General features: G+C 49.8%; 9 protein-coding genes across 10 annotated transcripts; 5 read left to right on the top strand and 4 right to left on the bottom strand.

The window, feature by feature from the left end:
* Nucleotides 1-4,307: 4,307 nt before the first annotated feature.
* On the bottom strand, nt 4,308-62,939 carry LOC141091601 (lymphocyte antigen 6E-like). 2 transcript variants are annotated; one of them, XM_073577286.1, is made up of 4 exons: nt 62,838-62,939; nt 5,493-5,642; nt 4,745-4,864; nt 4,308-4,556 (listed from the first exon to the last, which is right to left on the bottom strand). In XM_073577286.1, the coding sequence occupies exons 2-4, from the start codon at nt 5,542-5,544 to the stop codon at nt 4,360-4,362; spliced, it is 369 nt and encodes a 122-aa protein (XP_073433387.1). In that variant the 5' UTR covers nt 5,545-5,642; nt 62,838-62,939; the 3' UTR covers nt 4,308-4,359. The 2 variants fall into 2 exon arrangements, with proteins under 2 accessions (XP_073433387.1, XP_073433386.1); XM_073577285.1 differs by lacking the exon at nt 62,838-62,939 and adding an exon at nt 56,133-56,241.
* Nucleotides 62,940-68,210: 5,271 nt separating this feature from the next.
* Nucleotides 68,211-68,680, top strand: LOC141091602 (histone H2B 1.1-like). The gene has a single exon (XM_073577287.1). The coding sequence runs from the start codon at nt 68,260-68,262 to the stop codon at nt 68,635-68,637; it is 378 nt and encodes a 125-aa protein (XP_073433388.1). The 5' UTR covers nt 68,211-68,259; the 3' UTR covers nt 68,638-68,680.
* A 1,240-nt stretch (nt 68,681-69,920) lies between these two features.
* LOC141091603 (histone H4) lies at nt 69,921-70,359 on the top strand. Its single transcript, XM_073577288.1, has one exon. The coding sequence runs from the start codon at nt 69,999-70,001 to the stop codon at nt 70,308-70,310; it is 312 nt and encodes a 103-aa protein (XP_073433389.1). The 5' UTR covers nt 69,921-69,998; the 3' UTR covers nt 70,311-70,359.
* A 2,654-nt stretch (nt 70,360-73,013) lies between these two features.
* On the top strand, nt 73,014-73,766 carry LOC141091604 (histone H1.5-like). The gene has a single exon (XM_073577289.1). The coding sequence runs from the start codon at nt 73,073-73,075 to the stop codon at nt 73,715-73,717; it is 645 nt and encodes a 214-aa protein (XP_073433390.1). The 5' UTR covers nt 73,014-73,072; the 3' UTR covers nt 73,718-73,766.
* A 1,513-nt stretch (nt 73,767-75,279) lies between these two features.
* Nucleotides 75,280-75,779, top strand: LOC141091605 (histone H3). Its single transcript, XM_073577290.1, has one exon. It carries the CDS (start codon nt 75,318-75,320, stop codon nt 75,726-75,728), a length of 411 nt encoding a protein of 136 aa, XP_073433391.1. The 5' UTR covers nt 75,280-75,317; the 3' UTR covers nt 75,729-75,779.
* A 380-nt stretch (nt 75,780-76,159) lies between these two features.
* On the bottom strand, nt 76,160-76,528 carry LOC141091606 (histone H4). Its single transcript, XM_073577292.1, has one exon. The coding sequence runs from the start codon at nt 76,518-76,520 to the stop codon at nt 76,209-76,211; it is 312 nt and encodes a 103-aa protein (XP_073433393.1). The 5' UTR covers nt 76,521-76,528; the 3' UTR covers nt 76,160-76,208.
* Nucleotides 76,529-77,837: 1,309 nt separating this feature from the next.
* On the bottom strand, nt 77,838-78,303 carry LOC141091607 (histone H2B 1.1-like). Its single transcript, XM_073577293.1, has one exon. It carries the CDS (start codon nt 78,259-78,261, stop codon nt 77,881-77,883), a length of 381 nt encoding a protein of 126 aa, XP_073433394.1. The 5' UTR covers nt 78,262-78,303; the 3' UTR covers nt 77,838-77,880.
* Nucleotides 78,304-78,561: 258 nt separating this feature from the next.
* Nucleotides 78,562-79,041, top strand: LOC141091608 (histone H2A type 1-like). The gene has a single exon (XM_073577294.1). The coding sequence runs from the start codon at nt 78,598-78,600 to the stop codon at nt 78,988-78,990; it is 393 nt and encodes a 130-aa protein (XP_073433395.1). The 5' UTR covers nt 78,562-78,597; the 3' UTR covers nt 78,991-79,041.
* Nucleotides 79,042-80,240: 1,199 nt separating this feature from the next.
* Nucleotides 80,241-93,430, bottom strand: LOC141091696 (lymphocyte antigen 6E-like). The gene is made up of 4 exons (XM_073577389.1): nt 93,421-93,430; nt 93,195-93,314; nt 92,408-92,589; nt 80,241-80,255 (listed from the first exon to the last, which is right to left on the bottom strand). The coding sequence occupies exons 1-4, from the start codon at nt 93,428-93,430 to the stop codon at nt 80,241-80,243; spliced, it is 327 nt and encodes a 108-aa protein (XP_073433490.1).
* Nucleotides 93,431-116,280: the final 22,850 nt, after the last annotated feature.

Consider the following 116,280-nt stretch of genomic DNA (forward strand, 5'->3'; position numbering starts at 1 on the left):
GCAATGAATAGACATATATTACAGAGATGATGGATTTTGGAAATAAAAACTTACCGTCAAACGCTGACGATGCGAGGGAGGGCTCCCAGAAGATGATGTGCTGTCTTCCTCATGGCCAGACTCCATGCCTGTGGGTGGTGTTTCTGCTGCTGCCATTGCTGCTGCTGCTGCTGCTGCATCTATTGGGCGGCTGTTGAATAAAGAGAAACAAAGGGCCAATGAATATCTTGATATTCAATAGCCCTAGTTTGGAGGAATGGGGGATTTGATAATTACCGACTCTCATCTGCTGCTGGCCTCCCCTCCTCAGCATGTTCCATTTGCTGCTCCATTTGGGGTGGTGGTGGTGCTGATGGTGCTGCAGTGGTCTCCTGCCTTCTCCTGCTGCGCTTGGTTGCTTTCTTGGGTGGCATGTTGGGTGTGGCTGTGGGTCCCACTGTCTTGCTTTTATATATGTCTTGTGGGCAGAGCTACTGAGCATGCTCAGACCAAAAAAACCGGATCCGGCCACCGGATCCGGCTTTTGCCGGATCCGGCGCATTGCGGCGCTCATAGGCTTTCATTGTGTGAAAAAGCCGGACGCGCCGGATCCGGCGTGTCCGGCTTTTACGCCGGAGACAAAAAAACGTTACAGTAGCCGTTTTTTCCAGACGCCGGATCACGACACATTGCCGGATCCGGCGAAAACCGGATGAAACGCATGGCCATCCGGCGCGATCCGGCGCAAATGCAAGTCAATGGGGGGGAAAACCGGATCCGGCATTGCATTTCGCCGGATCCGGTTTCTGTCAAAAGCGCCGGATCGCGCCTGACGGCGAAAACCTGATGTGTGAAAGAGGCCTTAAAAAGATCCTGGCTAAGCTAAAAAGCACCGTTAAGGCTGTGTGCACACGCTGCGGATTTTGCTGCGGTTCCGCAGCGGTTTTGGCCACTGCGGAACCGCAGCAGTTTTTGCTGCGGTGTACAGTACCATGATTCCCTATGGGAATCAAAAACCGCAATGCAGACGGTGCGGAATTTTCCGCACGGATTATCTGCGGTTTTTAATCCGCAGAAAGAATTGACATGTCAATTCTTTCTGCGGATTCTGCTGCGGTTTGCCATCTCCTCCATTGAGGAGATGAAAAACCGAAGGGCAAAACCGCAGAGCAATCCGCAGGTAAAACCGCACCTAATCCGCAGCGTGTGCACACAGCCTAACACCGCACTGCAGCTGAAATAAAAATGAGATTCTTTGGGTGTAAGCAGAGAGCGCAGGACAGTATACGGGACTATGCTCTGAACCTGCAGGAGGCGCTGCGAGCCATAAAGCAGATGGATCCAGACAGTGTGAAAGATGGAGACAGACTGTTAAAGGAGCAATTTATTGAGGGACTCCTATCCAGTACCCACAGAGCACAGTTCCTGGAGATCTTGATTGCAGAGATCACTCTTCTCCAATGTAGGCACTGAGGCACAAGGGGTGCTTGATGTCCTCCGTCTCTGGGGTCCTAGGTATAGTCCAACTGGAGTATGGGGGGTTAACGTAGGAGCCAAAAAAGGGTCTGAGGCCGATGATATGCCCCTTTTGCTCCAAGTCCTTCTCGCTACTTTTGGCAGAGGTGTTCTCTCACCAGCATCAGGGGCTCTATATTAACACATGAATCACAGCCCCTAGTACGTGGCTCAGTCTCTCTAGACAGGTCTCAGCTCAGCTACTAAATGCAGCCTGTCTGCAGGGGAGCGTCTTGCCACTTGTCACAGCCTCTCTGGGAAGTCTCTAAACACAGCATACATCCCTTGCTCTGGACACAGACTTCACACGGGGATCAGGACGCATCTCCTCTGTCGCTGCAGACTTTAACTGTTCGTAGTCACGGGCTATGGTCTCTGCAGGTCTCAGTCTGTCCATGGGGTCAGGGCGCAGCTCCACTGTCTCCACAGTACACAGTCTCACGTACTAATGTTCTGCTGTCCCTATGCACGATACCCCGGATTTTCTCTGTGACCGGAAGCTCTGTCTCTTCTGCAGTCTCTATCAGCGTCCTTCCCCTTCAGCTCCCCTGGCTGCATTGAGAGAAAGCCCAGGCAGATTTCCCGCTCACTGCTCTCCTCTCCTGGCCCCCTGTGCTCAGCCCCTTCCGTATTCAATGGTTCTGTGCAAGGAGCAGAGGAGGCAGCCCTCCCCCAGCTGCTCTTGTACTTCACTTCCTTTCATTTGAACCAAATGTCAGCCGTCCAGCGCCCCCTAGGCGTCCAGCGATCACATACCACCAAGAAGCAGCATTTTTCCCTCTGAGCCCTGTGGAGGCTGACGCAGACTCTGGATAATGATCCATCTACAGAACTACGCCTTCAGGTCCAAGAGCTGACCAAAAATATGGCTGCACTTGCCAAAACTGTGCAGTCCATGCAGGTGTCCCCAAAGGAGAAGATCCAGCTGGCCTCCAGTACAGAGGATGTCCCGTGGCTACGGAAGAACAGGATAGCTATGACCAGGACGGACGTCTGATCTGCCGTCACTGCCGCAAGGCAGGCCACATCGCAATATTCTGTTATTTAAACGAGCAACCCCTGGGGCAGAGGGCCAACCCCCAGGAGTAGGACCACCAGGCCCAAAGGACTGGCGAGCCAAGTATGTTGGCGGGCGACCGGTCCTCCCAGTGGTGATTGACAGCATCCCCATGAACGCTTTGCTGGACACTGGCTCTCAGGTGACAACTATGTTATATATCCTTTACAAGCGGTATTGGGCTGACTCTGAACTTACTCGCGGCCCAAGTGATGAACTCACTGTAGTTGCCAGTAATGGTCAGTCTTTGCCGCAAGTAGGATGTAAAGAGATTACCATTAAAGTGGGGCGAGTTGAGTTAAAATCTCAAGGTCTGATAGTTGTAGACATTGATCGGCGAGAATGTAACCCAATGATGACCTTAGGTACTAATGTGATTGAAAATTGTCTTGCCAAGGTTATTGTTTTGTTGCAACCGGTGGCTGAGACTTCTGGTTCCAGTGAACAACGCGTCCTGCAGAAGGAGATCAGAGCCCTGATGCAAAGACAGCAGGCAGAACTCTCTGGCGGAGAAATTGGCAGCGTTAGAGTGAGTGATTCTTTCCCCATTGCGATACCCCTCAGATGTGAAATGCTGATTTGGTGTCGGGCAGCCATAGGCCTCAGAGGGAAAGATTACCAAGCATTGGAAGAGCCAGTGTACTCTGATAGCAGGCCCACTGTCCTGACAGCCAGAGGGGTAGTTGATGTCCGCCAAGGGAGAGTACCTGTACGCCTCTTGAACTGTGGGGAAGAGGAGGCCACAATACCTCGGTATGCCACAGTTGCTAAGCTGCTTACTGTCAGTAACAACGCATTGCAGGCAGCAGAGCCCTTGGTCTCATCCGACCAGGTGGAGGACAATGGCTCTGTAAAGCAGCTGGAGGAGTGGTGTCAGCAGCTGCAGGTGGGGACTGACTCTACACCTTCATACCAGAAACATGGGGTTTACAGGGTGACCCAGGAGTATGAGCGGGTATTCAGCAAACACCCTCTAGACTTTGGGAAGGCAAAAAGGGGTTCAACACCATATCCCCACTGGAGATAGGGGATAGGCCTGTATATCACCGCACACAGCCGCCTTCACCCTGCTGCAGTTGGCAGTTGGGGCCTGTTCCTCGTCATCAGAGACACTGCACACAGCCTCAGGCTGTGCGCGCAGCCAGTAAACCACCACTCTTAAAGACTGCGACACAACCCTGCTTGAGTACAAGAGTCCCATTGAACTCGCTAACAAGCGCAACCCCGCTGTTACTACAGGGGGTTACTTCATCGCAAGACTCCATCAGGGCCTGTTGTGCCCCAACTCCTCCTGGGCGCTGGAACGCCCGAAGACTACTCCAAATCTTCAGAGGCTGGGCCCAGCAGCTGCATCGCCAAAGCAGCTTCATCCACAACGCAGCTCCAACAGAGACGCCGAGGGACGTCAGGACGGATAAGTGACATTATAAAGTACAAGGACCCGTAGATGGCCATACCGCGGCCCCATAGGCACCGGCCTTGGCCGGGTTAGTCGTGTTCTTTTCAAATAGTGTTTGGTTGTACCGAGTCCCTGCGAGGACAACTGTTATCCCTTTTTGGTAGCTTAGTATAGCCCTAGCGGCTTCAATTTATAAAAGTTTACTTTCCAAAGTTCAACCAGTCTCGCGTCTCGTCACTGCATCCTGCGAACTTGCTGTTATCTACACTGGGGTCACCAGAGCCTCCATCAGAGGAGGACAGTTCCCATTCACTGACACCAAGCGCAGATCTTAGAGACAACAATGAAACGTTGGTCTGAAGTTCCGATCTCTTTATTTCTGAGTTGTGCTGGTGTCTCACGTCTGCGGTTACAGGACTGAGCTCTTCAGGATTGTCAGGAGGGATCCCAGCGCCAGGATGATGGCGGCAGAGCTGGCCTTGACGCTGGCGCCGCCGCTGACGTTACACAGGTCGGTGGAGCAGCAGGAGACACTGGTGGAGAATCCTGTGATCGGAGAGCAGAAGGACGCACACGCCTTCGTATAGGTGGTCGTATAGTTCCCGGCTACAAGGGGAAAACCAACATGTGATCATCCGATCTTCCCTGGTAATGGCACTCATTCGACAATGGGGCGGAGCTACGACCTGTCAGTCATCACCGGGGATTATATACAGTCACTCCAAAGCGGAGCCCGGCTGTAGCTGAACAAGGGACTACAACCCCCATAATCAGAAACCATGAGGAGCGCTCACCGATTTTGAATATCTCCACTGTAGTCTTACAAAACAATTCACCGTCCCTGCAGATCTCCGGGTCCTGACACTGCGCGTTATCAAACTGCGACTTACAGGAGCAGCAAATGAGGGAGTCAGCTAGAGGGAAAAGACAGGACGCATTACATCACTGTATCTAATCCGATGTGATACTGACTGCTGAGTCGTGTATCTAATCCTCTCCTGTGTGATACTGACTGCTGAGCAGTGTATCTAATCCTCTCCTGTGTGATACACGGCTCAGAAGATAGTATCACACAGGAGAGGATTAGATACACGGCTCAGAAGATAGTATCTAATCCTCTCCTGTGTGATACTATGTTCTGAGCAGTGTATCTAATCCTCTCCTGTGTGTTACTGACTGCTGAGCCGTGTATCTAATCCTCTCCAGTGTGATACTGACTGCTGAGCCGTGTATCTAATCCTCTCCTGTGTGATACTATGTTCTGAGCCGTGTAGCTAATCCTATCCTGTGTGATACTGTCTGCTGAGCAGTGTATCTAATCCTCTCCAGTGTGATACTGACTGCTGAGCCGTGTATCTAATCCTCTCCTGTGTGATACTATGTTCTGAGCAGTGTATCTAATCCTCTCCTGTGTGTTACTGACTGCTGAGCCGTGTATCTAATCCTCTCCAGTGTGATACTATGTTCTGAGCCTTGTATCTCAGCATCCCCCCCATCATTGCGGTACCAGCAGTTCGGGGTCGGGCAGGAGCAGGGTCTTACCTGTGGCTGCGCAGAGGGCGATCACCAGGAGGAGGCTTGTGTGCGCTGCCATGGTGCTGTGTGATCGGGGGCCGCTCCTCTACATACACAGGGGGGCTTGTGAGGTTTTATGAACACGCCTTTTTCATCAGATGTTTCCCTCCGGCGTCTCTGCAAGAAGCAACGATGTACGGACTGTAGATGATCACGATATGCACAGTACCTGCCCTCAGAGGCAGGGCCGGCGTTAGGGGCAGGCAGACCAGGCAGCTGCCTAGGGCCCCCGCTCCCCCAGGGGCCCCCAGCTAGCAGCACATCACACAGCTGCTATAGGGCCCCTTGAAGCAGGGGGCCCGCTTTCCCCCAGTGCCGACTCCCCCCGCCGCCGCATTGAACTATACCGGCGACTGCCAGTACAGTTCAAAGCAATAATGGAGGAGAGAGCGTCAGCCAACGCTCCCTCTCCCATCATTCCCCGCTCTGCCTCTGACACAGCGGGTGCGCGATGACATCTTCGCACTCTCACTGTGTGCCGGCAGAGCAGAAGACAGGAGCAGCCAGCAGCGCGGGCACAAGGAGAAGGTGAGAATATTTTTTTGTTTTTTTTTAATATATCAGTATGAGTACTGGACTGTGGGGCCATTCTGGGGGGGAGCGACTATATGCTATGCTGGGCTATACTCTGTGCTGGGCTATATACTATGGTGGCATTGGTGGGCTTTATACCATGCTGGGCTGTATACTGTGCTGGGCTATATACTATTGTGGCATTGGTGGGCTATATACCATGCTGGGCTATAAACTATGCTGGGCTATATACCATGCTGGGCTATATACTGTGCTGGGCTATATACCATGCTGGGCTATATACCATGCTGGGCTGTATACCATGGTGGGCTGTATACCATGGTGGGCTATATACAATGCTGGGCTGTATACTGTGCTGGGCTATATACCGTGCTGGGCTATATACTGTGCTGGGCTATATACTATGCTGGGCTGTATACTATGCTGGGCTATATACTGTGCTGGGCTATATACTATGCTAGGCTGTATACTGTGCTGGGCTATATACTATGCTGGGCTATATACTATGCTGGGCTATATACTATGCTATATACTATGCTGGGCTATATACTATGCTGGGCTATATACTATGCTGGGCTATATACTATGCTGGGCTATATACTATGCTGGGCTATATACTATGCTGGGCTGTACGCTGGGCTGGGCTATATACCATGTGGTGCTGGGCTATATACCATGATGGGCTATATACCATGTGGTGCTGGGCTACATACCATGCTGGGCTATATACCATGGTGGGCTGTGCTATATACCATGTGGTACTGTGCTATATACCATGGTGGGCTGTTCTATATACCATGGTGGTGCTGTGCTTTATACTATGCAGCTGAGTTATATACCAAGGGGGTACATTTTACATTATATTCTATGGGGAGGTGGGCAGAATTTTATTCTATTTGGGGCTACATTATATTCTATGGGGGGCTGTATTATATTTATTATATTCTATGGGCGGTGATTGCATCATACTCTATGAGGGGGCTACATTATACTATATGAGGAGGCTACATTGTATTCTATGGGGGGCGGCATTATCTGTGGGGGCTAGATTATATTGTATGGGGGCTTTATTATATTCTATGGGGGCTGCATTATACTATATGAGAAGGGCTACATTATACTATATAAGGGGCTGCATTATACTCTATGAGGGGGTTGCCATATATTCTATGGAGGGGCTGCATTATATTCTATGGGGGGTTACATTATATTCTGTGGAATAGCTGCATTATACTCTGAGGGGTAGCTGCATTATACTATAAGAGGGGGGGCTGCATTATATTCTATGGGGATTACATTATATTGTATGGCAGGGCTGCATTATACTCTGTGGGGTGGCTGCATTATGCTCTATGTGGGCTGCATTATACTGTATGGAGGACTATGGGGAATACATTATATGATGAACTATGGTGTGCATTATACTATGGGAAGTGAATTTTATCTACATGGATGACTATGGCGGTGCATTATACTATATGGAGCACTATGAGGAGTGTATTATACTATATGGTGGACTGAGCAGTGTATTTTAATATATGGAGGACTATGGGGAGTGTATTATACTATATGGAGAACTAAGTGTATTTTAATGGAGGGCTATGAGGAGTGTATTATACTATATTGAGGACTATGGGGAGTGTATTATACTATATGGAGGACTGAGGAGTGTATTATACTATATGGAGGACTATGGAGTACATTATATTATATGGAGGACTATAGGGAGTGTATTATAAAATATGGAGGACTATGGGGAGTGAATTATGCAATATGGAGAACTGAGGAGTTTATTATACTATATGGAGGACTATGGGGCAGATTATATTATATGGAGGACTATGGGGTGTAAACTGTAGATGTGCTGCTGATAACATGATACTGTATGGTGATTTGTTAGTGATCCATTAGTGATTGTTCTGTCCCCATCATTCTTTCTCAGACGGTGGAAAGAGGCCGGGAAACAAGTGTTGAACGACTTCAATATTGTTGATCGCACTCGTTTAGCGGCCTGAACTCAGCGCATGTAAATACAACCGAAATGCTTCTGTGTGATGTCCAATATGTTAGCTTTTGGGGCCCCATTTTAATCTTTGCCTAGGGCCCCACTTTGCCTAAAACCGGCCCTGCTCAGAGGTGTATCTAGGCTCTCTGGCACCCGGGGCAAGAATTCGGTTCGGCGCCCCCCAGCACACAAGCGATTTGCACACTTCGGCCTCTTTCACACTTCAGTCTTTTTGTTTCAGTCACAATCCGTCGTTTTGTGACAAAAAAATGGATCCAGCAAATTTGCCCACTGGATCCTTTTTTTCCTCATAGACTTGTGTTAGCGATGGACTGTGACGGATGGCCGTATGTTTCATCTGTCGTTTGACGAATCCGTCATAAACTCTTTGTCCGTCGGCCGGAGACAACGGACAAAGTAACTTTTTTTGTGTATGTCGAAAGTCGGACAGTGACGGATCCAGCGTCGTCCGTCGTTGGCTATAATGGAAGCCTATGGGCGCAGGATCCGTCGCTGGATTCCGTTTTTTCAAACTGAGGGTGCCCGGAGCAATTTCTCTTGATTTAATTTAACCCCCACAGCCTTTCTGGCACATAAAAACGCTCTCTCTTTCAGAATTCTGTCCCTTTAAAATTCCGACTGCTGCTTCTACGGATCCGTCAAAAAAACAGATCTGGTGCACCAGTTTTTTTTACAATCTGCACAGGATCCGTTTTTTTTTTCAACGTTATGACGGCTTGTGACCGATTCTAAAAGACTGAAGTGTGAAAGAGGCCCAAGTCACGTACCGACGAGCTGCTCTTCCTAATGTTCTCAATGGTCAGTGAAAAACAGAGAAGCTCGGTGTCACAGGATCATAAGTACGAAAGTCACATATGAGTGAAGTGTCCATGTGATGACACGGGAACCTGCAGAGCTGAATCCTGACATTGCTGCTTCCGAATTCTCACAACTAATGCACTGCACACTTTCAGGATTCTCCCCTACTGGTGGCAAGAGTACACCGTCATGTCAGCACAAGTACTGTATGTGATTTATATACTTCTGGCCACATTCCGACTAGACGTGCCCGGCCTCACTCCATTCATTTTCATTGAGTGAGGCCACACACGTCTAGTCAGCATGTGACCGCCTGTATGTAAATTACCGGCACCAGAGAATCTTAACAGCGTGCAGTGAGCACTGTGAGAATTCAGAAGTCTGCAGTCACATAGAATGACTGCAGACTCAGCACAAACCTGGAGAACCCCTTTATTGCTCCTAACAAATAAAAACATGAGAATTAGTCAGTATCACAAATAACATTTACATCCAGGTGCCTTATAGATGACGTCGTCTCTGGAGTCGTTCTCCTTTTCGTCTTCTCATCCACAGCTTCTCTGTAGACTTCCATCTTCTCCGGTCTCCTGCAGCAAATCTCCACATGATGCCCTTAAAGATAGGAGTCGTTATAATGCTCCTGAATAAATAATTACCCCTCACTATATTGTCTGCACAAAATATGACCCCACACTGCCCCTCTTTTGGTACATGCTCTTCACACTGTCCGCTCCTTTCCAGACTGGGATACCTTTTCACACTGCCCTCCCATAGGGCTCAATCTCTGTACTGTACCTTTTCATCACACTCCCCCTCCTTGGTATACTGTCCCCCCCCATGCTATGCCCCCACTCCTCAGTCTCTATTCTGTGCCCACTCACTTTTCTCTCCTCATACTGTCGCCTCACACTATTCCCCTCCCTCCTCATATCTTTACCCTCTCACTCTCTATACTGTCTGCTCATACATACCCCTGACTCCCCATACTGTGTCTGAACCCATCCCCCATACTGTTTCTTCATACATAAGGCCCCGTTACACATAACGATGTCCCAGCGATCCCATCAACGATCCGACATGGATGGGATCGCTGGGACATGTTAGACATCCCCTCCAGCGATCAGGACCAGCGAGCAAGCTGGTCTCCAACGTAAGCATCAGGTTTCTAAGAGCCGCGCGGCAAGAAAAAAGCAGCTAACAGTCTATTCAGTAGGACTATCAGCTGTGTATCCACCAGACTTCTGCACAACACAACTGATGGTCCCAACCCCATATATAAGGCAGGAAATCCCACTTATTAAACCTCACAGGGCACACCTGTGAAGTGAAGACCATTTCCGGTGACTACCTCTTGAATCTCATCAAGACAATGCCAAGAGTGTGCAAAGCCGTAATCAAAGCAAAAAGGTGGCTACTTTGAAGAACCTAGAATATAAGACATATTTTCAGTTGTGTCAGACTTTTTTGTTAATTATATAATTCCACATGTTATTTCATAGTTTTGATGCCTTAAGAGTGAATCTACAATTTTTATAGTGATGAAAATAAAGAAAACTCTTTGAATGAGAAGGTGTGTCCAAACTTTTGGTCTGTACTGTACATACTCTTCATTTTGTGTCCTCAAATCCCCCCACACACATTAAATCCCCCCATCCCCACACCAAATGCCCACACACATTATGTACCCCCCCGCATCCCCACTTCAATTCCTCCTTCCCCGTCCCTCAATCTTCGGTAGTTTCTTCACTTACCTCCGATGCTCTTCGCCCTTCTGGGCGCCGGAGGGCTGACATCAGCAGTGTGATCACATGACCTGCTCACGCTGCTGGCGTCGTTCTGACCCGGTGGTCAGAGCTTCAATTGTACTCGTGTCTGTACAGATGCCAGTACGATTGATCCCTGGGAGCCGGCGCACAGCAGCTTCTCTGCGCTGGCTGTCAGCTTGACCAGTCCGGGGGGTGGCAGAATGCAGCCGATGGGGGAAACACTGCAGACAGCCGCATTAGGCGGCCCGACTGCACCCCACTGCTGGCTGCCCCCCAGATACGCCTCTGCCTGCCCTCACCTACCACCCCGCACCTCCAGCCAGTTCAGTGTGTCTGGAGACACTAACTCCAGAGCATGGTTTGTGATCACCTGACCCGTGTGCTCTGCTGACCCTGAGCTGGCGGACCTTCGCTACCATAAAGGACTGTGCTTTATGTGACTTGTTTGTTTTATTTTCCTGTTTTTTTTCCCCAAGAGGGACGTGTTAATTTTTACTTCACCATGGTTTATGCTACATGTATAATAAACCAGTGAATATTTGAAAGAGACAGTGTTCCCGTGTCTACCTCCGTGTACCGCTGAGTGAGCCGATCTACCACACGTAGTGTTTCGAAAGCGGGCAACGTTCCAGGAACACGTATAGCGGCTGTGGACAAACTGCGTGTCCTGGGTAAAGACGGCCATAAGCTAGGAGACGACGACAGAGAGAATGGAGGAGCTTATCAAGCACCTAGTCCAGGTCCAACAACAGCAGCAAGTCAACAGCAGCAGTTGGCGCAACAGGAACGAAAAAGTTGGTGCAGCAGCTCCAGCAGCAACAGCACTAGGAGGTTCTAACAAGGCAGATGGAACTCCTCGCAGAGGCCATTTGTGGGAGGGTGACAGCCTCTTCCCCAAGTCCATGTGATTTGTACATCCGGAAAGCGGTAAGGCCATGTGCACACGATGCAGATTTGCAGCGTTTCCGCAGCGGATTTTACCACGTAGAAACGTTGCATATCCGCATTGTGATGTACAGTACCTTTAAAATGAATGAAAAAAAAAAAAAACGCTGTGCAGACGCTGCGGATTTTTCCGCGCGGTTTTCCTGCGGTACAAAATCCGCAGCATGTTGCTTCTTTTGTGCGGTTTTCTATCTCCCCTGTTACCAAATCCGCAGGGGGAAGACCGCAATGGAAAACCGCACAAAATCCGCATGAAAACCGCGTGAAAAATGGAAGAAATCCGCAGGAAAAATGCAGGTCATTTGACCTGCGGTTTTCTTCCATTCTGCACGGAAAAATCCGCAGGGCTCAAAACTCCGTCTGCACTCAGCCTAAGACGAGCGATGCAAAAGATGACGCCAGGGGATGATGCAGAGGCATTTATTTTTTTTTACTGTTTGAGTGGGTAGCTTAGTCCGAGGTTCCCAGGGGTGGCTAAGGGCTTGCCAAAGGACACTAGTAAATACCTAGACTGCTGGAGCTGCCACAATCCTGGTCACATAGTCGCCTGTTGTCCTATGTCCTCCCAGCAGATGGACTGCAGCCTAGGAATATGCTGTTCGTACTATGCCTATCCTGCCTGCAGTGGGGACTATTAGCCGGGAAGCGGAAGCAGTCATGTCCCATGACAATAAATGGTGTTCTGGTGTCGGGACTCAGTGTGAGGACTCTGGCAGGGGCCACACTTCCCCACCAGCTGATACCTGCAAAGACAGTGGGCATCTGTTGTATTCACAAGGACCCCAAGGACTGCCTTGCTGCTAGAGTGACTATAAAAAGTGATGAGCGAACGTACTCACCACTACTCGTTACTTGCCCAAGTATCACGGTACTTGGTGAGCATCGAGCATTTCCGGGATTACTCGGCGGGAACTCATGTCTCCACCCAGCTTTTTTGGCGGACTTTAGAGATCCAATCACCATGCAGGGATTGTCTGCCAGGCAATAAAACGCCGCAGCCATCTTTGTTGTGGTCTTGCAGTGATTGGCTGGCCGCAAAGCATCATCAGGGGTATAAGAGACCGGACGCCGCCCTGCTTGGCGCATTCAGCTCCGGATTGAGAGAGTAGGGAGAGCAGCTGCAGAGATAGGATCAGAATTGGGGATTAGTCAGTGTGGGGTCTACCATCCTAAATACTCACATCCAGCTAAACCCACAGTCCTTCTAAGGACCAATTCCAGAGTATATAGGTTTCAGTGTTAGGCAGGCAGGGTAGTGTACGTCGCTGCATACATATCAGTGCAAGTCCTGCAGACACTATGTGTATCATTACATACATCAAGAGGGTCCATTCCCTTCCTGTCTGCTGCTGCTACCTATACATATATTGACCGTATATACCTAGCCCTAGGTGTAATTGGCTAGGAAAATTTTTTTTGGCCAGGGTTAATAGAGCTTATTTTATTGCAAAACAATCCACTTTTTTTACTCCAGTTGCTTTTTGACACTGCACAATACGGCCAGATCCTTTTCCTAGCACAGCGTGAGAATCCAGCAATTTTACAGGGTTCCCAAAAATCACTTTGAGTGCACAGAGAAATATTTAATTTTTATGTGGTACGGTCGAGTAGATTTTTTTTAGTGTCTTATACAATTTCTTGACACCATTTTGCTGAACCCCAAAAAATACAAACAGGCCACATATTTTACAGTGCGGTATATCTGTGACACGTCTCATCCATCCATCTGCTAAAAGTTTGGTCATTTTAGGCCCAAATGCCATTCTTTTCCTGTGTATCACTGTAGTATTATACAGCACTATTTAGCGTGAAAAAGCAAAAAACACAGGCCAGAGATTTGTCAGTATGGTATCTCCCTAACAGGCCTCATTTATCTATGCCAAAAATTTGGCCATTTTAGCCCTACATAGTCTAGTGTTTTTGCAGTCTGTTACCGGACGTATTGACACAAATCTGATAAGCCGAAAAACTTTTTTACCTACTGTCCAGATAGTTTAAAGTGTGGTTTTCCCGCACACGTATCACATACAAATTGGTTCCCAAATGAGCCATTTGTAGTGAACGTGCATAATATTATAGTCCATTTACAATGGAAAAGGCGCGTGGCAAGGGACGGGGACGTGATGGTGAAGGTGCATGCCGAGGCTGTGTCCAAGCTGAAATTGGGCCACCAAAAATACCCACATCTTCTCGCTGGACCTTAGTGTCAAAAGTCCTAGGGGACCACGGCAAGACAGCACTATTGAAGCCAGAGCAGTGTGAAAAGGTTATTGGTTGGATAGCAGATAATACTTCCAGTTACTTATCCACCACCACCAGCACCCTGTCTTCCACACGGTAAAGTCACAGTAGCCGTGAATCTGGACCGCATATTCCTCACCCTGATCCTCCTTCCTCCCACCATGCCAAGTGCCCTGAGAAAACTGATCCCACGCTCGGACACTCCGAAGAGCTGTTCAGTTTTCCATTTATATATTCGGGCCTCTCGCCGGTCCAGTTGAAGCGGGGCAAGATGATATTCCAGGTAGCGATGCACAAGTCTTTGAGCAGCCACGATCACAAGAGGTGGACGATGATGAGACACAATTGCCGGAAAGTTAGGAGGAGGACCAGGGTGCGGAAGTGGAGGACGAGGGGGTGGATGATATAGTAACAGACCCAACCTGGCAGGAGGACATGCAGAGCGAGGACAGCAGCACACAGGGAGAGGTAGGCGTCGCACCACTTCAGGCAGGACGAAGCAGTGTGGTGGCTGCAGACAGAAGGCGTGCAACCGTTCCCCATAACACCAACAGGACGGAATTTGCCAGTCCAACTGTTAGGTCTTCCCGAGTCTGGTTATTTTTTTAAAGACTCTGCCGATAACCCCAAACAGGCCATTTGTAACACCTGTCATGCCAGCATCATCAGGGGTAGCAAAACTACCAGCCTTACCACCATCAGCATGATCAGGCACATGGCAGCAAAGCACCCGACTTTGTGGGCCTAACCCCAGGCTCCAGGAACAGTGTGTGCAGGTAACACCACTGCTTCTCCACTGTTTCACGTCCAAGCCAATCCCCAGTTCACTGTGCCTGTGAAGATGCCTCGGGCCCTACACCTGTTGTTGCCCACAGTCAACCAGCACCATCATCAAGCACGTCCACGTCCCAGCGCAGCCTTCAGTTGTCCATACCCCAGTCATTGGAATCAAGCAAAGAGTTCCAGCAACAAACATCCAAATCAGACTGTTGAATAGACGTTAAAACTTCATCTTTATTGCAATGCCTTTAAAAACGCATACTGTTAAAATTGTAAATCCAGGGGATTACGCGTTTCAAACAAAAATGTTCTTAGTCATAGCCATGACATGGCTATGACTAAGAACATTTTTGTTCGAAACGCGTAATCCCCTGGATTTACAATTTTAACAGTATGCGTTTTTAAAGGCATTGCAATAAAGATGAAGTTTTAATGTGGCGCCCCTGAGGCTCAGTCGCCACAGAGGTACTGCACCTTCTCCTAAGGTGTAGTGCCCCACCATCCAAATGTTAGGGTCGGCGGAACGCACCAGATATAAATAATAGGGGGTGCGTTCGCCGCCCGGGGTCCACCGTGCGGTAGGTGACAAGACCGCTGCTGAGTAATGGCGAATGCACCAAAAGGTGAAGTACTGCGCTCGGGTTAACGTCACCCGAACGCTAAGAGCGGCTCTGTTCACACACAGAGTCGCAACACAAAAGACTTATGAGGACGCTGGCCCTGTTCACTTCACAGGCTAACCAGCGAGTGACGTTGCAGACGCCAAGGACGCTGCTACTGCAGCGCGGCAATTACTATGGCCGCTGAACGACGGCGCCGGAATGACCGAGCACCGTCGGACGCTAGTGTGCAGTGCAGGAAGCACAGTGGCGTGTAGCTTGCCACAATCTGGAGCTGACTACCCGACAATCTGTCACCATTCGTAATAACCGAGGGAAGGGGTTTCAAATAAGTCAGCCACCAGTCCATGCATCCATCACCATACACACACACACAGCATAATATGCTACACTAGCGCATGGCCGAGCCGCCATGCGGGCTTTTTATAGCCATGCGCTTCCGGGACCTTCCAGTACTATAGGAAGGACCAATCAGATCCGACATAGGACCTGCACATGTGACCCCTGCTCTCCACTGAGAAGACAAGTTGCGGGCATGCCCAGTAGCACGGCACCAGGACTTAGCCCCCGGAGCAGTTCCCTGCAAAGCAGGTTGCGCCACCATTGCTGCACCAGAGGTGGCAGCAACATCCAGGCTCACAGAACAAGTCTGAGGGAAATGCCTGGTTCGCCGAGAATGCTGAGCGGTCGGAGGAGAATGGGAGACCGCAGGATGTCAGGCTCTGGATTCCCGCTGTGCAGTGCCAGGAATCCGACGCCTAACATTACCCCCCCCTCCTAGGGCCCCCTCCCCTCTGAGCACCACCGCGCTCAAAAGCCGCGATCAGGAGCGGTGCGTGAATGTTTTCCACCGGCTCCCAGGTCCGAGCCTCGGGACCATGACCCTTCCAGTCCACCAAATAAAATTTTTTGCCACGGACAAACCTGCGCCCCACGATGGCGTTAACCTCAAACTTGTCAGACGATAAGTCTGATGATCCGGCAGATGGCTCGGAAAACTGGGCCATGTGAACTGGTTTGAGGAGGGACACATGGAACACGTCCGAGATGGCCAAATGTGGAGGAAGAGCCAGGCGGTAGACCACCGAGCTAAGTCGCTCAAGGACCGTGAATGGTCCAATGTATCGTGGCGCGAACTTGGGCGACTCAACCCGCAGTTTAATGTTTCGGGTGGAGAGCCATACCATGTCGCCAGGGGAGAAGCTTGGAGCCGGACGCCAGTGTGCGTCAGTGGAGATCCTCATTCTCTCCTTGGAAGCTCGGATAGCATCCTGGGTGCGATCCCAAATGTCACGTGCCTCCACCGCCCAGTCTGCCACCCTGGAGTCGGTGGAAGACACGGGCATGGGCACAGGGACGCGCGGATGCTGACCGTAATTTAGGAGGAATGGGGTTTGACCGGTGGAGTCGGCCACAGCATTGTTCAATGCGAACTCTGCCCACGGCAGCAAGGATGCCCAGTCATCCTGTCTGGCTGAGACAAAATGTCGAAGATATGTTATCAGGGTCTGATTGGCTCTCTCTACCAACCCATTCGTCTCGGGATGATAGGCCGAGGAGAGATTCAGCTCAATGCTGAGTAGAGAACAGAGCCCTCTCCAAAAACAGGACGCAAACTGAGGGCCACGGTCACTGACAATCTTGTCCGGCATGCCGTGCAGGCGGAAAACATGCTTGATGAACAAGACTGCCAGGCCCCGCGCTGAAGGTAACCGGGAGAGAGGTACCAAGTGCACCATCTTAGAGAAATGGTCGGTGACAACCCAAATGACCGTGCTGCCGCTGGACTTGGGTAGCCCCACCACAAAGTCCATACCGACCATCTCCCAGGGCCTGTCTGCTATCGGCAGAGGAAAAAGAAGCCCAGCGGGCCGCTGCCGAGAGGACCTATTCCGGGCGCAAGAGACGCACGCCTCAATATAGTCCTTGACGTCACGGGCCATATGTGGCCACCAGTACGTCCTCGCCAAAAGCTTAGAGGTCTGTTTTGTCCCAAAATGTCCACCCACTCTGGACGAATGGGCCCAAGAGAGGACCTCCAGTCGCAGACGGGCAGGGACAAATGTCTTGCCCGGAGGTACTGACTCAAGGGCAACCGGAGCCACAGTCCTCAGGCTCTCAGATGGGACGATCAGCCGAGGCTCCTCCTCCTCTTCCTCCGACGAAACCACGGAGCGGGAGAGAGCATCGGCCCGGACGTTCTTCTCCCCGGAGAGAAAGTGGAGGGTGAAATGGAACCGGGAAAAGAACAAAGACCATCTGGCCTGGCGAGAGTTTAGCCGCTGGGCTGTTTGTAAATATACCAAGTTTTTGTGGTCGGTGAACACCTGGAAAGGGTGGCGAGCCCCCTCCAGGAGGTGTCTCCACTCCGAGAAGGCCAACTTCATCGCTAGCAACTCCCTGTCCCCGATGGCATAATTCCTCTCCGCCGGTGTGAAGGTCTTGGAGAAAAAGAAGCATGGATGCTTCCGACCTTGCGTGTCCTTCTGGAACAGGACCGCTCCAGCACCGACGGAAGAGGCATCCACTTCCAGAATGAAGGGCTTGTCTACATCGGGGCGATGTAGAATGGGAGCACTAGCGAAATGGGACTTAATGGTGGAGAAGGCCTTGGAGACCGGTTCCGACCACAACTTGGGATTTGCACCCCTCTTGGTGAGGGCTACCAAGGGTGCTACCAAAGTCGAGAAGTGGGGAATGAATTGGCGATAATAGTTTATGAACCCCATAAAGCGCTGCACCACTTTGAGAGAATGAGGTTCCTGCCAATCCATCACCGCCTGTAGCTTGGCAGGATCCATGGCCAATCCCTGGGCAGAGATGATATAGCCCAGGAAAGGCAAGGACTCCTGCTCAAACACACACTTCTCCAACTTGGCAAAGAGGGAGTTCGCCCGCAGGCGATCGAAGACTTTGCAAACCTCTCTCCGGTGGGAGTCAATATCTGGAGAGTAGATGAGAATATCATCCAGATATGCTTACCACCTCGGTTGTAGTCTATCTGGATGATATCGTTTACAAAGTCTTGGAAGACGGCCGGGGCATTGCAGAGGCCGAAGGGCATCACCAGGTATTCATAGTGCCCGTCTCTGGTGTTAAATGCCGTCTTCCATTCATCCCCATCACGGATGCGAATCAGGTTGTAAGCCCCCCGCAGATCAAGTTTGGTAAATACCCTCGCTCCTCGTAGCCTATCAAACAGTTCTGATATCAGGGGCAGTGGATACTTGTTCTTAACGGTGATGGCGTTAAGACCCCTGTAATCAATGCAAGGACGTAGTTCCCCACTCTTCTTCTGGACGAAGAAGAATCCCGCCCCCGCTGGTGACACTGACTTCCTAATGAATCCTCTTGCCAGATTCTCCCTGATATATTGAGACATGACCTCAGTCTCTGGGAGAGATAGGGGATAGACTCGACCACGGGGTGGCTCAGCACCAGGCAAGAGGTCAATAGGACAGTCATAGGGGCGATGCGGTGGAAGGGTCTCCGCCGCCTTTTTGGAGAACACGTCTGCATACTGTCGATAGTGTTTGGGGAGCGAGGAGAGATCAGCGGGAACCTCAGTGGAGGCAACCTGAACGCACTCCCTCAGACATCTACCCTCACATGATTTACTCCACCCAATAATCCTCCCTGAGGACCACTCTATATGGGGGGAGTGATACCGCAGCCAGGGAACCCCTAGAAGTACTTGGTCAATACCCTCGGGCATGACGAGGAGGGATATCATCTCCTGATGAGACGGGGCCACTGAGAGTACTAAGGGAACGGTCTGGTGAGTTATCTGTGAGGGTAGGGTAGTGCCGTTCACCACTCTGACGGTGACTGGTGTAGACATCATAACCAGGGGTATAGCGTGCCGTTGGGCGAAGGCTGACGACATAAAATTGCCCTCTGCCCCGGAATCCACGCAAACCTCCACCGCCAGAGTGGAAGAATCAAACCCAAGAGTCCCCTTAAAGGACAGCTTGGAGGAAAACGTCGCTGACTCTAGTGCGCCGCCTCCTACGGCCACTAGGCGCGAGCGTTCTCCCTGCTGCTGTGGGCACCGGTTGGCACGGTGGCCGGACTGCCGACAAATATGACTGCTCACAGGAGCTCGAGCGGACCGGAGCCTAGATCCCTCACGGGAAGCCCCCTGACGCTCGGACGCCCGATCGGAAGATTCCAGAGGTTTAGAAAAACAAGGTGCCAACCTAAACCTCTGCCTACACTGGTCCCGCTCCAACCCTCGCTCGGTAAAGCAAAGATCTATTCAGGTGGAGACAGTGATAAGCTCCTCCAGTGTAGCGGGAATCTCCCTGGTGGCCAGAGCGTCCTTCACATGGCCAGCCAAACCTCTCCAGAATGCCAGAATGAGGACCTTATCTGGCCACTCTAATTCTGAGGCCAGCGTCCGGAACTGGATGGCGAAGTGACCGACCATGGACGAGCCCTGTGATAATGCCAGCAGCCGGAGCGCGGTGTCATGGGTGACTCGTGGTCCCAGGAAGACCTGTTTCAGCGTGTCTAAGAACCGCGAGACACACTGCACCACATGATCACCACGCTCCCACAGCGGTGTGGCCCACTCCAAAGCCCTGCCCGACAGAAGGGAAATGATAAATCCCACTTTAGCCCGCTCAGAGGGGAATCGGGCAGCCAGCAGCTCCAACTGTATAGAGCACTGGCTTACGAAACCCCTACAAGCAGCACTATCACCCGAGAACTTTTCGGGCAGTGGGAGGTGGGACAAAGTCGGGACAGGGATGGCTGTGGTCACACGGGAGGCAGCCTCTGTGGCTGCCTGAACAGCGACTGCAGTAACATCCGCAGCTGAGGCTGAACGCTCGAGAGCCGCCAACCTGCCCTGCAGCTGCCGGATGTACTGCAGCAGTCGCTGTTCATCCGCCATTACTAGCCAGACCCTGGCGCTAGTGTAATGTTAGGGTCGGCGGAACGCACCAGATATAAATAATAGGGGGTGCGTTCGCCGCCCGGGGTCCACCGTGCGGTAGGTGACAAGACCGCTGCTGAGTAATGGCGAATGCACCAAAAGGTGAAGTACTGCGCTCGGGTTAACGTCACCCGAACGCTAAGAGCGGCTCTGTTCACACACAGAGTCGCAACACAAAAGACTTATGAGGACGCTGGCCCTGTTCACTTCACAGGCTAACCAGCGAGTGACATTGCAAACGCAGACGCCAAGGACGCTGCTACTGCAGCGCGGCAATTACTATGGCCGCTGAACGACGGCGCCGGAATGACCGAGCACCGTCGGACGCTAGTGTGCAGTGCAGGAGGCACAGTGGCGTGTAGCTTGCCACAATCTGGAGCTGACTACCCAACAATCTGTCACCATTCGTAATAACCGAGGGAAGGGGTTTCAAATAAGTCAGCCACCAGTCCATGCATCCATCACCATACACACACACAGCATAATATGCTACACTAGCGCATGGCCAAGCCGCCATGCGGGCTTTTTATAGCCATGCGCTTGCGGGACCTTCCAGTACTATAGGAAGGACCAATCAGATCCGACATAGGACCTGCACATGTGACCCCTGCTCTCCACTGAGAAGACAAGTTGCGGGCATGCCCAGTAGCACGGCACGAGGACTTAGCCTCCGGAGCAGTTCCCTGCAAAGTAGGTTGCGCCACCATTGCTGCACCAGAGGTGGCAGCAACATCCAGGCTCACAGAACAAGTCTGAGGGAAATGCCTGGTTCGCCGAGAATGCTGAGCGGTCGGAGGAGAATGGGAGACCGCAGGATGTCAGGCTCTGGATTCCCGCTGTGCAGTGCCAGGAATCCGACGCCTAACACCAGGTAAGGTGGGAACTCCTGACCACACTCCAACACTCGCACCCCACACAACAGGGTAGTTCTGCACAACCACATTGCGGCTCAGTGCTTAGAGAGTAGCAGAGCCCCTCTGGTGGGTCCCTGCATAGAACACTGGATGTGCTGGGAGGTGGGTGGAGTGGAGATATATAAAAGAGTGGGAAAGTGTAGGATTACAGGTCAGTCTGTAGGACAGTCAGTCAGGAGAGTCTGAGGACAGGTCTGAGAAGGAGTGCTGCAGCTGCCTCAGTGATCTGAGCAGGCTGGCACGGGAAAGGAACAGAAGGAGAAAGACGTAGAACTGCAACCTAAGCTTCCATAAGAGAGAAGGATCAGTACGGAACGAAGGAGTAGGAGAACAGAGGACGTAGGTTGGAAGAGGAACCCTGCCTATAGGTTCTCAGCGCAAGGCTGGGGCCCGGTCCCCGAGGTTGTATGGACACTTATGGTTCTGCAGCAGACACCGTTGGAGTAGTTGGCAGTAAATGCACTACTCCCATCTAAGACTTGGGGCACAACAGCAACTGAATAGAGAGCCAGGACTCCGGTGAAAGGAGTCCCCCGAGAGAGGCTACAGCTGTCTGCCATACGAGTAGAATTGTTAGGAACTTCTGACAGGAGGAACTCCAGAGTACCACGGTACTGGAGATCTTCACAATTTAAGGTGCAATAGAGGAGTCGTTCAGGAAAGGTACATGTTGGCGGAGTGTTGGAGAGGAGCTTCCAATCTGGCCTGGAGGTTGGCTGAGTCTCTGACCCGGAGGACACGGCCCGGAGGCAGGCACCCTTGTGTACCACAGACTGAGTAAAGCTTTGGAACTGCAGGCCTTGGTGTCCTTCATTCATTCTTGTGCCAACCTGCTCAGCACCGCTACATCTGGGTACCATCCTTTACGCTGCCTGCGCCTTTCCACAACCATTACAACTATCCTGCCCTGGGACACCAGCCCTGCCTGTGGAGGGCTATACAATCACTGCTGCATCCTACCATCTGTCCCAGAGGATCTGTCTGCAGCGTCGGCTTAACACCTCCCTTGCCGAGCACCACAGGTGGCGTCACGAACTATTCCATTCCATTAACTACAACTACATTTCGCCATTGACTTGGGCGCCCAGGGCCACGGTCCAGGTCACCGCTGCTGTGACACATCCCCCTGGCACTGGCCCGGTACCGAGTACCCCGCAGCCCTGGGAGGGCGACCCATTAACGTCTATTCAACAATCTGATTTGGATGTTTGCTGCTGGAACTTTGTTTGATTACCACAGCCACTTTTTCCGAGCACCATCCTGGAGTCCACACCCAAAGCCACAGGAATTCATCTAATGGTGAGCTGAATACCATTCCCCCCCCCCCCTTCTATATTGATATATGTTGGACCCAGTCATTAGAACACAAGCGGAAATATGCAGCCAACGCCCCACAGGCCACAGTACTTAATTCTCATATTTCTCATCTGCTTGCGTTCCAAATGTTGCCTTTTAGGCTCGTGGAGATGGAAGCTTTCCGCAACCTGATGGCAGCAGCCGTCCCAAAGTACTTGGTCCCCAGCTGCCACTATTTCTCCCACTGTGCCGCTTCGGCATTACACAAGCACGTGTCCCACAACATTACCCATGCCCTCAACAATGCAGTTACTGGGAAAGTACACCTAACCACGGACACGTTGTTAGGGACGGCGGAACGCACTAAATATAAAATAGAAAGTGCGTTCGCCGCCCGGGGTCCACCGTGCAGAGGTGGTAAACTGCTGCTATATAATGGCAGACGCACAATATGGCGGTATATCGCACACGGGTTGAACGTCACTCGGTGTGCACTGGGCGTACTCTGTTAGCTTCACAGAGATGCCTTAAACATAAGTACTGAGCCTGTTGGACTCACAGGTCTCCAAGAAATGCACGCACGGTATATGGTCACAGGAGCTGGGCCCAAGGCAGTGGGACAGAGTCCGTCTAGACCTACCGTGCATGCGGCATCGCTACTGCGGACGCCCACAGGTGCTGCAGACTGCAGCGCGGTGACTGACACAGCCGCTATGCGACAGTGCCAAGGAGGGGCGCACTGTCGGACGCTAGTTAGATGATGATATGCACTGTGGCATGTAGCGTGCCACTGACTGGCGCTGACTCTATGACTAAGTCCCTAGCCACACACGTAATATCAGAGGGAGGGGAGTCTTAATGAGTCAGTCGCAGGTTCATGCATCCGTCATCATTCACACATGTAGCAAGTATAGTCTATACTAGCGCTTCCGGGACCTTCCAGATCTCTGAGATGGACCAATCAGATCAGAAGGACCTGAGCACGTGACTCCCGATCTCCACTGGGAGATCGTCTCATGAGCATGCCCAGTAGCGCGGCGAGAGGACTTAACCTCTGGAGTGGCTTGCTGTAGAGCAGGCTGCGCTACTATTGCTGGTCCAGAGGTGGCAGCAACAACCAGACCCAGAGAACTGGTCTGAGCAGGGCGTCTGGATCACCGAGACTGCTGTGCAGGTCCCTGAGAGGTCGGAGGGGAAAGGGAGACAGCTGGCTGCATGGCTCTGGATTCCTGCTGTGCAGCTGCAGGAACCCGACACCTAACACACGTGGACAAGTGCTTGTGGCCAGGGACGGCACATCTCGCTGATGGTACACTGGGTTACATTAGTGGAAGCTGGAACCCAGTCAGACCTTAGGATGGAACACGTCCTCGCGACGCCAAGGATTGCGGGCCCTGCGTCAGTCAGGGTTGCCCCTACTGTGTACAGCTCCTGCACCTCCTCTTCAGCCTCCATCTCCAAAATGAGCACATCAGTCACAAGCTGGAAGCACTGCAGCACTGCCAAAGCCAAGCGGCAACAGGCTGTGCTGAAACTAATATGCTTAGGTGACAAACCGCACAATGCTGAAGAGTTGTTGATGTTGACAGCTCTGAAAGAGCAGGCAGATGTGTGGCTGACACAGCTGAATCTCCAACCAGGCATGGTTGTGTGCGACAATGGCAGAAACCTTGTGGTGGCTCTAAGGCGAGGAGAACTGACATACGTACCATGCCTGGCCCATGTGATTAAGCTCGCTGTTCAAAATTTTCTAAAAAGCTACCCGGAGCTGCTGGTGAAAGTACGCCGCCTGTTTGCCCATTTTAGAAAGTCAGCTACAGCTTCATCCGCCCTTGCTGTGCTTCAGCAGCAATTGCAGATTCCGGCTCACCGACTGGTGTGTGATGTCTCCACGTGTTGGAACGCTACACTCCATATGTTGGAAAGGATTTGTGAGCAGAAGTGGGCAGTTGTTGACTACCAGCCTCAACAAGGCCGCCATTTTTCAGGTTTGACTCCACACATAAGACCTCAGCAGTGGACATGGATGTCAGACATGCGTAACATCCTCCAAAACTTTGAGGAGTCCACAAAGATGGTGAGCGGCCATAATTAGAGTCACCATCCCGCTCATCTGCATTCTGAAAAGCTCTCTGCTCACAATGAAAGAGGATGCATTGCAGGTGGAGCACGAGGACATGGATCAAGGAACCATACAGGGTGATTACACACAGAGCCCATCGTGGATTGGTTGACAATGAGGAAGAGGAGGAGGAAGAACAGGAGATACTTTCCTGCGCTATAGACGGGACTACAAGCACAACTGTCATACCGTCTGTTCAGCGTGGATGGCCTGAGGACTGGGAAGAAGAGGATGTTAGGCATAGAGTTCCAAACTCTGCACAGGAGGAATGCCCAGCCTTGCCTTCTGTGGTCTGCCATTCAGTCCCCACTGCAGAGGAGGCTGCTCAGCAAAGGCATCGTTCCCGGCGTCTTGCTCAAGCTAGTATTGTCAGGTTGGTTGCTGCTGCCACCTCTGGTTCAGCTTTTGCAATCCGCACTGGTCAGCAGCAAGCAGCTCCAGAGGCTAAATCCTTTTTGCAACCTACTGAGCATGCCCGTGGGACGACCTCTCATTGGGAAGTCGGAGGTCACATGCTCAGGTCCTCAAGCAGCTCAGATTGGAGCTTCAGGAAGGTCCCGGAAGGACACTGCTGACAGGAACACCACACTGCACTTGCTCACTGAGCCAGTGCGCGTGCCCCGAGTACAAAAACCGTGCTCAAAGATACCTGTGGAGCGGGACAGCAGCGTTGACTATGCGTGCTTCAGATTATCAGTGTCATGATCTCAGTGCGGGTTTGACTCGCACACGTGGGGTTAATGTCTGGAACCAGTGCTGATGACTGGCATTTCTGGGGTTAAAGGTTGTGATCCCGGTGCAGGCTTACCTGCACACCTGGGGCTATGATTGTGGCCTCTCCCTGGTTCTGGGAGAGGCTTCTTATAGCCTCAGGACGCTCCCATCCCCATCAGTTATACTTTCGCCCTTGGCATAGTGTGGTGACCCCTGAGTGTGTTAGTGCTGTGTTCTGGTTACTTGATACTCTGTGTATGACTCGGTCTGTTTCCTGGATATTGCTTTGGATTCTGCTTGGTACCTTCTATGTCTGTTTGGTTTTGACTGCTGCTTGGCCCTGACTATCCGCTCTGTCTCATCCTTGGTACGTTACGGCTATCTCTGTGTATGAACCCCGTTTTGCCTGACTCCGAGTAATTCTGTATAGTGTCTTTCCATCTCACTAAGCAGGACGCTAAGCCCCGCCCCCTTGCAGTCACATGACTGTAGGTCCCGTGTCTGCTTGCTACACTTCAGCATCCACAGGTCCTGTGCATCGGTACTTTCTGGCTGTACCTGACCCTGCTACCCCTACAGTGCGGGCGAGTCCCTGCTCAGCAGAGGTTACACTCCGCCGCTGACAGGATCCTGACACTCAGGACACGCGCACTGGCTCAGTGAGCAAGTACAGTGCGGTGTTCCTGACAATCAGGACCTGAAGCACGTGACTGCTGGGGGAGTGACCTAAGCTCTACAGAGCTAGGAGCTGCAGGGAAACTCCTAGAAAGGTAACTACGGGACAAGTTACCAAGGGGCATAGACAGGGGCGTAAACCAGATCAAGCCGGGTCAAAGCACGAGATAGCAGGACAGTACCAAAGGGTTAGACAGAGCGAATAGTCAGGACGTAGCAATAGATCAGAAAACCAGAATGGGCAATGGACGGTACAATAGGGACAAACTAACGGAGTAACAATAGCCAAGCCAGGAGGTCAGAACCGGAGAAGACAATAATACCAAAATGACGGAGTTCAGAGTGAGGGGACAGACCGGGTCATACACGGGAATCAAACAAGCAATGCAGTATCCACGCACACCAGGGGGGTCAGACACACAGCCAGAATAACAGTATAGCTGACAGGGAATACTAGTCTGGAGTGAGTATAAATACCCCTCCCAGATCCAAAGAGAGGCTGGCAAAAGTTTACCCTGTGAGAACAGGACATTAACCATGTCCTAACCATGACAGCTGCTATAAAAGGTTCGCATGGCTGCTCGGCCATGCGCTAATATGGACTCTGATGGCTAGTTGTGTGGGTGATGAAGGATGTATGAGACTGGTGACCGACTCACTATGAAAACCGTACCCTTGGTTGTGTATGAGTTAGGGTTTAGAGAGATAAGAGTCAGCGCCAGTAGTGACATAACCTATGTGCCACAAAGCATCCCGCTCTCCACACAAGCGTTAGCGCCAGTCAGCACAAGGCATCACTGGACCGCATGTGCAGCAGCGTTCCTCGCAGCGGCGCTGTGCGCAAGTCAAGCGCTTTCCTCACTGCTCTGGGTGGTTAGTGGCGTCCGCTGAACCGATGCAGTGCGCACATGGTGTGATTATATTATTTAGTTCAGGCATCGCAGTTGCGGCGAACGCTAGTGGGACTAGAGGGACTCTAACCCTGTGTCCGTGAGCCAGAGTTCTGTGTCTCTTAACTAGTGTTCACTTTGCCGAGCCCTGTGAGGTTAACAGGCTCCGTCACTTGTGTTCAGCGGCTCTATACAGTAACAGAGTTTGCGCCTGTACACACCGAGTCAGCGGTTACCCCGCCGGTGTTCAGTCAGTGTCCGCCATTACCGAGCAGCAGTATACCATCTCTGCACGGTGGACTCCGGGTTGCGAACGCACCTTATTATATTTTATTTGGTGCGTTCTACCAACCCTAACAGAGGAAGGGGACACCTTGGTCATTCGTCCTGTTGGTGAGGACACGGAAAGCTTGCCTGTTACTATTCTGGCACGCATGGCTGACTCCTAAAATGGTGCAGTACCAGAAGGCCATTGTTGCCGAATTAATAAAAAAAATTCCCATTTCAAAACGCTGGTGGCAGAGGTCACAGTTCGTTGGCCAACCAAGGAGTACAGGCAAGAGACACAAATCCAGTCCAGCAGAGTCAGGGGAACACTGGCAAATTTCTGGGGCAGTTTCCTCAGACAACCCCCCCCCCCCCCCCCCATCGCCCTGGCCCTGAGGTGCGGGGTAATTTCACAAGGAATACAATCCTTTCTAAGATGTTGAGGTAGTACCTTGCTGACCGTACTAATGTCCTACGTGATTCCTCTGTGCCTTTTAGTTATTGGGAATCCAAGCTGAACACGTGGCATGAACTGGCTCTCTACGCCTTGGAGGTCGTGGCCTGCCCTCCTGCTAGTGTTCTGTCAGAGCGGGTTTTTAGTGCCGCTGGTGGAATTATCACAGATAAGCGCATTCGCCTGTCAATGGAAAATGCAGACAGGTTGACTCTCCTAAAAATGAACAAGGGATAGATTGGGCCAGACTTCGACAATGTGGGAGGAACGGCCCCCGACGAGTGTCCGGGCCGGAACCAAAAGGAGCCGTCATCTGGGTTCTGGGGGAAACTGTCTCCCGGGGACAGAGTTCGGGGATGGACTGTTCTGACAGACAGATGGGCTGGGCAGGGACCAGTATAAAAGAGGTGGGGCATTCCCCAGGCAATGAGTCAGCAGACCGGGACAGAGACTGCAGGAGAGCATGGGAGCGACTGGAAGCTAGAGCGACCCACCAGTGCCAGAGAGGACGCTCACCGAGGACTCCAGAGAGACGGTACCAAGGCGACCGGCCGAGACTTGCTGCCCCACTCCAGCCCGCGGCCACTGCGGCCTCAGTTCAACCTGTGGCCGTTGCAGCCTCTTCTCAGCCCGTGGCTGTAGCATACCCGAGGTCACCCGCAGCCGCTGCCACCTCCCCTCAGCCTGCGGCTGCGACCTGTTTCCCGGCACCCGCCCCACTCTCGCCCGTGGCCGCGGCAAGTACCGTGCCGTCGGCAGCCACCACTGTCCCGCTCCGGTCCGCAGCAGGGGCCGGGAACCTGCTGACCACGGACTCCCCGTCGCAGCCGCTACCTGCGCAGGTGGCCTGTCATTCGCCACCACCCATTGCTACCGCTTGCCCCAGGCCGGGGCTTGCAGCCCACATGTCCAAGGACTCCGCCAGGGCATGTGGGGCTCCAGTGTCACCAGCGCGCCGGAGGGCGCAAATACTCCATCAACGCCTCAGCAACTGGGCCCAGCAACTACTATGCCGAAAGACTACCAACCTGAACGGCAAGGGACGTCTGAACAGCTAAGTTGACTTTACAATTAAGGACCCGTAGTCGGCCACACCGCGGCCCTATAGTGACCGGCTATTGCTGGAAGTAATCGTGTTCTACCTATTTGTGATTGCTTGTTTAGACCCCCTGCGAGGGCAACACGTGTTACCCCTGTTGGTGTTCAGGCCATGACCGAGGAAAGTTCCCTCTAGTCTTTTAAACGTTATTTTAGAAAGCACCAAATTGTCTCGCGACTCGTCACTGCATCCTGCGTACCTGCAAATACCACAACACCACCAAATGTTGACAGCGAAACATTTCCTCCAATCTAGTGTCTTTTTGGGAGGTGTATTCCCATGCACCTCTTCACACCCACACATACAGTTGTGGCCAAAAGTATTGACACCCCTGCAATTCTGTCAGATAATACTCCGTTTCTTCCTGAAAATGATTGCAAACACAAATTCTTTGGTATTATCTTCATTTAATTTGTCTTAAATGAACAAACACAAAAAGAATTGTCCTAAAGCCAAATTGGATATAATTCCACACCAAACAAAAAAAAAAAAAAAAAGAGGGTGGACAAAAGTATTGGCACCGTTTGAAAAATCATGTGATGCTTCTCTAATTTGTGTAATTACCAGCACCTGTAACTTACCTGTGATACCTAACAGGTGTTGGCAATAACTAAATCACACTTGCAGCCAGCTGACATGGATTAAAGTTGACTCAACCTCTGTCCTGTGTCCTTGTGTGTACCACATTGGTCTTCTTTCTTTTCTCCATGCTCAAAGAACTGTCTGAGGACTTGAGAAACCAAATTGTGAGGAAGCATGAGCAATCTCAAGGCTACAAGTCCGTCTCCAAAGACCTGAATGTTCCTGTGTCTACCGTGCGCAGTGTCATCAAGAAGTGTAAAGCCCATGGCACTGTGGCTAACCTCCCTAGATGTGGACGGAAAAGAAAAACTGACAAGAGATTTCAACGCAAGATTGTGCGGATGTTGGATAAAGAACCTCGACTAACATCCAGACAAGTTCAAGCTGTCCTGCAGTCCGAGGGTACAACAGTGTCAACCCGTACTATCCGTCGGCGTCTGAATGAAAAGGGACTGTATGGTAGGAGACCCAGGAAGACCTCACTTCTTACCCCGAGACATAAAAAAGCCAGGCTGGAGATTGCCAAAACTTACCTGAAAAAGCCTAAAACGTTTTGGAAGAATGTTCTCTGGTCAGATGAGAAAAAAAGTAGAGCTTTTTTGGCAAAGGCATCAACAGAGTTTACAGGAGAAAAAAAAAAAAATGAGGCATTCAAAGAAAAGAACACAGTCCCTACAGTCAAACATGGCGGAGGTTCCCTGATGTTTTGGGGTTGCTTTGCTGCCTCTGGCACTTGACTGCTTGACCGTGTGCATGGCATTATGAAGTCTGAAGACTACCAACAAATTTTGCAGCATAATGTAGGGCCCAGTGTGAGAAAGCTGGGTCTCCCTCAGAGGTCATGGGTCTTCCAGCAGGACAATGACCCAAAACACACTTCAAAAAGCACTAGAAAATGGTTTGAGAGAAAGCACTGGAGACTTCTAAGGTGGCCAGCAATGAGTCCAGACCTGAATCCCATAGAACACCTGTGGAGAGATCTAAAAATGGCAGTTTGGAGAAGGCACCCTTCAAATATCAGGGACCTGGAGCAGTTTGCCAAAGAAGAATGGTCTAAAATTCCAGCAGAGCATTGTAAGAAACTCATTGATGGTTACCGGAAGCGGTTGGTTGCAGTTATTTTGGCTAAAGGTTGTGCAACCAAGTATTAGGCTGAGGGTGCCAATACTTTTGTCTGGCCCATTTTTGGAGTTTTGTGTGAAATGATCAATGTTTTGCTTCATTCTCTTTTGTGTTTTTTCATTTAAGACAAATTAAATGGAGATAATACCAAAGAATTTGTGTTTGCAATCATTTTCAGGAAGAAGCTGAGTATTATCTGACAGAATTGCAGGGGTGTCAATACTTTTGGCCACAACTGTAGGTATACGCTTCCTGATTTTGGCTATTTGGTGTTATCCTTATCCTCACCGTCCATCACCACTCGAACATCAGGGCGAATGTATTCAGTCATGCTCCAGTTACTATTTTTTGGCAATGCTGTTATGATGCTCATCACAAAGTTTCAAAAAAAATATGTACACCCCCAAAGGGAAAGGTTTGCTAGCCCGTACAATTAGTTTATGAGCATTAAAAGTCTAGGAGACCCGCTCCATTAAGTTGGGCAAATTTTTAATGAGTCCTTCCTCCATGTCTCATCATCCACCGCCACTAGATCACTAGCGTTAATGAGTTCCATTCTGCTACAGCCAGTGTCGAATTCCTAACATGGGTGTGTGGTTTTGCTGGGCATAAAATACTTGGTATGGAAAAGGTTGAGGTGTACCCCACAGGGGAAATGTTTGCCAGCCCATACAATTAGTGTATGGGCATTACAAGTCTAAGAGACCCGCTCCTTTTTAAATGGGACTTTTTTTGTTAAGAGGCCCTCCTACATGTTTCTTCCAAGGAGGGATTGAGGTTACTGGGGTGCATATCACTTGGAAGCAGAGTAGGCCTTGCAGTCAATGCATAAGAAAACAGAATGGGAGTACAAAATGAATAATGTGAAGTGGATTTTCCGGTGACCATCCAGTACGTGGCTTGAAAAACCTTATTAGGGTGCATGTGACATTGGGGCAGGCCAGGCCTTGCATTCAATGCAACATTTTTTCAGGAAGCCTTCCTGTATCTCTCGTGAAAGGGGTATTGGGGTGCGTTGTAATTCTTGGCAGCCCATCCACTCACTGCATAGGTTATAACAGCATAGGAGACTCACTGTTTAATAATGGCCCTTTAAGAAGATTAATGCCACCTGATGCACCAGTAAAAATAGGCTGTGACTTTCAGAGTCCCGCCTTCATAAATGAAACATGATGTGTCTGCTTATGTGTCACACACCACATGGCCACCTAGCGTTGGTTAATGTTACAATGACATTTCCCAGTGAATGCATTTGTTTTGGTTGAAAGCAATGTTAAAGTTGCAAAACGCCTCAAAAACGCTGCGTCTGAACACAGCCCAAGTGGGGAGGAACATTTTCGTCTGGGGTTAGTTATTTTGGCTTATATGCAAGTCATTAACCTGGAAAGGATATACCTTAAAGGGAATCTGTCACCCCATTTTTGGCCTATAAGATGCGGCCACCGTCATCAGGGGCTTATCTACAGCATTCTGTGATGCTGTAGATAAGCCCCCGATGTAACCTGAAAGATAAGAAAAAAACAAAACAAAATGATTATACTCACCACGGGGCGGTGGGTGTCGCAGTCCGGTCCGGCGCCTCCCATCTTCATACGATGACTTCCTCCTTCTTGCTTCTCCCTCGGCTCCGGCATACTTTATCTGCCCTGTTGAGGGCAGAGTAAAGTAGTGCAGCATGCAGGCCCTCTCTGGCCTTTCCCGGCACCTGCACACTGCAGTACTTTACTCTGCCCTCAACAGGGCAGAGCTACGCCTGCGCCGGAGCCAAGGGAGAAGCAAGGAGGAGGACATCGTATGAAGATCGGAGGCACTGGACAGGACGGCGACACCCACTGCCCCCCGGTGAGTATAATCTAACTTGTTTTTAGCTTTCAGGTTACATTGGGGGCTTATCTACAGCATTACAGAATGTATTACAGAATGCTGTAGATAAGCCCCTGATGGCGGTGGCCGCAGCTTATAGGGCTAAAATGGGGTGACAGATTCCCTTTAACATATTTCCCAGCAAAATCCATTTTGGTTCCGTTTTGGTATGTTTTTTGGTGCGCCTGTAAAAAGGGCGCAAAACTGACAACATTGTTTAAAGCTGTGACCTAGGAGTCAGGAATGCTTCCAGGGGTGATCCCCGTGACTTCCCCCATGTCATTTGAGCAGTGTTTCCATCATTTTCAGACCTTAAAAGGACCCCCCTGGGGATTGCGGTAAAAATGCTCGGGTCTCCAATAGACTTACATGGGACTCGTTCTGTCCGAGTACCTGAGTATTCCAATTTGCTCAACTCGAGCAACAAGCACCCATTGTTTTTCTTGTGAAATTTTCAATAAGTTTGATGTGTCACTTGACCCTCTTCCCATTGGAAAAAATAATGTTGAATCCAAAATGGTCGACTTCAAAATGGCCGCCACCCATCTTGAAAAGTCTCCCCCTCCCATATGCTAATGTGCCACAAACAGAAAGTTAATATCAACCAACCATTCCCATTTTATTTAGGCGTATCCATATAAATGCCCCCCCTCTATATAAAAGTGTAGGGTATTATATCTGGCCCACTCATGTCTTGGGTGGGCATCTGTGAGTAGACAAAACTCAACAGTGGGTCCTTCAGATGTTCTACTGGCCTGGGTGTCACTGAGACATTAATTTCTGCTGATCCTGCTCTACCGGTCATCTAACTGCTCCCATACCCCACTTCCGCAGTCCACTAGTGCCGTTGCCCATAATAGAAGTCACATTTGACGCTACTGCCATGGTCCTTATCAGTCCCTTAGATAAGTCCGCCAGGGGTCACCAATACATCCTGGTGGTAATGGACTACACAACACAGTACCCAGAGATGCTACCACTGAGAAACGCCTCCTCCCAGAGTATAGCACGAGAGCTACTTCATATTTTCTCCCAGGTGATCCTGCCAAAGGAGATCCTGAAGGACCAAAGAACTCTTTATGTCCAAAGTAATGAGGAAATGTGTAAGGCTGTATAGATTACCCAACTCCCGTGTCAGTTTACCATCCTCAGATGGATGGCCTGGTGTAGAGGTTCAATAAGACCTTGACGTCTATGCTGAAGAAGTTTGTGGAGAAAGATGACCGAGACTGGGATTGCCTGCTACCATACTTCATGTTGTCCATTAGAGAAGTCCCAAAGGCCTCTATCGGGGTCTGATGTTCGAGGTGTTATACAAACTGCACCCTCGGGGTCTTCTGGACATTGCAAAGGAGACCTGGAAAGCGGAGGTAACACCCCATCGAAGCGTCATTGAACATGTGTCTCAAAGGATCGCAAGGGTCATGCCAATTGTGAGGAAGAGCCTCCTTTAAGCACAAGAGGCCTAGGCAAGTATCTACAATTGGTTGTCGAGCTCGAAACAGTTTAGCCCTGGAGACTGGGTGTTGGTGTTGATCCACACAGTGGAAAGCAAGTTTTTGGCCAAGTGGCAAGGGCACGGGCACAACCAGGCAGTCGAAAAGTTGAGTGACGTCAACTACAAGGTCCACCAACCAGAGACTAGATAGCTGCACCAGGTGTACCACATTAACCTGCTCAAACCATGGTGAGACAGGGAACTGGTGGAAGCGACATGCCTAGGGGCCAATCCTGAAGCCAGGGTCAAAGATGTCACAATGGCTGAAACACTGTCACCGGCCCAGAAGCAACAGTTCTGAGAGCTGCTTCAGAGGGACCGGGACTTGTTTTCAGAGTTGTCAGGTTGTACGCAGTTTGTGGAGCATGAGATCCTGTCGGAACCAAATGCGAGAGAGTGAACCAAAAGCTGTAGCGGATTTCCGAAGGCCGCCATAAAGTGATCTCCAAGGAGGTGAAGAGAATATTGGGCCTGAGTGTCATCGAGGAGTTAAAGAGCGGCTGGTCCAACCCTATTATCCTTGTGATGAAGCTGGATGGAGATTGGCGCTTCTGTAACGATTAGAGGAAGCTGAATGAGGTGTCAAATTTCGACGCATATCCTGCTATGCCCTGGGTTGATCATCTCATTGATAGGCTTTGGTCAGCCAAGTATATCACCACCCTGGACCTAATGAAAGGGTACTGACAAATTCTCCAGTTCCCATGTGCCAAGGAGAAGACAGCCTTCTCTACACCTGACGGGTGCTTTCGGTATACATGCAGTTCTGACTTTTTAGCGATCAGATTAATTTTTTTTTTTTTTTATTGCTAGATGCTGCGTTCAGAATCGCCCAGATACCAAGTGTGTATGTGTGATTTTTTTTTTAATGGTTTAATTTTTGAATGGGGCGATTTGACTTATATATTTTTTTTAATTTTTTAACTTTTGGCAATCAATAGTTTCCATGGGAGGCTAGAAGCTGCCATAGCCCGATCGGCTCTACTACATACAGGCAATGATCAGATCGCCTGTACAGTGTGCAGCAGAATTGCTCACTTGCTAAGAGCGCCGACCACTGGGTGGCGCTCACAGCAAGCTGGTACTGACAACCTTAGAGGTCTCCAGTAGAGATGAGCGACTTTGCCTTTTTTAGGGTTGAGTTGGGTTTCATGAAACCAGATTTTCTCAAAAGTCAGGTCGAACGGAAATCGGCCGACTATAGGGAAAAGTCGGAGGCCGACTGAAACACGAAACCCAATGCAAGTCAATGGGGAAGAAAAGTCGGCAGGGAGTGGAGGACAGGAAACACACCTACAGTGCCCATTTCAATGCCAAAAACATCAATTCTTATTACCGAAGCTTGTCAACCTTAATTTACCTCATAATAATTGTTGTGGGGGGGGGGTAGGGCTGGCTCCAGGTTTTCGGGTGCCCTGGGCCAAAGAGTGTCAGTGCGCCCCTTTAACACATACCACAACTCATGATGCTCCGATACGGCACAGAAATATACGTATAGTACAATGACACATACTTCACCGCTTACATGACTGATATCTATTTTAAATTGTACAATAGCTGAAAAAAAGGACAGTATATTACTCCGTACAGTGTTATGGCCACACACAATTTCCTTGAAAAAGCTAAAAAGGCGAAACGTACGTCGGACTCCAGGAATTCTGTGAACAGCCGATTAAATGGGTATGTGCTCATGTTATATGTGATTGCCAGCATGGGGATTTTTTTCCTCTATATGGCACTTTGCACTTTACAGACCACTATGGGTCTAGGTGGATATATGCTTACATGCTGATATATTTTTGCACTTTACCATTACCTGTATCCATTCCTTTATTCCTGTATTTGTGTGTATTTCACTTGGGTACATATTCCTTCCTCTTACTTGTATTTTGTTTGTCTATTTATCCATATGAATTTACTTAATAAAATTTATTTTTTATTTATGATACCGTCTTTCCCCGAATATAAGACACCCCCGAATGTAAGACGTACTAGGGGAATAATGGGGGATGCCTAATGTAAGACATCCCCCGTTTATAAGACATAGCGGATCAGCGGTGCCCCGAAAGTAAGACGTTGTGCGGTACCGGTATAATGCATTAGGTTTAACATACCGGTACCGGTGCCTGTGTCGCCCTGTGTCCCCCGGGCAGAAGTCAGGGCCTCTCTGATTGGCCCAGCGGCTTCTGTGAGCCCGCCCGCCGGCCGCCGCCCTGACGTCACCGCTCATTGGCCAGTGTCCCCCTGCACGAGGAAGAAGAAGCCTGCCCTGCCCTGTCCCGCACCGCAGAGGAATCGCCATCCGGTAAGCAATGGCTGTGGGATACTGTACCATACCGTAATGGCAGGCTGTGGGATACTGTACAATAATGGCAGGCTGTGGGATACTGTACAATAATGGCAGGCTGTGGGATACTGTACAATAATGGCAGGCTGTGGGATACTGTACAATGGCAGGCTGTGGGATACTGTACAATGGCAGGCTGTGGGATTTTTTTCTAATATAAGACATACCCCGAAAGTAAGACATAGTGGGACTTTTGGGGGTCAAAAGAATGTAAGACACTGTCATATTCGGGGAAACACGGTATATCTCTCTTTCTGAGAGGTGTGTTCAGGATACTTTGTATCCACTTTTTGGACATTGTGCGCCATACAGAATAATGAGCCCCATATGTTTCTCCATACAGAATAATTGGTCACATATAATGTTCCATACAGTATATGATGAGCTCCACATAATGCTACAATATATGATGGTCCCTATGGACGATGCTCTAGTGTGTTATGGGCCCAAATAATGCTCCATATATAATGGGCCCCATTTCTAATGCTCCAGTGTATAATGTGCCCCATAGATGTTGCTCCAGTGTCTGATCTGCCCCATTTAGAATGCTCCAGTGTATGATGGACCCCATGGATGATGCTCCAGTGTCTTCTGAGCCCAAATAATGCTCCATATATAATGTGCACCATTTCTAATGCTCCAGTGTACAATGGGCCCCGTAAATGCTGCTCCAGTGTCTGATGTCCCTCATTTGGAATGCTCCAGTATAAGATGGGCCTCATAGATGATGCTCCAGTGTCAGATGTCCCCCATTTAGAATGCTCCAGTATATGATGGGCCCCATTTTTAATTAACCCAGGCATGGTATGTGAAAAGAGCTCTATGGAGTAATCTGAAGTGTGTGCTGCCGCATCCTTCACTTTTGGGGTGGGTGAAGGACACAAGGAAAGGGGTTGCTCCTGACCAGAAGCCTCCTGTTGTGAGTTCATTTTTCCCCTTTACCACTGAGGCCCGATGAACTCCCTCTTCTAGTAAAGATAGATAGTGAGCCTGATTATCAGGCATCTGGGTCTAATGATGATGATTGGCTGAGTGGAGTTTCTGACTGGATATAAGGCTGTCCACGCCCGTCTGCTCTGTGGGTGATTTCTCTGTGGATCCTTGGATACCAGTCTGAATTCCTGCTCTCCAAAAGCTAAGTTTTCTGCTCTGCCGTTTGCATTTGTACGTTGTTTTTGTTTTGCTGGATTTCTGTCATTCCCTGCTGGGGTGATCTGAATTCCTTTAGCTCTGTCTTCAGAAAATACCTGAGTGCTGATATAGTTTTTGAAGCCTAGCTGCTTCAGGGCCTTTTTCCATATCAGCCTGTTGGCTTATGTCTTTTCAGGGTTTTTGCAGATTGCAGACAGCAGCTGTCCTATCCTGTCCTATTTTAGTGAGTTTGGGCCCCATTGTTTGCTCAGCCTATCTTTCTATCTGTGTGTGTGTGTGTGTTTTTTCATCTTGCTTCACCGTCATTATATGTTGGGGGCTGCCTTTTACTTTGGGGTCTGCTCTGGGGCAGTTTAGTTTTCCTTTTCTGTCTTTAGGCTATTTAGTTTCTCCGGCTGTGATCGAGGGGTCTAGGGCACCGTAGGAACCCCCCACGGCTACTGCTAGTTGTGTTGTTAGGTTCAGGGGTCTGCAATCTGATAGTTGCCAACTTCTCCGGTTTTCTGGACTTAGCTGCTATTTTTGTGTCTGCCTCCTACGGTGACTCATTCATAACAGCCTCCACTTAGGACTCAGTGCTTGCATTTTTTTAAACTACAGAAGAGGAGGCGATAGAGCTGGAGGCTGTTTCAGCAATGTAAGCCAAAAACAGTTCCTGATGCTCCGGCTTTAAAAGAATTCTACCTACTCCCAGAAAACGGAGCCTTACAGGCCTTCCAGAGCTACACCTGTTACGGCGGCGGAACACGCTTAAAAAAAAATATAAATAAACGTGTTCGCCGCCCGGGGTCCACCGTGCGGCAGATGGAAAAACCGCAGCTAGAAGACACAGAGCACTGTGGCGGTAATGTGCACGGGGTTCTATATCACCCAGGTGCAATCACGCAGTCTCTGTTAAGTGCACAGAGCTGCTACAGGAAAAGTAGAAAAGTAACGCTGAGCCTGTTAGCAACACAGGGACTCAGCGGCACACATGCGGTAGGCAAAAACCGGAGTAGTTAAAACGTCACTACATCCGACACCTACCGTAGTAACAAGTGCGCTGGCGTCGCAACCGCGGACGCAGAAATAAGCTGCAACTGCAGCGCGGCGTAAAGAGCCGCAAGCAAGGCGCTGCAAGGACGCTGGCGCAATGCAGGATGCTTAGCTGCTGCACAAGGTATGGCTTGAGCGCGCTGGCGCTGCTAGTGGCGGCTGCCCAATCACTCACACAAACGTAATATCAGAGGGAAGGGGTTTCATAATAAGTCATCCACCAGTCCAAGCATCCATACCATACACACAGCAGCAGTATGAAAATACTAGCGCATGGCGGAACAGCCATGCGCACTTTTTATAGTGTACAGGACCTTCCAGAAGTCTCCATAACCCTGAGCTGGACCAATGGAATCAGGAGCAGGACCTGAGCACCTGACTCCTGAGCTCCAATGGGCGGTTGTCCCAGGAGCATGCTCAGAGTTTGGGGTGAAGGACTTAGCCTCTGGAGAGAGTTGCTGAAAAGCAAACTCTTCTGCAATCTCTCCTGCAGTGGACGGATAGCAGGAGACTGCAGGATGTAAGGGTCTAGATCTCTGCATAGCCAGGGCAGAAGTCTGACTCCTAACAACACCATGACGCAGGCTCAACACCTCCTGCCTTAGCTGCTATTGTGTTTCTGGCACTACCAGCAGATGCACCACCACCACCATCAGTACCAGGTGGCCCCCCCCCCACACCCATATCCTCTTCCACCATACTTCCTCATATATTGGAAAATTTATATGGTACTGTATCAAAAGCGTACAGCTCTATATAGTCTAGGGATAACAGCAAGTCACTGTATATATTTCATGAGTCATACACAGACGCTCACAGGCTCAGTATGGATTACCCAATAAAATAAAAAGGTGAAAGGGTACAGTATCACCAGATATAAGGTATATTCTATATATATATTAAACATTCTGAATCTCCGTATACATTTCAGGAGGCAGACCCAAACGCTCTCAGGCCCAGTATGAATTAAACAAGAATATGAAAAGCTGTAAATGGGTAATGTAACACAAGCGTACACCTGTATACAGTGTTGGGCAAATTTGAAATCTTGATATATATTTCCGGTGTCACCCTCAGACGCTCACTCAGTCTGGGTTTGACCATAATAAAAAATGTTGTAAAAAAAAAAAAAAAAAAAAAAAAAAAAAAAAAAAAAAAAAAAAAGGTATTGGATAACAAGATACAAGCTGTATTGAGAATAGGGTAAAAATTGGTATCTCCGATTCACCGTATATATAGAAGGCGTAAACCACACACACACACACACTCTCACTCACTATGGATGATACCGTAATACAAAATTTTGAACAAAGGTACTTTATCAGCACATACCAGGTGTATCCAGTCTAGGGGCAATTGCAAATTTTCATCTATACTTCCGGAGTCAGACACAGACACTCACAGGCTCACTATGTATTACACCAGAATTTAACAAGTAGAAAAAAGGAAAGGTAGTCGAAGCGTACAACAGTATACAGTGTTGTGGTACTTTTAAATCTTCGTATATATTTCAATCTCAGTAAGCCAGTCCAGACTCTCAGCTACTGGAAACTACATGGATACAAGTACAGACGGAAAGTAGAGTGTTAGCATAAATTTGGGAATTACTCATCGCGGGAAAACCTCACGGTAGATGTTGCAGAGGCGATGCAGACCCTCAATTACTGTGTCTGTGGAGACAGCGAAAACAGTTCTTTGTGAAGAAAGGATTGCTTTATCGCAGTAGCGTGGATCACATCACCGTTACTCGTCTCCATCAAATTGTGATCACAGGGAGAGATGTACCCATGGTCCTCACTGCCTATCATGATGTGTCTGGTCATTTTGGAATGCAAAAAGACAGAAGCCACAGGCCGTAGGCGATTCTATTGGATTGGCATGAGGAGACATTGAAAAATGGTGGCAGGAATGTCACACGTCTGTGACTATCACAACTGTGAAAGGTGATCATAAAGCACCACTGCATCCGCTGGTAAGTTGATGTCCATTACAAATAGTAGCCATTGATCATCTGAAGGTAGAGGCCAGCAGGACAGGCCATAGCTACATCTTAACCATCATCGATCAATACACCAAACTTCTAATGGCCGTCCCGGTGAAGAATTTAACTGCCCAGACTACACAGCGGTGGAGCAGGGAGAGGTAAGTATTGCAACTTGCAAGTGCTGAGGCCATGACCAAGCAGGGGGGGCACACTCGTGGTCGACGGTTCTGGCACAGGGCCCCTCTTAGTACACTGGCGTGTCTGACGGCGAGTGGGCCCCCCCCACCAGAGACACTTTCTTGTACTATGAGGGGCCCTGTGCCAGTGCAGTCGGCCATCAGTGGGCCCATCCACCTGTTCAGAGCAACAGCACTTGCCCGGGTGCGCCAGGTGTTGACCCCAGCCATTTGGGGGGGGGCAGCCCACTTAGGGAGGTTTAAAAAAAATGGCATATGTTGATGTGTTGGCTGGATATCCAGCTGCTGCAAAGGGTGGAATTGGGCAAGTCCGAGGAAGAGGAGGACAAATGCGAGGCAGTTTTCTGGGAACCTATGTGTCATCAGGGGAAGGTGGGACAAAATCCTTTGCAACCCATGCATGGTTCATTTTAATGAAGGTTAGATCATCATTTTGGGTAGACAGACGGGTCCTTTGTTCTGTCAGGATTGATCCAGCAGCACTGAAGACTCTTTCAGATAACACAATAGCAGCAGGGCAAGCGAGCGCCTGTAAGGCATATTGTGCCAATTCAGGCCAGGCGTCCAGTTTAGAGGCCCAATAGTCAAAGGGGAATGACCTGTGAGGGAGAACATCGATCTGGGAGGAAAAGTAGTTTGTAACCATAGTTGACAACTAGAGTTAAGCGAAACGGGTCGAAAAATGTCAAAAGTCGCCGACTTTTGGCAAAGTCGGGTTTCATGAAACGAAACCTGACCCTAGGATGAGGTCGTCCACGAGGTCGGCGACTTACGCGCCAAAGTCGCGTTTCAAAAGTTTGTTTTGCGCTCTTTCAGCCAATCAGGATCCACGGACACTGTGGGCAACGTGATGACATAGGCAGGGGTCACCACCATCTTTCAGAAGGGCATGCAAGTGATTGGCTTGCTTTGGTGTGCGTCACAGGGGGTATAGAAGGGCGTGCACGCCGACCGCCATCTTACTTCTGCCGATCTTAGCATAGGGAGAGGTTGCTGCTGCTGATTCTGTAGGGAGAGCGTTAGGCAGGGAAGAAGGAAAAAAACTGCTTCTGCTGCTAGCGATTTTGCCTGTACAACACACCAGTCACTGTGTGTGCAGTGCAAGGGGAGGCTATATTTTGGTGGATCAGCGGTGTTGGTTGTTAGGCTGCCTTCTAAGGCTTCCTGACGGCTGCATTGCCGTTTACCCACTGCTCTGCAAACTGCTTTTTTAAAAGCAATCCCAATTTTTTTTTTTTGTCCTGCTGAGGTACTGAGCGTGCATTTTTTCACACCATACAGCGGTGCACACTCCTCCGTGTAACGGCTGTTATCACAGCCACAGTGAAGCTATCAGTGAGTCACTCTGTGAGAATAAGTCGAGGACATGTTCCGTTCTTACAGACCTGCACCTTCTAGTTTTGTCTAGCTTTCAAACAGTTAAATATATTTGCTGTTTGATCACATTCAAAACTATAGAGAGACAGCGTGTGTCAGTCCGTATACTTAAAAAACACAGAGCTTGACAATTTTACGTACACCGGACAGCCGTGTACGTGCACGCTCCTCTCAGTACCGTGTAACGGCTGTTATCACGGCCACAGTGAAGCTATCTGTGTGTCACTGTGGAAGGATAAGTGGAGGACTTGTTCTGTTCTTACAGACCTACACTCTAGGGAAATTCCTATTCTGCCCAATTCTACTGTATATACACCTTGTAGTTTGTGATACACTAGCCAATTTCTGCCTGTGACATAGCGCTCTGATATTCAGTGGGCCTCACACAATCCATAAGTGTCCAGTGTCCACAAGTGTGTGCAGAAATTCAAAATCTCCCTTATCCTGTAGTCACTTTGGTCACAGCTGTGCCATCGAGCCTGTGACATAGCGCTCTGATATTCAGTGGGCCTCACACAATCCATAAGTGCCCAGTGTCCACAAGTGTCTGCAGAAATTCTAAATCTCCCCTGTCCTATAGACACCTTGTTTTACATTACTATATAGTTTGTTGGATTTTGTCTACATTTCTACCAAAAATGAGGAAGGCTGGTGGAAGAGGCCGTGGAATTGGACGGGGGTTGACAGCTGGTAATGATGGTGTTGGATCTGATGGTAGTGGCAAAAGCAAAATAGGACCGAATGCAGGAGGTGTTGAGCCTGCGTCATCGTCTGGCTCCACAAGGCCTCAAAGGCTTAGTTTTCTAGGAGTTGGCAAACCGCTTTTAAAGCCAGAGCTGCAGGAAAAAGTTTTGGCTTACATTGCTGACTCAGCCTCCAGCTCGATTGCCTCCTCTTCTGAAGTTGTAAAAAGTAAAAGCACCGAGTCGTCATTGGAGGCTCATGTTCATGAACCACACCTTTCCTTGTGTCCTTCACCCCAACCAAGATTGAAGGATGACACAGGCCATACTACTGATTACTCCATGGAGCTGTTTTCACATACCATGCCTGGATTATCAAGTGAAATGGTGAATTACCCAGGCCAAGATGAATCTGACATGGAGTGCACTGATGCACAGCCGCTGATGGATGATTCTGCTGGTACATTCACTCAGAGCACTACATTGTCCTCGCAGTGTACAGAGCCAGATTCTGACCCTGATGAGACTCAGGTGCCCCTTCCCGCACACTATACCACCATACACGGAGACACAGAGGAAGGTGCACATGACATTGAAGAGGAGGTGATGGATGACCCAGTTGTTGACCCAGATTGGTATCCATTGGGGGAAGAGGGTGCTGCTTCCAATAGCTCAGATGAGGAGCATCCACAGGAGACATCGACATCGCAACAGCTGTTATCTGGCAGGCACGGAGCACTCCAAAGACAGGTTCCAAAAATCAAAAGAGTTGCTGGACAGCTTGTCCAGAGGGTCAAAATATCACAGCGTGCTAGGCCGCAAAATGTCTGCCAAAGTAGGAAGAGTGCAGTGTGGCACTTTTTTGAACAAAATCCTCATGATCAGGCCAAGGTTATCTGTAAGAAGTGCGCAAAGACCTTTAGCCGAGGGAAAAATCTGAAAAATTTGAATACCAGTTGCATGCTTAGACATTTAACCACCATTCACTTGCAAGCGTGGACACAACACCAAACCTCAAGTAGCACATGTGCAACTGATCACAAAGAAGGTAGTCAGCAATGCTACATTGTTTCCCCCACTGTAAGCCCACCGGTCAGCACAGCAGCAAATGTTGAGGTGTCATTGCAAGGCCACAGCAGTCAGGGAATCCCACTGTTATATCAACGAAATACTGAATCTAGGCCATCAGAAAGAACACCAACTCCATCACCATCATCAACCCTCTCTCAGTCTGCCCTGTCCACCGCTACTTCCACCATATGCAGCTCTCAAGTCCAGCTCACCCTCCCAGACACTATGAGTAGGTCAAGAAAGTACTCAGTCTCTCATCCGCGTACACTGGGTTTGAACGCCCACATTGCCAAACTAATCTCGTTTGAGATGCCCTATCGGTTGGTGGAAAGCGCAGCTTTCCGCGAACTCATGGCCTATGCAATACCACGCTATGACCTACCCAGTCACCACTTCTCTCGCAAAGCCATCCCAGCCCTCCACCATCATGTGAAAGACCGCATTGTCCATGCACTCAAGCAGTCAGTGAGCGGAAAGGTGCACCTCACAACTGATGCATGGTCCAGTCGGCATGGCCAGGGCCGTTACGTGTCCATCTCTGCGCACTGGGTTAATGTGGTGGATGCAGGGTCCACAGGGGACAGCGGTGGTGGGACAGTGCTGCCTAGCCCACGGTATAGGAAACAGTTGGCTGTAGGCATTCGACCCTCCTCCTCCTCCTCCAGAAGCGAAAGCTCGTCCACAGAGCGCAGTCGTACGAGCACTCCATCTGCAGCTGCCACTGTTGCACACGAGGTGTCCCCCTATCGAGCAGCTAGTGGAAAGCGTCAGCAGGCTGTGTTGCAGATGATGTGTTTGGGCGACAGACACACCGCCGAGGTGCTGGCCGAATACTTGAAGCGACAAACTGAGTCATGGCTGGGCAGTGTACATCTTGAGGCAGGCAAGGTAGTTAGTGATAACGGCCGTAATTTTGTGGCAGCCATAGCCTTTTCAAAACTCAGCCACATACCTTGCTTGGCTCACACCTTGAACCTGGTGGTGCAGTGCTTCCTCAAAAATTATCCGGAGTTAACAGCCCTGCTCCAGAAGGTGCGAAGACTGTGCGCGCACATCCGCCGGTCGCCTGTACACTCCGTTCGTATGCAGAAGCTGCAGCGATTGCTCCACCTTCCCAACCACCGCCTCATTATCGACATTGCAACAAGGTGGAACTCCACCCTGCACATGGTTGAGCGGCTGTGCGAGCAGAGGCAGGCCATAATGCATTTGTGGGAGGATACACGGCCAGGCACTTTGAGAGCAGACATGGAGTTGACAGGTGTGCAGTGGTTGAAGCTGAAAGACCTCTGTAAAGTCCTTCAGTGTTTTGAGGAATGCACACGGCTGGTAAGCGCAGACGACGCCATCCTAAGCATGAGCATCCCACTTATGCGTCTGCTCATGCAAACTTTGACGCACCTTAAGGAGCAGGCGTCTGCAGCCAATGTTGATGAGGAGGAAGAGGAGGAGGGAATCCTTGATGACATTCAGCCATTGTCTGCTCAGGGACCTCTCCTGGACGAGGTGGAGGAAGAAGAGGAGGAGGATGATGATGGGGATGATTACTTAGGGGAGGAGGATGCATCTCGTGGGGCAAGTGAAAATGTTGGCGTGGCAAGGTCTGGTACAGGGTTTGTGCGTGACTGGAGGGATGTGGATTTGCCAGAAAGTGCTCCTCCAACCAGCACTCGCAGTGCATCATTGACACCGGGAACATTGGCCCACATGTCAGATTATGCCTTGCAGATCCTAAAAAGGGACCCCCGCATTGCCAAAATGATGAACGATGACGACTACTGGTTGGCCAGCATCCTGGATCCACGCTATAAAGGCAAATTACAAAACATCATGCCACAGGAGAACCTTGACCTACTATTGGCTAATAAACAAGCAACTCTGGTAAATCGGTTGCTTAAGGCATTCCCAGCACACAGCAGCGGTAATGGTTCTCACACGAGCCGTACGGGCCGGGGGCAGCTTGGCAGAGGTGTTCGTGGTGCACACAGCAGAAGTGGCGTTGGAGACAGTGGTTTCATGACAATGTTGTGGACTGATTTTTCAAGTACCGCTCACACAACTGGTAATACTGCATTGATGGAAAGTGACAGGAGTCAGCAGTTGTCAACTATGGTTACAAACTACTTTTCCTCCCATATCGATGTTCTTCCACACAGGTCATTCCCCTTTGACTATTGGGCCGCTAAACTGGACACCTGGCCTGAATTGGCACAATATGCCTTACAGGAGCTCGCTTGCCCAGCTGCAAGTGTGCTATCGGAAAGAGTCTTCAGTGCAGCTGGATCAATCCTGACAGAAAAAAGGACCCATCTGTCAACCCAAAATGTGGATGATCTAACCTTCATTAAAATGAACCATGCATGGGTTTCCAAGGATTTTGTCCCACCTTCCCCTGATGACACATAGGGTGACAGAAAAATGGCTTGCTTTGGTACACCTCTTCCTGGGACTTGACCTATTTCGCCTTTTGCATCAGCTGAATGTCCAACATCAACATTTGCCACTTTCTAAAACTCCCTAACTGTGCTGCCTCCCCCCCCCCCCCCCCCCCCATGGCCGGGGTCACCACCTAGCGCACGACACCGTGCGAGTGCCGTTGCCCTGGACAGGTGGGTAGGCCGACTCTTGGGCGCGGGCACTGGCACAGGGTCCCTCATAGTGCAATCAAGTGTCGCTGACGGTGGTGGTGCACACCCGCCGTCAGACACACCGCCGTACTATGAGGGGCCCAGTGCCAGTACCGACGCCCACGAGTAGGCCCCCCTTGCTTGGGCAGGGCCCCAGCATTTGCAATCTTTACCTCTCCCTGCTCCTCCGCTATGTAGTCTGGGCCGTCAAATCCATACTGTGCCTGACACCGTCTGAGCCTGCCTCCTGAGACATATATTTTGAATGTGTACACTATGCTATCCATACATGTTATCCGGGGATACGGTACCCTTTCTCACCTTTGTGCAATCACGTGTAATCCATACTGGGCCTGAGAACGGCTGGCGAGCTGTTAAGCAAGCTACAGCACCTGTGGTTTGCACACGTAAGTTTTTCATTTTTCAGGAATGACGGTTAGGCCTAATTCCGTAACTGCGGTTGACCTGCACTTACTGGGAAATCATCGTTCGCGGGTAATAATTGTAATCACAGATCCCCATCACTAACGTTGTTCAGCGGGTTATCTGCACCTGTAAGCGACAAACGCTGGCCTTTTCAGTGTAGCGCACATGCAGCCACGGACATGTAAGGGCATGACACACCAGTTATTGGCCAATCTCATGTGCCAGAGCCTCACGTGTCCCTCTAGTAAGCCGGACTCGGACCGCGGGGCATGACGGAGTCTCGTTCGTTAACGGAATTAAGCTTGCAATGTGTGCATCTGTTCTGTAGCTGGCATGGTTGAGGTTTCCCAGGTGGAGTCGAATTAAACCGTAGGCTCCACTCCTGGTGGTGCCCTTCTGGACATTCCTTTAAGGTTCAGCTTTGCAACCATACTGCCCACGTAAAACAAACACTTTGCCTTCATGAAGGCTGTTTGGAGGGTCATGACTCATGGGAATAACGCCGCCCAATCAGTTAACCTGCTAGAGAGATCCTTCGTTGCTCCCAAGCATGACATCACACTCCCTAGGAGGAAGGTAATGCCACTGTGGCGACCGTACTCCTGGGGGGCGACACAAGTGCACTGATGCCCAGCCACTGCTCGATGAATCTGCTGGTACATTGACCCAGACCACTACATTCCCCTCGCACGCTACACGGCCTGAATCTGACCCTGATGAAACTCAGGTTACCCTTCCCATATACAGTTCCATCTTACACGGTGACAAAGAGGAAGCTGCAGATGAAAGTGCAGGTTCGGCCCACCCGCCATCAGACACACCACCGTACTATCAGGGGCCCTGTGCCAGTGCCGTCGCCAACGAGTGGGCCCCCCCTGCTTGCTCAGGATCACAGCACTTGCAAGGTTGAAATACTGTGCAGTGAGATGGAAGATGGGAACGACGAGGAGTCCAGACAAGTACAGGGATTCCCTAGCGAGGAGACTTATTTGATTGTTTTCAATGTTGGGACAGCAATTTTTGGGGAGCACTATACTCTGGAGAATGATAGATGGGGCCCACCATACACTAGAACATTCCAAAGGTGGACATCAGACACTGGAGCAGCATTTACAGGGCCCATTATACACTAGAGCATTAGAAATGGGGCCCATTATGTTTGGAGCATTATTTGGGCCCATAAGACAGTGGAGCTTCATCCATGGGGACCAACATATACTGTAGCATTATGTGGAGCTCATCATATACTGTTTCAAACATTATATGGGACCAATGATTCTGTATGGAGAAATAGATGGGCCTCGTCATGAGATGTAAAAAGTGAAGTATTTTTCATTGTACTATACCGCTATTTCTCTGCCGTATCGGAGCATCATGAGTTGTGCTATGTGTTAAAGGGGCGCTCTTTCGCCCAGGGCACATGAAAACCTGGAGCCAGCCCTCCCCCCCCCCCCACAACTTTAGCCAAATAACCCCCATTTTTCAGTGCGTAACTTGTATTATGAAGTCAATTAAGGTTGACAAGCTTAAGTAAGAAGAATTGATGCTTTTGGCATTCAAATGGGCACTGTAGGTGTGTTTCCTGTCCTCCTCTCACTGCTGACTTATTCCCCATTGACTTACATTGGGTTTCGTGTTTCGGGACGACCCCGACTTTTCCCTATAATCGGCCGATCTTGCTCGACCCGACTTTTGGAAAAGTTGGGTTTCACTTAACGAAACTCGACCCTAAAAAACCAAAAGTCGCTCAACTCTAGCGACGACACCTCAACATTTTCAGCTTGTGGTGTGCTAACCAGTGGGCTTACAGTGGGGGAAGTGATGTAGCGTTGCTGACTACCTTCATTCGGAGCAGGTGCACATGTGGTACGTGAGGTTTGGTAGTCCGTCCACGCTTGCAATTGCATGGTGGTTAAATGTCTAAGCATGCAACTGGTATTCAAATTTCTCAGTTTTTTCCCTCGACTAAAGGTCTTTGCACACTTCTTACAGATTACCTTTGCCTGATCATTAGGATTTTGTTCAAAAAAGTGCCACACTGCACTCTTCCTAGTATGGAAGACATTTTGAGGCCTTGCACGCTGTGCTAATTTGACCGTCTGGCCAAGCTGTCTTGCAACTCTTGGTTTTTGTAACCCGTTTTTGGACTGCTCCGGGCCTGCCAGATAACCGCTGTTGCGATGTCGATGTCTGCTGCGGATCCTCCTCCTCCTCCTCTTCTGAGCTATTGGCAGCAGCACCCTCTTCCTCCAATGGATGCCAATCTGGGTCATCCATCACCTCCTCTTCAATTTCATGTGCACCTTCCTCTGTGTCACCATGTAAGGTGGTATAGTATGCGGGAAGGGGCACCTGAATTTCATCAGGGTCAGATTCTGGCTCCGTACACTGCGAGGACAATGTCGTGCTCTGAGTGAATGTACCAGCAGAAAAATCTAGTAGTGGCTGTGCATCAGTGCACTCCATGTCAGATTCATCGTGGATTGGGGAATTCACGATTTGACTTGATAACCCAGGCATGGTATGTGAAAAGAGCTCCATGGAGTAATCTGTAGTGTGGCCTGCCACATCCTTCACTTTTGGTAGGGGTGAAGGACACAAGGAAAGGTGTTCCTGACCAGGAGACTCCACTGACGACTCAGTGCTTTTATTTTTTGAAACTTCAGAAGAGGAGGCGATAGAGCTGGAGGCTGAGTCAGCAATGTAAGCCAAAACTTGTTCCTGAAGCTCCGGCTTTAAAAGCAGTTTACCTACTCCCAGAAAAGGGAGCCTTCGAGGCCTTGTGGAGCCAGACAATGACGCAGGCTCAACACCTCCTGCCTGAGGTGCTATTGTGCTTTTGCCACTACCAGCAGATGCACCCCCACCAGTACCAGCTGGCAACCCCTGCCCACTTCCACCATACAGTCATGGTCAAAAGTTGAGAATGACACAAATATAAATTTTTACAAAGTCTACTGCTTCATTTTTTCTAATGGCAATTTGCATATACTCCAGAATGTTATAAAGAGTGATCAGCTTAACAGCAATTACTTGCAAAGTCAATATTTGCCTAGAAAATGAACTTTATCCCCCAAAACACATTTCAACATCATTGCAGCCCTGCCTTAAAAAGACCAGCTAACATCCTTTCAGTGATTGCTCCATTAACACAGGTGTGGGTGTTGATGAGGACAGGGCTGGAGATCAATCTGTCATGATTAAGTAAGAATGACACCACTGGACACTTTAAAAGGAGGCTGGTGCTTGGCAGCATTGTTTCTCTTCAGTTAACCATGGTTATCTCTAAAGAAACACGTGCAGTCATCATTGCACTGCACAAAAATGGCCTAACAGGGAAGAGTATCGCAGCTAGAAAGATTGCACCTCAGTCAACAATCTATCGCATCATCAAGAACTTCAAGGAGAGAGGTTCCCTTGTTGCCAAAAAGGCTCCAGGGCGCTCAAGAAAGACCAGCAAGCGCCAGGACTGTCTCTTAAAAGTGTTTCAGCTGCGGGATCAGGCTACCAGCAGTGCAGAGCTTGCTCAGGAATGGCAGCAGGCAGGTGTGAGTGCATCTGCACGCACTGTGAGGCGGAGACTCTTGGAGCAAGGCCTGGTCTCAAGGAGGGCAGCAAAGAAGCCACTTCTCTCCAGGAAAAACATCATGGACAGACTGATATTCTGCAAGAGGTACAGGGAGTGGACTGCTGAGGACTGGGGTAAAGTCATTTTCTCTGATGAATCCCCTTTTCGATTGTTTGGGACATCTGGAAAACGGCTTATTCGGAGAAGACCAGGTGAGCGCTACCACCAGTCTTGTCTCATGCCAACTGTCAAGCATCCTGAAACCATTCATGTGTGGGGTGGCTTCTCAGCCAAGGGCATGGGCTCTCTCTCAGTCTTGCCTAAAAACACAGCCATGAATAAAGAATGGTACCAGAATGTCCTCCAAGAGCAACTTCTCCCAACCGTCCAAGAGCAGTTTGGCGATCAACAATGCCTTTTTCAACATGATGGAGCACCTTGCCATAAAGCAAAGGTGATAACTAAATGGCTCAGGGAACAAAACAGATTTTGGGACCATGGCCTGGAAACTCCCCAGATCTTAATCCCATTGAGAACTTGTGGTCAATCATCAAGAGACGGGTGGACAAACAAAAGCCTTCAAATTCAGACAAAATTAAAGCATTGATTTTGCAAGAATGGACTGCTATCAGTCAGGATTTGATCCAGAAGTTGATTGAGAGCATGCCAGGGAGAATTGCTGAGGTCCTGAAGAAGAAGGGTCAACACTGCAAATATTGACTTGCTGCATTAACTCATTCTAACTGTCAATAAAACCTTTTGCTACTCATATGATTGCAATTATATTTCTGTATGTGATAAAAACATCTGACAAACACACATAAAAACCAGAGGGCAGCAGATCATGTGAAAATATAATATTTGTGTCATTCTCAAAACTTTTGGCCATGACTGTACTTCCTCATTTTTTTGAAAAATGTACCCAAAATACCACCAGCTATATGGTACAAGGTGTATATAGTATTGGGGAGAATTGGAATCTCCCTAGAGATTTTAGGAGGCTGACAATGATGCTCTCAGTCCAAGTATGGCAGCAGGCAGCCTAATAAGCAGGACTGCTGCACACAAAAGTGTGGAAAAATGAACGCTTGGTAACTGTGCAGAAGAGAGGAAGAAAAGTACTTTTGCTTTTAAAAAAGCAGTTTGCTCAGCAGTGTGCAAACAGCAATGCAGCTATCAGGGAGCCTTGTAAGGCAGCCTAACAACCAACAGAGCTGATGCACAAAAATAGAGCCTCACCTGTCACTGCACACAGTGTTGTACAGTGGAAATCGCTACCAGCAGAAGCAGTTTTTTTGTTCTTCTTCCCTGCCCAACGCTCTCCCTTTATTAGGGCTGGTGGAACGCACCAAATGATAAAGTAGTAGTAGGTGCGTTTGCAGCCGGGGTCCACTGTGCAGAGGTGGTACACTGCTGCTAGACAATGGCGGAAGAGTAGAGCAGCGTGAAAACAGTCACACGTGGGTTACGTCACCCAGTGTGAGCAGGAGCGGACTCTGTTAATTCACAGAACCGCACAACCACTGAACGTGGATGCCGGAGCCTGTTTAGCTCACAGAGCCCGGCCAAAGAGCGCACAGCAAACAGCCACAGAACTCTACCTCAAGGACACGGGGTTAGAGTCCCTCTAGGCCCACTGAGCGCGCGGCGTCGCTACCACGAGCGCCGCTATAGACGCTGACTATGGAGTGCGGAGCACTTGCACTGAGGCGTGCCGAGTCACTGGTGTGGACTAAAGCCTGACGCCAACTCTGACCTACCTACGCCTAAGCGCTAGCAGGCTAGGCTGCATAACACATGCGTACCAAGGGTAGGGTTGAAAATACAGTGTATCCTAGCGCATGGCCGAGCGGCCATGTGAACCTTTTACAGCCACGAGCGTCCGGGACCTTCCTGGCTTCTTCGGTAGGAAGGCTGGATCAGTTTTTATGATCACCCCATCATCCAAAAAGGTGGTATATGGTGGATTTACAGACATTGCCTGCAGCTCGCAGACACGACGAGCTGAGGTTAGGGCCACCAGGAGTACTGTTTTTAGCGTCAGCGCCTTTATTGAGATGGAAGCAATAGGTTCCAATGGAGACGCTGTTCGTGCCCTAAATACTAAATTTAGATCCCAGGGAGCTACCTTAGATGCTAATTTTGAGGGCCTGGATGTAAAGGAGGCCCGAATGAATCTATAGACCCATGGGTGATCAGCCAGTTTTTGATCAAACAATGCACCCAGGGCCGATACCTGCACTTTCAAGGTGCTTGTGGACAGTCCTTTTTCCAGTCCTTTCTGGAGGAACTCTAGGATTTCTTTTATTGGCATTTCCTGGGCTGTCCCAGTCAATTGTTGGCCCATGAACTGCAAGAATTTTTCCCAAATTTTTTGGTATTTGCGTGAAGTTACCTCCTTTCTGCTAGCGAGCAGGGTGGTTACTAACGGGACTGAGAACCCTTTTGCTAGAAGGAGTCCCCTTTCAAGTTCCACGCAGTGAGGTGCAGCCTGTGAACCCTGGGGTGTTCTACTGGGCCCTGGTATAGCAGATTTAGGGTATCTGGGAGGATCCGCGTCTGAGCCATGTGAACCATGCCCTTTTCGGCCAGAAGGGTGCAATCAAGAATATTCGAGCTCTCTCTTGTCGGATCTTTTTCAAGAATACTGGTGTCAATGGAAAAAGGGGGGGGGGGGGGGGGGGACGCATAGGCCAGACAAAATTTCCACCGGTGTAGTAGCGAGTCCACCCCCTCTGGTTGCTCTCTTGGATTTAGGGAGTAGAACCTGTCCACTTTCCGATTTTTCCCTGGTAGCAAACAGGTCTACTTCTGGTGTGCCCCAGGCAGTGCAGATTTCTCCAAATATTTTTTGACTTAGGGACCATTCTCCCTGGTGTAGTACATGGTGGCTTAAATAATCGGCCAGATAATTGTCTGCCCCCTTTAAATGTGTACCCGATAAGGACAGAAGATTGTTTTCCGCCCATGCGAATAATTCCCTGGCCTCTGCCATAAGGGTTGCCGACCTTGTACCCCCTTGTCTGTTTATGTATGCTATGACTGTGTTGTTGTCGGATAATATGGTGACATGTCTTCCTTGTACTTCTTGCTTTACCAGGGGAAGGGCTCGCCTTACAGCCGCCAGTTCTTTAAGATTTGAGGATGCATCCCTCATTCCGGGTTCCCACTGGCCCTCTAGGGTTCGTTTCTCTGTGTGTGCCCCCCAACCACTCAGACTTGCGTCCGTGGTTAATACTACTGAGTTTTGAGTAGTCCAGGGCACTGATCTGGTTAAATTTTCGGTGCTCAGCCACCATTTTAGTGACTCCCGCACTTGAGGGGAGAGAATGATCTCCCGGTTTAAATTGGAAGGACCCTTCTCCTGCTTGGATAGGATCTGCTACTGTAGCTCTCTCATATGGGCTTGTGCCCACCGGACCGCTGGGATTGTTGCTGTTATCATGCTCAGGAGCGACATTGCCTCACTTACTGATATGGCTCGACCGGATTGTATCCGTTGTGTTTTTTGTTGGATAGCCCCAATTTTTCCTTTCTGGAAGAATGCACTGCTGTTTTAATGAGTCCAATTGAATTCCAAGGAATTCTTGTGACTGTACTGGAGTTAATTTGGATTTTCTCAGATTGATCCTCCAGCCCAACCTGGTTAATATTTCCAGGACCTTTAACTGCATCTTCGCAATTTTGCTTGTCGTTTGCTATGACCAGGAAATCGTCTAGATAGGGTACTAGCAGGTTATTCTCCCTTCTTATAAAGGACGCTACTTCCCCGATGATTGTTGTAAATATATGAGGGGCTACTGATACCCTGAAGGGTAGGTACTGGTACTGTAGATGAGTGTGATTTTGAGCTCTCTCTACCACCCGTCTTCGATATTGTTGGCGTTCTCCCCATATTGGGACATGGTAATAGGCGTCGTAAGATCTATTACTGCCATGTAGCAACCTGGGTCGAGTAGCTTCACTGCTGACCCCAAGGTCTCCATTTTGAATTTCTCTGTTCTGATGTATTGGTTCAGGGCTTTGAGATTGAATATTGTTCTTAGTGACCCATCTGGTTTTGGCGTGAGGAACAGAGTGCTGTAATACCCTTTCCCTTCTTGATGAGACGGGACTTTTATTAGTACCTCTATTTGAAGGAGGAGCTGGATCTCCTTTTCTAGCATAGCCTGATTCTTTTTGGCTACCCGGGTCACTTTTAGTCTTTGGGGTGGAAGGCTTAGAAAACTTAGTCGTAGGCCCCCGGCTAACAGGTCGGTTACCCACTTTGAGGTGTGCAATGCTACCCACTGATGGACAAAGAACCGAAGCCTTCCTCCGAACGCCCTGGCGTCATTGCTTAGTATCGGGTCTCGGGGTGGTTTTACTAAAGAGGAATCCCTTCTCTCTTCCCCTCCATGGTCTGCCCCGTGTGGTCCTATCGTCTGGCCGCCCTTGGCTCCCTCTGTTCCCTGTTCCCACGAAAGGATGAGAGAGCTTCAGTCCACCGGCGCCTAGGGAAGGGGGGTGGAAACCATTTTTTCTTATCTGACGCCTTTTCTAAAATTTCATCCAATGCTTTCCCAAACAAGTATTGACCCTCACAAGGGACGGCACAGAGTTTAACTTTTGACTGGAAGTCTTCCGACCAGTTTTTTTTAACCAAAGTGCTCTGCAGCCTGAATTTGAAAGGGCTCATGCACGGGCGGCACCATGGACGGAATCTACTGCGGCGTCCACCAGGAATTCCGCTGCCTTCTGTAGGGAAGGTATTGCCTCCAGCAATGTCTCCCTTCGGCATTTATTCTTAATTTGGCCTTTCCCTACAGAAGACATATATAGGGCAATTGTTAATATATTATGCTGCCTTACAAAGGCACTCACCCGGCCCCTTTCCTAGGTACCCCGGTAGCTCTTCATCCTGCGCGTTCCTCTCAACTTTAGGATCCATTTTCCTTCTGCTGCTGGTCTGGCTCTATAACACTGGAGTCCGTGTGCAGCCTCTCAGGGACCATTGGCGCTTGCCTCGTCTCCCTTTTTATGGAGGAGCGGTGCGCGCTTCTGGGACTGCTCCCGCCCGGAAGTGCCCATTACACCGCTCCCCCGGCATGTGAAGTCACTTCCAGTGCAACCCCGGAAGCCGTCGCCACACAGTCGGTGCCAGGCCTCCCCCGGCTCTGCCTCCCACTGGAGCGGCCGCCGGGGAGTCACACGAGGAGGACACCGCTCACAGCGCCCACCGAGCTGGGCTGACAGGCGCGCGCCACCGCGCCCCGCTGCCGTCCTCTCCCCGTGGACCTCGGCCTCCTGACCGGACATCAGAGGGGGATCCCTCCGGAGGTACAGGCTCTGCCCCAAGCATTCCGGCTGCAGGAAACCAAACTGGGGAGAGAGGTGCCGCCCCCTTCTTATGTCTCTGCTACAGGTTTCCTGTTTCCTGGGGGCAGATACCTTCTCATGTCTGCGGTGCTGTCATGGGGGAAGGGAAAAATACGACCTAGTAGGAATAACTGAGACATGGTTAGACGACAGCTATGACTGGGCGGCTAACTTGCAAGGATATGATTTGTTTAGGAGGGATCGTAAAAAAAGGAAAGGGGGTGGAGTCTGTCTATATATAAAGCCCACACTAAGAGAAGATATACAAGAGGGAAATGAAGAGGTGGAGTCTCTATGGGTGGAGATACAAGGAGGGAAAAGTAATAAAATCCTCATAGGGGTTTGTAATAAGCCACCAAATATAACAGAAACCACTGAGAATGTATTATTGAAGCAAATAGACAAAGCAGCAAATCCAGAGGTGTAGCTAGGGTTTCGGTTCGAGGGGGGCAAAACTTCTGAGTGGGCCCCTAACTAGGTAACGCACCCTAATAGTGGATGTAGGCGATGACTGCGCTGTTACTGAAAATAATCCCTATATAAAGGCCAACGTGGATATTACCGCAATATGGTCAGTGGTAAATACCATTCCTACAAAACATATGTGATTACTGCACAGGTATAGTTGGTGTCTTACCGCTGACGTTCTTTCTGATGGAATCGTTCACTTTTCACGTCTTTTCCATCTGGCCCAGACCGACATGACAACTCCTCCAGCCAAGACTCGGCTACAGAGAATACAACAACGACATGTTTCACCTCTCATATTCCCGCCCCATCACCATCTATTCCCAACCTGCACAAACCCCTCATCCTACTGATACCTCAATACTGAGCTGCTGCTACCGTATGTGTCCCTATTACTGCACCTGATACCCCAATACTGAGCCGCTGCTGCCATATGTGTCTATTACTGCACCTGATACATACGGTAGCAGCGGCTCAGTATTGAGGTATCAGGTGCAGTAATAGACACATATGGCAGCAGCGGCTCAGTATTGGGGTATCAGGCGCAGTAATAGAGACACATATGGCAGCAGTGGCTCAGTATTGGGGTATCAGGTGCAGTAATAGAGACACATATGGCAGCAGTGGCTCAGTATTGGGGTATCAGGTGCAGTAATAGAGACACATACGGTAGCAGCGGCTCAGTATTGAGGTATCAGGTGCAGTAATAGAGACATATGGCAGCAGCGGCTCAGTATTGGGGTATCAGGCGCAGTAATAGAGACACATATGGCAGCAGCGGCTCAGTATTGGAGTATCAGGCGCAGTAATAGAGACACATATGGCAGCAGCGGCTCAGTATTGGAGTATCAGGCGCAGTAATAGAGACACATATGGCAGCAGTGGCTCAGTATTGGGGTATCAGGTGCAGTAATAGAGACACATACGGTAGCAGCGGCTCAGTATTGAGGTGTCTCTATTACTGCACCTGATACCCCAATACTGAGCCACTGCTGCCATATGTGTCTCTATTACTGCACCTGATACCCCAATACTGAGCCACTGCTGCCATATGTGTCTCTATTACTGCGCCTGATACTCCAATACTGAGCCGCTGCTGCCATATGTGTCTCTATTACTGCGCCTGATACCCCAATACTGAGCCGCTGCTGCCATATGTCTCTATTACTGCACCTGATACCTCAATACTGAGCCTCTGCTGCCGTATGTGTCTCTATTACTGCACCTGATACCCCAATACTGAGCCACTGCTGCCGTATGTGTCTCTATTACTGCACCTGACACCCCCTATACACACACGGCCTGCTCCATACACCTCGTACACATACGGCTCCACTCCGTACACAAACAGCTCTGCTCCTCCGTACACCTCATACACACACGGCTCTGCTACATCCACCCTGTAAACCAATCCTGAGCCCACACAGAAACTTCACCTCATCCAGCACCATGACAACCAGCACATCAGAGCCCTGTGCTGAAGCCCGTGATCATGTGACCCCCTGACTCCGCCCCTCTTGTGACCTCATCACAGGTCCTGTGCGCACAGAAAAGCTCAGGACGACATTGCTGGCTGTGAGGTGGGGGGCGCACTGCTGGCACCAGGTCCCTCAGCGGCCGGGCACCAGTGTAGGGAGATCGATTCTCCCTGCTCTGCTGCAGAATGTAACTGTATGGGTGCGCTGTGCACGCCGATACAGTTACAGTAGCATAGCTCAGTGGGCCCCTCAGAGTTTGGGGCCACTGCCCCCTCTGTCCCCCGGTAGCTACGCTACTGAACAAATCCCAATGAGGTGATTATTATGGGGGACTTCAACTACCCCGACATTGACTGGGAAACTGAAACCTGCGGATCTCAGAAAGGAAACCAATGTCTGTCAGTGACCGAGGATAATTATCTGTCACCACTTGTGCAGGGCCCAACTAGAGGGACGGCCCTTCTGGACTTAATGTTAAGCAACAGGCCAGATAGAATAACAGAAGTCCGAGTGGATGGCACCTAGGGAACAGTGACCACAATATAACACAATGCCACTTGTCCTTCAGTAAGGCGCCCTGGAAGGGGGCTACGAAAACGCTGAATTTCAGGAAAGCAAAGTGTGAGCAGCTTAGAGAGGACCTTCGCCGAATTGATTGGGACAATGTCCTCAAAAATAGGAGCACAGAAAATAAATGGGAAACATTTAAATCAGTTTTACACACCCACTGCGAGCTAGTCATACCATACAGAAATAAAAGGGCCAGGAACAGGAGAACACCAATGTGGCTAAATAAGGATGTAAAAAGGGCAATAAAGAACAAGAACAAGGCATTTAGGAAGCTAAAACAAGAAGGCAATGAAGAAGCATTAAAAAGTTATAGAGAAAAAATAAAATGTGTAAAAAACAAAAACATTTAGCAAAAGTGGAAACTGAGAGACTCATTGCTAAGGAAAGTAAAACAAATCCCAAACTATTCTTTAATTATATAAACAGTAAAAAGATTAAAATTGATGGTGTCGGCCCTTTAAAGAACAATGAGGGTGAAATCATAGAGAGCGATGTGGGAAAAGAAAATGTTTTAAATACTATTTCTCAACAGTGTTCGCACAGGAAAAGGATTTGCCTGGGGAAATGCAGAGTGATAATGTAAACTCCCCATTAAATATTACCTGCCTAACCCAGGAAGAAGTGCAGAACCGCCTTAGCCCCTTAATGACCAGGGGTATTTTTGGTTTTACATTTTCATTTTTCCCTCCCCTTCTTTCCAGAGCCATAACTTTTTTATTTTACCGTGTATATGGCCATGTGAGGGCTTATTTTTTGCGGGACGAGTTGTACTTTTAAATGACATCATTGGTTTTACCATATCGTGTACTCGAAAAGGGGAAAAAAATTCCAAGTGCGGTGAAATTGCAAAAAAAGTGCAATCCCACACTTGTTTTTTGCTTGGCTTTTTTGTTAGGTTCACTAGATGCTAAATCTGACCTACCATTATGATTCTCCAGGTCATTACGAGTTCATAGACACCAAACATGTCTATGTCCTCTTTTATCTAAGTGGTGAAAAAAAATTCCAAAGTTTGCTAAAAAAAAAAAAAAAAAAATTTGCGCAATTTTCCGTGACCCGTAGCGTCTCCATTTTTCATGATCTGGGGTCGGGTGAGGGCTTATTTTTTCCGTGCCGGACTGACGTTTTTAATGACACCACTTTTGTGCAGATATTTTCTTTTGATCGCCCGTTATTGCATTTTAATGCAATGTCTTGGTGACCAAAAAAACGTAATTCTGGCATTTTTAATTTTTTTCTCGCTACGCCGTTTAGCGATTGGGTTAATGCTTTTTATTTCTTGATAGATCGAGCGATTCTGAATGCGGCGATACCCAATATGTGTATGTGGGATTTTTTTTTTACTGTTTTATATTGATTGGGGCGAAAGGGGGGGTGATTTGAACTTTTAGGTTTTTTTAATTTTTTTATTTTTAAACATTTTTTTTTTTTTTTACTTTTGGCATGCTTCAATAGACTCCATAGGAGGCTAGAAGCTTGCGCAACCCGATCGGCTCTGCTACATATGGGCGTTGGGCAGATCGCCCATATGTGGCAGATTTACTGCTGTGCTTTCAGCGCCGACCACTGGGTGGCGCTGAAAGCCATATGCCTGCAACAACCATAGAGGTCTCATAGAGACCTCTGGTTGTCCAGACAACATGAAGCCGACCCCCGATCACGTGACGGGGGTCGGCGGTGACGTCATTTCCGGCCCGGCGGCCGGAAATGCTATTTAAATGCACGCTGTCAGCTTTGACAGCAGCATTTAATTAGTTAATAGGCGCGGGCGGACGGCGATTCCGCTCGCGCCTATTGCGGGCACATGTCAGCTGTTCATAACAGCTGACATATCCCGGCTTTGATGCGGGCTCACCGCCGGAGCCCTCATCAAAGCAGGGGAGATGTCCGATGACGGACTGTGTCCGTCATTGGACATTAAGGGGTTAGTAAGATTAAAATGGACAAATCACCAGGCCCTGATGGCATTCACCCTCGGGTATTAAGGGAGTTAAGAAATGTGATAGACAGGCCTCTATTCCTTATATTTAAAGACTCTATAGAAACAGGGTCTGTTCCTTTTGATTGGCGGCAAGCAAATGTGGTACCAATATTCAAAAAGGGGTGTAAAAAGGAACCTGGAAACTATAGGCCGGTAAGCTGAACATCTGCTGTGGGTAAAATTTGTGAAGGGTTTCTAAGGGAAACCATTATGGAATATCTCACTGTTAATAAATGTTTAACTCCATATCAACATGGATTTATGAAGGATCGCTCCTGTCAGACTAACCTGATCAGCTTCTATGAGGATGTAAGCTCTCAAATGGACCCAGGAGAATCATTGGATGTCATTTATCTCGACTTCTCTAAAGCATTTGACACTGTCCCACATAAAAGATTGGTAAGTAAGAGGAGAAAGCTTGGGCTCGGGGAAAATGTGTGTAGATGGGTAGGGAGCTGGCTTAGTGATAGAAAACAAAGAGTGGTTATTAATGGGGCATCCTCAGATTGGGCCAGGGTCACTAGTGGGGGACCACAGGGGTCTGTATTGGGCCCCCTACTATGTAATATATTTATTAATGATCTAGTGGATGGCTTACACAGTAAAATATCAGTATTTGCAGATGATACAAAACTATGTAAGGGAGTTAACAAAATGGAGGACAGTTTGCAACTACAGACAGATTTGAGTAAATTGGAGAATTGGGCTGAAAAATGGCAAATGAGGTTTAACCCAGATAAGTGTAAGGTTATGCACATGGGAAGGAGAAACAGAGGCTACAATTACTTACTAAATGGGAAACTGCTGGGGAAATCAGACATGGAAAAAGACTTAGGCATCTTAGTCAATAAGAAACTAAATTGGAGTGCCCAGGTGTCAGGCAGCTGCCACCAAAGCAAATAGGGTCATGGGAGGCATTAGAAGAGGTCTGGGGACACGAGATGAAAACATAATTCTCCCTCCGTACAAATCACTCGTCAGACCACACTTGGAGTATTGTGTGCAATTTTGGACGCCGGTGCTCAAGAAAGACATTACTGAACTTGAAAGGGTTCAAAGGCGGCTACTAAAATGATAAATGGAGTTGGTTCACTACAATACCCATAAAGGTTATCAAAATTAGGTCTATTTACTCTAGAAAAGAGAAGACTTAGGGGAGACCTAATATATATGTACAAGTATATCAGAGGGCAATACAGAGATCTCTCCAATGAACTGTTTGTACCAAGGACTGTGACAAGAACAAGGGGGCATTCTCTTCGTTTGGAGGAAAGACAATTTCTGCACCAGCATAGAAGAGGGTTCTTCACAGTAAGAGCAGTGAGGCTCTGGAATTCTCTTCCTGAGAAAGTGGTGATGGCCAACTCACTGAATGAATGTAAGAAAGGAATGGAGGCTTTTCTTGTGAGTAACAGTATAGAAGGTTACAAATAACAGAATATTATAGGTAGATGGTTGACCCAGCTTAGGGGAAGGAATTTTTTTCCCTATGGAGAAAATTGGCTTCTACTCTGTGGGTTTTTTGCCTTCCCCAGGATCAACAATGCAGAACAGCTGCACTAAAAATAGGCTGAACTAGATGGACATAAGGTCTTCCTTCAGCCTTCAAAACTATGTTACTATGTAATGTCACTGGTGATCACTGTATTACCTGTACACTGGCACTATATATAGAGCTCCTGTGTATAATGTCACTGGTGATCACTGTATTACCTGTACACTGACACTATATACAGAGCTCCTGTGTATAATGTCACTGGTGATCACTGTATTACCTGTACACTGGCACTATATACAGAGCTCCTGTGTATAATGTCACTGGTGATCACTGTATTACCTGTACACTGGCACTATATACAGAGCTCCTGTGTATAATGTCACTGGTGATCACTGTATTACCTGTACACTGACACTATATACAGAGCTCCTGTGTATAATGTCACTGGTGATCACTGTATTACCTGTACACTGGCACTATATATAGAGCTCCTGTGTATAATGCCACTGTTGATCACTGTATTACCTGTACACTGACACTATATACAGAGCTCCTGTGTATAATGTCACTGGTGATCACTGTATTACCTGTACACTGGCACTATATATAGAGCTCCTGTGTATAATGTCACTGTTGATCACTGTATTACCTGTACACTGGCACTATATACAGAGCTCCTGTGTATAATGTCACTGGTGGTAATAACAGTGCTGCTAGTGTCATGGTTTGCATTCATGATCAGTATGTGGTCTGGAGGTGGTGGTATTTCTTCTTGTATGTGGCATTATTGGTCTCGGTATAGTGGACTGTGTTATATATGGCGGTCATTTTTTCTCTCAGATGTTGATTAGAAGAAGAATTTTAAAGTATATAATCACTAATGGCAATTGGTACACAGAGGCTGAGATGCACTTATAGAATTTCTCCAGTGAAAAAAGTAATAAATTCAACAGGATAAGCGATAACATACTGATTGATGGGGTCTGACTGCTTGGACTGACACCGATCGACAAAATGTGGAGCTTTTATCCCCATTAGATTGGAGCTCATGTGAAACTTGATCACTGATCCATATTCATTGTCTCAGTGACTGCACTTGTTTTTTCTTAATGCCCCAAAAAGAATGAATGGAGGTGCGGTCAGACATCTCACCTGCTGCTGCATTTTGAAATGGGGATAAAACATCCTCATTTTTCCAATCGGTGCAGTTTCTAATGGTCGGACAGAAGTGATCACCTATCCTGTGGAGCCCAGGGATCAGTGAACTTAACAGCAAAGCCACAAAAAGAGGATTGAAAATCCTCCAAAAATTCAAGAATACAGGAGAAAATGGTCAGCAGTACTTACCTGCCCAGGTCTCCCAACAAACTCCCTCTCAGGATGCAGCAGACCCTTGTAGTTAAGATGGCGGCAACACAGGTGCAGAATACTGATGAGACCACTCCCAACCCATGGAGGGGGGATTGTTAGTATTAGGCTGGTTTCACATTCGCGCTTTTTAAGCGCACGCACGGCCGGGGGTAGCTCCGCCCCCGAGCCGGCTCTCTGCCCGGCGTGCCCGCCCCTTCCTTGTAGCGCCGCCTCCTAGCGCACAGCGGCGCCTGCGATCGGCGCACCCTATCTTTAGCATAGGGTGCGCAGATCGTGCGCAGGCCGTGCGCTAGTTGCGCTTTGACCTGCGCTGCGCACTTTTGACGGTGCGCCGTGCGCGCCAAAATCAAACTTTTCGGATTTTGGCGCGCACGGCGCACCGTCAAAAGTGCGCAGCGCAGGTCAAAGCGCAACTAGCGCACGGCCTGCGCATGATCTGCGCACCCTATGCTAAAGATAGGGTGCGCCGATCGCAGGCGCCGCTGTGCGCTAGGAGGCGGCGCTACAAGGAAGGGGCGGGCACGCCGGGCAGAGAGCCGGATCGGGGGCGGAGCTACCCCCGGCCGTGCGTGCGCTTAAAAAGCGCGAATGTGAAACCAGCCTTAGATTGCAGAGAATCTGCTTGTACAGGGCGCTGGTCACACACAGGTAATGCACGGTGTACGGCTTACAGCATATTAGTGACGCCCCTACTATTAGATCAGGCGGCTGCACCTGGAAAAATGAGGTGCAAAAAATACACAGAAATATGTGAGGTATTGGCCGATATTTTGGCCAAGATATACAAGCTCGCAGCCACGTCAGGGCTCCTCACGCTCGCGAGTCCTAACACTAAACTTAAAAGCAAAGCCACAAAAAGAGGACGAAAAATTTCTTTGTATTTTTTGCACCTTATATTTCCGGGTGCGGCAAGGCCCAGAATTTTTGGCCTTGTAAACTGTGGTGTCTGTTCACTTGGGATGCATGTAGATAGTGCTGGGCAGCCGCTTGATCTAATAGTCGGGGCGTCACTAATGGGCTCTAATCCGGACACTGTGCATTACCTGTGTGTGACCAGAGCCCGGTACAAGCAGATTCTGTGCAATGTAAGGCTGAGTTCACACGTGGCGTTTTTTTCGCGTTTCCGCGGCAGTTTTAACCGCGCGATTTTGCCGCGAAAAATAAGCATCCCATGCATTCCTATGGGATTCCGCAATGCTGTGCTAATGCTGCGGTTTTTACCGCGGCGGAATCGCTTTGCGGTAAAAACCGCAGCATTCTCATTATTTTGCGGAATCGCGGCGATCCCGCACCCATAGGAATGCATTGTTCCGTTTATTTCCCGCATGTGGCTGTGCACACCATGCGGAAAGTAAGCAGAACATTTGCGGATGGTACGCACGGTCCGGAGGAGAGGAGACTGTCCTCCGGGCACCATATCCCTGTAAAAAATAGAATTTAAAATAAAAAATATTGTTATTCTCACAATCCGACGTCCCGCGCAGCCTTCCCGCCTCTCTCCACGCTCCCGTTCCCAGTAGTCCTTTGCGAAAATGCCCGCGATGGCGTCCGATCTCGCGGGATCGCGAAGTCTCGCGGTAATTCGCGCGACGTCATCGCGAATTACCACGAGACGTCGCGTTCCCGCGAGAACTGACGTCATCGCGGGCATTTTCGCAAAGGGTTACTGGGAACGGGAGCGTGGAGAGAGGCGGGAAGGCTGCGCGGGACGTCGGAGGGTGAGAATAACACTATTTTTTATTTTTTTTTTACATTCTATCTTTTACTACTGATGCCACATAGGCGGCCTCAGTAGTAAAAAGTTGGTCACACTCGTCAAACACTGTGTTTGACGAGTGTGACCAACCTGTCAATCAGTTCTCCAAGCGATGCTCCAGATCGCTTGGAGAACGCTAGCATTCTGCAAGCTAATTACGCTTGCAAAATGCTAGTTTTTCCGCGGGAAAATCGCGGGAATTTAAAATGCGATTTTCCCGCGGACTGGAATTCCGGAATTCTCGCTGTAATTTCCGCAAGAGTTCCGGTACGTGTGCACTTAGCCTAAAACTAAGCAATCCCCCCTCCAAGGATTGGGAGTGGTTGTCTCATCAGGACCTGTGTTGCCGCCATCTTTGCTATATGGGTCTGCTGCACCCTGTAGTGCATTTGCTCGGAGACCTGGGCAGGTGAGCACTGCTGACCCTTTTCTGCTGTACTAACCCATGGATCAGTGACAACTTGTTTTGACAAAAGAACCCCTTTAATGCAAACTACCGTAATTCTGACCCCAGTTCAGGGGGCGCACAGTAGATGTGTATTACAGTTGACGCTTCACTATAAGGCTGTGTGCACACGCTGCGGATTCTGCTGCGGTTTGCCATTTGCTCCATTGTAGAGATGATAAACCACAGAGCAATCCGCACTAAATCTGTGCGGACAAATCCACAGAGCATTCCACAGCGTGTGCACTCACCCTAACAGGGATAACAGCTTACATGCATTTGCCTATTACTGTAGGGTGGGCCCCAGTATGACCCAACTCAGAGCCCAAGGCTCCGGGGTCCCATGGCCAGATTGTCCCCATCATAAGCCTCATATGGGACAGGGAGGGGCCGCGAGCTGACAGTGTCTGCCCCTGGGTCACTGTACAGCACTGATCACAGGGGCATTATTGACCAAGGCAACATAATGAACTGTGGATCACCAGGATACAGAGGAAGACAAAATGTCCCGTGACGTCACACACCAACTGTATCTGGAGGAAAGGACGGGTGAGGGGCGAGATTTTGTTTCTGATCCTCAGATCTGCCACTAAGGGGCAATGAATCGCACAGTGCGGCCAATATGTGCGCTAATCTCGCCCCCGTGTGGTCACTGCAGAGAACAGCTTATTACTGGAAGCTAGCAGGAATCCCGCAGTGTCTGCCGCATAGGAGCTGTCGTCACATCCACCCTCTCGTCTCCACATCCAGATATCACACACAAGGCCCGGATATGTTATTATCACTACACAACTCATCACGCATCACTGAGGAGAGAGAAAGAAAGGGGGAGCTGCACACATGTGATCAGCCAATCAGTGAAAGGTGAGGGAGGAGCCGGTAATGCGGCACGCCCCATAGTGACGTCATCACTGTGTAGTTTTCACTCAGGTCCGCAACCCTCTATATAAAGGAGGACTCAGCGCTTGTTTCTACAGTCATCTGAAGATTTCCTGAACAATGTCTGGTCGCGGTAAAGGAGGGAAAGGTCTCGGGAAGGGCGGCGCCAAGCGGCACAGGAAGGTTCTCCGTGATAACATCCAGGGCATCACCAAGCCTGCCATCCGCCGTCTCGCTCGCAGGGGAGGCGTCAAGCGCATCTCCGGCCTGAGGCCTCATCTATGAGGAGACTCGCGGCGTCCTGAAAGTCTTCCTGGAGAACGTGATCCGTGACGCCGTCACCTACACCGAGCACGCCAAGAGGAAGATCGTCACCCCTATGGACGTGGTGTACGCGCTCAAGCGCCAGGGCCGCACTCTCTACGGCTTCGGAGGCTCCATCCTCACCCCCCCAAAGGCTCTTATCAGAGCCGCCCACATCTCACGTGAGAGGCTACTATCTCCTGTTTCTGCGCTCTCCTTCGTGTCTGCTGCCTCTAGTGTAGGGACTGGTCTTGTACTTTCTTCTCCCCTGGCATCGCGGACTTGGGGAGATGTAGTTTCTTCTCATTGATCTATCCCAGAAAGCTAACATGGTGGGGGCAGATATCCGCGCGGTGCCGCAGAGACCCCTCTGCACACTGTACATAGAGCAGAAATCGAAGTCCTGCCGGGAGATGAACGTGTGGATTCTGCTCCATGATGTTTTCCTGGTCAGATTCGTGTGTCGGGAGGCAGCGAATATTCCCGGGGAATGTGGCTGTATGAGGCGGTCGGATGCATGGACGCCCTGTGTAGCGGAGGGCGGGTAATGATCCCACAGGGACAAAGAACCGCGGAAATTCAAAGCCACCAACTGCTCTGTAATCAGCCAGTGACGGGGAGACCTCAGCAGGCGCCGCCCGAGACCAGACACAAGTATCTCCGCCGCCATTCCGCTCCGAGCGGCCGTGGATCTGCTCATCCCCACTACACACTGGCTTTACAGAAGCGGCGACTTTTCCACTCGAGACCCGGCAGCGCTCACAGCAGGCTCCGGCAGAACAGATCAGGTCTTGTGCGTCCGTCTGTGATCGGATCAGCGCGCTGACAGCACAGGGAGTACGCATCGAATAGTGAGTGAGGAGCCGCCTCGTGTGTGGAGGGAGGAGAAGCCCTGACAGGGATTAACCCCTCTCCCGCCATCCTGGAGTCGCAGAGAGTGTCGCTCGCAGCACAGCGTCATAACCGTCCTCAGATCGCTGGCAATGACCGTCAGTGAAGTCGGACTGTGCAGTGAGCGGCTTGTCGGCAGTGCCAGGACTGTGAAGCGCTGTAACCTCCATGAGATGGCAGGAAGCTGCGGCCGCCGGTATACACGGGACACGGCCCTCTGTGTGAGCTCAGGATCGTCTGCTGAGGGTTTCCCACGGTCCTTGCTTGGTTTTCTCGTCCCGCAGCTGGCCACCTCCATCCCCGTGTCAGAGCGGACGCCGATCTGCTACGGAATAGAATGATCAGATGAGACGAAAAACCGGAGAATTTGTGTAGAAGCGGCCAGAGACCTCCTCAGTGCTGATCGGCCGATCCTTGGCGCTCTGGTGATTCTGATCTTCCCGCTTCTCTCTTTCATTCCTTGCGGCTCCTGTGCGGTTATTACCGGTTCCTACAGGGAGCGGGGATCCCAGTATACAGAGAGTCATCTCCGTGTAATGAGCGGGAGAACAGCTCCAGCCCCGGTGAGGAGGAGAAATATCGGGTGCGGTCGGCCGATCACATCCCCGGATCACAGATGTGTTCGTCTGGTTAGATTTTGCTTGGTGAAATGTTTAAAACCAGTGTCAGAAATGTGGAAATATCACTAACAACAATGTGAGATCCAGAGCGGAGAATGAGGGACAATCTGTATAATATCATCTGAGATTAATCCGCACAGGAGCCGTCGTGAGGGCAAAGGGTTAATGTCGGGAGCAGAAGAAATCACAGCTGGGAGTGCCTCCATCCAGGAAAGAGTTAACAGCCCGTCTGTTCTTGTACTGCCGGCAGTAGGACCCCGCGCCCTGGTCACCGAGGAAACAGGCGAAGACTAGAAAATCATGCGGTCTATGTGACGTCATACTTTCATTCCTGCAGCTGATTGGTGTTTTCACAAGTATTTATTTCCATAGTCTGCTTCAGATCCGTCCAATGACAGGAGAGGAGGGCGGGGCAGCAGCAGCGTATATAAACCTCCAACAGCGCGGCCTCTTCTGATCGTTATTATTCTGCTTTGAGACGGAGGAGGCTGCTTTAGTTTTGTTATGGCTGATCCCAAGTCTGCTCCAGCTCCCAAGAAGGGCTCCAAGAAAGCCGTGACCAAGCCTCAGAAGAAGGACGGCAAGAAGCGGAGGAAGAGCAGGAAGGAGAGCTACGCCATCTACGTGTACAAGGTGCTGAAGCAGGTCCACCCCGACACCGGCATCTCCTCCAAGGCCATGGGCATCATGAACTCCTTCGTCAATGACATTTTCGAGCGCATCGCAGGGGAAGCCTCCCGCCTGGCTCACTACAACAAGCGCTCCACCATCACCTCCCGGGAGATCCAGACCGCCGTGCGCCTGCTGCTGCCCGGAGAGCTGGCCAAGCACGCCGTGTCCGAGGGCACCAAGGCCGTCACCAAGTACACCAGCGCCAAGTGAGATCTGCTCCGCCATCACCCCAAAGGCTCTTCTAAGAGCCGCCCACCCCCTCACCATAAGAGCTGCTCCTCCACTACTTTTTTTAGGTCCTTGTCTTGATCTCACGTCTGTAGCGGTTTCTCCTGACCGGCAGCTCCTGCGCACTGGGGCGGGAGACAGACACCACTTACATCTGCAGTTACGAAGCGCAGGGCTGGAGGTGAGGATGATGAGGGTGGTAGTGAGAGGAATGTACTGCCAGCCACGCATGCTCCACACTTCCTCCCATCCGCAGCTCCAGAGACTTGTCGCCACATGGAGACTTTACCCTGGAGTTACAGCTGGATGAAGTGTTACAGTTTATGTCCTCAGAGGTTGAGACCTTAATGGCGGAGTGAAGAGCTGGTGGATTGCAGCTGTGGAGACTCCTCAGGTCTGTTCATCAGGCTGCGGGTAACGATCTGAGGAGTCTCCTATTTATCCACAACACAGAAATCATCCAGCCGAGAAGACGAGTGATGAGAAGCAGAACTGTGAGGAGAGGAGCAGCTGTGGCCATAAACCCTGCAGCAGCTCGTCCAGGAGGAGGGCGGGGGCTTCACTGCCCTGTGACTGAGGTCTGCTCCGGGGTCCTGATGCCTCCATTGTCAGAGGAAGACCAATCCATGAGGTCCCTTCGTTCCTGTACGGTCAGAGGTCTGTAGTCCGACATTGTTCTGTCTCTTCTGAGATTTAGTCCCCTTTATACAGGAGTCTGTGATCAGCTGGATGTGGTGATCGCATGTGAGCGTTAAATAGAGGTGGAAGTCGTTTTTGCGGTTTGGTTGGTTTCTGACGGCGGAGTTTTGCTCCTCTGTTTCTCTGCGGTCATTAGAGGTTGTCCGCATGATTTCTCTATAGGAAAGGTCATCACAGATCCGTGTGTGGAGACAACCAGGTAACTTACCGGGCAGCAGCTGATTTTCCTCCGATGTCACCCACCCTTTCCTCTCCAGCCCGGTGGAGGCGTCTGATCGATGATGATCTCCCAGAGATTGATTAATTTCCAGCCTGAATCTCACATTGACATTAATGGAGAAACAAATAATTTTGTGTCTCCGAGCAGCAGCGGCGCCGAGATGAGGAGTTTTATTGACTCTTATGTTACACAAATACAGAAGCGGGAAAAACTACAAAATAAGAGCGGGAAATTCAAAATCGCCAACTGTCTTGTGCTCAGCCAATCAGATGAGAAGGGGAGGAGCTAACTGCGAATTCCATACTTGAAATCCCGCCCCGGAAACACGTCATCTCGCCAGTCCTCGCTCCGGTCCGCATTCTTCTATATAAAGGAAGGACTCTGCGCTCATCAGTCATAGTGTTCTGCTGCTGACTACGAGACGATGTCTGGTCGCGGTAAAGGAGGGAAAGGTCTCGGGAAGGGCGGTGCCAAGCGGCACAGGAAGGTGCTCCGTGATAACATCCAGGGCATCACCAAGCCTGCCATCCGCCGTCTCGCTCGCAGGGGAGGCGTCAAGCGCATCTCCGGCCTCATCTATGAGGAGACCCGCGGCGTCCTGAAAGTCTTCCTGGAGAACGTGATCCGTGACGCCGTCACCTACACCGAGCACGCCAAGAGGAAGACCGTCACCGCCATGGACGTGGTGTACGCGCTCAAGCGCCAGGGCCGCACTCTCTACGGCTTCGGAGGTTAATGCGTCTCCGCTCCATCCTCACCCCCCAAAGGCTCTTATCAGAGCCGCCCACATCTACTAAGAAAAAGCTATGATCTCCACTGTGTGATGTGGCCACGGAGGGAGATTGCGGGTATTTTGTGGTGTTATGTGACATCAGCGGTTAAAACAGATGGTTACCTGGATATACAGCGCTATATGGGTCAGGAATTACTGTATGGATGAAATATCTAGAGCGCTTTATAGAGGCTACATCACAGTATAGACATTTACTGCACTCTGAGGGTACACTGCAGTGTATTAATGGGAGTCGTAGCTATATAGCGGGTATTGAGCATTAAATGGCCGCAAACAGCCATTTTTTTTATCTAGTTCTATATGGAAGGTTTACAGCTGTGTGTGGGGGTTCTGCATTACAGGAGGTTTGCAGCCCTGTACACAGCAGTATATCGAGCTTCACAGCGCTATTTAGATGAATACTGCACTATATGGGGGTGTTAATGATTCTCCGCTCCATCCTCACCCCCCAGGCTCTTCTCAGAGCCGCCCACATGTGTCCTGGAGAAGCGACAATTCCTGGTATCGGATGATTGAGGTGAGGGAGTTGGGTCAGATCCTATTTCTCAGGATCGGTGTAAATCCAGTGCGGAGCGGTCACATCCTGTACCGGTGACTCTGCGCCCCCTTATTAGTGGCGGCTTCCCGGTGTCCAGCGCCTGCATCTCATCACTGTCTCCCTCCTCATTTACCATCTACATGTGGACACTGACCGTGACTTCCTGACTGCTCCTAATACCGAGGACTGTGCAGCTCCAGCCGGCAGCGCTCTCCTGTGCCGGGGCTGATGGATGCAGCCGGACATTAGCGGCTCGTTCCCCTCATGACCGGGGAGGCTGCTTGTGTCTTTTCTTATTTATCAGTAACCGGAGCCTGAAGGGAGAACAGAGGGGAAATCCGCCCCCGTAGTGTACAGCGCCGTCATCCGAGCCCGGCGGACCGGAGAGAGGACTGGAGATGACGCAGGTCCGGAGCCGGTGTATTGCGGAGTGTGGGAGCTCCATCCTCCAGAGGAGGAGACGTCTCGCATACAAGATGCCTACATAAAATATCCATAACTGTGATTGGTGAGATAATGAGCAGCCGGCACCGGTCTGGGGAGTGAGGGGTTAATACAGTCTCACTTTACCGCAAGGTCCACAGGAATAATGGCCGCTCACTCCTGACGGTGATCGGGAAATGGTGTCTCTTCCACAAGCAGAGCACAGTCACTGAAGGGTTAATGATCGAGCGCCGAGAACACGACTGAGCTGGAGATTCAAATTATCAAACGGATCTAAAGCCCCGCCCACAGGAATCGACCAATCACCGATAGACGTGCTTCCTCCTCCGTTTAACCCCTTATTGCTCCTGTGTCTGCTGCTCGTCATTTCCCCGTGCTCAGCACATCGGGCTCCTCCTGGTAGAACATGTGCGGATTGTATCATCCGATCTGTGCTGGATGCGGAGCCCACACGGAGCCGCCCTTGTATAAGGTTACCGGGTCTCCGTGTGGCGTCCGCTCCGATCACTGCTGGAAGCGGAGTTGACACTGATCAGCCCTGGAGCTGCGGGCACTAGGATTGCAAAAATATACACCCCCAGTACGGTGCTGTACATCCACCATCCTCCCTACTAGGTGGTATACAGCACTACAAAGGCTACATGTGCTGTATACTCCCCATCTGCATTTCTCCTCTATAAACCTGTGTCATCTACAGAACACCCGCATATAGTGCTGGATACCCTCCATATAGTAACTGAGGATAAGGTAGTGCTGATACCTACATATATCGCTGTATGCCCCCATATATAGCTAAATACTCTCCAGAAAGTGCTGTGGGCCCTCCATATTGTTCTTTATCCCATCATATATCGCTGTATACCCCCATGTAGTGCTGTAAGCTGCCAAATACTGTTATGTACCGACATATTGTGCTGTATAACCTTCAAGTAGTATTGTATACCGCCATATAGTGCTGACAACCCTCCATATAGTATCGTAGTCTAGAATATAGTGCTGTATACTCCCCTTATATTAGGGTACACCCTCATTGACGGCTGTATACCCCCATAGAGGGACGTGTACCCTCCATATAGCGCTGTATATTCCACACATCAGATATTCTGGACTTCGCGCTCCTGATCCACAAGCCCACACACTGGATATATATATATATATATATACAGGCCAGAAGCTGCAGGGAGCGGAGCCGCCGTCTGTGTCTCCTTCCGACCTCTCAGCAGCTCCAGGTCGTTCTCACATCGTCCAATCAGCTTCCTGCACGGTACAGATTGTGGTACAGATCCCTGTGATAGTGACAGGTGCCGGGAACAGAAGGAGCGAGCTCCTGCAGCAGATTCATCTTCCCCGATACAGAATGATGTGCGGCCAGGAGGACTATGGGGAGATTCCGGGGCTCTTCCCGGCTCCTTCCTGCCTCCTCCGCCAGTGACGGCTATAGACATGTGGGGGAGATGTCAGTGAGGAGGAGGACACTGACACAGCGGCTCTGCTGCCCGGTCCTGACCGGTAATGGTCGCTTATCCCGGGCAAGGAAGCACAAGGGGAGAGCGGAGCTTCACCTGGCTCAGACAGGAGGGGCGGGGCCTGTGACCATTGTCAGCCAATAGAAGCTCAGGAGGGGCAGCCAATCAGTGCGCAGTGTGACTGTATATATTTGAGGCGGCTCCCGCTCCGTCTTTTGTAATTTTTCTTTCAGCACTTTGTGTTTGTTGTTGATTAGATGATGGCAGAGACCGCGCCAGCCGCCGCTCCTCCTCCTCCCGCTGAACCAGCCACCAAATCCAAGAAGCAGCCGAAAAAATCCTCCGCAGGGGGCGCCAAGAAGAGCAAAAAGCCCTCTGGCCCCAGCGTGTCCGAGCTGATCGTCAAAGCCGTATCCGCTTCCAAGGAGCGCAGCGGGGTGTCTCTGGCCGCCCTGAAGAAGGCTCTGGCTGCTGGAGGGTACGATGTGGAGAGGAATAACAGCCGCCTGAAGCTGGCCGTCAGGGGTCTGGTCACCAAGGGCGCCCTGCTCCAGGTGAAGGGCAGCGGCGCCTCCGGGTCATTCAAGCTGAACAAGAAGCCGGAGACCAAGGACAAGAAGAAGCAGGCGCCTGCGGCCAAAGCCAAGAAACCAGCAGCCAAGAAAGCTGCAAAATCCCCGAAGAAGCCCAAGAAGGCTCCGACCGTGGCCAAGAAGAGCCCGAAAAAGGCCAAGAAGCCCGCAGCAGCCAAAAAAGCAGCTAAGAGCCCCAAAAAGCCGAAGGCTGCTCTGAAGCCTAAGAAGGTGACAAAGAGCCCCGCTAAGAAGGCGGCGAAACCCAAAGCTGCCAGGAGTCCGGCTAAGAAGGCGGCTAAAGCCAAGCAGCCCGCGGCCAAGAAATAAGCGGAGCCGCCCTGTCCTCATCCCACAAAGGCTCTTATCAGAGCCACCACCTCCTCCCTGCAGAGCTGTATGATCAGTGCCACCATCTTATCCTCAGCAGAGCTGTATGATCAGTGCCACCACCTTGCCCTCAGCAAAGCTGTATGATCAGTGCCACCACCTTGCCCTCAGCAAAGCTGTATGATCAGTGCCATCACCTCCTCCCTGCAGAGCTGTATGATCAGTGCCATCACCTCCCTGCAGAGCTGTATGATCAGTGCCATCACCTCCCTGCAGAGCTGTATGATCGGTGCCACCTCCTCCCTGCAGAACTGTATGATCAGTGCCATCACCTTCCTGCAGAGCTGTATGATCGGTGCCACCTCCTCCCTGCAGAACTGTATGATCAGTGCCACCACCTTGTCCTCAGCAGAGCTGTATGATCAGTGCCATCACCTCATCCCTGCAGAGCTGTATGTTCAGTGCCACCACCTTGTCCTCAGCAGAGCTGTATGATCAGTGCCATCACCTCCCTGCAGAGCTGTATGACCAGTGCCACCACCTCCTCCCTGCAGAACTGTATGATCAGTGCCACCACCTTGTCCTCAGCAGAGCTGTATGATCAGTGCCATCACCTCATCCCTGCAGAGCTGTATGATCAGTGCCATTACCTCCCTGTAGAGCTGTATGACCAGTGCCACCACCTCCTCCCTGCAGAACTGTATGATCAGTGCCACCACCTTGTCCTCAGCAGAGCTGTATGATCGGTGCCATCACCTTCCTGCAGAGCTGTATGATCAGTGCCATCACCTCCCTGCAGAGCTGTATGATCGGTGCCACCACCTCCCTGCAGAGCTGTATGACCAGTGCCACCACCTCCTCCCTGCAGAACTGTATGATCAGTGCCACCACCTTGTCCTCAGCAGAGCTGTATGATCGGTGCCATCACCTTCCTGCAGAGCTGTATGATCAGTGCCACCACCTCCCTGCAGAGCTGTATGACCAGTGCCACCACCTCCTCCCTGCAGAACTGTATGATCAGTGCCACCACCTTGTCCTCAGCAGAGCTGTATGATCGGTGCCACCACCTCCCTGCAGAGCTGTATGACCAGTGCCACCACCTTGTCCTCAGCAGACCTGTATGATCAGTGCCACCACCTTGTCCTCAGCAGACCTGTATGATCAGTGACACCACCTCCTCCCTGCAGAGCTGTACGATCAGTGCCAGTACATTATATAATTGATGCTGGGCGCAGTGTCAGGATGGATAGTTGTGATCTGTTGCTAATACGAGCTCTGCACTGTACAGCGCTGTGTACACGGATACGGCCGTGCATTTACGTCAGTGGCGTCTGCTCCATATTCCGTGTGTAAGGATGATGTGAACCGCCTCGGAGGAAGCGGGGACAACAGGGGGCGGGGTTACTGAGAGGGAGGCGGAGTTGCTCTACACAATGATTGGTTAAACGCATCAAGTCCTTATTGGCTTCTTTTTTTTATGACACAACCAGTGGCGTGCAGGGGGCGTGTTTCCTATAGCCCAATGAGGACGCGCCCTGGAGCATAAATACCCTTCTCCCGCCGCTCAGCTCATCACATCTGTTCATCTCTACATTGAGCTATGGCCAGGACGAAGCAGACCGCCCGCAAATCCACCGGAGGGAAAGCTCCTCGCAAGCAGCTGGCCACAAAGGCCGCCAGGAAGAGCGCTCCTGCCACTGGTGGAGTGAAGAAGCCGCATCGTTATCGCCCAGGAACAGTTGCTCTCCGTGAGATCCGCCGCTACCAGAAATCCACTGAGCTGCTGATCCGTAAGCTTCCCTTCCAGCGCCTGGTGAGGGAGATCGCCCAGGACTTCAAGACTGATCTGCGCTTCCAGAGCTCCGCGGTGATGGCCCTGCAGGAGGCCAGCGAGGCTTATCTGGTGGGACTGTTCGAGGACACCAACCTGTGTGCCATCCACGCCAAGAGGGTAACAATCATGCCCAAAGACATCCAGTTGGCCCGCAGGATCCGTGGGGAGAGAGCTTAGATCTTCCCGGGCTCCAACCACAACACAAAGGCTCTTTTCAGAGCCACCAAATCTTTCCAAAAATGAGCGGAGTCTTGAACTGCAGGTTTATGTGCGTGTTCTACATATACGGATCGCACTCTCTAAGGAATAGATGGCGGCTGCGGTTTCTGATATCACGATTGCTGAGCGATAACTGAAATCTCACGTTTCTCTATTCTCATCCATTGTAAAACATGCGGCGTCTATAACATAACCAACGTTAATATAGGGAGAGGGGTAAGGTGTGTGTACCCTCAGAGTGTGGTGAATGTATATATACTGTGATTTAGCTTCTATAAAGCGCTCTAGATATTTCATCCATACAGGAATTCATGACCCATATAGTATATCCAGATAACCAATTGGCCACATAACACAGCGGAGATCATAGCTTTTTCTAAGTAGATGTGGGCGGCTCTGATAAGAGCCTTTGGGGGGTGAGGATGGAGCGGAGACGCATTAACCTCCGAAGCCGTAGAGAGTGCGGCCCTGGCGCTTGAGCGCGTACACCACGTCCATGGCGGTGACGGTCTTCCTCTTGGCGTGCTCGGTGTAGGTGACGGCGTCACGGATCACGTTCTCCAGGAAGACTTTCAGGACGCCGCGGGTCTCCTCATAGATGAGGCCGGAGATGCGCTTGACGCCTCCCCTGCGAGCGAGACGGCGGATGGCAGGCTTGGTGATGCCCTGGATGTTATCACGGAGCACCTTCCTGTGCCGCTTGGCACCGCCCTTCCCGAGACCTTTCCCTCCTTTACCGCGACCAGACATCGTCTCGTAGTCAGCAGCAGAACACTATGACTGATGAGCGCAGAGTCCTTCCTTTATATAGAAGAATGCGGACCGGAGCGAGGACTGGCGAGATGACGTGTTTCCGGGGCGGGATTTCAAGTATGGAATTCGCAGTTAGCTCCTCCCCTTCTCATCTGATTGGCTGAGCACAAGACAGTTGGCGATTTTGAATTTCCCGCTCTTATTTTGTTGTTTTTCCCGCTTCTGTATTTGTGTAAGAGTCAATAAAACTCCTCATCTCGGCGCCGCTGCTGCTCGGAGACACAAAATTATTTGTTTCTCCATTAATGTCAATGTGAGATTCAGGCTGGAAATTAATCAATCTCTGGGAGATCATCATCGATCAGACGCCTCCACCGGGCTGGAGAGGAAAGGGTGGGTGACATCGGAGGAAAATCAGCTGCTGCCCGGTAAGTTACCTGGTTGTCTCCACACACGGATCTGTGATGACCTTTCCTATAGAGAAATCATGCGGACAACCTCTAATGACCGCAGAGAAACAGAGGAGCAAAACTCCGCCGTCAGGAACCAACCAAACCGCAAAAACGACTTCCACCTCTATTTAACGCTCACATGCGATCACCACATCCAGCTGATCACAGACTCCTGTATAAAGGGGACTAAATCTCAGAAGAGACAGAACAATGTCGGACTACAGACCTCTGACCGTACAGGAACGAAGGGACCTCATGGATTGGTCTTCCTCTGACAATGGAGGCATCAGGACCCCGGAGCAGACCTCAGTCACAGGGCAGTGAAGCCCCCGCCCTCCTCCTGGACGAGCTGCTGCAGGGTTTATGGCCACAGCTGCTCCTCTCCTCACAGTTCTGCTTCTCATCACTCGTCTTCTCGGCTGGATGATTTCTGTGTTGTGGATAAATAGGAGACTCCTCAGATCGTTACCCGCAGCCTGATGAACAGACCTGAGGAGTCTCCACAGCTGCAATCCACCAGCTCTTCACTCCGCCATTAAGGTCTCAACCTCTGAGGACATAAACTGTAACACTTCATCCAGCTGTAACTCCAGGGTAAAGTCTCCATGTGGCGACAAGTCTCTGGAGCTGCGGATGGAAGGAAGTGTGGAGCATGCGTGGCTGTCAGTACATTCCTCTCACTACCACCCTCATCATCCTCACCTCCAGCCCTGCGCTTCATAACTGCAGATGTAAGTGGTGTCTGTCTCCCGCCCCAGTGCGCAGGAGCTGCCGGTCAGGAGAAACCGCTACAGATGTGAGATCAAGACAAGGACCTAAAAAAAAAAAGCAGCGGAGGAGCAGCTCTAATGGTGAGGGGGTGGGCGGCTCTTAGAAGAGCCTTTGGGGTGATGGCGGAGCAGATCTCACTTGGCGCTGGTGTACTTGGTGACGGCCTTGGTGCCCTCGGACACGGCGTGCTTGGCCAGCTCTCCGGGCAGCAGCAGGCGCACGGCGGTCTGGATCTCCCGGGAGGTGATGGTGGAGCGCTTGTTGTAGTGAGCCAGGCGGGAGGCTTCCCCTGCGATGCGCTCGAAGATGTCATTGACGAAGGAGTTCATGATGCCCATGGCCTTGGAGGAGATGCCGGTGTCGGGGTGGACCTGCTTCAGCACCTTGTACACGTAGATGGCGTAGCTCTCCTTCCTGCTCTTCCTCCGCTTCTTGCCGTCCTTCTTCTGAGGCTTGGTCACGGCTTTCTTGGAGCCCTTCTTGGGAGCTGGAGCAGACTTGGCGGGATCAGGCATGATGGGAACGAGAAACGTCTCCGCACAAGAGTGAAGAATAACGACCCTGCTCCTCCCACAGGAGTTTATAGCCCGGCCATGCAAATGACTCTGCTGTCACACCGCCGTGCTATTGGGTGACAAAGTCATGTGACCAACGGAACCGTGAGTCGCTCCGCCCACTGCAGCTCATTGGTGGCTCCACAAGTCTGATTTACATTGGTAGCTTGTGATCCATCCAATGACAGGAGAGGAGGGCGGGGCAGATGATTATAAAAGCGACAGCCGCGCAGCTATTGCCTTATATCACTCAGATTTTTTTTTTTCTGTTTCTTGTTCTTGTCAGCGATCACCACCATGTCTGGACGCGGCAAACAAGGAGGGAAGGTCCGCGCTAAAGCCAAGACCCGCTCATCCCGGGCAGGACTGCAGTTCCCGGTTGGCCGTGTGCACAGGCTTCTCCGCAAGGGCAACTACGCCGAGAGGGTGGGCGCCGGCGCTCCGGTCTATCTGGCCGCTGTGCTGGAGTATCTGACCGCTGAGATCCTGGAATTGGCCGGTAATGCCGCCCGGGACAACAAGAAGACCCGCATCATCCCCCGACACCTGCAGCTGGCGGTGCGCAATGACGAGGAGCTGAACAGGCTGCTGGGTGGGGTGACCATCGCCCAGGGGGGCGTCCTGCCCAACATCCAGGCCGTGCTGCTGCCCAAGAAGACCGAGAGCAGCAAGTCCGGCAAGAGCAAGTGAGCGCTGCCGCCGATCCCACCTACACAACCAAAGGCTCTTCTAAGAGCCACCCACCCCGTCACCACCAGAGCTGACGCCGCTGATCTCGGGTCCTCACATTCCAGACACCACGGGCTGCCGCCACCAGTCTGTAGGTTGCTGCGCACACTGGAATCCGCTGTGCGGTTTCTACCCAAAACACTGGAGTGTCGGGAGATGAATGGGATAATATCATATGAAGCCTCAGACCTGTGGGGGGAGAGGAGTCCCTCATTAGTGTCTGATCCTCCGGCCCCTGACATCGCTGTGGAGATAACACGCAGTGATCACCTATCGGGGGGAGTTGGCGGCCGCTGCCGGCGATTCTCCACATCAGTGACTGCGGCTCCTCCCGGAGGACGATCCCGTGATGGCGGCTCTGGAGGGCTGGACTCAGCGCGGTTCTCGGGTGACCGGATTGTGATCTCCGCTGTCAGCCGTGACCGGTAGTAATCCTCCGCGGAACAAGAGCGGGAACTTCAAATCCCCCAACGGATCCTGTGATCAGACAATGAGCGGGAATCCTCGGTAAAGCGCCGTCCTCACTGACGTACATAGACGTCTTTCCTCCTCCGTTTAACTCCTTACTTGCCGTGTTGCTGCTGATCTACCCTTATTTAGCAGTGTCCACAGATGCGGCACCTTCTCCCCAGCCCCCGGCAGCGCTCACATCGGGCTCCTCCAGAGCATCTGCTGCTTGCAGCCCCCTGTAATCACTGCAGACACAACTGGGAGTCCTGATAATACTTACTAAAAGGGTTAACCCCACAATAGTGTAGTGTAATCAGCCGCAGGCTTCACTGAACAAATACTAAGTAACGCAGAAAAATAAGAATTAATAAAGCCAATAAACCACGAATCCTCCTGCTTTTCTTTCATTGCTAAAATATCACAGATCAAAGCATCATACCTAGTGAGGAGCGAGCAGTAAAGAGCTCGGGTGCTCGTTCGGGTTGAGCAAATTTGAATACTCAGGTACTTGGACAGAACAACGAGCCCAATGTAAGTGCATGGGAGACCCCAGCATTTCTACATGGATCCCCCCGAGGGTCCTTTTCAGGTCTAAAAACATCTGAAAATGATGGAAACACTGCTGCAATGACAGGGGACATCATGGGGATCACCCCTGGAAGCATTCCTGACTCCTAGGTCACGGCTTTATCATTGTAGCATTTACCAACCCTAGGTGGCCATGTGGTGTGTGACACATAAGCAGACACATCTTGTTTCATTTATGAGGAGGGACTCTGAAAGACAAGTGTAAAGATAGATGTTTCAAATATATCCCTACTAGTGTTGAGCATTCCGATACTGCAAATATCGGGTATCGGCCGATATTCGCTATATCGGAATTCCGATACCGAGTACCGATATTTTTTCAATATCGGAATCGGAAGTTCCCATAATGCAAAGAGCCACTGCTGTGGCTCTGATTGGCTGCCGAAATGATGTCATCATGATGCGCCGTCAGTTCGAGCCTTCCGGGGGAGGGGGGTCTTTGCAGACTGCCCGGGGTTCTGTGCGGACTGCCGGGGTCCGTACCGGCCTCCCGGTGGTCTGTGCCAACTGCCCTGGGGGCTGTGCCGGCCTGCCGGTGGTCTGGCCGGCTGCCCGGGGGTCTGTGCGGACTGCCGTGGGTCTGTACCGGGCTGCCGGGGGGCTGTGCCGACTGTCCGGGGGTCTGTGCAGGCTGCGGGGGTCTGTGCAGGATCGTCCGATGGGACTACAAGTCTCATCGGGCGATGCCTGCTACCATGACGGTGATTGACACATTAACCAATGATGGGACAGTAGTAGTCCCATCATCCGGCCTATGTGTTGAATGTAAAAAAAAAAAAAAAAACATACTACATACATGCAACATGCATACTACATATATACCACATATACCGGGTGTTAGGGTCGGCGGAACGCACCAGATATAAATAATGGAAGGCGCGTTCGCCGCCCGGGGTCCACCGTGCGGTAGATGACAAGACCGCTGCTGGACAATGGCAGATACGCTAGAAGTGCGAAACAGCGCTCGGGTTAACGTCACCCGAGAGCCTGAGAGCGGACTCTGTTTAGTCACAGAGACGCCAAAGTATGAACTAGACGTAAAGGCTGAACCTGTTAGCTGCACAGGTCAGCCGGCGTGTGGCGTCGCAGCTGCGAACACCAAAAGCTGCTACTACTGCAGCGCGGCCGTAACTGAAGCCGCTAAGCGACGATGCCGGAGGAGCCGGGCACCGACGGACGCTAGTGTAGGTGAGGAAGGCTCAGTGGCGTGTAGCCTGCCACAATCTGGAGCTGACTAACCCAACATACTGTCACCATTCGTAATATCCGAGGGAAGGGGTTTCATAATAAGTCAGACACCAGTCCATGCATCCATCACCATACACACACAGAATAATATGCTACACTAGCGCATGGCCGAGCCGCCATGCAGGCTTTTTATAGCCATGCGCTTCCGGGACCTTCCAGTACTATAGGAAGGACCAATCAGATCCGACATAGGACCTTCACATGTGACCCCTGCTCTCCACTGAGAGGACAAGTTGCGGGCATGCCCAGTCGCACGGCGCGAGGACTTAGCCTCTAGAGCAGTTCCCTGCAAAGCAGGTTGCGTTATCATTGCTGCACCAGAGGTGGCAGCAACATCCAGGCTCACAGAACGAGTCTGCGGGGAATCCCTGGTTCGCCGAGATTGCTGAGCAGGAGTCCGAGCGCTCGGAGGAGAATGGGAGACCGCAGGATGTCTGGCTCTGGATTCCTGCTGTGCAGTGCCAGGAATCCGACGCCTAACACCGGGGGTCTGTGCCGACTGCCCGGGGGTCTGTCCTGGCCTGCCGGTGGTCTGTACCGGCCCACCGGGGGGCTGTGTCGACCGCTCAGGGGTCTGTGCAGGCTGCGGGGGTCTGTGCAGGATCGCCCGATGGGACTACAAGTCCCATCGGGCGATGCCTGCTACCATGACGGTGATTGACACATTTGCCAATGATGGGAGAGTAGTAGTCCCATCATACGACCTATGTGTTGAATGTAAAAAAAAAAAAAAAATACATACATGCTACATACTGCATATATGTAACATGCACACTACATATATACCACATATACCGGGAGTCTGTCTGGGGGGCTGTGCCGACTGTCCAGGGGTCTGTGCAGGTTGCGGGGGTCTGTGCAGGATCATCCGATGGGACTACAAGTCCCATCGGGCGATGCCTGCTACCATGACGGTGATTGACACATTTGCCAATGATGGGAGAGTAGTAGTCCCATCATCCGGCCTATGTGTTGCATGTAAAAAAAAATGCATAATACATACATACTACAAATATACCAGACCCCCGGGCAGTTGGCACAGCCCCCCGGCAGAATGCTCAGACCCCCGGACAGTCGGTACAGACCGCCGGCACAGTGGTATATATGTTGCATCCATGTGGTATATATGTAGTATGTATTTTTTTTTTTTTTTACATTCAACACATAAGCCGGATGATGGGACTACTACTGTCCCATCATTGGCTAATGTGTCAATCACCGTCATGGTAGCAGGCATCGCCCGATGGGACTTGTAGTCCCATCAGACGATCCTGCACAGACCCCCGGACAGTTGGCACAGACCACTGGCAGGCCGGCACAGCCCCCCCGCAGCCTGCACAGACACCCGGACAGTCGGTACAGACCACCGGCAGGCCGGCACAGACACCCGGGCAGTCGGTACAGACCACCGACAGGCGGGCACAGACCACCGGCAGTCCGCACAGACCCCCAGGTAGTCGGCACAGACCCCTGGAAGATCCGTACACCCCCCCCCCCCCCCCGAGAGGCTGTACAAGGAGAGAAAAGGGTTTCTCTTATTCCGATACCGGAAGTCCCATAGACTTGAATGGGACTTCCGGTATCAGAATCGGCGATACCCGATACTTTTTTCGTATCGGGCCGATACCATCCGATCCGATATTTTAGGGTATCGGATAGTATCGCTCAACACTAATCCCTACTTAAAAGTGTGTGTATTTTACATGTGCGGCAGGTTGGGCTAGTAGAGTAAACCAGATTTATTTGTACTGATTTTACTCTGGGGGGCGCCATTTTGTAGTTCGCCTCAGGCAGCAGAGAGGCTAGGTTGACCCCTGGGGCAAGAGTAACATAGTGTTACATAAAAAAGACAAATGTAATAACAAAAGTCAAAATCAATGTGTAGAACTTTTATTTTTAAAATTTTATGTTTGATTTTAACACAAAGCAGAAATTAGAAGGCAAAGGAGGCTTTCATCAATGTTTTCCTAAAATACAGTACATTGGATTGGGGATAAGAGGCTGAACACTGGACTAGAGGAAGGGGCTCAGGGAGCTCTAATTGTCCATGGGGGCACACAATCCCTGCTTTGCCCCAAGGTACTTGATGCCCATAATTTAGGTTACTTTATGGTTTCTACATGGAAGTCAATTAGGTTTATAATACACCTGACAGAGAACCTGGAGAACAATCCTAACTGCATCCTGCCCGCACAGCTGAGGGTTTGCCACAGTGGTATCCTCCGTGGGGTAAACACATGACGACATATCTCTGCTCAGAATATTGTGTTACACTCTATCAGTCTGTTTCCCACAGAGGATTGTCTGGATACGATTGCAGCAATCCCTCAGCTGTGAAAAGTATAAAGCTAATCAAGACTTTTACTCTGCAGATGTGAACAAGATTCTTTTCATTCATTGAAAGAGGAAGCAGAGCTTTCAGAAATGGGAAGAAAAATGAAATCTAGGTCCATGAAGTTCCGATCTCTTTATTTCTGTGTTGTGCTGGTGTCTCACGTCTGCGGTTACAGGACTGAGCTCTTCAGGATTGTCAGGAGTAGAGTTGAGCGACTTTTGGTTTTTTAGGGTCGCGTTTCGTTTCGTGAAACCCGACTTTTCCAAAAGTCGGGTCGAGCAAGATCGTCCGATTATAGGGAAAAGTCGGGGTCGTCCCGAAACACGAAACCCAATGTAAGTCAATGGGGAATAAAAGTCGGCAGTGTGAGGAGGACAGGAAACACACCTACAGTGCCCATTTGAATGCCAAATGCATCAATTCTTCTTACTTAAGCTTGTCAACCTTAATTAACTTCATAATACAAGTTACGCACTGAAAAATGGGGGTTATTTGGCTAAAGTTGTGGGGGGGAGGGCTGGCTCCAGGTTTTCATGTGCCCTGGGCGAAAGAGCGCCCCTTTAACACATACCACAACTCATGATGCTCCGATACGGCAGAGAAATAGCGGTATAGTACAATGAAAAATACTTCACTTTTTACATCTCATGACGAGGCCCATCTATTTCTCCATACAGAATCATTGGTCCCATATAATGTTTGAAACAGTATATGATGAGCTCCACATAATGCTACAGTATATGTTGGTCCCCATGGATGAAGCTCCACTGTCTTATGGGCCCAAATAATGCTCCAAACATAATGGGCCCCATTTCTAATGCTCTAGTGTATAATGGGCCCTGTAAATGCTGCTCCAGTGTCTGATGTCCACCTTTGGAATGTTCCAGTGTATGGTGGGCCCCATCTATCATTCTCCAGAGTATAGTGCTCCTCAAAAATTGCTGTCCCAACATTGAAAACAATGAAATAAGTCTCCTCGCTAGGGAATCCCTGTACTTGTCTGGACTCCTCGTCGTCCCCATCTTCCATCTCACTGCACAGTATTTCAACCTTGCAAGTGCTGTGATCCTGAGCAAGCAGGGGGGGCTCACTCGTTGGTGACGGCACTGGCACAGGGCCTCTGATAGTACGGTGGTGTGTCTGATGGCGGGTGGGCCGAACCTGCACTTTCATCTGCAGCTTCCTCTTTGTCACGGTGTAAGATGGAACTGTATATGGGAAGGGTAACCTGAGTTTCATCAGGGTCAGATTCAGGCCGTGTAGCGTGCGAGGGGAATGTAGTGGTCTGGGTCAATGTACCAGCAGATTCATCGAGCAGTGGCTGGGCATCAGTGCACTTGTGTCGCCCCCAGGAGTACGGTCGCCACAGTGGCATTACCTTCCTCCTAGGGAGTGTGATGTCATGCTTGGGAGCAACGAACGATCTCTCTAGCAGGTTAACTGATTGGGCGGCGTTATTCCCACGAGTCATGACCCTCCAAACAGCGTTCATGAAGGCAAAGTGTTTGTTTTACATGGGCAGTATGGTTGCAAAGCTGAACCTTAAAGGAATGTCCAGAAGGGCACCACCAGGAGTGGAGCCTAGGGTTAAATTCGACTCCACCTGGGAAACCTCAAACATGCCAGCTACAGAACAGATGCACACATTGCAAGCTTAATTCCGTTAACGAACGAGACTCCGTCATGCCCCGCGGTCCGAGTCTGGCTTACTAGAGGGACACGTGAGTCTCTGGCACATGAGATTGGCCAATAACTGGTGTGTCATGCCCTTACATGTCCGTGGCTGCATGTGCGCTACACTGAAAAGGCCAGCGTTTGTCGCTTACAGGTGCAGATAACCCGCTGAACAACGTTAGTGATGGTGATCACTGATTACAATTATTACCCGCGAACAATGATTTCCCAGTAAGTGCAGGTCAACTGAAGTTCCGGAATTAGGCCTAACCGTCATTCCTGAAAAAATGAAAAACTTACGTGTGCAAACCACAGGTGCTGTAGCTTGCTTAACAGCTCGCCAGCTGTTCTCACGCCCAGTATGGATTACACGTGATTGCACAAAGGTGAGAAAGGGTACCGTATCCCCAGATAACATGTATGGATAGCGTACACATTCAAAATATATGTCTCAGGAGGCAGGCTCAGATGGTGTTAGGCCCAGTATGGATTGCACGTGATTGCACAAAGGTAAGAAAGGGTACCGTATCCCCAGATAACATGTATGGATAGCATAGTGTACACATTCAAAATATATGTCTCAGGAGGCAGGCTCAGACGGTGTTAGGCCCAGTATGGATTGCACGTGATTGCACAAAGGTTAGAAAGGGTACCGTATCCCCGGATAACATGTATGGATAGCGTACACATTCAAAATATATGTCTCAGGAGGCAGGCTCAGACGGTGTCAGGCCCAGTATGGATTGCACGTGATTGCACAAAGGTTAGAAAGGGTACCGTATCCCCGGATAACATGTATGGATAGCGTACACATTCAAAATATATGTCTCAGGAGGCAGGCTCAGACGGTGTTAGGCCCAGTATGGATTGCACGTGATTGCACAAAGGTTAGAAAGGGTACCGTATCCCCGGATAACATGTATGGATAGCGTACACATTCAAAATATATGTCTCAGGAGGCAGGCTCAGACGGTGTTAGGCCCAGTATGGATTGCACTTGATTGCACAAAGGTTAGAAAGGGTACCGTATCCCCAGATAACATGTATGGATAGCGTACACATTCAAAATATATGTCTCAGGAGGCAGGCTCAGACGGTGTTAGGCCCAGTATGGATTGCACGTGATTGCACAAAGGTTAGAAAGGGTACCGTTTCCCCGGATAACATGTATGGATAGCGTACACATTCAAAATATATGTCTATACATCAGGAGGCAGGCTCAAACGGTGTCAGGCACAGTATGGATTTGACGGCCCAGATTACACAGCGGAGGAGCAGGGAGAGGTAAAGATTGCAAATGCTGGGGCCCTGCCCAAGCAAGGGGGGCCCACTCGTGGGCGTCGGTACTGGCACTGGGCCCCTCATAGTACAGCGGTGTGTCTGACGGCGGGTGTGCACCACCACCGTCAGAGACACTTGATTGCACTATGAGGGACCCTGTGCCAGTGCCCGCGCCCAAGAGTCGGCCTACCCACCTGTCCAGGGCAACGGCACTCGCACGGTGTCGTGCGCTAGGTGGTGACCCCGGCCATGGGGGGGGAGGCAGCACAGTTAGGGAGTTTTAGAAAGTGGCATATGTCGATGTTGGACATTCAGCTTATGCAAAAGGCGAAATAGGTGAAGTCCCAGGAAGAGGTGGACCAAAGCAAGCCATTTTTCTGTCACCCTATGTGTCATCAGGGGAAGGTGGGACAAAATCCTTGGAAACCCATGCGTGGTTCATTTTAATGAAGGTTAGATCATCCACATTTTGGGTTGACACACGGGTCCTTTTTTCTGTCAGGATTGATCCAGCTGCACTGAAGACTCTTTCCGATAGCACACTTGCAGCTGGGCAAGTGAGCTCCTGTAAGGCATATTGGGCCAATTCAGGCCAGGTGTCCAGTTTAGCGGCCCAATAGTCAAAGGGGAATGACCTGTGTGGGAGAACATCGATATGGGAGGAAAAGTAGTTTGTAACCATAGTTGACAACTGCTGTCTCCTGTCACTTTCCATCGATGCTGTATTACCAGTTGTGTGAGTGGTACTTGAAAAATCAGTCCACAACACTGTCATGAAACCCCTGTCTCCAACGCCACTTCTGCTGTGTGCACCACGAACACCTCTGCCAAGCTGCCCCCGGCCCGTACGGCTCGTGTGAGAACCATCACCGCTGCTGTGTGCTGGGAATGCCTCAAGCAACCGATTTACCAGAGTTGCTTGTTTATTAGCCAATATTAGGTCAAGGTTCTCCTGTGGCATGATGTTTTGTAATTTGCCTTTATAGCGTGGATCCAGGATGCTGGCCAACCAGTAGTCGTCATCGTTCATCATTTTGGCAATGCGGGGGTCCCTTTTTAGGATGCGCAAGGCATAATCTGACATGTGGGCCAATGTTCCCGGTGTCAATGATGCACTGCGAGTGCTGGTTGGAGGAGCACTTTCTGGCAAATCCACATCCCTCCAGTCACGCACAAACCCTGTACCAGACCTTGCCACGCCAACATTTTCACTTGCCCCACGAGATGCATCCTCCTCCCCTAAGTAATCATCCCCATCATCATCCTCCTCCTCCTCTTCTTCCTCCACCTCGTCCAGGAGAGGTCCCTGAGCAGACAATGGCTGAATGTCATCAAGGATTCCCTCCTCCTCTTCCTCCTCATCAACATTGGCTGCAGACGCCTGCTCCTTAAGGTGCGTCAAAGTTTGCATAAGCAGACGCATAAGTGGGATGCTCATGCTTAGGATGGCGTCGTCTGCGCTTACCAGCCGTGTGCATTCCTCAAAACACTGAAGGACTTTACAGAGGTCTTTCAGCTTCGACCACTGCACACCTGTCAACTCCATGTCTGCTCTCAAAGTGCCTGGCCGTGTATCCTCCCACAAATGCATTATGGCCTGCCTCTGCTCGCACAGCCGCTCCACCATGTGCAGGGTGGAGTTCCACCTTGTTGCAATGTCGATAATCAGGCGGTGGTTGGGAAGGTGGAGCAATCGCTGCAGCTTCTGCATACGAACGGAGTGTACAGGCGACCGGCGGATGTGCGCGCACAGTCTTCGCACCTTCTGGAGCAGGGCTGTTAACTCCGGATAATTTTTGAGGAAGCACTGCACCACCAGGTTCAAGGTGTGAGCCAAGCAAGGTATGTGGCTGAGTTTTGAAAAGGCTATGGCTGCCACAAAATTACGGCCGTTATCACTAACTACCTTGCCTGCCTCAAGATGTACACTGCCCAGCCATGACTCAGTTTGTCGCTGAAAGTACTCGGCCAGCACCTCGGCGGTATGTCTGTCGCCCAAACACATCATCTGCAACACAGCCTGCTGACGCTTTCCACTAGCTGCTCGATAGGGGGACACATCGTGTGCAACAGTGGCAGCTGCAGATGGAGTGCTCGTACGACTGCGCTCTGTGGACGAGCTTTCGCTTCTGGAGGAGGAGGAGGGTGGAACGCCTACAGCCAACTGTTTCCTGTACCGTGGGCTAGGCAGCACTGTCCCACCACCGCTGTCCCCTGTGGACCCTGCATCCACCACATTAACCCAGTGCGCAGTGATGGACACGTAATGGCCCTGGCCATGCCGACTGGACCATGCATCAGTTGTGAGGTGCACCTTTCCGCTCACTGACTGCTTGAGTGCATGGACTATGCGGTCTTTCACATGATGGTGGAGGGCTGGGATGGCTTTGCGAGAGAAGAAGTGGCGACTGGGTAGGTCATAGCGTGGTACTGCATAAGCCATGAGTTCGCGGAAAGCTGTGCTTTCCACCAACCGAAAGGGCATCATCTCAAACGAGATTAGTTTGGCAATGTGGGCGTTCAAACCCAGTGTACGCGGATGAGAGACTGAGTACTTTCTTGACCTATTCATAGTGTCTGGGAGGGTGAGCTGGACTTGAGAGCTGCATATGGTGGAAGTAGCGGTGGACAGGGCGGACTGAGAGAGGGTTGATGATGGTGATGGAGTTGGTGTTCTTTCTGATGGCCTAGAATCAGTCTTTCGTTGATATAACAGTGGGATTCCCTGACTGCTGTGGCCTTGCAACGACACCTCAACATTTGCTGCTGTGCTAACCGGTGGGCTTACAGTGGGGGAAACAATGTAGCATTGCTGACTACCTTCGTTGTGATCAGTTGCACATGTGGCACTTGAGGTTTGGTGTTGTGTCCACCCTTGCAAGTGCATGCTGGTTAAATGTCTAAGCATGCAACTGGTTTTCAAATTTTTCAGATTTTTCCCTCGGCTAAAGGTCTTTGCGCACTTCTTACAGATAACCTTGGCCTGATCACGAGGATTTTGTTCAAAAAAGTGCCACACTGCACTCTTCCTACTTTGGCAGACATTTTGCGGCCTAGCACGATGTGATCTTTTGACCCTCTGGACAAGCTGTCCAGCAACTCTTTTGATGTTTGGAACCTGTCTTTGGAGTGCTCCGGGCCTGCCAGATAACAGCTGTTGCGATGTCGATGTCTGCAGTGGATGCTCCTCATCTGAGCTATTGGATGCAGCACCCTCTTCCCCCAATGGATGCCAATCTGGGTCAACAACTGGGTCATCCATCACCTCCTCTTCTATGTCATGTGCACCTTCCTCTGTGTCACCGTGTATGGTGGTATAGTGTGCGGGAAGGGGCACCTGAGTCTCATCAGGGTCAGAATCTGGCTCTGTACACTGCGAGGACAATGTAGTGCTCTGAGTGAATGTACCAGCAGAATCATCCATCAGCGGCTGTGCATCAGTGCACTCCATGTCAGATTCATCTTGGCCTGGGTAATTCACCATTTGACTTGATAATCCAGGCATGGTATGTGAAAACAGCTCCATGGAGTAATCAGTAGTATGGCCTGCGTCATCCTTCAATCTTGGTTGGGGTGAAGGACACAAGGAAAGGTGTGGTTCATGAACATGAGCCTCCAATGACGACTCAGTGCTTTTACTTTTTACAACTGAATAAGAGGAGGCGATAGAGCTGGAGGCTGAGTCAGCAATGTAAGACAAAACTGTTTCCTGATGCTCTGGCTTTAAAAGCGGTTTGCCAACTCCTAGAAAACTAAGCGTTCGAGGCCTTATGTAGCCAGACGATGATGCAGGCTCAACACCTCCTGCATTCGGTCCTATTTTGCTCTTGCCACTACCATCAGATCCACCACCAACACCATCATTACCAGCTGCCAACCCCAGCCCAATTCCACGGCCTCTTCCACCAGCCTTCCTCATTTTTGGTAGAAATGTAGACAAAATCCAACAAACTATATAGTATGTAAAACAAGGTACAAGGTGTCTATAGGACAGGGGAGATTTTGAATTTCTGCAGACACTTGTGGACACTGGACACTTTTGGATTGTGTGAGGCCCACTGATATCTGAGCGCTATGTGACAGGCTCGATGGCACAGCTGTAACCTAAGTGACTAGAGGATAAGGGAGATTTTGAATCTCTGCACACACTTTTGGACACTGGACACTTTTGGATTGTGTGAGGCCCAATGAATATCTGAGCGCTATGTGACAGGCTCGATGGCACAGCTGTGACAAAAGTGACTAGAGGATAAGGGAGATTTTGAATCTCTGCACACACTTTTGGACACTGGACACTTTTGGATTGTGTGAGGCCCAATGAATATCTGAGCGCTATGTGACAGGCTCGATGGCACAGCTGTGACAAAAGTGACTAGAGGATAAGGGAGATTTTGAATCTCTGCACACACTTTTGGACACTGGACACTTTTGGATTGTGTGAAGCCCAATGAATATCTGAGCGCTATGTGACAGGCTCGATGGCACAACTGTGACCTAAGTGACTAGAGGATAAGGGAGATTTTGAATCTCTGCACACACTTTTGGACACTGGACACTTTTGGATTGTGTGAGGCCCACTGATATCTGAGCGCTATGTGACAGGCTCGATGGCACAGCTGTGACAAAAGTGACTAGAGGATAAGGGAGATTTTGAATCTCTGCACACACTTTTGGACACTGGACACTTTTGGATTGTGTGAGGCCCACTGATATCTGAGCGCTATGTGACAGGCTCGATGGCACAGCTGTGACCTAAGTGACTAGAGGATAAGGGAGATTTTGAATCTCTGCACACACTTTTGGACACTGGACACTTTTGGATTGTGTGAGGCCCAATGAATATCTGAGCGCTATTTGACAGGCTCGATGGCACAGCTGTGACCAAAGTGACTAGAGGATAAGGGAGATTGGATTGCTTTTAAAAAATCAGTTTGCGGAGCAGTGGGTAAACAGCAATGCCAGCCTGTCAGGAAGCCTTAAAAGGCAGCCCAACAACCAACACCACTGATACACCACAATATAGCCTCCCCTTGCACTGCACACACAGTGACTGGTGTGTTGTGCAAGCCAAATTTCTATCAGCAGCAGAAGCAGTTTTTTTTTCTTCTCAGCAGGACAAAAAAAAAAAATTGGGATTGCTTTTAAAAAAGCAGTTTGAGGCCCAATGAATATCTGAGCGCTATGTGACAGGCTCGATGGCACAGCTGTGACCAAAGTGACTAGAGGATAAGGGAGATTGGATTGCTTTTAAAAAAGCAGTTTGCGGAGCAGTGGGTAAACAGCAATGCCAGCCTGTCAGGAAGCCTTAGAAGGCAGCCCAACAACCAACACCACTGATACACCACTTTATAGCCTCCCCTTGCACTGCACACACAGTGACTGGTGTGTTGTGCAGGCCAAATCGCTAGCAGCAGAAGCAGTTTTTTTGTCTTCTTCCCTGCCTAACGCTTCCCTACAGAATCAGCAGCAACCTCTCCCTATACTGAGATCGGCAGAAGTAAGATGGCGGTCGCCGTGCACGCCCTTTTATACCCCCTGTGACGCCCACCAAAGCAAGCCAATCACTTGCATGCCCTTCTGAAAGATGGTGGTGACCCCTGCCTATGTCATCACATCGCCCACAGTGTCCGTGGATCCTGATTGGCTGAAAAAGAGCGCAAAACAAACTTTTGAAACGCGACATTGGCGCGTAAGTCGCCGACCTCGTGGCCGACCTCATCCTAGGGTCGGGTTTCGTTTCATGAAACCCGACTTTGCTAAAAGTCGGCGACTTTTGAAATTTTTCGACCCGTTTCGCTCAACTCTAGTCAGTAGGGATCCCAGCGCCAGGATGATGGCGGCAGAGCTGGCCTTGACGCTGGCGCCGCCGTTACACAGGTCGGTGGTGCAGCAGGAGGTGGAAGCAGAAGCCCCGGAAATACCGCTGCTGCTCGGAGTGCAAGACAATGCACACGACTTAGTGATGGAAGTAACCGAGATCGCACCTACAGCGGAGAAAAGCAAATCTGATGAGCTGACCGGGATGGGAAGGGTTAAACGCTGCTCGCAACAAGAATGTGGTTTATCCTCAGTACAAGTCACCGGCAGAAGGCTGCGTGCGGTACCTGGCACCGGTGTACACAGAGGACTAGGGGGCAACCTCTTCCTCTAGGGGAAAGAAGCTTTCATCATCACAGATGAGATTCTTTATGGCACCAGCAATGTGACTATGGATTCCTTACTGTACAAGCAAAGACACGATGGATTCTTCACTGTATGAACAGGAACTCTGCTGATTATTTACTGTACAAGCAGTGAGCCTCTGGATTCTTTACTGTCCGAGCAGTGACACTGTAGATTTTGTACTCTACAAGCAAAGACACTATGGATTCTTCACTGTATGAACAGGAACTCTGCTGATTATTTACTGTACAAGCAGTGAGACTCTGGGTTCTTTACTGTAAGAGCAGGGTGACTGTAGACGTTTCTGCTGTAACATGTTATAACCAGGTGATATAAAATGGTTACACATGTACAGTCAGTGTAGACCGGTGCTGGCTGGAGCTGAATGTACAGGACTACGACCAGAAAACCAAAATGCTGAGCTCACCGACTCCGACTGACGCTTCCACTGTCCGACAATACGTTTCTCCATTCGTGCAGTTTGCCGCAGTCTGACAATTGGAGTTGGAACTTGCTGCTGTGCAGACGTAGCATTTCAGAGAGTAAGCTGCGGGCAGAAGGGGAATCATTACAGCGGACGTACATCACCTTCCAGTGTAGGCACAGAGGAGCGGCCTCCCGAGCAGCTGCTCCCGGCATCTACGTGGGCTCACCTATAGACATCTATACCTCTGCAAATCTAGCATGGAGGGCAGAGACAGTAACAGTGATCCACGGAGCACAGGACAACTCTGCCTACAGCTCCAATGGGAGAGTGCAGGTTATACAAGGGGCTTATGATGTTCGCTCCCCTCTCTGGGAGCAAATGTTGTTCCTATCTTCAAAAAGGGGAAGAAGGTGGACCCAGGTAACTATAGGCCGGTGAGTCTGACTTCTATACCAGGAAAGATCTTTGAACAAATTATTACACAACATGTATGTCAATACCTGGATAAGAATGAAGTGATTAAACAGAGTCAGCATGGGTTTGTAACTAATAAGTCATGTCAGACTAACTTAATTTCCTTCTATGACGGTATCACTGATTGGGTGGATCAAGGAAATGCTGTAGATATAGTATATCTTGACTTCAGCAAAGCATTTGACAAAGTATCTCATACAATCCTTATTGAAAAAAATGACTAAGTATGGAATGGACAAGGCAACTGGTGGATTCATAACTGGCTTGGTGATCGGACCCAAAGAGTGGTCGTAAATGGCTGCACATCCAGCTGGAAGAATGTATCAAGTGGGTTACCACAGGGCTCTGTCCGGGGCCCTGTATTGTTCAACATCTTTATCAACGATTTAGATGAAGGAATTGAAGGTAAACTGATTAAATTTGCTGATGACACAAAGCTAGGAGGGATAGCTAATACTAGAGGAGAGAGAGGATTCAAAAAGATATTAATAAACTGGAGCAGTGGGCAGCAACTAACAGAATGGTTTTTAACAGGGAAAAATGCAAAGTACTACATCTGGGCAATACAAATGAAAAAAGCATATATAGAATGGGAGGAATAGGGCTAAGCAACAGCACATGTGAAAAAGGCTTGGGTATACTAATAGATCACAGACTGAATATGAGTCAACAGTGTGATGCAGCAGCAAAAAAGGCAAATGCAATTCTAGGATGTATTAACAGAAGCATACAGTCTAGATCACGTGAAGTCATTATTTCCCTCTACTCCTCTTTGGTCAGACCTCATCTGGAATATTGTGTCCAGTTTTGGGCACCACATTTTAAAAAAGACATCAACAAGCTGGAGTTTGTTCAGAAAAGAGCGACCAGAATGATGACCGGTCTGCAAACCCTGTCTTATCAGGAAAGGTTGCAGGATTTGGGAATGTTTAGTTTGCAAAAGAGAAGACTGAGAGGAGACTTAATAGCTGTCTACAAATATCTAAAGGGCTGTCACATTGTAGAAGCATCATATTTATTCTCATTTGCACAAGGAAAGACTAGAAGCAATGGGATGAAACTGAATGGGAGGAGACACAGATTAGATTTTAGAAAAAACTTTTTGACAGATTGAAAAATGAATGGAACAGGCTGCCACGCGAAGTGGTGAGTTCTCCTTCAATGGAAGTCTTCAAACAGAGGCTGGACAGACATCTGACTGGGATGATTTAGCGAATCCTGCTTTGACCAGGGGGTTGGACCAGATGGCCCAGGAGGTCCCTTCCAACTCTACGATTCTATTCTATGATAATCCTATCCTGTGTGCTACTGTCTGCTGAGCCGTGTATCTAATCCCATCCTGTGTGATACTGACTGCTGAGCTGTGTATCTAATCCTCTCCTGTGTGATACTGACTGCTGAGCCGTGTATCTAATCCCATCCTGTGTGATACTGACTGCTGAGCTGTGTATCTAATTCTATCCTGTGTGATACTGACTGCTGAGCCGTGTATCTAATCCTCTCCTGTGTGATACTGACTGCTGAGCTGTGTATCTAATCCTCTCCTGTGTGATACTGACTTCTGAGCCGTGTATCTAATCCTCTCCTGTGTGATACTGACTGCTGAGCCGTGTATCTAATCCTACTGTGTGCTGAGCCGTGCATCTAATCCTCTCCTGTGTGATACTGACTGCTGAGCCGTGTATCTAATCCTCTCCTGCGTGATACTGACCGCTGAGCTGTGTATCTAATCCTCTCCTGTGTGATACTGACTTCTGAGCCGTGTATCTAATCCTCTCCTGTGTGATACTGACTGCTGAGCCGTGTATCTAATCCTACTGTGTGCTGAGCCGTGCATCTAATCCTCTCCTGTGTGATACTGACTGCTGAGCCGTGTATCTAATCCTTTCCTGTGTGATACTGACTGCTGAGCCGTGTATCTAATCCTCTCTTGCGTGATACTGTCTGCTGAGCCGTGTATCTAATCCTCTCCTGTGTGATAAAAAAGAGAATTGGAGGGATCCAATGGCTGGATATCCTTAAAGACAAAAATGTCCAGGAAGGATGGGAAATCTTGAAAAATGAAATTCTCAAAGCACAATTGTTAACAATTCTGAAAAGAGGGAAGAATAGGAAGCATTTAAGGAAGCCAGGATGGATGAACACAGAACTTAAGCACATGCTAAAAAGGAAGAAAAAAATGTTTATAAAATGGAAAGAGGGAGGCATATCTAAAGAAGAATATAATGCTGTCTGCAGAACCTGCAGGGAACAAATCAGATTAGCTAAAGCTGACAATGAATTGAGGCTTGCAAGAGATGTCAAAAGCAATAATAAAGGATTTTGGGGATATGTCAAAAGTAAAAGAAAAGTCAAAGATGCTATAGGATTTTTACAGGATGAAAATGAAATGGTAAGACAGGATGTTGAGAAGGCTGAACTTTTAAATTCCTATTTTGCATCTGTTTTCTCTCAGAAAGGAAATGTAACATCAACTGTTCTTCACTGTCCTATTAAGGGAATAGAAGAATCCAGGATATCTATAAACAGAAATATAGTGAGGAAACACTTAGCTAACCTAAATGAATTCAAGTCACCAGGTCCAGATGAATTACACCCCTACACCCCAGAGTACTGAAGGAGATAGCAGAAGAAATTTCTGAACCCCTCTCCATAATCTTTGAAAATTCTTGGAGAACAGGAGAAGTCCCAGAAGACTGGAGAAGAGCAAATGTTGTTCCTATCTTCAAAAAGGGGAAGAAGGTGGACCCAGGCAACTATAAGCCGGTGAGTCTGACTTCTATACCAGGGAAGATCTTTGAACAAATTATTAAACAACATGTATGTCAGTACCTGGATAAGAATGAAGTGATTAAACAGAGTCAGCATGGGTTTGTAACTAATAAGTCATGTCAGACTAACTTAATTTCCTTCTATGATGGAATCACTGATTGGGTGGATCAAGGAAATGCTGTAGATATAGTATATCTTGACTTCAGCAAAGCATTTGACAAAGTCTCTCATACAATCCTTATTGAAAAAATGACTAAGTATGGAATGGACAAGGCAACTGTTAGGTGGATTCATAACTGGCTTAGTGATCGGACCCAAAGAGTGGTCGTAAATGGCTGCACATCCAGTTGGAAGAATGTCTCAAGTGGGGTACCACAGGGCTCTGCCCTGGGCCCTGTATTGTTCAACATCTTTATCAACGATTTAGATGAAGGAATTGAGGTTAAACTGATTAAATTTGCTGATGACACAAAGCTAGGAGGGATAGCTAATACTAGAGAAGAGAGAGAGAGGATTCAAAAAGCTATAAATAAACTGGAGAAGTGGGCAGCAACAAACAGAATGGTTTTTAACAGGGAAAAATGCAAAGTACTACATCTGGGCAATAAAAATGAAAAAAGCATATACAGAATAGGAGGAATAGGGCTAAGCAACAGCACATGTGAAAAAGACTTGGGCATACTAATAGATCACAGACTGAATATGAGTCAACAGTGTGATGCAGCAGCAAAAAAGGCAAATGCAATTCTAGGATGTATTAACAGAAGCATACAGTCTAGATCACGTGAAGTCATTATTTCCCTCTACTCCTCTTTGGTCAGACCTCATCTGGAATATTGTGTCCAGTTTTGGGCACCACATTTTAAAAAAGACATCAACAAACTGGAGCAAGTTCAGAAAAGAGCGACCAGAATGGTGACCGGTCTGCAAACCCTGTCTTATGAGGAAAGGTTGTAGGATTTGGGAATGTTTAGTTTGCAAAAGAGAAGACTGAGAGGAGACTTAATAGCTGTCTACAAATATCTAAAGGGCTGTCACATTGTAGAAGGATCAACTTTATTCTCATTTGCACAAGGAAAGACTAGAAGCAATGGGATGAAACTGAATGGGAGGAGACACAGATTAGATATTAGAAAAAACTTTTTGACAGTTAGAGTGATCAATGAGTGGAACAAGCTGCCACAAGAAGTGGTGAGTTCTCCTTCAATGGAAGTCTTCAAACAGAGGCTGGACAGACATCTGACTGGGATGATTTAGCGAATCCTGCTTTGAGCAGGGGGTTGGACCAGATGGCCCAGGAGGTCCCTTCCAACTCTACGATTCTATGATTCTATGATACTGACTGCTGAGCTGTGTATCTAATCCTCTCCTGTGTGATACTGACTGCTGAGCAGTGTATCTAATCCTCTCCTGTGTGATATTGACTGCTCAGCCGTGTATCTAATCCTCTCCTATGTGATACTGACTGCTGAGCCGTGTATCTAATCCTCTCCTGTGTGATACTGACTGCTGAGCCGTGTATCTAATCCTCTCCTGTGTGATACTGACTGCTGAGCCGTGTATCTAATCCTCTCCTGTGTGATACTGACTGCTGAGCCGTGTATCTAATCCTACTGTGTGCTGAGCCGTGCATCTAATCCTCTCCTGTGTGATACTGACTGCTGAGTAGTGTTGAGCGATACCTTCCGATATAGGGAAATATCGGATCGGACTGATACCCACAAAGTATCGGATATCGCCGATTCCGATACCGGAAACCAATGCAAGTCAATGGGACAGAAATATCGGAATTAAAATAAACCCTTTCTTTCCTTGTAGGTTAATTCTACATGAAGGAAAACAACTAATAATAATGTAGAATGTATTGGGGGAGGTGGAGGAGACATTAAAGCCATAGAGATTTAGCCCAATCAAATGGAATAGCAGGAATTTTTTTTTTTTAAGACGTTCAGAGTTACAAAGATATTGACTATGTTAACCTTTTTAATATTTTGTCAGATATGTATGTTTCACTACTTCTATGCTCTTCTCCTTCTTTTTTACTTCTCCCACACTTTCTCCTTCATGATCCTCAGCAGCAGCATCTTTTTCATCAACTTCTTCTTCACCTTATTCATCTTCTTTTTCTTCACTTTCTTCCTATTATTCTTTTTATGTTACATTCTTCATCTTCTTCCTATTCTTCTTCTTCATCATATTCTTATTTGTGACAGGCATTCCTGTAGTTGTTATCTATAAAAGTTTGGAGATTACACCAGCCGTTCTGCCTGTCACAAAAGATTTACAACAGGATTTGTCCGCGTTCAGTTCGGCCTGCAGCAGCAGGCATTTTCCAGGGGCACCACAAGGAGGAACGGACTCACCCCCATACACTGCTTAATCTTCTTCTGCTTATAATTTAGATAATATCTGTTGCTCTGATTTTTAGTCTTATGCTTAATGTTCTTCTGATTTTTGTTCTGCTTTTTGTTCTTCTGCTTCTTGGTCTTCTGTCTCTTGTTGTTCTGTATCTTGGTGGTTGTCTTCATGTTCTTTGTCCTCTTGGTCATCTTCTTCAGGGTCATCTTTTTGGTCTTGTTTGGGGTGGTCTTCATGGTGGTCGTCTTCAGGGTTGTCATCTTTGGGGTCGTCGTCTTCTTCGGGGTGGTCTTCAGGGTCGTCGTCTTCAGGATCATCGTCTTCGGGGTTTTCCTCTTCTTCGAGGTGGTCTTCAGGGTTGTCGTTTCAGGGTCATCGTCAGGGAGATCCAGATTGATTACCAAAAACCATTTCAAAAAGCTTGAACTTGGAAATGTAGCAGAAGGTACAAGAAGGCTGAGGAACTGCGGAGAACCAGCTGACAGTACTGGAACCCGGATGGGAAGCAGAAGGAACAAGAGCCATTGGCACTACCGAGGACCAGCTGATGGTACTGGAACCCGGTTACTAAGCAGGAGGTACCTATGCTAGAAAGCACTACCAAGGACCAGCAGACGTTGCTGGATCTCGGATACTGAAAAGGAGGCACCTAAGCCAAAAGGCACGGCCGAGAACCAGCTGACGGTGCTGGAACACGGATGGGTAGCAGAAGCTACAAGAGCCAATGGAACTACCGAGGACCAACTGACGGTGCTGGAACCCGGAGGGGCAGCAGAAGGAACAAGAGCCAATGGCACTACCGAGGACCAGCTGATGTTACTGGAACCCGGTTACTAAGCAGGAGGTACTTGTGCCAGAAAGCACTAAAAAGGACCAGCAGACGTTGCTGGAACTTGGATACCGAGAAAGAGGCACCTAAGCTAAAGGCACTGCCGAGAACCAGCTGACGGTACTGGAACCCGGATGGGTAGCAGAAGGTACCCATGAAAAACAAAGTTGCAAGGCCTAGAGCCGGCCGCAGTTACCGAAACCCACAGTCCTACAGGGGGTGCTTGTCCTATTGGCACTACGGAACCAGCCTTTATTGACAGATCCCGCAGCCCACATAGGAAGCACCTAAACTGCAGGCAACATAGAGTCGGCTAACCCGACCGCAACACGACAGGACAACGTATTAGTGGCAAAGCGACGTTGACACTACCCGGAAACAGCCGGCGTGCTGGAACCAGGCTTGGTAGGAGAGAGTACCCGTGCCAAAGACACTGCCAGGAACCAGCTGGTGGTGCTGGAACCCAGGGTAAATACTACAAACAGAGTGGAGACAGAGGCCTAATTAGAGCAAGTTTAAAATCTGTAGTTGTGTGAGTGTGGACAGAGCAGGAGAAACTGCCGGACACACAGCTGGGGATCAGCTGACATTACAGAACCCCAATAACACTGGAGCATATGTTGACTGTGCAGACGGCACTTCTGAGCAGCAACTGGTGGTGTTGGAGCCCAGGGTCAATAGTACAAACAGAGTGGAGGCAGAGGCCTATTTGGAGCAAGTTTAAAATCTGTAGTTGTGTGAGTGTGGACAGAGCAAGAGAAATTGCAGGACACACATCTGGGGATCAGCTGACATTACAGAACCCCAATAACACTGGAGCATATGTTGACTGTGCAGACGGCACTTCTGAGCAGCTACTGGCGGTGTTGGAGCCCAGGGTTAATACTACAAACATAGTGGAGCCAGAGGCCTAATTGGATCAAGATTAATATCTGTTGTAGACTACTACTGATTTTAAACTTGCTCCAATTAGGCCTCTGGCTCCACTCTAGTAGGGGAATGTGGACAGAGCAGGAGAAATTGCCGGACACACAGCTGGGGATCAGCTGACGTTACATAACCCCAGTAACACAGGAGCAAATGTTGATTGTGCAGATGGCACTTCTGAGCAGCAACTGGTGGTGTTGGAGCCCAGGGTAAATAATATAAGATAATCCTTTAATCGTCCCACCATGGGGAAATTCAGAGCATTACAGCAGCAAGGCAGGAACAAGTACAGATACAGATGCATAAAGGCATCACATTGACAGTAGGTAGGTACATAAACGGGAAAAAAAAAAAAAAAAAAGATATAACCGGACTATCACAACTTTTGGATCTATCAGTTCACTGTTTGGGTCGTTCTCCGTTTTGGACAGTGCTGGTTATACAGCCTAACTGCAGCAGGAAGGAAGGACTTTCGATAGTGCTCCCTCTCACATTTAGGATGAAGTAGCCGTCACTGACAGTACTGCACATCTTTGTCACGGTCTCATGCATGGGATGGGAATCATTCTGCACCATGTAGCTCACCTTGGCCAGTATCCTCCTGTCGCCTACTTCCTGAACTGGATCAAGGGGGCATCCCAGGACAGAGCTGACCCTTCTAATCAGTTTGTCCAGCCTATTCCTGTCCCTAGTTGATATGCCACTACCCCAGCACGCCACACCAAAGAAGATGACTGATGCCACAACAGAGTTGAAGAAGGATGCAAGGAGTGCCCCCCCTAACTCCGAAGGCTCTCAGCCTTCTGAGCAGAAAAAGCCTACTTTGGCCCTTCCTGTACACTGCATCCAAGTGATGGGCCCAGTCAAGCTTATTATTGAGGATGACACCAAGGTACTTATAGGTGTCGACTATCTCAATGTCATTTCCCTGAATGTTCACCACTACTGGTGGATTTTTTCCCTTGCGAAAGTCCACAACCAATTCCTTGGTCTTCCCGGAATTAATCCTAAGGTGGTTCCTCTGACACCACTCCACAAAAGCTTGGTTAGTATCTCTGTACTCTCTTTCATCTCCTCCTGTGATGAGGCCTACTATTGCAGAGTCATCAGAACACTTCTGCAAGTAGCAGCTAGATGAGTTGCACTTAAAATTCGCAGTGTACAGTGTGAAGAGAAAAGGGGCAAGAACTGTACCTTGAGGTGCCCCTGTATTGCAGATCACCGTGTCTGACACACTGTCCCGAACCTTTACAAACTGAGGTCGGTTCGTGAGGTAGTTAAGGATCCAGGTGAAGAGTTGGAGGTCCACGCCAACAAGGCCCAGCTTGTCTCTCAGTAGACCTGGCTGCATGGTATTAAAAGCACTAGAGAAATCAAAGAACATTATTCTCACAGTGTTCCCAGGTTTCTCCAGGTGAGAGAGTCCTATCTAGAAGGTGGATAATGGCATCATCCACAGCAATGCCCAGCCTGTAGGCAAACTGGGGAGGGTCCATATCCGAGCTCACTAGAGGACGGAGACGTTTGAGAACCAATCTCTCTAGTACCTTCATCAGGTGTGAAGTCAATGCTACAGGTCTATAGTCATTAAGGTCTTTCGGATAAGGTTTCTTCGGAACTGGTACCACACACGAAAATTTCCACAGTTGTGGTACTATACCTATTCTCAGGCTCATATTGAACAGATATGTAATGATCTCACTCAGCTGGTGCCCGCAGGTTTTGATTAGCCTTGCACTGATGCCGTCAGGACCTGCAGCCTTCAAAACTTTGATCTTATCCAGTTCTTTTGCAACCTGGGTACTTGTGAAGAACAGACCCTGGCTCAATTGACAAGTTGCAGCAGGGGGGTGAGGTTATTGTAGCAGAGAGGTGTGAATGAAATGCAGGGGCAGGAGCAGCCAGTGTGTGATTAAATCTGTTAAAGAATAGACTAAGTTCATTAAGCCCCTCTTTATCTACAACCATCCTGGTGACAGTCTGTCTATGCCCAGTTATAGACTTTAGACCCTCCCAGACTTCATGAATCCTTTTCTGTGACAATTTCAGTTCAATCTTTCTCTTATAATTAGCCTTTCCCTGCCTGATTAGATTATTCAGATCTTTCTGCACCTCTCTCAGCCAGCCCTTGTCACCTGATCTGAAGGCCAACTTCTTCTCTTTGAGAAGAGCCTTTATTCCGGGGCTGATCGATGGTTTATTGTTAGAGAAGCACCTCACTACTTTTGTGGGTACCGTGTTGTCTACACGGAAATTAATGTAGTCCGTTATACAATGTGTATAAATACTAGAGACAGAGGCCTAATTGGAGCAAGTTTAAAATCAGTAGTAGTGTGAATGTGGACAGAGCAGGAGACATTGCCGGACACACAGCAGGGGAGCAGCTGGAGTTACTGAACCCCACTAACACAGGAGCTAGTGTTTTTCTCTGTGCAGACGGCACTTCTGAGCAGCAACTGGCAGTGTTGGAGCCCAGGGTAAATCAGGGTGTAGGCTGAGGCCTAATTGGAACAAGTTTAATATCTGATGCAGTGTGAATGTGGAGGGAGCAGGAGATGTTGCCGGACACACAGCAAGGGAGCAGCTGGCGTTACTGAACCCCACTAACACAGGAGCTAGTGTTTTTCTTTGTGCAGACTGCACTTCTGAGCAGCAAGTGGCGGTGTTGGAGCCCAGGGTCAATCAGTTCAGGTGGTAGAAACATGAACACAACAGGAGACCTGGATACTTTTGCCAACCAATTATTTAATCTGGAAGAGGACTGGCAAATTCCGGCGCTATCTAGGCCTTGCTCATTTTCAGAAAAGTAATCCCGTCAACGTTAGTCGCGTGCGACGGTCTGTTAGTACACCACCTGCGGCACTAAAGACACGTTCCGATAATACACTGGCAGCAGGGCAAGCCAGCACCTCCAATGCATACTGGCTAAGCTCTGGCCATGTATCCAGCTTAGAGACCCAAAACTTGAAGGGGGAAGAGCCGTCTGGGAGTACACTGACAGGGCAAGACAAGTAGTCTGTCACCATCTGACGGAAACGTTGCCTCCTGCTGACTGGAGCCGTCTGTAATGGTGTAGACATTTGTGGCGGGCACACAAAACTTTGACACATTTGGGCCATACTGGTCTTGCCTTGTGCTGAGGCGCTGCCTCTGCTCCCTCTTCGTGCAGAGCTTCCTCCACTGCCTCGACGCACAGAGCTGCTTTGTAAAGCACTAGCAGCACTGCTCTCGGGTGGAATGGAGAACATGATGGAATGCACCAGTGTGTCTTGGTATTCCCGCATTTTACGCTCCTGGTTCAACGTTGGTATGAGGGTTTGAAAGTTGTCCCGGTAGCGAGGATCTAGGAGGGTGTACACCCAATAATCAGCCGCGTTGAGAATGTGGGCGATGCGGCGGTCGTTTCTCAGGCACTGCAGCATGAAATCAACCATGTGCTGCAGACTCCCAACTACCAAAGAACCGCTGTCCCCTGCTTGAGGCATGATCTCTGCCTGCTCTGCATCACCCCACCCTCGCTGTACATACTGACTAGAGCTTTGTGTACCCCCCTCCTGTGGAGAGATGTCTTCCTCCTCCATCGACTCCTCCTCACAAAGTGTCCCCTGCCTAGGCCTTTGTGAGGAAACACGTAGCGCAGACTGTCCAGAAGCAGATGGCATTTGTGACTCCTCATCCTCCACCTCTTCCAAAACCTCCTCCCTTAGTGCTTGCAGTGTTTTTTGAAGCAGGCAGATAAGGGGGACAGTCATGCTGACTAGTGCATCATCTGCACTCGCCATCCGCGTGGAATCATCGAAGGCACGCAAAACGAGGCAGATGTCCTTCATAGAGGCCCACTCAGTGGTGCTGAAGTGTGACCGGCGCACATTGCGACTTGTTTGCACCTGATGCAGCTGGTACTCCATGACTGCTGCCTGCTGCTCACACAACCGCTCCAACATATGTAACGTTGAATTCCACCTAGTGGGTAGGTCACATATGATGCGATATTCCAGAAGGCGTAATCGGCGCTGCAGAGATGCAATGCGCGATCTTGCCGTGCTGGAACGACGCAAGTGAGCGCACTCTATGCGGACCTTGTGCAGCAGTGCATCAAGATCCGGATAGTCCCTCAGAAAGCTCTGCACGACCAAGTTGAGCACATGTGCCAGACATGGGATGTGAGTGAGGTTTCTTAGGCCAAGAGCTGCCACCAGATTTCGGCCATTGTCACACACTACCAAGCCCGGCTGGAGATTCGCTGGCACAAACCACACGTCGCTCTCCTGCTTGATGGCATTCCAGAGCTCCTGCGCTGTGTGGCTTCGATTCCCCAAAGAAATTAATTTCAGTACGGCCTGTTGACGTTTGGCCGCGGCTGTGCTCATATCGGTCGTAACAGGCTCCTGCTGCGCTGTTTCAGAGGAACTAGAGTAGGAGGAGGAGTCAATATGAACAGACTGGATTCCTGCAATCCGTGGAGTTGGTGTGACGGACTCAGCTCCTGCTGAGCCCATTTTTTGAGTGGACCCTCTGGGTCGTGGCACCCACCCACCGAGGGCGAGCTGACCTTGTGAGAATCCACCCCCTATACAGGGAGTGTCAGGGGCAAGACCAAGGGGGTGAGCCACCACGACTGCTGGGACCAGACGGCCGGCTCAGGGGACACTAGACGAGTGTCTGACGACAAGGACAAGCAGGAAGCAAGACGAGACTAGACGTAGGTGCAAGGTATCTTCATTAGAATAACACAAGATCACATACAGAGAAAACAAGCAAAACGTGCAAGGTGCGCGCGTGGGCACGCCAAGGTCCATAACATGGTACGTGCCAGATGGCACGCCTAGGCACAGGTAATGGCAAGATGGCATCGGACTCCGGACTGCTGGCAAACCGACAGGGTCCAGGGATCAGGCTGCGGACGTCAGCTCCGGACATCAGGCCGTAGTCATCTGGTTCCGGACCTCTGGCAACGGTCGGCAGGTTCCGGGCATCCGGCAGGCAAACCAGGGTTCAGGCAAGGAGGCACGACAGATATCCAAGCAGGGTGCGTGTTTAGGGAACACGCCAAGGTCCAAGGCTAGGTGCGTGTGTAGGGGACACGCCAGGGTCCAAGGCTAGGTGCGTGTGTAGGGGACACACCAGGGTTCAAGACTAGGTGCAAGGCAAGGTGCGTGTGTAGCCACGCCAAAGCATAGAATAAGACAGTGCGTGTAGAGACACGCCAAGGTACAAGGTATAAGACAGAGTGCGTGTAGAGACACGCCAAGGTTCAAGGTACAAGACAGAGTGCGTGTAGAGACACGCCAAGGTACAAGACAGAGTGCGTGTAGAGACACGCCAAGGCACAAGACAGAGTGCGTGTAGAGACACGCCAAGGCACAAGACAGAGTGCGTGTAGAGACACGCCAAGGCACAAGACAGAGTGCGTGTAGAGACACGCCAGGGTTCAGAGCAGGGTGCGTGCTAGGAGCCACGCCAGGGCACAAGGAAGGGCTGCGTGCTAGGAGCCACGCAGGGACGCACACCTCACTGGCCAATGCACACGGCTGTAACGCCAGCACGAGGCACGACTAAGGCACAGGAGGGGGCAAAGGAACCTTCGTGCTAGGAGCCACGCCAGGTTCAGGGCAGGGTGCGTGCTAGTAGCCACGCCAGGGTTCAAGGCAGGGTGCGTGCTAGGAGCCACGCCAGGGCACAAGGAAGGGCTGCATGCTAGGAGCCACGCAGGGGGCACGCCACACTGGCCAGTACACACGGCTGTACACAAACACGTGGCACTTACCACGGCACAGGAGACGGCCAAGGGGAACCCACGCCGGGGTTCAATGCAAGGACAAGGCAGGGAACAAGGCAAGGAATACAGGCAGAAACAGAGCCAGGTCAGAGAGGGGACAGAGTCTAGCAGCGGAGCGTAGGCAGAAGCCCAGAGCCGGGCCAAGGGAAGACCTTGGGACTAGACAAAGAAACGAGCACTAAGGAGAGGAGAAATGGTGCGTGTGCCAGGGAGCACTACAGAGCACCATAGGAGAGAGCGAGGCAGAGCAAGCAAAGACTGAGACCAGGGAGGAACACAAAGCAAGGAATAGCAAGGAAGAGAACACAGGGAGGACTACAAGTCAAAGCATAGCAAAAGCAAGACATGGCAAAACAGGCGAGGCAGAGAACACAGGAAGGACTACAAGTCAAAGCAAAGCTAAGGCGAGACATAGCAAAACAGACTAAGACAAAGAACAGCAGAAGGACTACAAGGCAAAGACAAACATGGCACGAGAGACAACACAAGACATGGCACAAGACAAGAGGCGGAATACGAGCACGGAGCGTGTGCAGAGACGCACTACAGAGCAAAGTGCAAGGGCACAGAATAGAGGGAGCGCCCCACAGACCCAGAGCCTTGCAGGGAAGCAACACAATAATCAGGCCCTGAGCATAGGAAGAGGCGGCCTGATATAGGGCATAGCACCTCCTCCTCCAGGTCAGGACCAGGGGAGAACTTCCGGGATTCTAGACATGACGAGATGATAGCAGAACCAGACAGTGCAGGATCTTAGGAAACGTCACATGATCAGGGTTTCAGACATGACGAGATGATCACCGAACCAACCAGTGCAGGATCCTAGGAAGAACACATGATCCGGGATTCTAGACATGACGAGATGATTGCAGAACCAGACAGTGCAGGATCTTAAGAAACTTCACATGATCAAGGACTCCAGACATGACGAGAAGATCACAGAAGGCAGAGCAGAAACGCAGGGATCCTGCAGCTCAGACATGAGGTGAGTCTGCACACAGCTCTAGCGAACATGCAGGACAGCAGACAAAACATGCGCATGCACATCGCTCCAGGAGTTCTTGAGACAAACAGACATGGCAGACATGGCGGACGTGACAGTTGGCAGAACACGTAGAATGCCACTCTCCAGATCTGTACCCGGCTCCTCAACATTGACCCAATGGGCAGTGAGGGAAAGGTATCGTCCCTGTCCATGGTTACTGGTCCACGCATCAGTGGTCAGGTGGACCTTGCTACTGACAGCGTTTAGTAACGCATGTTTTATGTTTGCCTCCACATGTTTCTGCAGGGCAGGGACGGCTCGCCTGCTGAAATCAAAGCGGCTGGGCACAGTGTATTGTGGGACTGCCAATGCCATGAAGTCCCGGAAGGTGTCAGTCTCCACCAGCCTGAATGACAGCATTTCAAGGGCCAGTAGTTTGGCAATGCCAGCATTCAGAGCCTGTGCTCGGGGATGGTTTGCCGAGTATGGCCACCTTTTCTCCCATGCCTGTGCTACCGACGGCTGCCGAGTGGCCTGGGAGTGTGAGGATGACTTGGAACGTGGTGCTGTGGGTGGAATGTCACAGGGTCTCCGGACAACAGTGCCAGAGGTTCTTCCTTGGCGATCCTGTGAGTAAGTCAAACCAGCTGTGTGTGAGCTGGAGGAAGAGGCCCCAACACGAGCTGAAGAGGTGGTAGGTGCTGCTGTACGTTGGCCTACGTCATCAGTGTGTCTATGTAACTCCACCTCGTGCTTGGTCCGCACATGTTTCCACATATTAGTGGTATTGAGGTTGCTGACAGTTTTCCCTCTTTTGACTCTCTGATGACACAGCTTGCATTTGACAAAGCAAATGTCATCTGCAACTGTGTCAAAAAAGGACCACGCGCTGCAAGTCTTGGGAGCGCCCGTTATGCCTTTTGAAAGTGGAATGCTCCTAATGGGTGCCGAAGTGGAGGCTACAGGCAACCAAGTCTGCCCCCTCCCTCTCCCTCCGGTTTTGGCCTTTCGGGGAATCTCTTCCTCAGAGCTGCTCCCACCACCTTCCTGTTCCTCACGCCATGATGGGTCAAGGACCTCATCATCTACACTCCCCTCTTCAAACACCTGCTTCTCCTGGGTTGTCTCGCCAGCACCGTACGCACCAGAAAGTGGTAACTGAGTCTCGTCATCATCTGATGCGTACTGAGGTGTGCTGACCATAGGCACTGGCCCACCCGCCTCTTCAGATTCAGAGGGACAAAGAAGTTGCGCATCACTGCATACTCCCTCTTCTCATTCTGGAATGCTGCTTGGCTGGCCCCCTCTTTCCAAACCAACAGATTCCGAGAACAGAAGTAGAGACTGTGATGGCTCCTGTCCAGGGCTCTCTGACTGCCTGGGCACGTTGGCAGGTGGTGAAGAGACAGATGGTTGCTCTTTGATGCTTTGGCCCTGAGAGGATGTGGAAGTAATTGAAGTCGATGCGTTAGCTGCCATCCTTCCGACAACGGCTTCAATTTGTTCCTCCCGTAGCAGTGGGGTACGGCGAGGTCCTACAAAGCTGTGCGTAAAGGACTGTTGCCTGGTAAAACTGGGGGATGCTGACTCACTGGTGCCAGCAGCAGGCACAGAATCCCCACGTCCTCTCCCTGCAGAATCCCCACGTCCTCTCTCTGCAGAATCCCCATGTCCTCTCCCTGCTGAAACTCCATGACCACGTGCCTTACTCCCTGCCTTCTTCATCTTGCTAGACTGAGAAAGATAGGCAGAAAAGTACAAAGGGGGGCCTAAGGCCTCTTTCACACATCAGGTTTTCGCCGTCAGGCGCGATCCGGCGCTTTTGACAGAAACCGGATCCGGCGAAATGCAATGCCGGATCCGGTTTCCCCCCCATTGACTTGCATTTGCGCCGGATGGCCATGCGTTTCATCCGGTTTTCGCCGGATCCGGCAATGTGTCGCGATCCGGCGTCTGGAAAAAACGGCTACTGTAACGTTTTTTGTCTCCGGCGTAAAAGCCGGACACGCCGGATCCGGCGCGTCCGGCTTTTTCACACAATGAAAGCCTATGAGCGCCGCAATGCGCCGGATCCGTTTTTTTGGGTCTGAGCATGCTCAGTAGCTCTGCCCACAAGACATATATAAAAGCAAGACAGTGGGACCCACAGCCACACCCAACATGCCACCCAAGAAAGCAACCAAGCGCAGCAGGAGAAGGCAGGAGACCACTGCAGCACCATCAGCACCACCACCACCCCAAATGGAGCAGCAAATGGAACATGCTGAGGAGGGGAGGCCAGCAGCAGATGAGAGACGGTAATTATCAAATCCCCCATTCCTCCAAACTAGGGCTATGGAATATCAAGATATTCATTGGCCCTTTGTTTCTCTTTATTCAACAGCCGCCCAATAGATGCAGCAGCAGCAATGGCAGCAGGTGGAACACCACCCACAGGCATGGAGTGTGGCCACCAGGAAGACAGCACATCATCTTCTGGGAGCCCTCCCTCGCATCGTCAGCGTTTGACGGTAAGTTTTTATTTCCAAAATCCATCATCTCTGTAATATATGTCTATTCATTGCCTTTTATTTCAAAACAGGATTCACAAGATGAAGAGGAGCTCCCAGAAGAAGAAGGAAGGGGTGGGCAGACACTTGGAGTGGGCTCACAATTGGTAAGTTTTTTGCATCAAACGCAGAAACACAACATCACACTACACACAACACATAGAAAACAATGTTCTGCAGACCACACACAGCAAACAAATGCCTACATCCAAAGACATAACATTTTTTGTTTTCTTCTCTAGTCTTCCCAATCTGGTGCTCGGCCAAGAGGTCCTCGCAGTGCCTCCCAGGGTCGTCGGCGACAGCAACGCGGCGGTCACCAGCGTGTAAGTATAAATATTTTTGCTTTGTTTTTTTGCACTTTTTATTTCATTTCTTTTGTGGAGGCTAATTATGTTATTTTTGTCTTTTTCTTTAACAGCCTTCACAGCGTGCTCCCGACTCTGACGGTGAGGATGGAGGACTCGATGTGGACCACCTCATCGATTTCGTCAGAGAAAGGGAGCCGCTCTGGAATATGGCTGACCGCCGCCACGCTGACCTTATCGTTACCCGACGACTCTGGGAGGAAATCTGTTCGCTCCTTGTGGACCGCTGGGAGGACCTCGATGCTCGGGCCCAGATTAAAGAGCGTAAGTATATACAGTACCGGTTGCTTGATGTAAACCAGTGTTTCCCGAACTCCAGTCCTCGTGGTCCCCACGGATCATGTGTTCAGGATTTCTATTTACTATGGAAATCCTGAAAACATGACCCCTGGGGACCATGAGGACTGGAGTTTGGGAAACACTGATGTTGTATACTAACCACTCCTTTCTCGTTTCAGGGAACAGAATTGTGAATCGGTGGCGGTCTGTGAGGGATCGTTTCAAGAAGGAGTTCAATAAAGAGATGCGGGCCCCGAGTGGATCTGGAGGACGCAGGAGCAAGTACAAGTCTGCAGAAGCCCTGTCGTTCCTCCGGGAAACAATGGTCACTAGAAGGTAAATATTACACACCACATGTGAAAAAAAATGTTAGATGTAAATTTTTTTTTTCAGCCAGGGCCATACCATGTCAGTATTTTAATAGTTTTTTTTTCTCTTTATTCCACAGCACGGTGAGCAGCACTCGGGAGCCTGCACGATTGGACCCTTCTGAGGCGATCCCTGAGGAGACCGGCACCGAGGGACACTTCGACCGCCCCGGTACATCTGCACCTTCCCAGCCTTCCCACACATTCGACCCATCTGTCCCATCCACCAGCACAGGAGCATTGTGGCCGCCTACATTACATGAAGCTGCTGGTGAGGAGATCGCTTTCCCTTTACCCCACCCTTCTGCCCCTGCCACCTCTAGTACACCTGCGGGTACTGGGCGGCAGCGGCAGAGGGGTCAGGAAAAGACTTATGCGCCAGAGTTCTTGCATCTGAATGCATCTTTCCAGAACTGTCTAAAAGTCTTGTCAGAGCAAATCTCCGCAGGCTTTCAGCAGATCAACTCCAGCATTCTGGAGGTGAAGACACTTCTGCAAACCATGCATTCAGAAGCAAGATCTTCGCCAAACCACACCTTTTTCAGGTCTGTTGTGGAGCGCATGGAAACGCTCTCTCCTGCCCAGCAGATGCATGTAATGCATTCATGCCACGCTGCTCTCCAGCAAGTTACCTCCCAACCTCCTCCTCCCACCACAGTAGTTCCTCCACCTGCACCCCCTCCAGCCACTTTCCATCCTCCCCCTCCTATTACATCTACACCCCCTCCAGCCACTTTCCATCCTCCCCCTCCTATTACATCTACACCCCCTCCAGCCACTTTCCATCCTCCCCCTCCTATTACATACCATCCACCTCCCCAGCACCATCCACCTCCCCAGCACCATCCACCTCCCCAGCACCAGCAACCTCCCCAGCACCATCCACCTCCCCAGCACCAGCAACCTCCCCAGTACCAGCAACCTCCCCAGTACCAGCAACCTCCCCAGTACCTGCAAACTCCCCAGTACCAGCAACCTCCCCAGTACCAGACATCTCCCCACTTCCAGCAACCTGCCCCGTACCAGACATCTCCCCACTTCCAGCAACCTGCCCCGTACCAGACATCTCCCCACTTCCAGCAACCTGCCCCGTACCAAACTCATTCCCCATACAACTTGCCATCAACATCATCTGCTCCTACAGTCCCTGCACAACCCTCCACTCCACCACCCACCACCTCTTCTGCTTCCCACATGTCCACCCATTCTGTAGTTTTTTCCACACCTTCACCTCTAACTGTTCCTTCCCCACCACGATCCCAGTCCTCTCTCCACACTCCCAGTGTCGAAGTGTCCCGCAGCCCCTCCAGCAGTATTTCCACCACACACTACACAGATTTATAATGTGTGTATTTAAATAAAAATGACCAGTTTTATGGTTTCAAAGCTTTATTAAACAAGTTTATTAAAATTTTAAAAAAGTTTACTAAAAAAAACATTTTTCAATAAAAGTTAAATTATTTTACACTGGTTGTCTGTCATTTCTTTCTGCGGCGAAAAAGGTTAAATACAGGGTATTTAAAAGGTGAAATGGTATTCAAAACTAGGTATATAACTGTGGGTAAATTTTAGCTTTTTGCCACAGTTGTGTTCCTGGTTGTGTTTGAAGCAAAGTATTTCACCTAAAAAGTTGTGTTTATTGTTGGTGATTTCCTAACAATGTACACAACTTTTGTTAAAAGGTGAAATACTTTGCATAAAACACAACCAGGTACACACCTGTGGCCTAAAGCTAAAAATAGAGACCATGACAAGATAGCCAACTTTGGTTGGCAAAGGTATATACTGTTGGTCCAGAAGGTACACAAGTTTGGTTAGGGCACAAATCTTTCACACTCTGTCATCCTGCCAGTGTACTCTGCCTTGAGGTGACATAAAGTATATTGCAAAATTGTCCCTCATTACTGAAACCGTCACAGAACTTCTAGTGGTAATGTCATGGTAATCTTGCAAGGTGGTTTCTTCAGAGGTGTCCTCAATGGAAATGGGTTCCTTGCAGATAACAAAATTGTGGAGTACCACGCACGCTTTGATCACCTCGTCCACAGTTTCTGTCTTGAGGTTGATCGCAGTCAATAGGACCCGCCATTTGGCTGTCAGAATACCAAAGGTACATTCAACCATTCTTCTTGCTCTTGTGAGGTGGTAATTAAAAATGCGTTTTGGTCTTGTCAATCCTCTGCTAGAGTACGGTTTCAAAAGGTGTTCTGACAGCTGGAAGGCTTCATCCCCTACACAGACAAATGGCATAGGTGGACCAGATGTTTGCGGCAGCGGTCTAGGTGGTGGGAACTGGAAGGTGTTTCCATACAGTTTACGCCCCATGGCAGACAGTTTGAAAACTTGAGAGTCATTGGAGCGGCCATAGGCCCCAATATCAACCGCAATAAATTTGTATTCCGCGTCAGCGATGGCCATGAGGACAATTGAAAAATATTTCTTGTAATTGAAATATTCCGATCCCGATCCGGCTGGCTTTACAATGCGGATATGTTTCCCGTCCACAGCGCCCAAGCAGTTTGGAAACTGACATATCTGTTGAAACTTGTCAGCAATTTCAATCCACCTCTCTGTTGTGGGCTCTGGTAAAAACTCTTCAGCTAAGGAGTCCCACAGTGCACGGCATGTGTACTTCACAATTCCAGATATGGTGGAAATCCCGAGTCTGTACTGGAAATGCAGTGACGAAAGGGATTCTCCAGTTGCAAGAAATCTGTGGGGAATTAAAAAACAATAAATTAGTTTTAAATCACAGCATTACATACCAAAACTGAGCTATAACACTTGGAGATACAAACTACCACCAACAAGATTGCAGTGAAAGTGTGCTCTGATGCGATCACATCCAATAAATGTGGCTTACCTTAAAGTCACCATCAGACGCTCTGCGGGTGAAACAGAGAAGCGGCAATAGGTGTCCGCTTTTCTTATGAGGTGTGCAATGCGCTCCACCAAGTAATCAAAATTCTCCATTTTCATCCTAACATATCCAAAAAATTTCTCCGGGTTTCGTCGAAGGTCCATGCAGAGTGTAGAATAGACCCCACGCGTCATTCTCTTGGCTGTGATGGGGTGGATCCACAAACGTCGTCTACGATGCCTGATGCGCTGCTGTCTCGCTCTCTCCTTCTCCAGAACAATCGCCCTCAAACGATTCGCCTCCGCTATAAAATCCGCCAAATTCTTCAAAATATTTCCAATCACAACATCCATCTTCGCCAGTAACTTGCTCTTCTCTCCAACCTGCACTTTCTCCTCTACAACCTGTCAAAGAAGGGCTGTAGGAACATGCTATATATAGTTTTCCAGTAGCCAATCCCGTTCGGAAGGCCACAAGGGTCAATTTTAAAAACCGGATCCGGCGTTATCCGTCGAAAAACGGATAGAAAAACGGATGAACCGGATGAGACGGATCCGGTTTTGTCTGTCAAGAAAAAGACGGATCCGGCAGAAAACCGGATCCGTCACATCCGGTTTTACGAAACATTTGCCGGATCCGGCGTTCCGACACGACGCCGGATCGCGCCTGACGCCGAAAACCTGATGTGTGAAAGTAGCCTTAGTGTGCTTATTCCTGAACAGCTGGTTACAGGTATAAGAAACACTAATTTTATGAAGTGTGTGTGTCGACTACACTTTAATGGGAGCTAATGTGGCCTACACAACTTTCAAATGTAGTGTTTGTTGAACTTTGTTGTTTTTTTTTGGGGGGGGGAAACTAAAAGGATGTGACCAAAGATTTGAAAGTCAGAGTATCACCAACTTTCTGGAGCTATTACAATGCAGGCAGGTAACCTACAATGCAAAAGATGAGGCTCCAAAAAAATTGGGTAATACTAATCTGGCTGCAGCTGAAGGGCACAAGCCAGAAAAAGGCTCCTCTATCTACTCATATATAGTGTTTGCAACCAACCACTGTAAATGGATAGGGATGGATGCACACTAATAGGAGAACAAAAAATGAGCTGCAATTAAAGAAAAATATGTGTGAGGCAGTGACGCACGCTGAGCGGCCTACAACCAGACGTGGCTGCAGGACACACTACTCAGCGTGAGCTGCACTCACACACAGTCACCTCTCAGACAGCCGTGAACAGTGCATCAAAGTGGGCACTAGCACTGAAAGGCTGCAGAAAGGCTCCGCTGTCTACTACTAGTGTTTGCAACCAACGTATATGGATACGGATGGAAGCACACTAGATAGAATTTTTTAAAAATAAGCAGCTCAAAAAGAAAAATATGTATGAGGCAGCAGTGAGGCACGCTGGGCGGCCTACCACCAGACATGGCTGCAGGACCCACTCCACAGCGTGAGCTGCACTCACACAGCCCTTGCAGACAGCTGTGAACACTGCTGCTAGGGAAAAGAAGGCTACAGTGGTGGTTTACGTAGCCTGGGTAAAGCACAATATTGTTTTGAGAATCGCTATTTCTAACTGTCCCTCACAGTCTTCAACAGCAGCCAGTCCCTAACTGAATTCACAGCAGAGTGACCAGAAATGGCAGCGGCTTTTATAGTGCATCATGACATCATTTCAGCAGCCAATCACAGCCATGCCAATAGTTAACATGCCTACATGCCTAACAGGATGTGCCCACACTTCTGAGGATTCCCATTGGCTGAATCAAAGCGAGCGGGCTCCTAGCATTATGGGAACTTCCGATTCCGGTATCCGATATGAAAAAAGTATCGGAAGTCAGTATCGGAATTCCGATACAGCTAATATCGGCCGATACCTGATACTTGCGGTATCGGAAAGCTCAACACTATTCAAGAGTCTATATGCCTGATTTTCATATAGCTCATTAGGCCATATCACAAGGTTGCCCCCCCTTATCCGCAGCCTTAAAGACAACGTCTTTCCATTTTTGCATCTCCTCTAAGGCTTTTTGTTGTTCATATGTTAAATTAAATTTTTTCTTTTTGGTCTCAGCCAATTTCTCAATATCATTAGACACAATTTTTGTAAAAAATTCCACTGCAGGACAAACACTCAATACAGGGAATTTTTTAGATTTACAAAATAGTTTTTTAAGGGAAATTGCTTACCTCAGACGAATTGTCATTTTCCTCCGCCAAGGATTCCAACACTTGAAGGGCCTCCTGCTCCTCTCTAGTGTTAAGACCCTCCACCGTTTTACAATGAAACTTTTTCAAGAGGACTTTACGGGCAAACAGGTGGACGTCCTTAATCGTTAGAAGCGGATCTATAGAACGGGATGGTGAAAAGGTTAAACCTTTTTCTAATACCTCAATTTGAGGCAAAGTGAGTACATGAGAAGGCAAATTAATGACCTTACTCTTATCATTCTCATAATTTCTCTCTTTCCTTTGATTTTTAAAAGGTTGAATTGATTTATTATTATTTTGATAAGCATATCTTGTAACAGGTCCCGA

This window comes from Dendrobates tinctorius, unplaced genomic scaffold (assembly GCF_039654945.1).
Source record: "Dendrobates tinctorius isolate UK_male_01 unplaced genomic scaffold, ASM3965494v1 ptg000055l, whole genome shotgun sequence".
Classification (NCBI taxonomy): Eukaryota; Metazoa; Chordata; class Amphibia; order Anura; family Dendrobatidae; genus Dendrobates; species Dendrobates tinctorius.

What these genes read in the sequence shown, in the direction of transcription:
- LOC141091601 (XM_073577286.1), bottom strand. Translation starts at nt 5,544, where the DNA reads ATGGCAGCGCACACAAGCCTCCTCCTGGTGATCGCCCTCTGCGCAGCC. An exon ending in CGCCCTCTGCGCAGCCACAG is followed by an intron (nt 4,865 to 5,492) that starts GTAAGACCCTGC and finishes TTTTCCCTCTAG; the next exon opens with CTGACTCCCTCATTTGCTGC. An exon ending in AGTGGAGATATTCAAAATCG is followed by an intron (nt 4,557 to 4,744) that starts GTGAGCGCTCCT and finishes TTCCCCTTGTAG; the next exon opens with CCGGGAACTATACGACCACC.
- LOC141091603 (XM_073577288.1), top strand. Translation starts at nt 69,999, where the DNA reads ATGTCTGGTCGCGGTAAAGGAGGGAAAGGTCTCGGGAAGGGCGGTGCC.
- LOC141091607 (XM_073577293.1), bottom strand. Translation starts at nt 78,261, where the DNA reads ATGCCTGATCCCGCCAAGTCTGCTCCAGCTCCCAAGAAGGGCTCCAAG.
- LOC141091696 (XM_073577389.1), bottom strand. An exon ending in GGAAGCGTCAGTCGGAGTCG is followed by an intron (nt 92,590 to 93,194) that starts GTGAGCTCAGCA and finishes TCTCCGCTGTAG; the next exon opens with GTGCGATCTCGGTTACTTCC.
- LOC141091602 (XM_073577287.1), top strand. Translation starts at nt 68,260, where the DNA reads ATGGCTGATCCCAAGTCTGCTCCAGCTCCCAAGAAGGGCTCCAAGAAA.
- LOC141091605 (XM_073577290.1), top strand. Translation starts at nt 75,318, where the DNA reads ATGGCCAGGACGAAGCAGACCGCCCGCAAATCCACCGGAGGGAAAGCT.
- LOC141091608 (XM_073577294.1), top strand. Translation starts at nt 78,598, where the DNA reads ATGTCTGGACGCGGCAAACAAGGAGGGAAGGTCCGCGCTAAAGCCAAG.
- LOC141091606 (XM_073577292.1), bottom strand. Translation starts at nt 76,520, where the DNA reads ATGTCTGGTCGCGGTAAAGGAGGGAAAGGTCTCGGGAAGGGCGGTGCC.
- LOC141091604 (XM_073577289.1), top strand. Translation starts at nt 73,073, where the DNA reads ATGATGGCAGAGACCGCGCCAGCCGCCGCTCCTCCTCCTCCCGCTGAA.